This window comes from Melitaea cinxia, chromosome 3 (genome assembly GCF_905220565.1).
Source record: "Melitaea cinxia chromosome 3, ilMelCinx1.1, whole genome shotgun sequence".
In the NCBI taxonomy this organism is placed as follows: domain Eukaryota; kingdom Metazoa; phylum Arthropoda; class Insecta; order Lepidoptera; family Nymphalidae; genus Melitaea; species Melitaea cinxia.
Window position 1 is genome coordinate 7,848,555 of NC_059396.1, and position 110,237 is coordinate 7,958,791.

A 110,237-nucleotide genomic window follows, 5' to 3' on the forward strand; every position below is an offset into this window, starting at 1 on the left:
TTCAGAGATTAGCCGGAACAAACAGACAGACAAAAATTGTAGAAAATGTTTTTTTTTGGTATATGTACCGTTCATGCATTTAGTAAAAAGCGGTTATTTTAATATTACAAACAGACACTTCAATTTTATTTATTTGTATTAGTATATTGTTCTATAGCAATGACATTCGGTCGCTTATTTATGTATACTTAAATGTGATAATAAGTTACTAAAATTATATTACGTTTCATTAGAATAAAAAACGTTCATAATGACTGTAACCCAAATTACATACCTACTATATAATAAATCTCTATAAATAAACTAAATAAAGAAAATTGTGTAAAAAAAATTCGCTTTTTTCTAAACTTTGTACCTAAAAAGTAGATTTAACGCTGTTCCAAATCTAATAGAAAGATTACGGTTGATTAGTATAAAGATGAGGCTTAAAACAGTAGGCCTTTAGGACTTATTTCTCGTCAATAAATAAACTTTAACTTTTCGATTCACATTTGCGAATAGTATAATATCTCATAAATATAGTGGAATTATGTGGTAAAAAAGAGTAAAATATCGAAAACTTTTATTTGTCGATTAATTAACGTCACCCGTCAAATCGTGTTATCCGCCTCTGGTGAAACAGGGCTTTTATTTAAAAAAGTAACTGTCGAATTTCTGGCCAATTCATCTAAACTGATTCTACATTTTTAATCAGTGGTAGCTTTACAATAATTAATTTTTATTAATGTTTGCATAACGACATATTAGCTATCACCTAAAACTTTTGCTTGAAGATAGGTAACGTGGCTATGTACTTACATAATCCAAGGAATAGGATTGTAGTATCCAAGTAGGTAACAATAATTTTATTTGTGTAAAAATTAATCACTAGCTCGTTAACTTAACTGTTATAATACTTAATAAGTGAACAACGCCGGCCTCTTTATTATTATTGTGATGAGTCATGATTTTTTAAAACGTATTTATCACTTTTTATAGAATTCCAATTGTGATAATTATTTTTGTTGGATAAGATATGCCTTATCTTGTTCATCTTAGGTAAGGTGCTATGGAACCATAGTCAAAAAAATTCAAACCTCAAGATTTGAAAGTTAGGAATAATTGTTCGTTAAACCATAAATATACAAAATACCTAAATACGAAATACGACAAAACTTGACTGGCAAGCAGATTTGTGTGATTATTTTTTAATTGAATAATATACGTTCTTAAGACCCTTGTGCGAATTAAAATCAGATTCACTTGGTTAATGAGATCGGTTCAATTTTGCGTCTGTCTGTCTATCATTTATCATTTAATTATTTTTCAACGCGCGTTGGCGCAGCGGTCACAGCGCTGGCTGTTGCGCTGGTGGTCGCGAGTTCGATCCCAGTTTACAACAGACATTTGTTGCGGTCTGGGCGTTTGACGATGCGATGCTTGTGTATTGTGTGTATTTCCTAACCCCGAAACAAAAGAAAACGGCCCTCGTTGATTGCGAACCGTTTATTATTATTCTTATTACGGTATCAAAAGATAGTTTTAGATTTTTCAGTAGGAAAAGGGAAGAAATCCTCTAAATATCGTCAATCTATTCCTTCTTTTTAATCGTATGTTGATATATCAAATGTATATGATAACAGTTTTCAACTAAAATGTTATAAATATATTATACCTACGCATTTTTAATTCAAGGTCGTCAAGAACTCTATTGTTTTTTTTATTATTATTGTTTTGTCGTGTATGTAGATTTAAATTATGCATGGTATTTTGTCCTTGCTGACTTTAGGATCTTAATAATACTAAAGCTTATAGGTAGTTCTAAACTATTAAGGAACAACTTTTCACATTTATATTGTGAATGTGTATTTGTTTTCTCTTTAATAAATAGTTTTGCCGCTAAGGTCTATGTCGCTCTGTTATTATACGTTCATATCAGTACAGTTACTTTAGCAAGACCCTGTTAATAATACTTCATCCACCAACTTTTAGATTTTCTTTGCCGAACTAGATAATGTTGGTATGTATTGTTAATTTACGTAGTATGATTGATATAATTTAGAACAAATAATCTCGTTACACTGACATCTATAATCCATTACACGAACTGTGTAAAAGTATGAAACGTTTCTGAAACAAACGGCATTTTCACGTACGCACAAGTTAGTGAAAGTTTTGTTGTAGTTCAAAAGATGGCGCTGTACAATCTTTAAATTATTTCTTATTTTTATATTGGGAATTTCAGATAAAACATTCCGTAGCTGTCTGTACGTACGATCTGCACTATGAACGAGAAAGATTAGAACTTGATCCAACACGGAGCATCATGAGAGCTATTCAACTAATGAATAAACATACCTCAGACATCACATTAACGATAATTAGACATTCAATGTTAAAGGTATCACATTCAACGGTCTTTTTTGTAGTGAATTCTGATGTCAGGATCCAGAAACATACATCAAAAACCACACAAACTTGTCATGAACTTACTGTTGCCAACACAAATGCTTGTCAGCATAATAATGTACCAAAATATTTAGTTACTTTTTTTATAAAAACAATATGCTTCCGTATTAAGTTATAGCTACCTCTTAGTGTGTAATAAATAGGTAAAGTAAATAACTGTTCAAACGGTCGCCTTCAAACAATCTGATTGTGATAAGCTAACATAAGTAGGTACTAAAAAAATTCTCTAACAAACTCGTTATGATGAGGAGGATGTATGATTTAATTTTATCATAGATTACTACTGTAATACTAAACTGAACTTTTACAAATGAATATTAATGTTATCATCATTACAGCCTATACATTCCACTGCCTGGACATAGGCCTCCACAAGTTTACGCCAAAAATAACGCGAACTCATGTGTTTTGCCCATAGTCACCACGCTGGGCAGGCGGGTTGGTGACCGCAGTACTGGCTTTGTCGCACCGAAGACGCTGCTAATGTTATAGTCATAAAAAAATTGGTCTAATATCCAAATATCACTTAATCCTTTTTTTTTATGTAAAGTTTTGACAGGAATACCAATGATCCTTAAAAAAAATTTTGCTACAGGACTCATTTTTAGCAAACTACACCACTGCACTTATTTTATCACATCACACTTTATAAATTACTTCTAGAAAATGCTTCTAGAAATTCTAGCTTTTTAATAATAAAATAATTATTAAAATATACCTTCTATTATTTACATGAAAACAACTCTTTGTCATAATTAGAAATCGACGATTTAGCCTGTAACATCCCACTGATGGGCATAGGCCTTTTTCTCCATATAGAAGAAGGATTGGAGCTTACTCCACCACGCTGCTCCACTGCATGTTGGCGGATATGTTCCCTACTATTAGAAACGATCGCTATCAGGTATTTATAATAACAACCGGGACCGTAGGCTTAACGTGCTCTCCAAGGAACGGTGGGAGGAACCTTAAGAATAGACAGACATCCAAACCAGAAAGAAATATTTATACACTTCAAATATCCGTCCCGAGCGAGAATCGAACCCGCAAATCGTCGGTGTTTTAGGCGACTACTGGCACTACTACACCAGAGCGGTCATTAATAAGAGATCACTATAATTCAATAAGATTAGCAGCTATATGTAAAGTACCAACAGTTAGTACTGAGGTAGGGCACAGCAGGAATTTCCTGCTCAAAATATGGAGCAGCCCGACTGGGGTAGTACCTTACAGAAGATCACAGCAAAATAATACTGTTTTCAAGCAGTATTGTGTTCCTGTTGGTGAGTAAGGTGACCAGAGCTCCTGGGGGGATTGGGGATTGGGTCGGCAACGCGCTTGCGATGCTTCTGGTGCTGCAGGTGTCTATAAGCTACGGTAATCGCTTACCATCAGGTGAGCCGTACGCTTGTTTGCCGACCTAGTAACATTAAAAAAAAAAGTTATTGCAAACATTTATTTCGTCTTTTTAGTGTAAAATAAACTACGAGGGAGCGTTTTTATGTTCGCGGAATGAAGGGGTTTGAAATAAAAAACCAAATTATTTTTCCTTTTCAATATATTCACTTGCAAGACGGACACATTTTTCAGTTCTTTCAATTAATTTATTTATACCCTCATAAAAAAATGTTTTATCTTTATCCTCAAAATACGCTGAAACTGCCTTCATAACTTCATCATCGGTGGTAAATTTTTTACCCCGCAGCTCTTTTTACATTTTTGGAAATAGGTAATAATCAATCGGGGCCAGGTCTGGGCTGTACGATGGGTGGTTCAAAATATCGAAGCCCACTTTAACCAGGGCAGCCAATGCAACGCGGCTCTTGTGAACGGGCGCATTGTTGTGCAAAAGCAGCACACCTTTTGTCAATTTTCCCCGTCTTTTTTGTTTAATGGCTTCTTTTAATCGCTCTAATATTGAAGCGTAGTATTCTCCGGTTATAGAAAAACTTTTATCATTATAATCGATCAATAATATTCCTTCTGAGTCTCTGAGTCTGGGGCACGATATTCGATTTTTTCCATATTTCACTTTTCACTCCTGATTATTTTGCTTGGTTGGCGATAGCTCAAAGACTAATAGTCTAATAACAATGAAATCTCAAATGAGTCACTAAACACGTTACGATCCTAATGAGCCTTTTTTTTAACGTCGGGAAAATCCGTCATGGACACCCTCCGGTAGGGGGGGCTCGGAGGGGATTCAGACTCTTACTGAATAAAAACCGCCACGTGTGTTCTGCCGTACGCCTATGTGGCGGGATCACAAGGACGCTGTCAGCTCTTTCGAAACCCCGCCGGCGCTTGCCCTTTCGGGCCCACCGCGGTACAAAGCACCTCGGAGGGCGCACTCTAACACGAAGCGCGCCCTCCCCTCCTTGGGAGGACCGTGCCGTGGACACCCCCCGCCCGCATTGTACCTGTGGGTGCTACCATCCCACGCCGCCCCGGCACCCCAGGCCTAGCCCGGCGGTGCGGGACACCAGGCACCTAGCCCGGGGCGGACAATGTCAACCAGAGCCAACAAAGGCCAGGGTTGCCGCAGTCAAGGCCCTCCAGCCGACCGCAGCCACGGCGCGAGAGAGCGCCCTCGCACGCCTTAGGGCGGGCGAGCGAACCCACCCACCCCGTCCTCCGCGTGGGGGAAGGAAAGACCGACCCCCACGTCACCGCGCCGTCTCAGCACCACACACACCGCCGCGCCTCCGTGCCAACACACCCGCGCTCGCAGGACCACCCCACTACCAGACCAGAGCGGGACCAGGAGCGCATCGTCTGGTTTTGGTCCGCGGGGGTCCGAAGACCCCTACCGCCCGCAGTCGTGAAACCGCAGGCGGCACTCCCCTATCCGCCACCGGGGGACACGCCCAGTAGAAGTCCAGCAACTCCTCCCCGCCTGCAGGCCTGGGATCCTAATGAGCCTAATCAACCCCCGCCAACCCTCCCATTCCGCGAACTTAAAAACGCACCCTCGTATAAAGCAAATAATAAATTCATCTTTACTTGAGTACCATGAAATAATATTTTTTTTTTTTCTATTTTCAACCGACTCTGTCGGTTTCCAATTCGACTACATTTTTTTATGTTTATTACCTCATAACTTTTTATTGAGTGTACCGATTTTAATGAATCTCTTTTAATCGAAAGTCTGAAATCTGAATTGTTTCAATAAAGTATATGATTGTATATATTAAAAAAAATTACCCTAAATTACCCTTTTTTGAACCTCTGAAACCCACGTAACCCCTTAATTGATTTTTTCATTGAATACTTACGTCGTATTACTCGTTTATGTAATTTGAGTCGGTTTGTTTTGGTTTGAGAGCAAACTCAAATATTTTATAATATGAAGGTCGCAAACAAACGTATAGCCCGCCTGATGGTAAACGGATACCACAGCCTATGAACACCTTCAACTCTAGGAGCATTGGAAACGCGTTGTCGACCCTTATCCCTAAAGTACTCTCCAGAAGCTCTGGCTACCTCCACAGAAACACAATACTACTTAAGTATTGTTTAACTTTATAGTCCTATAATTAGTAGTGAATGATTTATACGATCCTTATCACCATTATTTACGTACTATATAACGTTGATTTTTTTGTAATGATATGTAAATTTCTCTTACTTTCCTTAAAAATTTATTTAATTTCTTTATTTTAGAAGCACATTTAAAAAGTGTATATATCCATAGCATTGCGTTATGATAGATATATCTTCTTGAGGCATATTTGTACATAATTATAATAAATTATGTTTTTTTTTCTTTCTATTTTGTAAATGCTTTTAATGTAAGAAGATTTACACTATTTTACCTGTCGTTTTTTTTTTGTGTTGGCGATAAGACTTTTTTATAATATTCTACAAGGCCGCGCGTATTGTATTATAATTTAAAAAATAATTAAAATAATAATTAAGAAATATTTTCCTCAGATCTTAATAAAATTAAAAACTTGTAATGAGATAAAATTAATGAAATTGTTCTTCCATATATTTTACAGAAATTAATATATCAGCGATATTAAAATATAAGATTGATTTATATTGTGTAAATATTATAAATGTATTGCCGGTGTAGGTTGGATGAGGATTGCGGAAAACTGGGATGTCTGGTGCGAACTTGGGGAGGCTTATGTCCAGCAGTGGACTTTTTTTTTTTTTTTTTTTGTTATCGCAGGGTAACCCATTTACGGGTGATATCCAGGATGCCCGGGTAGGCATTCCTAGACCGTATGTCGGCTTAGCACTTGGGGGTGCACTACCGACCAAAACCCCTGCGGGAGCCTTCAGCCGCTTTAATTGGAGGGTCCCGGATCTATTAAGTTCCTCATTAATAAATAAATAAAAACTAACGTTAATAATACATCCATACTCTAACAACGTACAATTATACATTGGTGTGGAAAGGACTATTCTGATATTATGAATATGATTTTAAAGTGTTTATTTATTGTATCGCTCGAAATTTCATGTATATGTAATAATAAAACGTTTGATATATTTTATCGTATATTTTATAAAAAGAAATATATATTAATAAATATATAGAACAATCTTAAAAGGTAACTTCATTGTTACAGAGAATAGCATATTTTCATAATAAAAAAATATATTTCCTTATTCACGGCTAGGAACTATATAAGCGAATTAAAAAACCCTTATCTAACCTCGTTTGTCATTGTTCTATTATCTAACCTTGGCCAATTGTTTTTTTTTAATTACTTAACATACAACCACGCTCATCAAAGTATCAAAATGCTTGAATTTTGGGTAACAGTTGACTGATATGTTCAATAAATATTTACTTACTAAGTTACTACATATATAACTAGTATAAGTAAGAAATAAATTATACTTGTCTATATATATGTATATATTATATATGTATTATATTTCACAACATCCACGGGCTCTTAGTTGCCCATGCCGTTTGTACTACATGAAGGAGTTCTAAGACTGTTTAAAATCGCCAAGATGGTTCGACACTGACAGCTATTTTCTGTTATAAATAAATACATATCACTTTCAATAATATATTTTACCGAAACGTAATGTTTGTTTTTTTAATTTATTTATTGATATATATATATATATATACGAACATATCTCAAGTATATATTATATTTACATGCACTTCTTATTATATACATACATAAACTACTATATCATTATTATATATACATATATACAACTACGTTATGAAATATTTTAAATATAATATTTATTTAATCAATCTCAAGTTTCCGGAATGATCCTTGATCCACGTGATCCTTCTTTATCCGTTTTGATTCGTCTGTTCCAAACTCCATTTCTCGTTCCATCCATGGTCTGTATTCGATGACTTTTTTTTCCCAATAATCTAAAAAAGTAATGAAAATTAACACTGCCAACTAACGTAGCAAGTTTTGAGATAAAAAAATAGTTTGTGTCATTCCGAGTCTTCTTCAACACTTATTTTTTAAACGGTTTTATTTAGCTCACCCCGTTTGTTTTATTTTTTATTATTCTTGGGTCAAATTTAGTAATTCAAATTTCACCCTCTTCCTGTCAACCGATTAATCTGAAATTTTATATACACTTTGGATTTTGGTGACAATACAATTATGTTTATTCATTATCATTATAAATTCAAGATGGCCGCCGCTACAAAATGGCGGATAATTTATGTTTTATTAATCCCATCAATATGGGTATCAAATGAAAGGGCTCAACAAGCAGAATACAATATACTATAAAAAATTGAAATCCAAGATGGCGGCCGCTACAAAATGGCGGATAACGTAGGTTTTATCAATCCCATCAATATGGGTATCAAATGAAAGGGCTCAACAAGCAGAATACAATAAACTATAAAAAGTTGAAATACAAGATGGCGGCCGCTACAAAATGGGGGATAACGTAGGTTTTATCGATCCCATCAATATGGGTATCAAATGAAAGGGCTCAACAAGCAGAATACAATAAACTATAAAAAGTTGAAATACAAGATGGCGGCCGCTACAAAATGGGGGATAACGTAGGTTTTATCGATCCCATCAATATGGGTATCAAATGAAAGTGCTCAACCAGTATAATCAATGTACTATATAAAATTAAAATCCAAGATGGCGGCCTCTACAAAATGGCGGATAACTTAGGTTTTATCAATCCCATCAACATGGGTATCAAATGAAAGGTCTCAACAAGTAGAATACAATTTACTATGCAAAATTGAAATCTAAGCTGGCCGCTGCTACCAAATGTCTGATAACAATTTTTTATCAATCCCACCAATATGGGTATCAAATAAAAGGGCTTGACAAGAAGAATACAGTGCACTATACAACCTCAATATTTAAGATGGGCCTTGCAATAATGAAGCACTAAATGAATTAAACAGAATGCGAAATAAAAACTAAAAACTAGAAAATAAAAATAGGTAAAAAAACTTTTTAAGTTAAACGGTTTTATGTTAAACATACATTGCAATGTTTAAGATAAATGTACTAAAAACCAAAAAATAATAAAATAGATACAGTCGTGGGAATTATAAACATATGCATAGACTAGACTAAAATAAAACCGTGGGGCACGTCAATTGTCTACAAATTATCGACTTAATGTGCGATAGAAGAATCGTTTAATTCGTCGTTAAAATAGGCAGTTGGCCCGCAGACGGTGAGGAAATTACTTACTATTTTCTTGCTCATGGAAATTCCAATAGTTATACACTCCATGTAAATAAAAGAGATGTTTCAACTAGTTTATCGTTGGACATTCACACTGCTGGCTGGCGAGGAATCGTTTCACTGCTCGTAGTTTGTCTTTAATCGACAAAACATATGATAAAAGTACTACTCGCTCACCACTATGAAACCCTAAAACTCGCTTATAATCGAGCTTGCTAGCTTGTTTCCACATTCTAGCCCTACTTATCACACGTCCATCGTTGTCGGTTGAACAACTGCCTAATTATAGTGTAACATTACAAAACAAACATTTTAATCAACGATTGTAGACAATTGACGTGCCCCACGGTTTTATTTTAGTCTAGTCTATGCATATGTTTATAATTCCCACGACTGTATCTATTTTATTATTTTTTGGTTTTTAGTACATTTATCTTAAACATTGCAATGTATGTTTAACATAAAACCGTTTAACTTAAAAAGTTTTTTTACCTATTTTTATTTAGTTTTTATTATTATTTAGTTATACGTATATCTAGAATACCTCCTACTTAATTTTTTAAATATAAAATTCAGTAATTATAGTATAGAAGTACTCTTGCATACTAAAATTACAAAACTGATAGACTTCTTATTTATTGGTTTGATTAACTTATCTAATTTTATTAGTATTAATCCTTCCTGCCTACCATTACATCCATCCATCCTTACAAACTTTCAAGTTATTATTATGATATAGCTGCCCGGACAGACTTCGTTCCGTCAAAAGTTAATATTTTTTTTTCCATGGGCCTTAAGAAATATACAAAAAAATAAATAAGCCGCATTGATCGAGCCATTCTCGAGTTATGCGCTTAGCAACATTCATTTTTATTTATACTATAGATTATTTATACAGATATGACTTTGACTCCAAAACCTACGCACACACACCACATAAATATTATAAAGATACCGCCTCATATATGACACTCATAATTTAGATATCTCAATAGTAATAACAATGATTCTCAAGGTAAATTCCATTCAAAAATAAATGTTTATAATGCTAGGATTTTAAGACTTTTTTTGCATCGAATGATGCACGTGTTACTTGGCCTTGATTTAATAGCAAAGGCTAACAAGTCAACTTAACTAAACTCTTTAAAGCCCCCTCCGCAAAAAACTAACTTGGTTGTTTTTGAAATTATACTAGCACATGTGAAGCGTTTAGTCAAGTAATTATAAGAAAATGAAACATAATTCCGTTTTGTACCGAAAATGCATAATATCATATTGGAAAAATGATAGATATTAAAGCCGCTAGATCTATTTTAACAACACGTAACTAAAAACCACTGCAAGTCTCTATCACTAGAAAATACCGCACCGAATTCACTTCGAGAGCTATGATGCCTCAGACAGAGATTGGGGTCAAACTTATAGCAGCAATAGTTTTGCGTCGGGTGTTTAACACTATTAATTATTTCTTTAAATATATTGAAAATATATCACAATTAATAAAATGAAAACATAGAAACAAAAGTGAATTTTAAACTATTTTACCTAATATCTCATCGATGGTACCCGCCGTTCCTCCGTATTCCACAGGCAGTGTTTCTTTAGGTAAAGATTGCAGTAATTCTTCCTTATTTTTGTATATTCTTAACTAAAATTCAAAATGAAATGTAAAAGTATATAAGATGTATGAAAGGGATGGATGTATGGAAAGTTTTATTTAAACTCTAAATTTAATTATAATCTAGTCACTTCGAAGAAAAATAGCTTTACTTTATACGAGGACATTTTTGGAAAATGGATAAATATAAATGCATCAAAAATGGATATGTGCGACCTTGGATCCCAGTTTAAAAATGCCGTCACAAATGTATGCACAATTTTAGTTTCATAAAAACGGCAGAAGATGATCACAAAGTTGTTTCTTCCAAAACCTTAACTTAACACATGAATTTCTTAATTCTATAACATAATATAACTCACTCTTTCCCGTGATTTTTGACCCAAGAATCCAGATATCAGTTTAAAAATAACCTCAATACCAGACGGTACATTTACATGATGGCTGCCTTTAAATCGTAAAGGCAACGACTCCTGAAAGAGACAAGATTTAAATTATCTTTAAATTAAAAAGAGGCAAAATAGATTAAACAGAAAATAGTTTTGTTTTTTGTACGGTTAAATACTAATTTTACGCTTCAAATAATTTAATGTATTAATAATTATTAATAAGGTTATTGGTATCTACGCATATACATATTATGACTAATAAATTGAATAACTCTTTTAATAAATTGTGTAGATTACTATGTTGTTCGTTCGTTCTTACTAATTTGTACTAAAGATAAAATATATCATGTTATTATTATTTTGTGTTATTCGACACTTAGTAAAGATCAATATCTAGATTTGAAAAGCATATCACGTATCTCTTCTGCAACCACAATCAATCAGTAATTATGCTGCGTGAGTGTATTATATCTGCATAATGTTTATTTGTCTATTTCTTTATTTAATTTATATTCAACGATATCCAAAAACAATATAGGCTCTATACAGAATATTATTTCGCTACTTATTTAGCGGTAAAAGTAATAAATACCTCCTATATATACTTCTCCCTATAAGTATGTAGTTATTTTTTTCTTGTTAATATAAATACTTACATTTTTTATAATAAACATTTTTCGAAAGGTAATAATTTTCTTCATTTTGAACCTCTAAGAACCATATTAATCAAGAATTGAATTGAAATTAATTTTCCAGGCAATTTTAACATATTTTTCTCCGACGACCTTTTTTTTAAAATTTGGTTTGATTATTGATTTATTTTTCTTCGTATAAATTAAAGACAATTCAATGTATATACCTGACTAACAGCTACCAGTTTCCTTAGCATGCTAGGAGTGGCTTCCGCTAGATGATTTAAAGTAACTTTCTCATAATCAACAGCTATCTGTGTTCCTATCACAGTGGCGGTGTCGTTTTCAACAACTAAAATCTGTAACAAATTATTATTTTATGATTTTATTGACTGATACAGCCTGTAACCTCCAACTACTGGGTATATACCTTTTTAACAATTTTGGAAAAGAGTAGAATATTAATCTACCACGATGCTCCACTACAGTTTGGCTAATATATTTCCAGTATTAGTAACGATTGTTATCTTGTGTCTACTCGTATGATAACGACTGTCTCCGAGTCACTTTGGAAAAACCCACACCACATTTAGCACTTCTTAAGTGAATTAAAACAGTTGCATTTTGGAAAAGCTCACCAGGAAAATGCAATAGAGGTAAACATTTGAGTAGGTTGGTAAAGGACACGAAGAAAATTGCTGGCCTACAATGGCAACATGTAGCCCAATACTGGGAAAATGGAATGTTTTTGAGGAAGCCTTAAAGGGGGACCTGGAAGAGGTTCCAAAAAAAGTGCTTAACCAAATTGATGTGTACCTTACAAGATAATATATTTTGAATATATTGTCTATACTAATATTATAAAGAGGTAAAGTTTCTAACTTTGTTTGTTTGTAAGGGGTAATCTTCGCAAATACTGATCCGATCATGAAAATTCTTTCACAAGTAGAAAGCTACAAACGCTACAAACGCTACAAAGCGTTATTGTACAAAAAAATCTGTGATAAATAATAGTATATGTAAATCAAGTCGGAGAAATGCGAGCGAGATGAAAAGTTTACTATATGTTTGCATCACCAAAATATAATAATTAACGCCCAACGAAGTGGGCACGGGTCGGCTTGTAAATAATGTTATTAGTACAATTAGAAGAATTATTCTCATTAACGAAATTTTTCATTGGTTCTTAATTACGAAACTTGTATAATTAAAGGGAAAATTTTACCAAAAATATACTTTTTACGTTTTATTTTTTTATTACATATTTCTTAACTTAATAATTAAAAATGTGAAAATATTATGTTTCGGATAAAGAGAATATTTGCACGAAAATATGTACGGAGACATAATATAAATTAATAGCTACAATATATAAGCTTACTAGCTAATCCTGCAAATTTTGTTTTGCCATATATGTTATTAACCCCTTTATCCCCCCCCCCTCCCCCTCTTATAACTTAGGGATATGAAAAAATAGATATTGGCTGATTCTCAGACCTACCCGATATGGACACAAAATTTCATAATATTTTATTAACCCCCTAAATCCTCCCCCCCCCTTATAAATGAGGGCTATGAAAAATATATGTTGTTCGATTCTCAGACCTACCCAATATGCACACAAAATTTCATGAGAATCGGTCAAGCTATTTCGGAGTTTAACTACAAACACCGCGACACGAGAATTTTATATATTAGATATTATATATATTAGTATAATAAGATATTAAGGTGGCGCTAATGTCATTCGTGAAAGTTGCGTAAAGTGTATGATTTTTTATATGAGAATATCTAAGAAAATATTTCTGTTTGTAAGGGCTACCGGTTGGCGTTAACGCTATTCGACAGATGAGGGTATCTAGTGGATAAAAGTTTATGTTTCAGCCTGTAATATCCCACTGCTGGGCATTGGGCTTCCTTTCCCATGTAGGAAAAGGGTCAACTTAATCTTAATCTATCACGCTGCTCCAATGCGGGTTGGCAGAAATATTCTCTACTATGAACAACGATCGCTATACATACATGTACATGATAACAACCGGGACCGACGGCTTAACGTGCTCTCCGAGGCACGGTGGGAAGACCCACAAGAACTCACATCCAGACTGGAAATAAATATACTCGTATGTATAAACACAAATATCCACACCGAGCGGGATTTGAACCCGCGACTGTTGGTGTGTTTTGGCGCCGCTGACACGGCACACGCACCATTACACCAGAGCGGTCGTCATTTTAATTTTATTTAAATGTAAAATGTATAGATTTATTTATTCATAAAGCAAAATCAAGGCCATAGTTATTGTTGGCAGAATAATAAGGAAATCGCATATTAAACAAAAAAAAAATTAACCATTTTTTTACCAATTTTAATAATGATTAAAAAGTACTTGTACTTACCTGAACTAAATAATATAAAATACACATTAAATAAGCTACACTGTATTTTTCAATATCATACCGTCCCGGCCTTATGAGAATAACACAGGGTCGTTGCTCATTATTTGCTTGTGGCAAAATAACGCATGTACTGAAATCAGTAAAAACATGCATTACATTAACGATATGTACTATGAAATTTTCTATTAAAGATACAAACTGCTTATAGGCACATGACTGATAAGATCTACAGCATAAAACTAAAAACGGCTTCAAAAAAATATAACGTTACACAAACAAATCATTAACCACGTTAAAAGTAATATAATAGTAATTGCAAAATAAGATGTCTTTACAGCAATATACTCAGACAAAAATAAAGGTGAGGTTAGCATTCATTGAAATCTGATGTTTGTAATAATTTTTTATAATGAATGATTATCATGTAATGAATGATTTTACAGAATATCCAACATTTATTATCGTAATAAAAATTTTACAGCTGTAAAGAAAATTTACCCCAGCCTCAAAAAATTTATAAATTCGGGTTCAGTTGGCTTTAGTCGTAAAGTTATTTCAGGGGCAGTTGTTCGCAAAGAGTAAAACAGATCGATCTTTTCTTTGACACGTTCTAGACTGAACTTGCAACCTCTGAGTATAGCGATAAGCCACTGGTCATCTGCAAAACGAAAAAATATGTTAGTGAATATTACTGTCACAAAACTTCGAAACTGGAAATTGAAAAAGATATGAGGTGAAACACAGCAGAAAATACAAAATCAAAATCTGGAGCAATCCGACTTGGTAAAAAGTCAGACAAATATTACTGCTCTAAGCCCAATGTGCTCCTGTGGTGAGTAAGGCCTAGGAGTAACTTGTACCTCTACAGAGCCCTAAGATTGACATAGCGCGTGTTATACTGCAAACGTCAACAGGCACATAACATCAGGCAGACTAGACTGTACGTTGATTTGTCACCCAATGGTTTAAAAATTAAACAAAAAAATATTAAAAAATTAACCAATCACCAACCTGTCCTCGCTTTTAAATGAGGTTGTTTTGATATCCATTCCTTTATATTCATTAAATCATTAGGAACTTGATTTGGATTCTCGTTCAGCTCATTTTTGGCTATTTTAGCCAAACCTGGTGATAGCTCTCGTATCATTGAAGGTAACTATAAGTTTAAATTGAGAGTGCATCAATTAATGTATTAATACATACATTTTTAGATACAAATTAATTTTTATTTTTATTTTACAGGCCAACTATTTCGTACGTACTTATAGCAGCTAAGTGGCACTATCCGAAGACAAGATTAATATTATATATTAATAGTTTTACGTTATAAAATAAAATCACATAATTAAAGACCCTACTACGCAAAATGTTATATAGTAAACAAAATACAATCAGATAAGAATAAGAAAACTCATTCGCACATAAGCCTTATAGAAATAGCATAAGTACACTAAGTTTACCTACTTATTTTTGCTTTTAAAGATTTTTGAACGTTGTTTAAAACAATTATTACTTTATTATTTTCAAATTCTGATGTGTGTTTACGGCAGTAAAGACACTCTATCTCTGCCGTGGGTGCCGTAAGGGATAACACGGTTCCACTACCACCTTGGAACTTAAAAAGCCGACCGATGGCGGGATAAAAATGGCCTATGTCCAGCTGTGGACTAGGATAGGTTAATGTGTGTGTGTGTCTGTGTGTATTTTCAAATTATAATTACTTTAAACTTTTATTTAATGATTTTATTTACATTGTTTCACATTACGTTAACTTAGGACCGAATTGAAAAGCTTTTAAAATATTATCGATATAAAAAACCATGACATTTTTCCTGACAACTACTCCGCTTAACAACATGTTAATAAATTTATACGATTTTTACAAATTACTTAAAGTCATTTAAGTACAAATATGTTTAAACATATTTGTATTTCTCTCAAAGAGAAAATTAAACCACGATCAATATTATAATTCCTATTTCCTTATAGTAAAAAAAAAGTTTACTTTTTACAAGTTATAAATATAATAACAGCATATAAATATTTCAAGAATTTTATACATGAAAAATACAACGTATCAATTTAATTAAACTCTTCATTTCATAACTTTTAGTTGTGTCACTTACTCTGCATAAAATACGGTTGTTATAAAAAAATACTGTAGATAAGAAATGTAAATACTACAACCACGTTTACTGTAAGAAGAAACTTAACTAAATATATTTACCGTTTGTTTAATAATAATATTCACAATAATGTAGCTGCAATTTTAAACAATGTCTTTCAGACACGACCTATCACGATAAATTAGTATCACGATATAATGAAAAACGTGTTTTAACCGCGCGCTTGGTTATCTCTATAATTAAAACCATGTAATAAATATATTACTGTAAATTACAAAAAAAGTATTGTGAAATAATGTAATGTTACGAATAACGTATACTGCCAGTGCATTTTTTGAGACTGTGCGGTGGATCGATGGCCTATTGGCTAGTAATGTATTATCGCATTGACCGATAAGCTTGCAAGGTACCGTATTTCTGCTAAATTGATACCTAACCATATAACTTGTAAAGTGACATCATTATAATAAAACAGAGCGTTAACATTGATGCAAATACTTGCAATTACTTTCAAATAACTGTAATGATGCCAGACGTAGACTTGGGTAACTCATGGGTGAATGATACAAATGAAACATATCTTTTCAAGTGAGCTAGTCTCTGATCAGCTCACTTGCGTTTCAAATATATCTCCAGCTCACTAGGTTTATGTTTCATTTTCGAGATACTGACGTACTGAGTGAGAGTAAACGAGACTAAGCTAGTGATCCACCCGATCGGACACTGGCGCTTATCATGTGAAAGAGAGAGATAGTTAGCTATGGCTCTGAATCTTTTCGATTCATATGTCACAAGGCCATAGACTCAATCGTCTTGCTTTGAACAAGCGAAAAAGTATTTTTTTTTCTTGACACCATTAGGTTGCATTTTGGTTGCATTATAAAATTATTTTACTGAGCTAAATGAGCTGAAGAGCTAAATGAGTGATATTGTATATCCTAAGATCAAAATTATATAGGTATATCTCTCTTTTCTTTTCAGTGATACAAACTTCGCAAGGCTAGGCCAGACACGTCTTGAAGTGGAGACCGACGGCGACGTCCCACAGTTCCCACACCACGTCTTGGCAAACGCAGTGTGGGACGTCACCGGTCCGCTGGACCGACCGTTTACATAAGATTGCGCAAGCTTAGGTAGTCCTATGTCCAGCAGTGGACTGCGATAGGCTGAACTGACTGACTGACTGAACTTTACAACGATATATAGTAAGTAAAATACATATTTTGCAACTATTTAGGTATCTAAGTGTATCTAATAATGACCTGGTTTTACATATTAAATAAATTTTGTATTATAGTTAAATTACAATTTTATTATTAGAACGTATTCTTTGACTACGTTCAAATCGCTACCCTACACTAAGTACATATAATAATGCCATGATAATATGATGCCAATGTCATACTGGTATTCATTTAAAAGAATCAAATCACTATATGCCTTGACTTATGGCAGGTTTTTGAAATATAAATTGTCTTGATTATTGAATTAATATGATAGTCTTTTAGTATTGAATATTTTAGTGCTTTGAGTAGGTTTTTTTCTTCGCCTAAAAGTATTAGTTGAGTAAATATTATTTTTATAACTCATTTTACAACGAGAAAATAAAAGAATTAGATAACTAAGTCGACTAAACTGAAACAGCATGTAATAAATGAGATAAAGTATAAGATATCGATATAAACGTTAACTCATGTTAGCATGCATGTTAACTATTAAACATTATTTCTTTGGTACGTACAATCATACCAATATTAATTAATTATAAGTACGTATACTAGAAAGTCGCATTTATAGTTAAACAACATTTTTTATTACGTTATGCATAGATTAAAAAATAAACTATATTATTTGTAGTCAGTAAGGTGATAATGAAATTGTTTTTTTATAACTAAATCAGATGTAGTGAAATTATACTTAACCCCTAAAGCATTATATTATTGTTAAAAGTTTACGCCTACTTTTTTACACAGCCAGTACATTACGATTACGCTGGTATAAATAATATTAAGCGATAAGTAATAGATTAGAAGACTGATACACACTACTACGTTATCCATATCAATATCATGCCGAGGTCGGACTCGACCTCGTGATCAGCCGCATAAAAAGTTTAGGGCTTCGTGTCAGAATTGACAAGACCGAAGCCCTCTTCTTCCGCGGGACCGAACGCAAGGGACGCCCACCGGGCGCTACCCTGCAGATCGGAAAGGAGAAGGTCAGGATGAGCACCCAAATCAAATATCTGGGGCTCATCCTTGACGGAGGGTGGACCTTCGGCCCACACTTCTCTATGGTGGGACCGAAGGTCGTGAAGGTGGCGAGTGCACTGGGCAGACTCCTCCCGAACCTCGGAGAACCCAGTGTCGTCTGGGCCGCTATATGTCGGCTTTACCGACCAAGACCCCTGCGGGAGCCTTCAGCCGCTTTAATTGGAGGGTCCTGGATCTGCAGGAGATAGGAACCCTCCAGCTTCAGGCTGGCCTCGGCGAAAAGGCCAGACTTCTCCTCTATGGGGACTGTCCGGCTCACCTCTGAACAATCCCGACAACGCCGTGTCTAGCAGGACCGGGTTGCCATCCTGGCCCGACACGGACACAGGAGCGTTACTGGAAGCGCATTAAGTAACGCCTCCTACGCACCCCCGTTCGTCGCCTGCGGACGCAGGCCTCGTCGGCGGCCTCCTCTCTCATCCACTCGTCATTCTCCTTCTGGGACATTACTGTCTCGCAGAAGGAGACCATCGCCTTCCAGTACTCGTCGTCGCCGAGCATCGCGGTTATCCTGCTAGTAGCTTAACTTAGACTCATTCAATAATTAATTTGTGCAAACGAATAAATTGTTAACAACTCAGCAGCAGTGAAGGTGAGCGTTGATACTTATCTCAAAGGGGGCCTCCTTAAACCTACACCTAGGTCGCAAGTCCTAGGCACTTCTCTGAGTTACTCCCTCTGCCATACGATGAACTCGGCACACGCATGGTGAAACCATCGAATACTAAGAAGTTTGGCCCCGTTAAATTATAACTATCTTTTGTTACCTCATATTGAAATTAACCAGTCTGACCTCCTACTTCCGACATATTTATAATTTTTGTCTGTTAAAAAAAATTTAAATTTCACGATAACAATTATACATATATACAAAGTTTGTGATATGTTTTGTTGGTTATTACTTGTATATATAAGCGAGTAGTAGCTAGTTATAATTACGACTCGTCCATCCGCTCTAGATTAAGGTACAGAGAATAAAATACATAGAATAAGGTACATAGAATAAAATACATAAAGTAAAATTCATAGAATAAGCAAGAGACGCAAACTCAGCGTCTGGTCCCCCTCCCCCTCCTGACGTCCGCTGGGCCGAGACTGTAATGGTTAAGTCAGACATTAAAGCCTCCAAATCGGTTATAATTATGTCTTTCATTAATTTTGCTTAAATTAAGTTAGTTGGTATGTCTTTCATTAATTTTGTTCAAATTTAGTTAATAGTTAATTCGTATAAATAGTTTTCAAAAGGCTCCGAAACCAAAAATGGCGCAGCCGGTGATGATTCTCTTATAGCCTCCGTAGTTTTCGTGTTTTTCTGACGTCGAAATTCGTCTACAAAAATTACGCGAATATTCTACATGAGCAGAGATCCTTCGAACCAAGTAAATATTCTTTTGTGTCTCGAGAAACAGAGAAGACAGAAGGGGAGTGGGACTGTGGGAGTAGCGGTCATTTGGTGAGTCAATCTTTTCGCCAATCCTTGTTTCCGTAATCCTCTTGTATTCATATAAATTATTACACATTAATTATTGTTATTCTTGAGATCAAACCTTACTCATTATAACGTTGTGAAATTGATATCTCATTGATAATAGGAACATAGAGTAGTAAGGTACATAGATACTTTATTAAATTAAAATAAATTTCAAATTGTTTATAAATTAAATAATAATAAATTGTTATAATATTAAAGTGTTATGATACTCTATTTAAGAAAATAAAATTAAAATAGAATTGAATAAATTAAATTAATAAATTATTGTAATATTAAAGTGTTATGACATTTTATTTAAGAAAATAAAATTTCAAATTGAATTAAATAAATTAAATTAATAAATTGTTATAATATTAGTGTTATGATATACAATTTAATAAAATTAAATTTTGCATTGTATTAAATAAATTAAATAATATTAAATTGTTATATAATTAAACATATTTAAGTTTGTTAAAATATAATATATATAATATATATTATAATTGTTGTTTAAATAATCTAAGTTTAAATTTATATTAAAAGTTTAAATTGTAATAAATACTTAAATGAATTTACAATATATTATTTTATAAATTAACAATTTTTAGTTTAATTTCTAAATTTGATTTTTATTATCATTTTATTTACGTGTTTTTTATTATATGTGTGATTTTTTTTTCTCGTGTGAAAGCATTTAATATTTAAGCCAGTTGCATCCTCTGATTATTTCATTACTCTATAATCGTGACAACCACAACCGTATCACTAATACCAAAAAAATTATAGATCTAATTCCGCTATATAGTAATGATAAAAGACACTTAAATCTTTATTTACGAAAATGTCAATACGTGATTGTGTGGTATAATGGTAACGAGGAACAAAATGTTTACACAACACATTGTAACATCACCACCCACTCCACTCCACCTTAAAAACTCTGTTAATCCAACATTTTGGAGACCCTCGCAGTGAAGAGTGCAGTAATATCGAGTTAGAATCTTTAAAAATTAATCCAGGTGAAACCTTTCTCGAATTTTGTAATAATAAATAGACGAATACAAGGTGTTCGATCGTTATTAATGTCGAAGGTCAATTCAATCCATGATCCAGAATTTAAAACTTGCGAAATCGGTTATTTATAATAATACAGCTTTAAATGCATTTTTATATAAAATCCCGGAAAATATGATGCGTACAGTTAGGCTTAAATCACCCAAAACTTTAGAAGCAGCTTTAAGTATTGTTCTCGAGGAAGTAAACTTCTTAGAGGAATATAAGATGCGTAATCGTGTACATGGTAACAGCCAAATTATAGGTTCAAAGCCATCGATGACACGACCATTTGGTTACAAGCCCAGCTTACCTTTTTATTCTAAATTTAATTTTGATAATTCTCAAAAGACACCTCAAGTTCAGGGTCAACGTCAAGTACTAAGGCCATCGTTCGGTCATAGACCTCAGTTAGGTTTCCAATCGCAACAAATACAAGCCTCCGCAACAATTTGGATACAGACCTCCACACCAATTTGGGTATATGCCTCCACAGCAATTCGGGAATAAGCCTCCACAATAACTAGGGTACGAACTCCGTCAGCAATTCGGCTACAAGCCACCACAACCTCAACAATAACCAATGATGTATCCATGAGGCTAGCTCAGCCTAAAATGCAACAAGGATTTAATTTAAGCAAATTAACGATGACTAAATGTCAAGAGAATTTTCCCTGTGATGAATATTATTATTACGACAATTAATGTTCAAATGATATCAATTACTGTTATGATGCTGACGCTCTGTCTAGAATAAAAATTAACGCCTTAAATTCAGGCGAAGAAAATCAGTCACTAGTAGTTAATGTTGATCAAAGCCTAGATTACGGTGATTCATCAACAATGACTATATCAGATTTAACTCAAACAGCAACAGCAAGTTCTATAGAAATTCCTAGTGAAAATTTAAATGAAAATGGCTATCCTGTGCGATCAGAGTCTAGTAGATCGGAAACGATTCATTCATACTTGAATCCAAAACTATCTGGAATACCAATTTTGAATGAGGCCATAGACACACAAAGCCAAACCTAACCAGCTTCTAGCTTTTCCATGGCAAAAAAACGGTATCCAAGTAACAGATCTATCGCCTGATAAACAAAAAGTCTTACAAGTTTTCTTACCAACCAGTCAAACTTGAATTAATAAAAGAATTTTTAAAACAATACATAAAGCTGAAAACAAAGTATTTTATTTTTTTTAAAGAAGAGGAACGTCAAAAATTATTCAGTAATATGATTATTCAACTTTTTGAAAAAGGTTTACTTAATTTCTATGAATGCACAGAACGAGTAGTATATGTTGAAGATAAAGAAGAAAAGAAAGCTATCATAAGTAAATATCATGAAGAAAAAATATACCACTGGGGCATTAAGGAGACTTTAGTTCGGATTCGTAGAAATTACTATTGAGATAGAATGCAGGAGACAGTTACAGCAGTTATAAATAGTTGCGAAGCATGCCGGAAAATGAAATATGATAGAAAACCCATTAAACCTGTTCTGCAGCTGACAAAAACCCAGGATGGCCCGTTTCAGGAAATGGTTAAAGAGCATGCAAAACGGATCAGAGTATTGTTACCGGATAAGATGGTAGCAATAAAGAAAAAGGTTAGGAAAGAGAGAGGTGGTGAAGCTAACATTGAGTTTCCTGAAGGAGAAATTGCTTTTGCAAAGGACGTTAACAAGCGTAAAAGCAAAGACAAACCAAGATATGTAAAGGCAAGGGTTAGAGGACGTGCAGAGAGAAATATCTTACCCCTAAAAGTAGGAGACAGAAACACCAAAACTCCTATTAAAACGTTAAACGTTTTTCGCAGGTTCTACTGCATCGTGGTAAAGAAAGTTAAAGCATACATTCAAACCGACCACTGGACTATAGTTAAGCTTTTGAGTTTAAAACAAACCTGTAATGATTTAAATCACATTGTCATAAATTACCAACAAATGTGTGGGATAATTGAATGGAATGAATTATACTCTCAAGAACTAATAAGTATTAAGATCCATACAGACTTTATACGCGATATAACAATAGAAAAACAACTACTACCACAGAAACGTTCTAAGAGAGGTCTTATAAATCCTTTGGGTTCCGTAATAAAAATAATAATTGGTAATCTGGATCATGATGACGCGAGTAAATACGATGAACTTATCTCAAATTTAAATAATAACCAAATTATTATTTCATAGAAACTAACAATAGTCTCTAAAATGTTCGATAGTTTTATCAATATAACTAAAACAATGAATAAGAGCTCTGTTCACTTTCAGAACCGTTTAACAAAAGTTGAAATTTTACTGAAAGATGTATCTGTGAAGCAGACTAATTGGATTTTTGTACCTTATCTTACGGAATTATTTAGTGTATTTTACAAGGAGCTTTCGTACTATATTTGTTAGACTAAGTGAAATGGAAATAGCATTAGCATTAAGTAAAGTCTCTATATCATCAACCAATTGTAAATTCTACAGAATCATTAAATCATTTAAATTTAATCTCTAATTCTATAAGCTTAGTTATCTACCAGCAGAAACAAATTTATTAAAAATAGAGGAAAGCATTTGTGTAAAATCATATATTATAAACAATCGGATAACATTTTAAAATGGAAATACCAATTACAGATAACTCCACGTATAATTATTTTAAGCTATATATTCATTACCTATTTTTCATGAACCAGAAAACAAATCCGTAACCATTATTCCCAAATATACCTTACCTTTCGGCGAAAGGAATAAAGTACTTACCACTTTAAAACCGTTCCGTTCATTGTCGACCAGCGATCAATTCCTATGCACTTCAGACAATCTGGCATTATTTTATGAACGTACTTGTATAGAACAGCTTATGAAATTCGAAGACGACTTGACTCCCTGTAAGCAGCATCAGGTCCAGATCGAAGAGGTTAACGTTCAGCAAGTCAATACAGATAGCTGGCTCCTCTATAGTAGACTGAGAACAACGCTGACCAAGCAATGTGGTCCTGAGGTCAGTAAACAATTTGTATTTGGCACTTACCTGAAGACTATCGATGACGCCTGTGACCTGGAAATTCACAGAGTTCACTTCCACCACCGAGCCTTAATAGAATCAAATGTCACTAAGAAGATCCCAATTATAACACTGCCTCAATAAAAAACGAATATGACTCTATCTAGTGCAAGTGTACTCAATATGAAAGAAATAAGTTTAGATGAAGTGAAATATATGGCCTTTTCGTTGAAACATAGTGCAGTGATTAAAAGTGTTTTGAATGATAAGAAAGACAATAACTTCAGTGAAATTTTAGGATACGTAACATTAGTTCTAGTAATTTTAAGTCTTTTGTTTTTTTTTATTTTATATAATGTGGCTAAAATCGCTAAAATGTTTATTATTTAAGCAAAATCATCGGAATGAATCTCAAATCGATCCTTTCGATAATTTTTCTCTTAGGGATGGAGGATTTATAATTACAACTCGTCTATCAGCTCTAGATTAAGGTACATAGAATAAGATACATAGAATAAGGTACATAGAATATGATACATGAAATAAAATTCATAGAATAAGCAAGAGACGCAAACTCAGCGTCTGCCCCCCCCCCCCCCCCCCGCTGGGCCAAGATTGTAATGGTTAAGTCACATTAAAGCCTCCAAATCGGTTATATGTCTTTCATTAATTTTATTTAAATTAAGTTAGTTAATAGTTAATTAGTATAAATAGTTTTCAAAACGCTCCAAAAACCAAAAGAAGCTAGGAATGTTATATTTATAAATAACGAGCTGAAAGCGCAAACGTTGTTTTGCTATATACATTATTAACCCCCTTAATCCCCCTCCCCTCTGAACTTAGGGGTATGAAAAATAGATGTTGGTCGATTCTCAGACCTACCCGATATGCACATAAAATTTCATAAAAATCGGCCCAACCGTTTCAGAGGGGTATTTTAACTAACATTGTGATACGAGAATTTTATATACTCGTATAAGATTATAGAATATCCCATTTAACAGTAGATAGTTTTTCAAAAATACTATTAATACCATTTTTAATAGTGTTTTTATTGCTTAATGCAACTTTATATATAAGTCCATTTTTTACAAATAACTAATGTGAAAACTGTACATTTGCTTAACACATACGAGTAAGCTGTGATAGTTGAATGTGCCTGCCACTTGCAATTACGGTTTTAACTTAGTATCTGTTTTGCCTCTCATATTCGTGCAGGTAAAATATTCTTAATATTTTTTCCATTTTTGAACCATTAAATTATTCTTTTCTTGCTTATAACTATATCATATCGTTGACAATGAATTCGAAATGCGCATAAAATAATTATGTGAGGTCGGCTCGACGCTGGTATTCCTCTAGGTAGCACTCTACTTCCTCTTTTACTCTTTATATTAACTTCTCAGCTGAACTTTTACAATTTCTTTACATCACTCAACCAACATTGTACAGCTTTATTTGACATTGTCAATTACCTGCTAGTACAGTAAATTATAACAACATACACTTGGACTAGTAATTCTAGCCATATTTGCTAGCCCTATATGCTAGCCTCAATAGCATGTTGTTTAATTTTAAATTTTTTAAACTGCCTCAAAGCATCGTGTTATCTTATTTTATATTTTGCTGGCGTATTTAATCGATTATAGTAAATAATATGGTTTTATAAAACAAATTTTAATTATTATATAGTTTTATACTAATAATAAGAATGCTCTAGTACTCAAAATGAGCACTAAATATTTGAATTACTTGTGCCTACTTTTAAAATATGTCTTTTGTTAGAATCGAGTGTCATACATTTAAATCTTCGTCTTATCGTGCATCTTTTTAACCGACTTCCAAAAAAGGAGGAGCTTCTCAATTCGACTGTATTTTTTTTTATGTATGTTACTTCAGAACTTTTGACGGGGTGGAGCGATTTCGACAAATTTTCTTTTGATCTAACAGTGGTATGTGTCATTTGGTCCCATTTAAATTTATTTGAGATTTAACAACTACTTTTCGAGTTATATCTAATAATGCGTTTTTACTTGACGCTTTTTTCGTCGACCTACGTTGTATTATACCGCATAACTGTCTACTGGATGTACCGATTTTGATAATTCTTTTTTTGTTGGAAAGGGGTATCCCTAGTTTGGTACCATGATAAGGAAACCAGGGTCTGATGATGGAATCTCAGAGAAATCGAGGGAAACTTCGAAAATCCGCATAACTTTTTCAGGGTGTACCGATTTTGATAATTTTTAATTTAATCGAAAGCTAATGTTTATCATGTGGTCACATTTAAATATCATCGAGACCTGATTACAATTTTTGGAGTATTCTTTGATAACGCGTAGTTACTTGACTATTTTTTCGTCGATCTACGTTGTATTACTCGTCGATGTGATTGAAGTCGGTTTTTTTTTCATTTGCGAGCAAACACAATTATTTTAATTTTACTATATAAGTATTATAATTACACCAAAACCATTGTATCTGCCAGAATCAAGCAGATAACTCTTTAGTGTAAGACCTGATAGAGATCGTTACTCCTAGTGGGGAATATATCCGCCAAGCATCGAAGTCGCGTATTTGATTAAGCTCCAATCCTTCTCCCACATGGAGAAAGAGACTTATCCCAGCATGTATGAAATGGTTCTGCTTTAAAATGGTTCTAAATAACACCGTCTTGAATATTGGTAACTTATGGCATAGTGTTTCGTACGTTATATCCAAAAAATGTAAATTATACAAACTATAAGTTAAAAATCTATATTTTTAACCAGTGATCATAGTTAATCTAAGGTAGTGATCATAGTTACTCTAAAATAGTGATCATAGTTAACCTTAAGTAGTGATCATAGTAAATCTAAAGTTGTCCCGGTAAAAAAAAATATCTGGAGCCTACTGTCCTTTCATAGCGTGCAGCAAAACAGTGTAGTGTACTTTATAAGTGAACACAAAATCACTTACAACTTACATGAATGATATGTGCAAGGTGATATTAAACTTTAAAAAGATTTTATGTTTCCTCTGACGATGCCCCTATACACTAGATTCAGCCTCTGCTGAGCTATCTCAGGGATCCAGTTCAATTGACTAATGAGATACAGAGAGAATGATGCAATGATTCTTTTATTTTGAACGTCTTTGAAAACAAATTCGTCTGCAAAGCAGCTAGTCATCAATATTGAACAATGAAATGAATATCACAGACAAAAACTATTATTTAGATCCGGACGAACACGTTTTATAGATAACATTCTATCAATGAACTCTTAACCAAACATAGTTTAAAATGTAAACCTAATCATAATTATGAATACATTTGTATGTTATTATTCATTTTTCCCTGTTTATTTGTCACTTCCGTGCTTAGCTTTTTCGTGACTGAAATACTATATAAGTTAATAAAAACGACGAAAAAACTCTATGGAAGTTGAAATCAGAAGTATAAATCTTTATCCTAGGGCTTTTGGCCTGTAAAAGTTAGACATAATAATAATTTGATATTTTCTATGTATTGTCTACTAGTTCATAAATACATTTTTTAGTTTTAGCAAATTAAAAACTGTAGCATTATAATTTTATGATATAAACAATGTATTACTTGGTGTCATTTATACCTACATGTATAAACAAAACAAGCGCCTATTAGGTGTGTCAGTGAGTGCAACTTAAATTCGAAAAAACGTTTAATTAAATTTACAATTTGTACGATTTTATTTTTGTGTTACCCAAACATTAGAAATTCTAAACATTTTTTAATATCATATCAAAGATCGACCGTTCCAGCGGGGATCGAACCTGAATCTCCGACTGACCGTGTCGGTGCTCTAGCCAATTACCGTGGCGCCGTCTATAGTGAGTTCTTTACAGAAACGTGGCGTGGGTTCGCTTAAACTGAATATAAAAATCATCATATCAAAAATTTCGATCTAACGGGTACATCGTTCCATTGCTTAATTGGCTAAAGCACTGACACAGTCAGTCGGAGATGCAGGTTCGATCCCCGCTGGAACGGTCGGTTTTTGATATGATATTAAAAAATGTTTTAAATTTACAATATTCAATCCACATTTATTATGTATTATATTAATTAAAATTCGAAGTATCACATCTCAAATTTTATTACATACTATTTAATCTATTCGTATGCATCTGAGTGATTCTCCGCTGACTATTCACTGAGATTTTTTTAATCGTTTCGTCTCGTCACTTCCATATTTAAGATCTTCTTCGAAAAAAGAGTTGTATTCATGCATTTTATTTTTCCAATAATCTGTAAAAAAGGTATCACACTTACATATAAAGACGAAATTATCTAAAAGATAAAAAAAATCAGTTATGTGTAGAAAAAATGTATTCATTTTTTATATATAGTATATTATAGCAAATACTTTTACACTGATATGGAAATTTATCAATAACTTTTAATCAGTTAATACCACCAGTAGATTATCAAAAATATGAAGGTAATAATAATTTATATTATAATTGTTTGTGAGTAGTTCATCACTAAATGTTTCACAGCTCAGCAATGACCTCTTTCTTCGTGTTGTAGGAATAGTATAAATGATAGTACATCATATACTCAAGTAAATGTAATAAATATTTTGTATTACCTGTACAGCTTTGTATACTTTCACCTGTCCCGCCATACTCTTCAGGCAATATTTCTTTAGGCACATGTTCATATAAAGTATCCATGTTTTTGTTATGTATCATTATCTGAAACAAAAGTATTCAAACTGTTATTTTTATATACAACTAGCTTTACCCTGCGCGCACTGCTACGCTTTTTTTTTTGTCGTACCAACTCAGAAACCTTTGTGGGCACACAACACTTTGCTGATTATCATAACACGAAAAAAAGCATAGTTTACGATTTTATAAAGGGCATACAGACAAACATTCATTTATATATATATTGCATGAAGTTTAAACAATCTATATTTCTGCAGTTTTAAAAAACTTATAAAAAAAAATGTAGGCGAACTGATCTAGTATCCTGTTTTGTTTTGAGCTATACATTAAATGATTCTTTTTTATAAAGATAGATTAGTTTTAAAATTTTATTACTTGATTATTCATGCTTTGTTTTCAATAATGGATATAATATTATTCGTATCTGTACATTATAATAATATAGCTCTTAAGTGTTTGTCTGGACCTGAGGGTTTGATTAAAAACCAAAACCAATAACTTCTTGCATTAGGAGGTATGTTTATTAAGCGAGGCCACAAAAATGAAAACTATAACTTACGAAAGGATTACTGATCAAAATTAAATGAGTCATTTGAGTTTATTTCTGTGTTTATCTTTTAATTAACCGACTTCAAAAAAAGAGGAGGTTTTCAATTAAACTGTAATATTTTTATAATTGCTTTATAACATTTTAGTGGATGTACCAATTTCGATAATTATTTTTAATCGAAAGCTTGTGCCTGTCATGTGGCTCCTTTTAAGTTTGATCAAGATTTGACGAGTACTTTATGAGTTGCGTTCTTTTTGAAATGCGTATTTTATTAATTATTTTTTGACTACATTTTGTTAATTATATGTTACTTGTCGATGTCAATTGAAGTCCTTTTTTTTTAATTTGCAAGCGAACACAATTATTTTAATGTGTATAATATAATACATATTTTGTGTTTATAAAAACAATATAATCTTTGAGATAGAGATATGCTATAATATTGGTATTTATAATTGCTGGTGACTGCTAACGAATCAGAAGCGATTTGATAGGACTATATATAAATAAGTAAAGATTGAAAACTTACCCTGTTCCGAACCTTTTCATTCATAAATCTTCTAGCAATATTGAAAAATGTTTCAAAAAAGGAAGGAGTGTTTAAGAAATGTATAGCTTTTATTCTTATAGGCAAAGCATCCTGAAATTTTTTTAAATATTATTAAATAACCTTAAAATGAAAAGAAAACATACGGAACAATAATAGTCTTTAAATATTCCAAGATAGAGTTGTGGTCTCGTTTTCTAGCAAGAAGAAGAATTGGCACGTTAATTTTTTAATACCTTTGACTTAATTACTTTTGACTGTGAATTGTCGAATCATACTCATATAATCAGAATTTTTCTGGAATTATACTGTCTTATAATCATAATATTTTTAATTTTTGACAAAACTCTTTGCATAGTCACCTGGTTAGCAGTAACTAAATTCTTAATTTGTTTGAAAGGAGTGTTTGTATAATGTCCTAATCTAGCGCCCTTAAGGTCTACGACATTGATAGCTCCTGCTACTACTAAATTATCGTCCTCCATGAAACAGATCTGTTGATAACAAAGATAAACATGATTGTTAAAAAAATATATCTAGATGAATCTTCAATGAACTGTATTAGTACAAATTAGAAAGGTGTGTTTGATAACTTTAATAGAATTTTAACAATACACCTTAATATTCTATATTGCCCAAAAACAGCGTAAACTATGGAACACATCACGTGAAATAGACAACGAAAAAAAGCTAGATCTTAGAATTCGTTCAAGAAATAAGTTATCAAAAATAATTATACAAGTCAAGAAATGGTCGTTAATACTTTTTAACGTGAAGTTAACTGAAATAGTAAAACAAAATAGTGCACCTGCTCTTGCAGAACCAAAACCGCCATTATATCTATCAACGTGTATTTTTTTATGTCAATTTGACCTATTCTGTACAAAATAACCCTAGGATCAGCTGGATTCTTCGTCAGCCGCAGTATTAACATTGCACTGAAAAAAAATGTAAGACACGTGTGAGTCCAGAAAAATTATACATGTTTTCAAAGACTTACAACTAAAAAAACGAGTGTGCTTTAGACCACGCGACTGAAGTAAAAATTTTAGCTCCTGCAGTCATACACTAAAGTAACTCTCTCTCTTTCTATCTTCACTAACTTATATCTGCCTCTCAACTTTCATTCGCCTCGCTCGATCGCACTTTTCGTAACGCTCTCGTCACATATTCACAAACTTACTCCCCAAGTCAAGCGTGCGTACAGAATTTTCACTTCAAAAACACAGCAAACAATAAAGAATGCTGATCTTTAACGCCTTAAAATAATTTTATTTTCATTTCTTTCATCAATCACTTTTAGTTCCGTCAATACTAGGCTAGCTTTTTCGTCTCTGTTTCTTACCTAAAAATTATTAGAGCTTACTCCTCGATTTTCATATAAGATATGGTATTAATCTTTTTCTGAGACTAGTAAGCTGTTTGTGCCTATTTAGACAGTAGGTCTGAAGGAGTAAGCTCCAGTCGTACGTCGGAGCTGTTTTTTTTTTTTTAATAATTTTACCTCAGTATTTAAATACTGTAACCTGTATAAAATTTATATACTGTAAACCTGGTGCACCAAAATATACAGGGCATGCTAGGTAAAGATCTTGAACTGGAGTTATTTATGAATGGTGAAAATATCAATATTTTATGTTTAACAGAACACTGGCTCTCTATTTCCCAGTCCATATTTAACTTCAGCGGTCACCAGGTAGCTAGTATGTTCAACAGAGAAAAAGCTATACGCGGTGGCTCTTTAATAATTGTAAGTAAACTTTTTAAATATAAAGAACGTAAAGACATTGTGAGCCTCTCTGTTGAGCAAACTATTGAATTAGCCTGCGTAGAGCTTGAGCACTTCATTGTTGTATGCGTATACAGACCTCCTAGTGGGTTATATGAGTACTTTGAGAAAGTATTGGAAGAAGTTTTGTTAAAATCAAATAATTCTAATAAGGCTATTGTTGTATGTGGGGATTTTAATATTGATTTATTAGATAATTCTAATATAAGTCTGAGATTTAAGTCTATGCTTCTATCATATAACCTACATAACTTATTTACTGAACCCACTAGAATCACTGCTACTAGTGCTACATGTATTGACAACATATTTACAAACTGTAAACCTTATTCTAAAGCTATTATTAATAAGTTAAGCTCAGACCATTGTGGCCAGTTAGCTTCCTTTTCTTATTCTTTAAATGTCAACAAAAATATTTTAAAAAAGACCTTTGTACCTATAAGTGCTACACGTGTGGAGAAGTTTAGAGGTAGTATTGTGGCAAAACTTCCTTATTTATCATACATTAATGACCCTAACTACTTATATAACTCTTTATTTAAATTAGTAAAAACTGAATTTTCTACAATATTCACTTCAAAAACAGTCAATTCAGGGGGTCTCTTGACATTTGGTGAATGGGCAACTACTGGCATATACAAGAGCAGGCAAAGGCTTTATGAATTGTACAGTGAAAAAGCCTATAATCATAGTGTATCGTTTGCTTCTTTTGTAAGTGCCTACTCAAAAATGTTTAGAAGAGTATGTTCCATGGCAAAATCCTTGTATATTAAAGACAAAATAAGAAATGCGCATAATAAAATTAAAATGACATGGAACATAATTGCTTGTGAAAGTGGAAGAGTCACAGATCGCAGCTTCGATTTTAAGTTAAATGTCAATGATAAATTTGTTACCTCAGACCGAGAAGTTGCATCTGAGTTTGAAAAATTTTTCACTGACATTCCGCTTTCTACAACGCAATCACTTAATTCGTCTCCAGGCATTGCCGAATTTTTGCTAAAGAAAAACGTTAAAGAATGTAATGTAATATTTACATTTAAACCTGTAAACCCCAAAGATATAATAATAGCCTTCAGAAGCCTGGACGTCAAGAAAACAGCTGATCTATGGGGTTTATCTGTAAAAGTCGTTAGTTCGATAATTGATGTTGTCGCACCTCATCTAGCTACTATATTTAATGGCTGTATAGAACATGGTGTGTTTCCTGATCTAATGAAACACAGTAAAGTAATTCCTATTTTTAAATCAGGCAGTACCCTAGATCCTAATAATTTCAGACCAATTTCAGTACTCCCAACATTTAGTAAAATTTTTGAAAAAATCATCCTCGGGCAAATGTTATCGCATTTTAATGCACACAATCTACTACATAAGAAACAGTTTGGTTTTACAAAAGGTCGCTCCACAACAGATGCTAGTGTTGAGCTAATTAAAAATATTTTTGAGGCATGGGAGAGGTCGCAGGATGCTCTTGGGATATTCTGTGACTTATCCAAGGCCTTTGATTGTGTGCACCATGAGACGTTGATCAGGAAACTGCATCATTATGGGATTAGAGATAAGGCACTCGACCTCCTGAATTCCTATTTGAATAATAGAATACAGAGGGTTGATATAAATGGTAAGAGATCTCCTGGGGCTCCTCTGGATATGGGGGTTCCACAGGGCTCTATCCTTGGCCCATTTCTCTTCCTTATTTACATAAATGATTTGCCATTTTTTGTACAGGACAAGCATGAGATAGTATTGTTCGCTGATGACACTTCACTTATTTTTAAGGTGAAACGTAATTTACTTATATACGACGATGTAAACGATGCTCTCTCAAAGGTTGTCTACTGGTTTGATTCAAATAATTTATTATTAAATAAAAAAAAAACAAAATTAATAAAATTCACGACACCTAATGTTAAACTTGTTGATAATGGTGTAGAATTGGGAGGAGAGATGTTAAAACCGGTGGAGTCCACTAAATTCCTAGGCATCACTATAGATTCGAAATTGCGGTGGGATCTTCATATTGAGGGGATAGCGAATAGGCTCAGCTCTGCAGCGTTCGCGGTTAAAAAAAATTAGACTTATTACTGACGTAGATACAGCTCGCGTAGTATATTTTAGTTATTTCCATAGCATTATGTCATATGGAATCTTATTATGGGGAAATGCAGCTACTGTCAATACTATTTTTGTCCTGCAGAAAAGAGCTATTCGTGCAATTTATAGTTTAGGCCCTAGAGTATCATTAAGAGATAAGTTTAAAGAAATAAAAATATTGACTGTTGCTTCTCAATATGTGTACGAAAATGTTATGTATGTTCATAAAAATATACACGAATTTCCCAGGAATTGCGACATGCATAGCATTAATACTAGGAACAAACATAAACTTGCAGTGCCTGTAACTCGCTTACGCCGAGTCAGTAATTCCTTTTATGGACAATGTATACGCTTATACAACAGGCTCCCAGAAAACGTTCAAAAAGCTTCTATTGCTAAATTTAAAAAAATTGTGAAAAAACGATTGTGTAGTAAAGGATATTATTCGATTAATGATTTTCTAGAAGACAGTACGCCTTGGGAATGATGTGATCGCTTCCAGGCTATTTCAACTTATAAAATTATTGTTCAATTCGATTTGCTTTGGGAAAAAAAAAAAAAACATTACTGTAAAAAAAAAAAAATATGATATTAGTCCCGCTGAGTTTCTTCCGCCAGTTCTTCTCAGGTCAGAGGCTTCTTCTTTCCGAACTGGTAGTAGACTCATGACGTTCAGTAAGAAATTGTAATAATTTTATGCTGAATAAAATATTTTGAATTTGAATTTGAATTTGAATTTACAAGAAACTTTGTCTTACCCTGTATCAATAATATCCATAACTTTAGGTTCGAAATATTTGACACTATAAAGATACGGAGCCGTGCTTCTAAATGAAAAATAGAGATCCATTTTTCTTTTTGTTTGATCTAATCTAAATTTACAACCTCGTAAAAATGCTGCTAGCCACTGGTCGTCTATAAGGAGTTTTAAATTTGTTATATATTATGTTTAATATATTTCACAAAAATGTTATAATCAGTAACGAAAAATACGTCTAAATTATTATTCAGCATCAATTTGAAAAAGTATGTTTGCAAAGTATGAACGAAAAAAGTGCCTACTGAAGACTGGCGTACAGAAAAAAAAATAAGTTAATATAGACTATATATAAATGAACTAATTATGATTACTGTACATAAGTTGATCTGATCCCAAATTTAGCAATAATGATTAAGAGAACTTGGATGAAAAACTTTTACAAATAATTTGCAAATTAACTTAAAAATACATATTCTTAAAAATCCAGTCACCTGTTCTAGCTCTCAAATGTGGTTGCTCCAAAATCCATTGCTTTATGTGACGAATACTTTCTTGAAGTATTTCGGGATTTTCATTTAATTCTGTTTGAGCCTTCTCAGCTAGCGCTGGAGGGAGAGGTCTAACAGACATTTTGATGTTTCTATACTGATTTCTTTCGCTTACTTCAAAATTGTCACACTATGGCTTGTTTAACACTAAAATGCAAACAAAAAAAATTATGTGTCAAAGTATTGTTATAACTTTAGCCAAAAGTTATTCAGGAGACTACTATCTATACATTTTTATGTGCAGTCAGATATTGCAAATTCCAATGATTTTTTAACCGACTTCCAAAAAAGGAGGAGGTTCTTAATTCGGTCCCATTTAAATTTATTTGAGATCTAACAACTACTTTTCGAGCTATATCTAATAATGCGTTTTTACTTGACGCTTTTTTCGTCGACCTGCGTTGTATTATACCGCATAACTTTCTACTGGATGTACCGATTTGAATAATTCTTTTTTTGTTAGAAAGAGGATATCCCTAGTTTGGTACCATGATAAGGAAACCAGGATCCAATGATGGGATCTCAGAGAAATCGAGGGAAACTCTCGAAAATCCGCAATAACTTTTTACTGGGTGTACTGATTTTAATAATTTTTAATTTAATCGAAAGCTGATGTTTGTCATGTGGTCACATATAAATTTCATTGAGATCTGATAACTACTTTTTGAGTAATCTTTGATAACGCGCAGTTACTTGACTATTTTTTCGTCGATCTACGTTGTATTACTCGTCGATGTAATTGAAGTCGGTTTTTTTTTCGTTTGCGAGCAAACACAATTATAATCACTTCTTATGGTTTCCCAAATAATAACGCTTAAAATAACAATTGCTTTATTTTATAGATTTAGGGAAAAGCAGCAGAAAGTATCTTGCTGAAAATTTGGAGCAACTCGACTTGAGAAGTACTTCAACCTCAGAAGATCACAGCTAAATAGCAGAGCAGGGTGCTCGCGAGTAGTGTTGTATTTGTGTGGTGAGTAATGTCAGAGTTATTGGTGTTGCTGACATACATAAGGTCTCGTATCTGCTTACAATCAAGTGGACCGTACGCTGATTTGCTACAGTTGTATTAAAAAATTTAGAAAAAAATTACGAAAGTCAGTTTATTTTCATTCGCTAATTTCAATTATCTTTACATTTAGAAAATCTGATATAGAAATCAGTGTATTAAAAAAAATTAAGTACCTCTAGAGTGGCGAATGAGTTACAAAATTTATTAAATAAACAATGGACAAATACCAAAGTTTTGATCACAATCAAATTATGAAGGTACTATAGCGGCAACTTTTCATTTTATAATAAATGCAAATTCCTTTTTATTGTGAAGATAAAAAATTCTTATATGCCTGAGTAAACAAAAATTAATAAATATATACTCAATAAAGGGTTACTACTCCTAATAAAATAGGAACCGTAATGTAGTAGTAAGTAAGTAGCAAGAGTTCTGGACACTATTATAATTATTAACAGATAAAATTACTCACATATCCAGGGCTCACTTAACCAGGTTATTCAGCATATAAACATAACAATTATTATTGATACACATTGTTTACTGCAAGAAATAAAAAGTCGTTACTATAATCTTCAAGTAGGTATATATTACTTTACTTATTCATCACATCATCATCATCACATCAGCCTTTCGCAGTCCAGTACTGGACATAGGCCTCCACAAGTTCACGCCAAAAATGGCGTTAACTCATGTGTTTTGCCCATAGTCACCACGCTGGGCAGGCGGGTTTGTGACTGCAGGTCTGGCTTTGTCGCACCGAAGACACTGCTGCCCATCTTCGGCCTGTGTATTTCAAAGCCAGCAGTTGGATGGTTATCCGGCCATCGGTCAGCTTTTTAAGCTCCAAGGTAGTAATGGAACTGTGTTATCCCTTAGTCACCTCTTACGACACCCACGGGAAGAGAGGGGAGTTGCTATATTCTTTAATGCCGTAACCACACAGCTTTACTTATTATTAACAAATAAATAAGTTCTACGGTAAAGTAAACCAAAAAAACAGAGACAGATAACTAAAATGCCAACTAAATTTGTTTTCCTCGTGTATAGATAGAAAGCAAGGAAAAACAAGCCGAGAAGGAAGCCGATAGGAGGAGTTAGTTGGGCTGGGAGGCGTTTGGCAGGCTTCGCCGCGTCTCCACTTTGAAGACTTCACAATACTTGAACTTTTAACTGAGGTAGGGCACAGCAAGAAATTTCCTGCTCAAAATATGGAGCGGCCCGACTGGGGTAGTACCTCGACCTTACAGAAGATCACAACTAAATAATGCTGTTTTCAAGCAGCATTGTGTTCGTGTTGGTGCTACTCACCAGACAGGGGTGACCAGAGCTTGGGGCGATTGGGGATAGGGTCGGCAACGAGTTTGCGATACTTACCATCAGATGAGCCTTATGTTTCTTTACCGACCTAGTTACATTAAAAAAAAGTTTTCGAGCGATGCCTCCTGCCTATTTTGACATACCGAGATATGGATATAAAATCAAGGGCTAGTCAACAAGTTTAAAGACACTCAACGTTCTTTGGAACAGGCTATGCTTGGTGACTACTTATTGTACACCCATTACGCAGGCATAGGCAGAATTAACTTTATCTCGCCCATTAGTTACGAAGAGACTTTAACAGCAGACCTTAAAAAAGGTTTGTAATTACAGTCACCCGAAAATCGGTAAGGTGCTAGTAAGAATTTGCTCATGGTCAATCACTAATTATAAACGACTTTTGAATTTGATAATTTCCTTTTTTCCGAGCAACTTAGGTATGGAAATAATATTTGGAGGAAGATAGACCTGATTTAGGATTATGGAAAGACCCGGGCCATTTTGATTTGTCGCCCCATGAATTAAGAGAAAAGTGAATTAATCTGTTCATTAATTCCATAAAACATTCGAACCAGACAACGTTGTGGGCATGCCCACCATACCCACAACGGTGGCTCCGCCCCTGCTGTTTCGCCTCAATTAAGAAACTATCTTTTATATTTACAATTACAAATAGAAATATACCAGAAAATATTGTAGAATTCGATGGTGTAGTTGTGTGGTGTGTTAACTCATAAACGAAAAAAATATATATTTCAATTACATCAACAAGTAATACAACGTAGGTAGAAAAAGAAAATAGTCGAGTGAATATGCGTTATCAAAGATTACTCAAAAAAATTGTTATCAGATCTCAATCAAATTTAAATAGGACTACAACACAAGCATCAGCTTTTAATCAAAACAAGAATCATCAAAATCGGTATACCCCTTAAAAGTCATTCAATCAAAATCAAGTTCCGATATAACATACATTTAAAAAAATACAAACGAATTGAGAACCTCCTCATTTTTTGGAAGTCGGTTAAAAAGAATAATATTTACATCATAAACTTTTATCCGCTAGATACCCTCATGTGTCGAATAGCGTTTACGCCAAACGGTAAAACAGGCCCTTACTGTAAGCATAATTAAGGTTAAATTGTAACTTTTGTAATTACAACAATTACAATTCGATCTCCTTGCTGGACATAAATATTTTATTTCACTAGACCTCGCATTAGGCTATTACCAAATTCCAATAGCCAAAGAGTCTAGACACAAAACGGCTTTTGTTACACCCGAAGGTCAATTCGAGTACCTTCTAGTGCCTAATTGTTTAGTAAACGCACCATCAGTTTTTATTTGAATTTGATGAACACCTTAATTTGTTGCAATTTAATGCACTAGTAGTACGGCGCACTGTTACATGGTTCTTCTGATCTCTATACTTCACAAAATGCAATATCATTTGGTTGAATGAACTCTGTGAAGTTATTTCGATGTTGCCAAGCTTCCTAATTATATCCAGTATATGGCAGCATGTAGTATTCTCTCAGGCAACGTACAATAATATGTGCAAATTAAAAGTAAATACTAGATATTAATGTATAAATAATTTCACACGATAATTAATTTAATCATATAAATGATTTATCAATTTTCGTCAAAAAAAAATTGGCTGTCTGTAAAGTTGGTTTACGGATGATAGTTTAACATGACAACGTCATAACAAAACATCTTCTCGGACGCATAGGCCAAACGAGTGGAACATGCGGCGCAAGCGTACATTAAGCGTAACGGGACATAGCGTCATCCTTTTTCGTGCATGCAACCGGCGTTCTTCGATTTATTAGACGATGTCACATTAAAAAAATTATTTCGGATTATAATTTTCTACGCATGATTAGCGTAGGCTCATGTGTACTTAAAAACATTTAATATTATTGTTTTAAATATTAGTAGTTTAGATTATGTTACTCACTTTATATTACATTTAAATAAAAAAACCGTATAATATACAATACTTACATAATTACGTTTATGGATCTTAAGAAACATATTTTTTTTACAAATACTGATGTAACACATGTAGCTGTTTTCACTGGATAAATGCAAAGTAACTGGCTTTTTGATATAGTAGATTAATAACGTAGCTACTATCATTTGACGATATGGTATACGATATTGAAAGGATTAAAATGGTCATTTTATTTCAGGTAGGGTAAACAGACGCTGTAAAGGTGTTAATACCTGTTTCGAGAGAGGTACGTATGGTATTTATGTCAAAGATGTATGTTTATTTCCAACTAGCTGACCCGGCGAACTTCGTATCGCCTAACACAAACTTTATCGTATGGTATTAAAGTTCTAATTGACTTTTAAGTATTATCACAAATCTTTTGTATGGGAGTATAGAAAAGTGTTGTTTTTAGACTTTTTCAGGAAATTAAAATATTTTTTTTTTTTAGAATTTTTCTCTCCGTAAGAACCATCCTCGTACTTCAAGGCATATTTTAAAAAAAGAATTAGCGAAATCGGTCCAACCGTTCTCGAGTTTTGCGCTTAGCAACACATTCAGCGACTCATTTTTATATTATAGATGTGTCTTATACGAGTATAATCATAAAGTATTTCATACTTACGACGTAATATCCTGATAAATTGTAAAATTGATTCACTAATTAAACGGAAGCAAGAAGTAGTATTTCTAAGTCAGTAACACATATACTCCCAACAGTCAATAAAGCTGAATTTATACTAAAGTACTCATTGTACAAATATATGTGTTTTTACACATTGTAATAAGATAACACAAACGTAGACTTGATAAAGCAGTATCAAAACAAGAAATACAAATGAATACACTACATTTATTATTCTAAATAATATTAAGATTATAGATTTTTTTACATTCTTTAAAGGTGGATTTATATTTGACTGACGTGTCGTGTCGAGTCATGACGTGATGGCTAGCGTTTACATTATTACGTCGTATTCTGACGCATCAGAACAATATTTTGAATCAATACAGCCGTAGCTCTAGAAAAGGTCAAACGTTTCAAATGTTCTTCTATGAGCCATCGGATTCTGATTCAGGTTTTGAAGAAGATATTCAATTTTCAATGCTCGCAACTCTTTTGAAAAAAGAAAGAAAAAGAAGGAGATTTTGGAATTATGCAATTAATAGACAAATATATTATATATATAATATTGTTTTTGTTTTATATTATAAATAGCATTATATTGTCGTACAATTTCAATTAAGTCATCAATTTTTAAGAGCCAAATCAACTATTATTTTACTATTCACGTAAATAAACAAGCGACGCTAACGCGTTATTACACAACACTGTTCAGTTGTTCACATTAATCTGACGTGTCGGGATGGCGCCGTTTCAGCACCCCCCGCAACCCGCTTATCTGACGCGAATCGGGATCGGTTCTGATGCGACACATCAGAAGCCATCACGACATGACACAACACAGCGATGTAAACGTTGTCATACAAAATGTATGATACCTACCGATTTTGTTCTGATGCGACACGACGCGACACGTCAGTCAAATATATATCCGCCTTTATTGAGGAAAAAAAGAAATAGGCATTAGGTTTTGTCACAAAAAGACCTCGCCCTCGACCTCGTGAATCACAGATATCAGATCAGAAAATCAATTGTACTTTAAGAACAAACTGCACAAAAGAAATGTTGTGACTTTAAATGCAAAGATTTTTATTTATATTAATAGCTATAACTAAGTACAATTAAATGGCGCCATATCACAAATATAAATTAATTAATTAATTGTAAACTGTAACTTTGTTTTTCTTGACTTCAAAAAAGCTTCGCAATTGTCAATATAGTTGTCATAGCTCAGGTCCCACCGGGATCGACCGAGAAGACCACGGTTCAAACCCCATATCACAGATCGATTATTTTAAAATACATATGAAAAATATTATTCATATTTTATCAATATACTAGCGATCCGCCCCGGCTTCGCACGGGTGCAATGCTGATACAAAATACACTACAGAATGTCTTTATTTATAGCTTGAAACTAACTTATAGCACGGCTATTAACATAATAAACACAACATTCAAATATGCGTCGTTAGATTACACGTTGTTACAGAATGCGTTGAAGAAATAAAGGTTCACTGCTCGTTCCCGGTAGATGATAGTATAATAATATGTAGCCTATATGTTGACCCGATTTCTTAATAATATTCGTGCCAAATTTGAAGTAAATCCATGCGGTACTTTTTGAGTTTATCCCGGACATACATACAGACAAACAGACAATTAGACAAAAATTCTAAAAACTATATTTTTGGCTTCGGTATCGATTGTAGATCACAACCCAAGTATTCTTTTTAAAAAATATTCAATGTACAGTTTTGACTTTCCTACCATTTTATTATAAGGACCTGGGTGACCGAGCTTAGCTCGGTATTTTTAGTAAATCGTGTTTTTTGAAAATCATTTTTAAATACGAATTACATATTGATAAAATATGAATAATATTTTTCGATTTTATTATTTTTAGAAAAAAAAAGAAAAAAAACGATAATCGATATGGAATACGTGAGGATACGAACCATGACCTTTTCGGCCGAACGCGATCGGCCGATTTCCCCTGAGCTATTACAACTTTATTGACAGATGCGAAATTTACCTTCTTATTCTAACGATATTGTAGCCATTTTTTCATTGCCTAAAAACAGGGATAAAACGACATTTTCTAAAAATGAATCCTAGCTAGATTTATTTATCTCCCCCGTAATCCCCTGTATACTAAATTTCATGAAAATCGTTGGAGCCGTTTCCGAGATTCAGATTATATATATATATACAAGAATTGCTCGTTTAATAGTATAAGATTATGTATAGATTATTTTAATGGCACTTACCCTATGGAATAAAAAATAATAAACTAAATATTTATAAATGATAATAATATACTTTTATTACAAACTTTACCTCTTAAAGAGGTATAAAATTAAAACTCTAATCGTAATTCAGTTTCCGGAAGGAACCCTCGACTCCAAACATGGTTTCCGCAGTCTTTGGTTGTCCAGGCCTCTTCGACTCGTCGGTACCGTACTTAAAATCTTCTTCCAACCACGAACTGTATTTTTGCACTTGATCTTTCCAATGTTCTGTAAACGCAATATTTAAAAACTGATACAGTTTGTCAAATCTTTAAAATTAATCAACTAATTAAATGGAACAAATTAAATTTTAAATAAACTTTAAATACGTTTTTACTTATTTTTGTGCATTAGAGATTAAAAATTCGTAATATAATTTCTTACGGATAATTTCTTTAATAGTCCCGCCATTTCCACCGTATTCAACAGGTAGAACATCTTTAGGTATACCGTGACTGTACATTTCCTCGTAATTTTTATTGTGAACGTACAACTGTAAAAAAATTACGTATAAATGAAATTACTATTTTGTAAAGATAAAATTAGAATAGCTTAAACAATAACAAAATATTGTTTATTATTACTCGTTGTCTATTCTTTTCGTTGAGCAAGTTCTTAATAACGTTAAAGACGGATTCAAAGCCGGTTGGAGTATTGATGTAATGCGTTCCTTTCATACGCATCGGTGAAGCATCCTGGAACAGTATTTATATAATAAATTATAATAACTAAATAATATTTTATCAAACAGAAAATATCATAAAATTTTGAACCTGCGAAAGGACAGCCATTTTTTTCATGACAGCTGGAGTCATTTGCAAGTAATGTGCTAGAGTAACCCCTTCTAAATCCAATATTGTTCTAAAACCAGATATAACGACTGTATCGTCTTCCATTAACAAAATCTGTAAAAAATTTAAATGTTTTAGTGCTTAATACTTTTTTAATTGCCTTAGATACTTGCTTAAGACCAATTTACCATTTTAAGTCGAAATTGTTATGTAAGTGTGTCCAATGCGATTCACAATATAATTATATCTTTAATGTATAAGTACATCTCAAATTGTAGTAAATAGAAAGTATCTTCATCATTATCATTACAGCCTATACAGTCCACTGCTGGACATAGACCTCCACAAGTTTACGCCAAAAATAACGTGAACTCATGTGTTTTGCCCATAGTCACCACGCTGGGCAGGCGGGTTGGTGACCGCAGTACTGGCTTTGTCGCACCGAAGACGCTGCTGCCCGTCTTCGGCCTGTGTATTTCAAAGCCAGCAGTTGGATGGTTATCCCGCCATCGGTCGGCTTTTTAAGCTCCAAGGTAGTAGTGGAACTGTGTTATCCCTTAGTCGCCTCTTATGACACCCATGGGAAGAGAGGGGGTGGCTAAATTCTTTAGTGCCGTAACTACACAGCACCAAGTAGTAGAAAGTATCTTAACATGACAATAATATATTAAAAAAGTAAAATGTAAAAATAGTCTCAGATGACAATATTTTCTTGATAGATAATTCATAGATAAGTAAGAGTTAAAAAACACACTTTTATGAAAAAACTAAACTAAAAATGAATAATCATATCAAATTAGTGTATTGCCATCGGTCCTTGATAAGTCTACTAAGATTAAATGAAATCTGAACGTTTGTAGTGCGTCAAAAAGATGTCCAAAGGAGTCAGTTACAAACATACAAACATACAGGTGAAGCTAATAAAAAGCGTGTAAAAAGTAATTTTTCTGTAGTCAAATTTTTGTTCTTTTATCTAAATATATATAAATTATGCGTTACGTTATTAACTACTTAACTGATTTTAATCCAATTTGCACCCGTGTGCAGTTTGATCCTACTTGAAAGTTATTGCTATATTTTATTTTGATTTGTGTAATTATTGTATTTAAGAAAAAAATAAGGCAGTACAATGTTCACCAGGTGAGCTAGTTATATATATGTTTTAATTTGATTCGATGATTTGGAGAATCAATAGCCCTTTAAATGAAAGGATTATTTGACATTAACTTAAACTTACCCTTTGAAGTATAATAGAAACTGAGAATATATCCGTGATTTTGTATTTCTCTGGATTATAAGTTCCGGGCCGGACAATTGCTATCCTTGGTCCATCAGGAGTTGTACATTTTGGTAGTATCAGATACGTTCTGAAAGAAATATCTACTTGTAGGAAAAAATTTAAAAATGGTCTATATTCAGCAGTGGACTGCAATAGCCTGAACTGACTGACAGGAAAAAAATATATGTTCTTATACAATGTACGTTTACAAGTAATACATTTCCATGAAAGGAAAGAAAAAATTTCTTACATGTATATTATGAAATAAGGTATAATAAATAAAATATGGTATTCTTATATTGTATACAAACCCCAGATCCATAATTTCGTAAAAAAGTTTGTCATTAGGTCTTAGACTGAAAAGTTCTGGCGCTAAGCTTCGCAACGAGTAATAAAGATCCAATTTCTCTTTTGTTCTTTCTAGACTGTACTTACAGCCTCGCAGAAATGCGACAAGCCATTGATCATCTGAAACAATATTATTCAGATGAAATGAGTCGTAAATAATGATATTTTTATTTATAGTTTACATTTACATTATAAATGTATCTAATAATTTACTGTCTCGATTTTACTACAAAAAAAAAACTTATAAAGAAAAAATAACTTTAAACCGACCTTGTCTAGCTCGCAGATGAGGTTGCTTTAACAACCAATTTTTGACGTGTTGCACATCACTTTGTATTCTTTTTGGATCTTCGTTTAATTCCTCTTGAGCCTTTTTGGCCAGCTCGGGAACTAAAGTCCGAATTTGCATTTTCGTCCTCCGTTTTAGATTATCACTAGAACACTAATCGTTTTTGTAGAAAAAGATATTTAATCCACGTAGCGTTCGATATTTATGAAATATTCTTTGATTACATATCTTTTGTGTGTAGATAGCTGTCCGAATGCAGTAAGCGTAACTAACATCGATGATATCGCTTTAATAAATAATTCACATTTCAAATTGTACAACACTAACAGCTAAGCAACTTTGTTCACTATTTTTATGCGTCTTATTATATAAAATCGCAATCAATAGAAAGTTCTGGAATTATTTCGTCTGAGTTACAAAATAGTGCAGATATGAAACATACGTGTACACTTAGCTATAGTAATTTTATCTATGTTACTATGTCCGTATGGATTATTATTATTTTAGCGTACGACACGGAACAGCGATAGTACTATTGATTGCCCTTGTCGATTTAATACACAACTTATATGAAAATCACCTTCATTTTTCATCTACTACTAATAAAATTTATATTTCATCGTGTGATAATAATCGTTTATTACGAAACAACAATTTAACTTAAAAGTAGCAGGAAAATATTATTAATATACCTAGCATAAATCATTTTCAATAACCGCTCTAGTGTAGACGTAAAAGAAGCATATTCCCAACAGTGGGATATTACAGGCTGAAGGCCAATGGGAAACAATTTTTATAAAATCATTTATAATTTAATAAATTCATAGAAACCAACGTTAAATATTTTACCACTGGGCAAAGATATAGTCTTATATATCAGAAAAGAGAGAGTACACGTTGCTTTATATTACTACTAGTATAATTATATTCTGAATTGTAGGATACATTTATCGTTAGAAATGCATTACAACGACAAATACATAAAACCTTCTTGGTACCTTGAACATTTGGGTAAAATGATTGAACGAAATAGGTAGTAGTTTTGTCTAATTTTTTTAAATAGAAAAACAATCATTTTTTTAAATATGTATAATTACATTTTATCACATAAAATATATGCAAGATTTTATTAATCACATTAAATATCAGTCAAAATCAAGCCGACGAAACGATCCTTCTACTCCAAAAATACTCTCAGCAGTCTTTGGACGACCTGGTCGTTTCGATTCATCTGTTCCGTTCTTCATGTCTTCTTTCAACCATGAGGCAAATTCTTTCCATTTAGCCGTCCAACTATCTGCAAGCAATTTTACCGCCAAATATTAAAAAAGTATTCGGTTATAAGAACACCATACTTATACTAGACTGATGGTTTTCAAGCTTATGTATGTAGTATGTTTGTATTCATATGTTTCTATCTATACATCTATACAAATAAATAAAATTGGAGTGTCTGTTTGTAATATTATAATAACCGCTTTTTACTAAATACATATATATATATATATATATATATATATATATATATATATATATATATATATATATATATATATATATATATAAATACGGTAAATATACAAAAATAACATTTTTTACAATTTTTGTTGGTCTGCCTGTCTGCCTGTACATCTGTTTGTACGGCTAAACTCTGAAATAGCTGGACCGATTTTGACGGGACTTTCACTGACAAATAGCTGATGTAGTAAAGGCTTAGGTAAGGTACTTAGGCTAGTTTTCATTTAGAAATTTATTTATTTTATAACTCTGCGAAGTGAACAATAACTTTTTTGTTAATTCCACGCGGACGAAGTTTCGGGCATTGCTAGATATAATGTTAGCTAAATGGTTTCACTGACTTGGAAGCCGCTGAAACGTCAAATTAATATTTTCAGAAAAGTCCTTATTATACCGTTTTATATTGTTTTAAAGTCAGTTTTTTAATAATTATGTGGATTAATTAACTATTAAGTATCCATTAGATATAATAAATAGACTTTGATTCTTAAATTATCTTACGATAATCCAACATCATGTTTCATGGACATGTTTTTTTGTTTGATAAATGATATATTATAAAAAAATTATCTAATTACTAGCGGATCCGACAGACTTCTTTCTTTCAAAAAGATTTGAAATGTGGCAGTTTTTTGTTCCTACCTATTTTATAGTCGGCGCAAAAAATTCTCCTGAACAGAACCGTCACCTTGATGATAGGGTGGTATTTGAGGTTCAGCTCGGGTGACCAAACGGAAGATCCGTTCCACACACTTTGGCCACCCTTCTGTGACCCACTTAAAAACCCCGACTGGGATCTTTGCTAGAGGGCTTCAAACTAAGAGGCGAACTTAGGGTTCAAACCTGATAGGAAAATAATCTAAAGGGACAATGGGAACCTAAAGGTGACAAATATTTAAAAATTGTGTGCCTCAATGACATAACATAGGGATAGACGGTTTATTAACCGACGTGATTCTATTTAAAAGCGGCGCAAGTCTACGTCACAGAACGCGCGACGCATCGTGCCCGATCGCGCCGATTTGGCCTGATCGTGACGTGATATTAAATTAATAATTAAAGATAATAAAACCCTTTTTTAACGCGATTTGTTTGAAAATTTTATGTCGCGTGCCGATACTAAAACAAAAGAAATAATATCGCGAAGCTAACCAAAATCAAAATAAGTACTAATGATCTATAGCTCTTACATTTTTTGACTATTCAATTTGGTCGGGTTCGCGATATTATCACTTTTGTTAAGTTTCGGAACGCGACATTAGATCGTCCAACACAAACACGCACACTGTTTTGATAGATATGATTGAATTTTAACTTTGTGCAGCGATAATAAAGTACAAATTGACTCTTTGACGTTACACACCTACATTGCTAAGACAACAGTGAGTGCTTGTAATTTAATATGAACTTTATTGAAAAGCAACGAAGTTCAAATTGACTCTACATTTTAGGGCTGTTTTTAGGGTTTCCCGGAAATTATTCGAATTTTTCTCGCCGTAAAAACCATCCTTGGACTTCAACCAACATAAAAAAAATTGTTAAAATTGGTCCAGGCGTTGTTGAGTTATGCTTACTAACACATTTTACGATTCATTTTTATATATAAGAAGATTTAAATGATTTATTATAAAAAAATTATCTAATTATTATATTACCTAAGTATAGCAGAAAACATTAAAAAGTAAAATATTTGACCGACTTTTTATACCATTAAGATGGCAAACAAGGATGGAAACTGCCTAATGGTAAGCGGCTACCGTATCCTATAGACGCTTGCAATACCAGAAGTATTGCAAGCGTCTATAGGATACGATCGTTGTCGTCGCGACGGTCGGTAGACCCCACTTCCGTATTTCTGACCTTGACTAGAAGCTCCGGCTACCTTGTTCACACTGGATTACACTATGTAAGGATAAGGTACTTCCGCAGTGTCGCTGCTTCAGATTCTGAACAAGATAGTTCCAATTTTACTGTAATATTAGGATTACGACAATGAAGTCCAATGGCCTCATAAAGGTCAATTTGATACTCAAATTATATCCATGTATTTTGTATTATTAATTTTAAATAAGTTTATAGATTTATAATCATTATTATGAAACACTCTTGCACTTCTGTGCCCCGCGGTAACAGCAATTCTCACCACCATGGGTAGACTGGTAGAAATCTCTTCTAGAGATAAGTTCGCCCTTGGAAACTTTCGTTGTAAATATGATTTTTACTTGTTTCTTTTTTTAAAGTGCAATAAAGACTATATAAATACATCGATACTGACACTTATAATACCCAGATTAAACTTGATAATCATAATTGACTGTTAGCGTCCCCTGCTCATGTCAAACATTTTTATAGGCTATTCTGGTGTTTTGTTATGGTCTTAGGATTTGTTTGCGTCTACTTTTGAAGAGTTAACACATCCTATTGAGGACACATTAATTATACTATAAAATATTACCATATTTGCAGGTTTTGTATCTAATTCAATCCAATATCATTAACCAAATTATATAATGTTATAAAATAAGAATGTCATTAAAACATTTGCCAAATTACTAAATATACAAATAAATAAAATTGGAGTGTCTGTTTGTAATATTAAAATAACTGCTTTTTACTAAATTTTTATGGATGTATACACGGTACATTTACCAAATGTTTTTTTTTAAATCTCACGCTGGAGTCTGTATGTTTGCTCGTGATGATGTTTGCTGCCGGCGTCTACGTAACTTAGAGATACCTAACCTTTCCATCATGTGGTGTTTATTGGATACGGGCATGGAGCAGATTGTGTATGCCTGTACCTATCGGTCGCACAGTGGTGATCGGGAGACGACTCGGATGTTCGACTATCTCAGTGAGACGGCTGACATGGTCCAACGTCGGTATCCTGCTGCCCAAATGGTATTTCTGGGGGATTTTAACGCTCACCACCAGGACTGGCTGTTCCCATACCAGAATACCGACCACGCCGGGAGAGAGGCGTTCAAATTTGCTCTGTTGCTAGATCTTACCCAGCTAGTCCAAGAAGCAACACGAGTACCCGACGTTGACGACCATACACCTAATTGTTTGGACCTTCTGTTGACAACTGACCCAGACCGGTCCTCGGTATCAGTTGCAGCTCCCCTGGGCACATCTGATCATTGTGTGGTAAAGTCAGTATCTAACTTTCACCCTCTGGATACAGGTCCTACCGGAACCAGACGTGTGTGGCGATATAAGTCGGCTGATTGGGATGAGATGCGACACTTTTTTGTATCCTACCCTTGGCGGCAGACTTGCTTCTCTTCCAGTGATCCGTCGAGTTGCGAACAAGAAATATCGGAAGTGATACGTCAGGGGATGGAGTACTTCATTCCATTTGCTGATGTATCACTAGATGGCAAGATCCCTAGGTGGTATAATGCAGAATGTGCCGAAGCTGCAGCCCGTAAGGACTCAGCGTTTGCAGCGTGGGCTGAAGCCCGTACCCTTAAATCTCCGGACATAACTACGAGGAAGAGAGCGTTCAACTCTGCTGCCAAGTCCTACAAAAGGGTTCTTAAAAAAGCTCGTTTCAACCGTATTAAACGCATCGGAGCCCAACTAGCTTCCCATCCGGGTGGTAGTAGAGCATTTTGGTCACTCTCTAAGTCGGTTGAAATGAGCTTCTGCCGTCCCTCGCTGCCTCCTCTGCTTAAACCAGATGGATCGCTGCCCTTTACTGCGACAGACAAGGCTAACCTTTTAGCGAATCTGTTTGCAGAAAATTCGCTCCTTGATGCAGGTAGTGCCTCACCGCCCAGACATCCACCTTGCGACTCTGTTATGTCAGAACTACGCATTCGCCAAACTGAGGTTTTGAGAGTACTCCGTAACTTGGACGTGAATAAGGCTAGTGGTCCTGACGGGATACCAGCAAGAGTACTTAAACACTGTGCTCCTGAGTTGTCTCCTATTCTCACGCGCTTGTACCGCCTCTCTCTAAAATCCGCTCAAGTTCCTAAAGCATGGAAGATTGCCAACGTACAACCTGTACCTAAAAAAGGTAGTCGTGCCGACCCGGCTAACTATAGACCTATCGCGATCACCTCCATACTGTGTAAAAGTTTGGAGCGTATACTGAATGAAAAGCTCCTAGCATACCTCGAGTTGAATGACCTCCTGTCGGACCAGCAATACGGTTTCCGCCGTAACAGGTCCACGGGGGATCTTTTAGTGTACGCCTCGCACATCTGGGGCGAAGCCTTGGACAAGCACGGAGAAGCGCTAGCTGTCTCACTTGATGTATCGAAGGCATTTGACCGGGTCTGGCATGAGAGCCTATTGAGCAAGCTTTCAGCTTACGGAATACCCCCGAGCTTGTGTGACTGGATATCAGATTTCCTGAGTGGACGATCATTTCGGGTGGTCTTAGATGGCTCCTCGTCTGAGTTGATGGCGGTTAATGCCGGTGTCCCTCAGGGATCAGTTCTCTCTGCAACCCTCTTCTTGATTCACATAAATGACCTCCTCAGGCCCGGTATCTTTGGATACGCGGATGACAGCACTGTTACGGAGAGATACGTGTCCGGTCCCCGAGCTGGTGGGGCTGAAACTCATGAGCATAGAGAGGCCCTGGTTGAACGCATGAATTTGGCTTTGAAAGAGGTATCCGATTGGGGTGACGCCAACCTAGTCAAGTTTAATGCTTCCAAAACACAAGCGTGTCTTTTCACTGCTAAACGGAGTCCATTCCCATTAGCCCCAACTTTCCGGGGTGTATCTGTTCCGATCACCGATAGTATTGATCTTCTAGGCATAAATATTTCGTCTAATATGAACTTCGGACAATGCAAAAATCCAAGGCAAAAATTGCTGGTAAGAAACTTGGTATCCTCAATAAAGTCAGGCAGTACTTCACACCGGAACAGCTTCTTACTCTCTACCAAGCACAAGTTCGATCGTGTATGGAGTACTGCAGCCATTTATGGGATGGCTCTGCCAAGTACCAGCTCGCTGCTTTGGATTCTGTGGATCGACGCGCCAGAAGACTCATCGGTGACAAATCGCTGGTTCGCTCTAGACTTCAAAGTCTCGAACATCGGCGCAAGGTTGCCTGTTTGTCGGTATTTTACAGGTTATATTTCGGAGAGTGTGCTCTAGAACTATACAATTTGGTTCCACCATCACCTTTCTACCACCGAACCGCAAGGCATCGCATGAATCTGCACCGCTATGTGGTTGAAATCCCACGATCTCGCACTAAACGATTTGCTTCCTCGTTCCTAATACGCACCGCTAAAATTTGGAATGCCCTTCCGGCCTCCGTTTTTCCAACGAACTATAACTTGGGTATCTTTAAATCAAGAGTGAATAGGCATCTTCTAGGCAAGCGCGTACCACCTTAGGCTGCATCTTCACTTGACTCCAGGTGAGATCGCAGTCAAGCGCTAGTCTATATATTAAAAAAAAAAAAAATACCAAAATAACATTTTTTTACAATTTTTGTCTGTCTCTGTGTTCATTCTGGCTAATCTCTGAAACGGCCGGACCGATTTTAACGGGACTTTTACTGGTAGACAGTTGATGTAATAAAGAACGTAATGTAACTTGGCTACTTTTATTTTACTTTTTTTTTCATTACTCTGCGAATTGAACAATAACTATTTTTTTAATACCACGCCGACGAAGTCGCGGGCACAGCTAGCTATATATTTAGTTAAGCTATTTTATCCAATGGGTAGGTAGGAACTTAAAAAGTCGACTGATGGCGGGATAACTATCCAACGGTTTGCTTTGAAATACACAGGCCGAAGACGGGCAGCAGGGTCTTCGGTGTGACAAAGCCAGTCCTGCGGTCACCAACCCGGCTACCCAGCGTGGTGACTGTGGCAACACACATGAGTTCACGCCATTTTTGACGCAAACTTGTCGAGGCCCAGCAGTGGATTGTGATAGGCTGAAGTTAGTGACATATTTATAAGAACGACCAAAACACAACAGCATTGCACGGCATTAGTCAAATAACTTTGCATATCGTATTTGCTAACTTTCCATGTTGCGTTTGTTGGATGGTTTACATTAAGATATTTTGTAATTAAAAAATGTATCATAAAATGTAACAACTGCTAGCAAACTAAATAATACTAAATATACAAATAAAATAAAAATGTCATTGTTCAATTAAAGGGCTTTTATAGAACTTCGGATCATAAAGACGAATTATTCCTGCTCTCATCTTAGAATCTTAGATATATAAAAGAAAAAACTACAATATAAATAAAGGAAAGTATTAATTTACCTGTAATTTCTTTTATGGACACAGAATCTCCTCCGAAATCTTTCGGTAACATTTTCTTAGGAATGTGTTTATACAAGTCTTCATAGTTTTGATGTACATACAGCTGTAAGAAATTAATTTAAAAATTTGTATACATAGGTACATAAAAAACTTATACTTTACTATAAGTTCTAATCTCTAATTCTCTAGCTAGTATTTTTGATATCCCAAAATTTAAGAGAAATTTAACATAGTAGGCGTATACAAAAATCTCATTTTCGACTGTTTTGTAAATTATGTTTGTGCGAAAGTTCTTAATATTGAAAGTATATTTTTAGTTCTGACCGTGAATTTCACCAAATACCAATTAGATTATTTCTAAAATACTATAAAATAATCATTATTTCATAAGTGAATATATTTACTGTGCTCTTATTTTTTTCGTTTAAGAAAACCTTCATAGTGTTCAAAACTTTTCCAAAGTTAGCCGGAGCGTTCACAAAATGGCTGCCCTTCATTCTTATTGGAGCACTTTCCTAAAAAGTGTACAAAAACCTTATTATTTATATAGTAAAATGATAGCCCTTTTTTACATAAATAACAAGTGAACGCTTAATATAATAGTTCTTTTTTGATAATTACCTGTGTACTGTATACCATCTTGTTTATAACACTTGGTGTCATTTGTAAGAGATGACCGATCGTTACATCTTTTAAATCAATAATCCACTGAATTCCAGAGACCGTGGTTATATCGTCATTGAAAATTAAAATCTATAAACAATTAAACAATACAAATATTTTCAACTAACTAATTACTTTGTGTTTTGGACATATGGTACATGTAGGATGATAATGGAGAAAATTTAGGAAGTTGGGTAAAGTAACCTATCCCATCCAAGTGAAATAAGCGGCGTTTTTGTGAACTACTCTGGAGTTTTTTTTTTTTTTAATACGTAGTTAATTTTAACAACCTGGTTGCGCACAGGTAGAAATTGACTGTGGTTGTTTTATTTATACTCGTAGATTAGACAACTGTACAAGTTAAATCATATAGGTAACCGATAGCGGGTACATTGCAAAAAATATTCTTTAAAATTGAGTTATTTTTTTATATTAACGTTTAATTTATGCTTAATTCTGCTTGAATAAGATGATCAGGCCATGTAGCCTTAAACTAGGTATGGTGTAGGCCATGGTAAGGACATATTATAATCCCTATCTTTATCTTATATTCTAACCTTTTAAAGATAAGAACGTAAGTTATTTTTTGTATATTTCAATAATTAAATAATGCTGATCCTAACTCTATACCCAAAAGCTTCTTCGAAAATCGCAACTTTAGTTAAACATTTAATTAGTTTAAACTTTTACATAAAAAGTTAATCTTCCCTAAAACGCAGTAGTTTAATAACACTTATAAATAATTAGAATTGTTTTATATCAAAATTATTTGTTATAAAATTTAACAGTTTCCTCTGTAAATATACGTAATACAGTAAATATAATCTATACCGACTAATATTATAAAGTAGATGAGTTTGTTTGTTTGAACGTGCTAATCTTAAGAACTAATCGAAAAGTTGTTGTGTCGGATGGTCTATTTACCGGAGAAAGCTATAAAATATATTTTTTTTTCTCAAATTATCAAATAAATAAATAAAATCAGTTAGTTAAATAATAAAAGAAACAAATTTTATAAATACCTTTTGAACTATATATATAAAAGCGAAGACTTCACTTATATTAAATTTATCGGGACTAAATGTACCGGGGCGAATCATTATTGTCCGTGGTGAGGTTGGAGTAGCTGTTTCTGGAAGGACTAAGAGTGCTCTGAAAAGAAAAATATATAAATAAATGAACTGAAAAATTCGAAATTATTACATAAGAATGAATACTTAATTAATTCTGTTATAAAATAGTAGGAGATCCGAACTTTAGACCTAATTCACCAAATCTGCGTAATTAATGAAAATTTTTTATATTTATTTTAGTATATTAGAAAAATTATCGCGAAAGGGGTTTGACTGAAGAATCCTATACCACCACCACGTTATATTTAATTCAAAATTGAAAATTTTATTTTTATTTAAAACTACAAGTTTAAAGAATAAATTTAAAACCTACCGTATACAGACAGTATGAAGCCTGTAGCAAATTCAAACGTTGGGTTGGCCATTATTTCCTGGCTACTGGGTGGCAGGTATAAACAATATATATTGTTCTAGTTACTTACCTACATGTTAATAATATAAATTTTACATCAAAATGAGCGCTATTTCATTGCGAATACGATGACATAGGCTAAAAGTCTTGGTTTAATGGCAGTTGCCGAATATAATACATAATTCCTAGCCAGGAATTTTCCAGACAACTTTTTCGCTACTTATTGTTAACATAGTAAAGAAGATAATTATTTAGGTTTTATCCATTATGCAGATGGGTGAAGTCACGTGTACTTCTGATCTTACACTAAAATATTTTATTTCCAGAAATGTTAAATTCATTATCTTGTTTTGAATTAAACGATAACAACTTTTAAATACACAACATTTAGCAACTATCTTGATAAAAAAAGTTCTTTTAAAAATTTTAGTCGCATATCTTACATCACTCTTTTAGAATTATTAAAAAAATATTTGATAATTATCATTATTTTAATATAATAATCACATAATTAATGGAAAAAAAATAATCACTCTACTTGAATAAACTATTTACCCTAAGCTCAGCAATTCATCAAACTTCGGATAGTCATGTTTGACATTAAAAAGTTCTGGAGCAACAGTACGGAGTGAATAATAAAGATCCAACTTTTCCTTTGTTCTTTCCAGACTGTATGTACAGCTTCTCAGAAACGATACTAGCCATTGATCGTCTGAAACACAAAATACATATATTATATTTATCTATAACAAAAATATTATAAAGTTGGAAGATATGTTTTTTTTTTATAATGCTTAAAATCTAAATTTACTGGAACTATTTTGGAAATTATTTTTGGAGTTTATTGCTTAAGGAACGATATACTCGTAAGATATTTAAAAATTATGGGGAGTGAAATCGTGTGAAACAACTTTTGTTGACGCTGAAAGTGACGTTAAAAAGTGCTTAATACTTATACTAAAATAGTAAAGGGGTGAAAGATGCGAACTTAAAATACGCAGTTTTTAATATCGCGAACTTACTCGGCGCGACGTCGGTGACACACGTGCTTACTCATTCTGTATTGCGATGTCGTACAGAAGAAGCTTTGTGTTATTTAGGAATTGTATTGTATTACATTTTTAAAACCAAAAAAAGACTAAGTTCTGAAATAATTCATTTTGAGTAATTTCTCAATCAAAAGTAACAAAAATTACAAATACCTACACTACAAACGTTACGTCCGTGGACTGGCGAAACATAATTGTGTTTGCTCCCAAACAAAAAAAACCGACTTCAATGACATCGTAGGCAAATACGCAATTATTAGATTTAACTCAAAAATTTCTTGTTAGATCGCAATCAAATTGACCACACGACACACACCACCTTTCGATTAAAATAAAAATTATGGAAATCGGTCCAACCAGTCACAACTTCTAAGATAACATACATAAAAAAGTACAATTGAATTGAGAACCCTTTCCTTTTTTGAAAATCGGTTAAAAATGGCGGCTCGCGGCTCGCAGTGCTGCCACACGTACGAGCGGAGGCGGGTTACGAGCAAAATTTCCAACTTGTCGGATTACGAACGAACTTACTCGGCGGTTTTAAAGTACGCATACTTAGGGTGACACACGAGCGAAAAAGGTCGTCGAGCCACAAATTCTCGAACTTACTCACACGTCTATCACCCGCTTAAGCGTCAATTTATGTTTTGATTTTAGAGTTTTAAATTTATAATAGCGACCCGCCCCAGCTTCACGCGGTTGCAAAAACTATCAGTGTTCCTCTACGATATTATATCTGGAATTATACACATAAACCTTCTCTGGAATCACTCTATTTACTAAAGAAAACCGCATCAAAATCCGTTGCGTAGTTTTAAAGATCTAAGCATACAGACAGCGGAAATCGAGTTTGTTTTATACTATGTAATGATATATAGATATTTATATATACTAGCGGACCCGGCAGACGTTGTCCTGCCCGGAAAACAGTTACCAAATTTGATTGCTTACGTACCAATAGCAGCGCCACCTACCGGGGCTAATTGAGATGAAGACTATCTGCCAAGTTGGACTAAATTAAATTACAGATGTTTACAAAATTCGATAAAAATTGGTTCAGCAGTATCAGAGTTTATCGTCCACATACATCGTACCACAAAATTTATATATATATATATATATATATATATATATATATATATAGATATTCTGAATCTTAGTATGTACGGGGTTTAGGGCGCGATAAATTGATCTAGCTAGGATCCATTTTTAGAGAATGTTGTTCAACGTTTTTAGGTAATTAAAAAATTGCTGCAATATCATTCGAATAGGAAAGTAAATTTTGCCACAGTGCATAATCTTATAATAGCTCAGGTGAGAAGTTGGGTCTCTATTCAAGGTCATGAATAGAGATGACCTCATATCAAATCCGCATGTCTCCATATCGATTACTTTTTTCCCCTTTTTTTCTAATTGCACTAGTGTTTTATTTATCTAAATAAGCAGTTCATTTTTTTTTTTTTATTATTATGTCGGTAAGATCAAAAATACTATTCATCAGTATGTAATTCGTATTTAAATAAAATATCCAAAAACACGATTTTAAAAAAAAACGAGCTAAGGTCGGTCATCCAGGTACTGATTATGTTACATATAATGATTATGTTACAAATAAAATGGGTACAAACAGCCATGTTAGTCACAAAATAAATGAAAATAATTGTAACCTGTGCAAGCTCGTAAATGCGGTTGCTTTGACAACCAGTCCTTGATAAATTTCAGGTCACTGGCAATCCTATTCGGTTCTTCATTTAGTTCCACGCGAGCTTTTTCTGCGAGTTCAATCGACAAAGACCGAACACCCATTTTTTAATAACTCTTCTAAAATTGCGTAATTTTAGAAGAAAAAATAAACTAAAACGTTGAAAATCTGATATAGGCAAGGAGTACAATAGTAATTCTGCTATTTAATTAGTGTGATAGATATAAATTATCTTTTATACTATCGATATCAGCAAGTCCAATGTCTAATAACTTACGTCTTCACCTTAACTTTGGACGCAAAAATTCCACATGGATTACAAATAGATGTAGTATTTATTCTTTAACGATTTTAAATTAAAGGTGATTTTGCTTGCTTATAAAAGATTTTTGATAACAGTTTCAATATACAATAATTGCGTTAACTTGTGGATGCCTATGTCCAACAGTGGACTGCAATAGGATGAAATGATGATGATACAATAATTGTAATATTTATTTACAATAATTTCGATAGCTGCTTTAACAGCACATTATGAAAAAAATCACAAAAATTATTGTATTTTAATTTGTTTTTGAGAATTAAATGGAATGTATTTGACTATCTAAATAATTGTACTAGGATAATTAAAGTAAAAATTAAAGATATTAAAATACCTACATTTTGCTTCAATTTTTTTTTTTTGGATTTTAGATCATATGATTTTACAAAGAAAATCATAAAACAAAAATAGAATCCTTATCCTTATATCCTCGCCCGATCATATTTTTCGTATCGCATTCACCAGCTTACTCCCAAAGTCAAGTTTGCGTAAAGAAGTTTTACTTCTAATATTACAGTTATTAAGGAATCATTAAACACAGACGACGGCGCGCTTTCTGCTCCTAGCTAAAGTAATTAAATCTCTGTTCGATTTTACATCTCTACTACTAAAATAATTATAAGTGAAAATTATTTTATTCAGATTTTTGACATCAATGAGAATCGATAAGGTTTTTAATTGTTAAAATTAATGTTTATCTTCATGGGGCATAATAGACGATAATTTAAGCTGAAAAAAGGGACCAAACTGCGAATAAAACTGCTTTTTATAATTACTTTAAGACAATTAAGACTGTCAAAATTAAGGCTTATACAAATTTTAATTCCGTTTCATTTGGAGGCTCTTTCAAATTTTAATTTCCGAATTTTGAATTCAACTTTTTTCTACAAGTTTAGTCAGTTTTATGAATGAAGTAGTTTTGTTGAATAAAGTAGGACAGCAGGGAATATTCTGCACAAAATCTGAGGCAGCCACCCCTGGGGACTTGTTCAGTCGGGCTGTCTCTTACTTTAACGTACTTGCCTCAACCTTACAGAAGATTACAGCTAAACACTACTACTTTCAAGTAGGCGGTAAGAGCTCCTCTGGAGGGTAGAGGTAAGGTCGGCAACGCGCTTGTAGTGATTCTGGCATTGTAGACTATATGCTACGGTAACCGCTTACCATAAGGTGGGCTGTAGGTACGCTTATTTGCCGAACGTATGTATTGAAATAGTGGTATATAAATAATATAGCATTTTCTTTTTATACCAATAAGGTGACTTTACAATCTGAAAATTGAATGGATATCTGTAGTTCTTTAATAAAAAAAAATAATTAAAGGTCCATTGTCCAATGTATGTTGTGTGTGTGTGTGCGTGTTTGCGTGTGCGTGTGTGTGTTTGCGTGTGCGTGTGTGTGTGTGTGTGTGTGTGTGTGTGTATGTGTGTATGTCCATTACCAATATACGATTTTTAAAGCACATTAATAATTTTTTAAAGTAATATAAAAATTACATTATTATTTTACAACAAACAACAATTTTTGTTTTAATAAAAACAATTGTTATTATATTTATTGATGAAATTATTCAGGGGTAGAAGGAAAAAGGCGTTAAATTGTGTTTAATAAATTGTTTATTTTTGAGTTCATTTACAATTACTAGTTACTATTTTTTAAAACCCTGTTATGTTTATTATTTATCGATAAGCTGTGAAAGCTCACATAAGGCTTCAAATAAATAAGTATCTTGACACAATATTAGTAATTATTTAATCAATGCTATGTTGACTAAGAGATCACGTCTTCAAAAGATATGACATAATAGTGAGAAAAGTTATGAAAGATATGATGAGACTTGATTTTTAAACCTTTCTAACAAAGATGTATTCAAATACACATTTTGTTACTTGAGACGAGACAATTGTAAAAATAACCAATCTTTGAATATTGATATAAGATACATAAGTTGAAAACAAACTGATACAATCTGAGCAAAAAAAATCGCATTATTAAGCCTTACGGACATAGCCGCTTTAAATCGTGGACGATAGAATTTAAAACAAAAATCTAGTAATAATCTAATATTAAGTGTAAGTGCATAGAGTTATATAACTCTCTATAGAGTTTTTCTCACATCAGTTCAGTCACTGAACTAAGCTTAAGCAAAAAAATCAAACAACGTTAACAACTTCTGTGCTTAATTCAATCATCTATACATCGTTAAATAATTATTATATAATGAATACAAAATAAATTATACAATATTAGAAATTATAATATTCAGTTTTACTAATGTTTCACCAAATTCGTAACGTAATTAAGACAACGATTACCGTTTTTATTACTGTTTTATTAATATTAATAATACTATAAGATATATAAAAATGTTTCACACATCTTATTTGATTTTTTTTTTAATTCAATTGTAGCATTTTATAAAAATCTAGAGCTATGCAATATTATTTTTCAATAAATACAATTAATACTAATAATCACAAACGCTTGACATCGACCCTAGTGTATATCTAAGACTCTAGTTAAATATTTCCGTCAGTTATAAAAAGCATTGGAATTATTACATCTAATGCTACCACATATAAATAGTACGATATTTACAATACATAAACAAATTGCTAAGCAGTAATATTTAACTGATTTACTATATTTTCGTATTATCCACAACTTCATACCTCCAGAAAATAATTAATCCTATTAATATTATTCGTACAATAGCGTTAACACTACTAACTACTTTAACCTTCATAACTTTTACTATACAACTATAAAGGTTATAGTCATCGGACTATTCTCTCAACCTTCTTAGATTTAAGCTGATTCGCTTCATTGGTAACAAATTACATTTACTGTCATATATTATATTTATTTGACCATAATCGATTTTCAAAAATTTAGTTTCATTCGTGTTTATTATATCCGCCAACCAGCATTGGAGCAGCGCGGTGGACTAAGCTCTGATCCTTCTCCTACATGGGGAAAGAGGCCTATGCCCAGTAGTGGGATATTACAGGCTGAACGCGTGTTTGTTAGTGGCATTCTTCCACTGCTACTGAAGTCCAAGTTTTCTTGTTGTTTTACCTTATCGAATTATATCGATATAAATCAATATTGATTTTAATTAATACGATTCTTAATAAATGATTGTAGAATCGTTAACTATTCCGTTATTTATTTAAATTCTAAGCCTTATTCTAGTTTACATCAAAAGTTAGCGAACAATTTAAGTTCATCAGGATCGAGTGACCGCACAGCTTTCCAATCTGTCTCTGGGTAGTCATCGAAATTTGATGTGTCCCCTTCGTACGAAACAGAGGGCACAATCGGAGGCTAAAAGAAATTAAAAAAAAAATCAAAATTTAAAATTGTTCAAAAAAACAAGCTTAGTCTTAAAAATACCTTCTTCCATGAAAACTTTAGTAATTTATTTAATGACGCGTTGGCGCAACGGTTACAGCCATGGATTGTACCTGTTGCGCTAGCGGTTGCGGGTTCGATCCCCACACATGACAAACATTTGTATTGGCCGTGCAGGTGTTTTCCGTGGTCTGAGTGTTTGTGCAGTCCTTGTGTTTATACATATATTTATTTCCGGTCTGGTTGTTAGTCCTTGTGGGTCTCCCCACCGTGCCTCGGAGAGCACGTTAAGCCGTCGGTCCCGGTTGCTATCATGTACACCCTATAGTGATCGTTACTCATAGTAGGGAATATATCCGCCAACCCGCATTGGTGGATTAAGGTACCGCCTTGTGGATTAAGCTCTGATCCTTCTTCTACATGGGGAAAGAGGCCAGTATTATTATATTACAGGCTGTAGCGTGAAAAATAAAAATAGTTTTTAAAACACCTCTCTATATCAATTTAACCAATCATCACATATTCGTACGTGATTTTTTTTTATTGTCTTTTATATTTATTACATTCTTAATTATTACACTTACTCATTGATAAAAAACTTGTGAGTGGCAAATTGTTAGTAATTGTATTTAATTTTTTGAAAATGGATTTTATAACTCGATAATATTCTACATAAAAGTATGTTTTATGTTATACTGGCAAGCAATTGGCAAATATTTCTTAGTAACGATAGCAGAAGTAAGTTATTATTGCTACGCTTAAGTGTCTTGCACTACAGCCACCAATTGCTTATAATTGTACCGATTAAAAGCGGTTACAAATTAAAATTGGAATAAGGCCGATTTATATGATTATATTCAAAATATTTATGAAAAATCTTAGAATAAAATAGAAATCTAATAGTAATTTAGCCTACCTGTAATTTCTTCATATAAACATCAGCCCAGTCGATGTGTTTGAACCATCTGTGCCTCTTTACGTCTTCCGCACCACACTGTAAAGAATAACGTTATCATAAATTAGTTACATAAGATTCAAAAATACAGTATTTTTTCCATCGATCAAATACCAATCGACATTGTTCAAATATAATTGCATAGCCTTATTTTGATTGTACATGTCAATTTCTAACTATTAGAAATATACCTCCATTACCCAAACTATTTATATATGTACTCAAATCACAAATTCTCATTTACGATCCCGCTGTAGTAGCCGATATCGGCTTCGTAAACAGTTATCCACATACATCATTCATTATTCGTTCGTCTTATTGTTGTATAAATAGTTTAAAATTAAAGTGGACAACATTTGTTGACGTTTACGACTTTGTTCTTTAACATATTCGTATGTTGATGTAACTTTATTTTTATTGTCGCTATTTAAGAATACTTTATCGTTAAATTCTCATTAATGTTCTTTCTTTAAAAAAATACGTAAAAGTTATTATAAAGCGACGTACGAGCTCTTTATTTGTATAATTAAAAGTATTTAGGTGATAACTTATATTATACAATTTCCTGTAGCCATGAACGCAATAACTTTTTAATATCGCCGCCGGCTACTTGACAGATGGCTTTCTAAAGATTTCTGCGACATCGAGGCAAAAAGCTCGGTGAAAACGTCACACTTCTAGAAACTACAGTCATTTGAACACATTCCTGACACATACTCTCTACGCTTTATAAAGTAAAGTACCACATGAGTGCCCACTTACATGGAGAAAATCTTGAAAGGCTATTTGTACTTGAAGACGGCAAACAGATATAAGCGGTACAGCATACAATGCTGCGCTTGCTAACATTTTAATATTCATTACAAGATTTTCTAACGAATCTTTAAACTTTTAGTGCATGTAGTATCATAGGTACCGCTCTGGTGTAATGGTTCGTGTGCCGTGTCGGCGGAGTCTGAACACTGACGGTCGCGGATTCGATACCCGCTCGGAATGACTGTTTGTGTTTATACATATATTTATTTCCGGTCTGGTTGTTAGTCCTTGTGGGTCTCCCCACTGTGCCTCGGAGAGCACGTTAAGCTGTCGGTCTTAGTTGTTATCATGTACACCTGATAGCGATCATTGCTCATAGTAGGGATAATATCCGCCAACCTGCGTTGGAACAGCGTGGTGTATTAAGCTCTAATCCATCTTCTATACGGAGAAAGATGTCTATGCCCAGCAGTGGGATATTACAGGCTGAAACGAATTACTATAGCTAATCTTATTTAGTATTTATTTCTTTTTAATAATGCGAGTAGCCGAAGCTGCATAACACGGCTTTAAGATCACTTATATTTACACCTCTGTCTTATAACTTATTGAGAGTACATACACTTTAAGTATAATTATAACTTTGAATCGAGTACAAAATAAAAATAGGCTTATAGTTTTGGGACAGATCTGTAATCTGTACATAATACACAGATTTTTTTCTTCATTTTGATGTGTCAAATGTAATTAAGCGCAGTTTGTAAATTGTCAAATGTTAGATTAGGAGTTAAATATGGAAACATCTGGAGATCAGCCAACTTTAAAAGCGAATTACGTGCAGTTTTTTTTTTTTTAGACAAAGCAAATTCAAAATTAAAATGGTAGGAGAACAGAATTTATTTGCTAAATTAAAGTGAAATTAAAGTTATCACCCAGAAATAAAATTGGAATACAAACAACTACTAAACAACGACGTCAATAAATTCACGTCAATAGTAGCGCGCTATTAACAAAAAAAAAAATACACGCAAATGTCCGCGTTATATTTTAGGATAATAAAAGTGCCAAAAACTACGTCTTTCAACGTATTCCACTTGTTGAATTTTGATAGGCAGCAAGAAAATCACTGTTCCCTTCTGGAAAGGAAACAATCTATGAGTCTTGAAAGATTGTCTCAAATGTGTGTGATGTATCTTGTCATAAAAAATCAATATAGATTTTGAAAGTACATATGTATAGTAAATATACTCAACATAGTATTTTTAAAGTAGTAGTAGACCGTTGGTGCAGTTTATAGTGACCCTACTTTCTGCTCCGGGGGTTGTAGGTTCGCTTCCCACCCTGAGTCTGGGTATAATATATATATATATATATATATATATATATATATATATATATATATATGTTTATCGAAAAAAAATGTAGCTATACAAGTCGGCTGTTACCTATAACACAAGCATTAAGCTTACTTTAGGAACAGACAGATTTTTAATAAGTAGAAATGTTTAAGAAAATCATTCCGTGAATACGGCGTATAGATGTTTTATACAAATATATTATTTATTGTATACGAAAAGATCCGTAACGTCAGACATGAATTAGAAATGAATCGAGTTAAATCAAACAAATGCTAATAAAAATGTGTTGTCCTGTGATCATAACGTCTACAACGTGACCAAAATATCGGTAGTCTGAAAATAACAATCGCGGAAAGTCCCGTTTGAATTAAAGTGTTAATAATGACCACGAAAGCCTAATAACTTATACTAACAAGAACGCTAATGTTTTTAAATGAAAGACAGGTTTACAACTTTGAGAAAATTGTTAATACTATTTTCTGTTGATATCGTTGCATGTGGTGCGCATGATCACGTCAAGCGTACACAGACGAAGCTTGTTGTAGTGATTTATTGTAAAATTTTTGTGACAAAGCCATAATATATAATTATTTGTATAACACGTGTCACCTATTGAGCTATTAAAACAATTTATGTCTGTAAACAACTTAAGCGGTAGTATATTTTTTGCACCCAAAAAAAAATGTTTTTAACCAAATATATTTCACAGTATTTAAATTAAAAATTCAGAACACTCTTGTATAAAAAAATCAAAATTTAAATTTAAATTAATATTATAATTTACCTTCATATTGCCGAGTCGCTTGGTCCTATCCTGGACCAGCAGTTTCTTGATTATATCTTTAGCTACCGGATCAAGGTGCCGCGGCCAATCTACGCGACCATTTAGAATTTTCTCGTAAATTCCAAAAGGATTGTCGTCATAAAACGGAGGGTAGCCGACAAGCATTTCGTAAACGAGTACACCTGAAAGAACATACAAGTACAATGTTACAAAAATTCTTTAATATAATTGTGTTTGCTGGCAAACGAGAAAAAACCGACTTCAATTACATCGACATGTAATACAATGTAGGTAGACGAAAAAATAGTCAAGTAAATACGCATTATCAAAGATTACTCCAAAAGTTGTAATCAGATCTCGATGAAATTTAAATGTGGCCAAATGATAAACATCGGCTTTCGATTAAATTAAAAATCATCAAAATTGGTACACCCAGTAACCAGTTATGTGGGTTTTTGAGGGATTCCCTCGATTTCTCGGGAATGCCATCATCAGATCCTGGTTTCCTTATCATGGTACCACATTTAAGATATCTCTTTTCCAACAAAAAAAAATAATTATCAAAATCAGTTTATAAACGACGAAGTTATCCCCGAACATAAATCGAATTGAGTAACCTCCTCCATTTTTAAGTCGGTTAAAAATTGAAAGTAAACTTCCATATTATATAGGTATCTTATAATTTCTTATTATTTATTATGTTTATTTTAGATAATTAATTTATTCTCTAATATCATTACAGCCTATACAGTCCACTACTGGACATAGGCCTCCACAAGTTGACGCCAAAAATAACGTGAACTCATGTGTTTTGCCCATAGTCACCACGCTGGGCAGGCGGGTTGGTGACCGCAGTACTGGCTTTGTCGCACCGAAGACGCTGCTGCCTATTTCTTATATTCTCTAATATGGCGTCTTTGATTTCTAGAGGACAGAAGAATTCAAATAGTATATTCGTTAATATTGAATTTCGAATCCATTGCCAAGGACCAAACATCACAAACAATCATACGCGAAGTACGGTGCTATAAATTATCAAAACGCATTAATAAGTCTGGCACCAAGTAGTGATTTAAATTAGACAGACGAAGTAATAAATCACTACAACGTTAAATAATTATAATGTAAACATTACATTAAATGTCGCCCGACAGCACACGATCCACGGGCGCATGCGCTTTGACGAAAAACAACGCGCTCTCAAACTGATTTCGGCATCGCCACGAATAGATTATAAGCCGTTTTTAAGACTAGTTTAAACCATTCTGTCTATCTGTGTGCTTAAAATATATGAAATAATTATATAATATAATATAATAAATATATTTATATTCATAAAAATACTAGATGTTCCCCTTACTTTTAGATATACACAGAAGCGATAATTTAGTAATCTTTTAATTCATTAAAAGATTACTTAATTAGTAACTTGGTTGAAAACTTTAATTTGTAAAAAACCCTCTCTAAAACAAAAACGCCCAAACTATATCTTTAAAAATTATAGATACTTTTCATATAAAAATTTAAATTTACAAGGTATGTAATTACAAAAATATTGAAATCAGTATTTTTTTTTTGCATTTTTAATGGTAATTTTCATAGAAGTAACAAAGCTCTACTCAAACTTTACCAATCTACTGTACCCTTTTACGTAGGAATTTTCTAAAATCTACTCAATCTAACTCTACGATAAATTTCAATGTCATGATGTCAGATGATGAAAGTGAGTTAGTAAATAGGTAAGGGAATCTGTCGCATACACATAGTCTAATTTTGTAACATTCTAACATTACAAGTAATATTTTTAAAAGGTGACTGTTTTAATTTATATCGAATGCAAGTACTTATTATATTGAAAATATAATTTAACTTCACTTAAACTGTGACCTCTCTGAAACACAAAAGTATTCCTCGGGGAAATCGCGAACTTTATCTCTAGATATACTGAATGCGATATAACATGTAATCATGAGATATTATGATTGATGATAATAATATATCAAAACGATAATGAATGTAAAAAAAAAATTAGGTAATCGATAATAATAATTCATGGCCAGGCATTGACACATGACATGTTTCAAAATTAACATTTTTTCTTAGAAACTATTAATCGAAAAGAATGAATGAACAATTTCTTTGTTACCTGTAATATAAAGTTACTAGTAACATTTAAAAGAATAAAGGTAAAAAGTCAATAGAATCATTTATGTTTCGTGAGCACAGCGCTTAGTGAATCATTTTCACAACGTAATAGCTTTCTTGTGCCATTATAAAAGCCATAAAAATAGCGATTAACAATGTGATAGTACTTATTGTGAATTGTTCCAATATTTATTTAATTATTGAAATGTTACATTAATTTGTTTGTATATAATTTTTTGTGTAATAACCACACATGAGGAAATTATAAGCATTTTTAATATCATATCAAAAATACCGACCATTCCAGCGGGAATCGAATCCGATCCATTAATATTACGTTACTATAAACCTACACTAAATAATATATAACCAACAATAAAGTTTACGCAATGACACTTTCTCCTTAAAATTCTCGTGTCAACAGCATAATCACTACATAGACAAAGTCCCTTTCCGCTGTCTATATGCTTAGATGTTTAAAACTACAGAACGGATTTTGATGAGGTAAAAAGAGTGATTCCGTTGGAAGGTTTATATGTATAATACATGCATAATATAGTAGAGGGACATTGATAGTTTTAGAGGTTTCTAATGTGATGTCGGAAATAAACACATTTTTTTGCGTTTACATTGCAAATATCTATTTTATATTTTATATTAAGTATCAGCATTGCACCCGTGCGAAGCCGGGACGAGTCGCTAATCAATTAATATAAAATAAAAGTGATTTAAATTAATAAATGTTGTTTTTTTTTTAAACAACAAAATAAAAGAGTAAGCCTTGCATTACAAGGTCACATTTGATAGCTTAAACAGAAATGACTCACATCGTGAGATTTCCTTTTGCAAGAACTGTGAAAAACAATTTTAGATACACTTCAGTCACAATATCCCACTGCTTGGAATAGGCTTCATTGCATGTATTTTTGAATTCCTACATTTTGCAAAATACCAAAATTGACAAATTTAACAATGGGTTTCAAACAAAAATTACAAAACTATTTAAATATATATTAATACTGACCTAAAGCCCACCAATCGACGGCTTTGTTGTGGCCTTTACTCTGAATAATCTCAGGCGCGAGATACTCTGGCGTACCGCAAAGTGTCCACGTACGATCTGTTAATTTTTTCGCAAAACCGAAGTCAGTGATCTTCAAGTGACCGTCTTTTGCAAGTAAAAGATTCTCTGGTTTTAAGTCTCTGTACACAATATTCCGAGCGTGGAGGTATTCCAGCGCTGAAACGATTTCCGCTGCGTAGAAATTACCTGCGAAAGTAAAACAAGAAATGTATAAAACTTTACCTTCTGAAAACATTTCTTTTTATCCGCACCAGTTAGAAATGTGTATAAATAATTTCGTAGATAAGTGCTTTACTAATTTAACGATTCCTTTAAATTACTACTGGTTTATAAAAATTTAAAAACAATTAGAAATTACATAATCATTTGTTTTATTAGGGTTATAATAATTCATATAATGGTAGTATATTTTTAATGAGAATGTCAATAATTTTTAAAATCTATATACATTATTTATATTAATTACTTTTCTGGTTCTTTACTTTGAACATTTATACATGTTTTTATTACTACTGCTTTTAATTATACAAATTAAATACATAAATTAAATCAAACCAATAACATCACGTTTAATATTAATTTTATTTATTGAAAATTTTATTACGTTTAAAAAGTTTGCGTAAACTTCCTATATCTTTCTTTTTTCATATGACGAACATTTATATTAAATATTTTAATACATTACGTTATTTTTAGTGGGCGACGGCGTTTCTGCAATTCATGGCCGTCTAACAATTATTTAAAGCCATTTTATATCATGATGATTTCAGTTAATGATTTCAGGACAGAATAAATTATTTCAAACATATCATTAGATTAAAAACCATTTATTTTTTTAAATGAGATAAAGTTCTTTTGCGTCTTCGGTGCGACAAAGCCAGTACTGCGGTCACCAACCCGCCTGCCCAGCGTGGTGACTATGGGCAAAACACATGAGTTCACGTTATTTTTGGCGTAAACTTGTGGAGGCCTATGTCCAGCAGTGGACGGTATAGACTGTAATGATGAAAATTCTTTAGTGCGTCATTATAAATACATATATGTATTCTCTTAAGGTTCTAGACATAATAAAAAATACATGTTTATTTTTGCTTTGTTAAGTCAATACGATTGCCAACGCTGGACGATGTCAGGCGTCATTTTGTGTATTATTAGAGTCAGTTGGTCGCATGAAAACTTTGTCCTCCACCTGGAGCTACATTAGAATCGCAACACCCACGCAATAAAATTACTTTTTAAAACAATTTGCTTTAATCATTACAAATCAAGAGCAGTGTTTTTAAGTTTTGATAGAAATGAATTATTGATTTAATGAATCAGGCGTTGTTAGTGGGCGATAAAGCCACATCGTTATCGAGTTGATGCCTTAGAATGGCATCATGCCCCGTAAAGTTGCTGTCTAAAATGAACTTGAACCGCCAAATTAAGCCTCTGAAGACCACGCACTGAATCCTTAATTGTGTGCCATAAAATGACGATAAATTATACATAACGGAACCCAAGTTTCGCTTATAAAAATTAATAAGGTTACATACATGCGGCATGTTAGAAAACTAAACTAATAACAACATAAATAATAGAAAGTATGAAGAAATAACAAGACGATATGATTTTAAAAAAATTATTTGACGTTGCCCGTATTAATTAGTATGAAAATGGCTAGTATATTCATAATAATATACAACAAATTTCTCAATAAAACAAAATGTTGTAAGTAAAATTGCTAATTGCACTATTATAAAAATAAAAAATAAATCCATTGTATCCTATGTAATCCTTAATTTTCTTTTTATGTTGTGATATGTGACGCATTTCGTACCTAATCAACTAAAATAAAAAAGAAATCTGTTATTTTTCTTATATATAAAATTCTCGTGTCACAATGTTAGTTACTATACTCCTTCAAAACGGCTGGACCGATTTTTATGAATTTTTTTGTGCATATCGGGTAGGTCAGAGAATCGGTCAATATCTATTTTTCATACCTCTAAGTTACAAGGTGGATAAAGGCGCTTAATAATATATACGGCAAAACAACGTTAGCTGGGTCAGCTAGTAACAGTATATATTTGCACATACATATTTTACACGTTTATTATTTTACGAACATAATAAGTTTGTACGGTATATGTTAGTTTGTTTATGAACGTACAATAAAAATAAATTGAGAAGTCAGTCTGCAAGTAAAACATCTGTGGAAGAATCTTTAGTTAAATGCCAAAATTGTGACTAACCAATAGATTGCAAAATCACTCGAAACGAAAACGTGTGAATGTTACATTTTATATGTAACGAACAAAAATAGAAATGGAACACCGTTTTCTATAATCGGAACCCAAAAAACTCAAGTACCTACTTACTTACTTTATATACTTTTACGACTTATTTGTAAATGTATACGACCAATTTCAAAAGATTAAAACTTATATAAGGCAATGAAGATAATTTAAACTCATGTTCATTTACAGATTCGAACATTTGTAAATAATGCCCACGTTACTACAAAACAGCAAAAAAGTTTTCACGTCCAAATATAACCTCACACCTGTTCCCAGAAATATAAGTGATAAGTAATTTAATCATATGGTACAGCATAAACATAAATTATAAAAATGAATATATATATATATACTTTATTATATAAATAACATAATAATAAGGTTTATGGCAAAGGGGACTTATCTCCGAAAGAGTTTTCTTCCAGGCAACCTATCTGCATGAGTAGGTAAGTGCTTTATATAGCGAGGCAAACAGGGCAAGAAGTATTTATTTAAAAAGGAGAAAGATGGCACCAAAAAATATAATAATTTTATATATTTAAAAATGTAAGTTACTACATACTAACAAAAACATATAAAGATACATATCGTATATATTTATGAACTATACTATATTTATTAGAAAACTAACTAAAATTTTGTAAAATTTCGCAACGAAAAAATAAACAAAAGTTCTTCGAAGAAGTAACATGTATTAAACGAATTACTTGTTTTGAAATTGCCCTACAAACGATATCGTAATCGGATCACAAAATATTTATAAAATGGGTTATAATAAGAAAACGCACGCATAAGCGATGCGGGCGTCACGACGTCTGCCAGAGTCGACTGACCACGATCGCTCGACTACCAGCTATACAATAATAAATGAACTAGATTGTAGTACCAAAAATCGTTGTACGAGAGAGTATAAACAGAACCTAAATGTTAACCTCGGTCGTTTGTATACGACAAGGACAAGTACATACTATACATTAGTTACAGACGCTGGCGTCATTGACCGCTTATTTCCGTCCATGTCCTTTCGCCAGAAATACCCACCTTTTCAGATCTGATTAATACCATATACTACTATATATCAGACCATTTACTTGCATGTACTTACATAAATTATGATGATAGTCTGACTTTATTATAGGAAGACAGCCCATTATTTCAAAAACATTTTGCAATAAAAAGAACAATTTGGGAATAATCTATGTGCCGTACAATTGTTCCACTGACTGCCAAAAAGATTAAAAAATAAAGAACAAACGTTCAATAAAATACCCGCATTCTTCAGATAGAAAATAAGTGACCGTGTACTTTGAGTTTATCTTTTAAGCTGTCTAGCTGAATGTGAAATAATTCAAAACGGATTTAGAATTCTAATTCAAATAACGAAAGTGCCTACAGTTGTAAAATTTTACTTGGGTGTAGTGAAATAAAGTTGGCACTGCACGAATACGATGACGTCATTGTATCAATCACTGCACCAAAACGCTACAGAAGAAATATATGTACCTTGAAAGTATCGAGTCAACGATTTAAGTTTTTATATATTTCTGTTAACAGTCACTTACCACCTAGTACATTTGAACCAAATGTGCAAATTATATTTATTTAAAATATTTACCTATAAACGAACGCTGAGGTATATAACTAACGATAGGGTAGGATAAAAAAAAAACATTTATGTACAGTCCAGACTCTATATTAAAGTCTTCTTGACTTTTACTTCTCTATGGGTACTAATCATCACTATGCATAAATGATATCAAAGAATAGATTACAATGAAACAACTTTTTCGGATTTTATCGCGGTTTATTAGGTTTTTTACGTGGTCGTCGTTTCGGATACTTTACAGTTTACAGAAACCATGGTCACGGGAGGACGGTCACGAGGATATGTGAAATATTTGTTTCATTATAATGTGTGAAATTTGCGTAAACATCAGAAAACAATAATAGATTATATAATTTGGCCAATCTTACACAAAAGTCTTATAACTTTATTCAAGAGACACTTAGGGCCTATTTCACCGAATGCTGATGAAGTTTATCTCGCATACAAGTAACGGATGCGATTTACCAGTAGGAGGCAAAACTGACCCTTAAACCAACTTCACCACAACCAATAAACAACAACTTTTTCATTAACTACTTGCAAACAGAAATACGAGGAAGATAACGTGGAGTTTTGTGGAGTAAATATAGGTACGTCAAAACTTTAGCCTGTTTGATTCATTATATGTCAGATAGCTTTTTGGTACGGGCTCTTATTTGTAATATATTATAAGAATGAAAATATAGTGTAACCTTACCAATACTATTGCTGAACCGGCCTGCGTTTCTCAAATAGGAGAATAGTTCCCCCCCGCACACGTAGTCGAAAAGCATATAGATACACGAATCATCGTGCGTCCACCACCGCCTGCAATTATATTCTTACCGTTAAAAAAGCTATAACTGAAAAAAAGATTACTATTATTTCTTTAGTTATTTAAAAAATGTCAAATTATTATTTAAATAAATATACATTTCACACATTCATCACATTTTGGAATAGAAATAGAACTTATGCTTTCATTTTAATCGCATATACGACTATTTGTTATGTGTTGTATTTATTTGTATTTACAATATTAACCTATTCTGTGACCAAAATACATACCATGAAATATTAATGCATCTCAGTGGAGTAACTCGGTGTTAGTCATAATAAACAAAAATTTACTGTAGTAATAAAAATATGTATTTAGAAGATTAGCAAATTTTAAATCATAAATAATGTAGTACTAAATATCCTATATCTTTATTCTATATGGCGAAAGAGGTTTTTACCCAAAAGTGGGAAGTTACAGCTGAATCAAACAATCAAACAAATTCTACGTCCATAGTCTTGCCCTAAATATTGTTACAAAGTAAAAAAAATATTGTACGTAACATTTATTGCTATTACAGTGTGTTAGTTTAATACATTAATATAAAACCATTTCAAATATATAAAGCTTATTCGATGTGGTCTCCATTAGCGGCAATACAGTCCTTTAAATGTTAAGACCAGTTATCAATAGAAGCACGCACTCTTTCCATGGGAAAATTCTTCACTGCCAATTATCATGGCATTTAGGACAAACCATACTCTCTAAAACTGACCATAAATCATCCAGCGAATTAAGATCAGGACTAAATGACGGCCAGTCTTAAGCACTGATGAAGTCCGGAACGGTGGTTTCTAACCAAGATTAGGTGGATCGAGCTTTATTCTCATTAATTCTCAGAGATTTGAGCATAAATACGGTCATTTTGTTTGTTAAAATATTATTCAATTGTAAAAATTTTTTCATCCGTAAACAAAATTTTTCTGTGACCTCCCTTTGCGTACCGCTTAAGTAGTTTTGATTTTGTCACCGTGTGGATATTGTGTTGTGTAATGCAATCACAGCGTTTCGGTTCTCTTTATCACCCACTCTATTTTAATATCACAAAATATTTTACAATGTATTGACACGAAAATGAGAAAACACAATGAACAATCATATAAAAATGACAGATTCCAAATTCAAATGTAATATTTTGTTTATTTTTAATTGTAACAGTATTTATGACCAGACTATTTAGGTACATAGGTTCGGTTTTCATTACACGAATAAATCAGTAGCTGTCGATAAAAGTATTGAGAGTGATCATTACCAGATCTCGCACTGATGGTGCTTACTCAACTTTGGTGCACATATCGTATAACATGTAGGACAGACCTTTTCCATAATTATATCAATAATATATAAATAAATAATAGAAGGGGGTAGTGATACTTGTAGTCTATACCTGTGTGTATGAGAGACGAGTTTAAAAGTGAAGTGTTTTTGCTATAATTAAGATGATTTAATAGGGTTGTCACCCAAGGCAAAGTATTGTTAATATTGAGACAATAATAACACGCTAGAATAGTATAATTAATTTTCATTCATATTCCATTCCTACTTTAATCTGTTGTTTAGAAGAAAAAAATTATATTGCCATATTCATGGCATAATAGTTATGTAGGTACATGTCATTGTGAGTGGGTAATGCCCAATAAATAATTGGCTATTATATATGCTGGCCGATATATTACTCTCACTGGCGTCAAACCCATACTTTGTACGCCTTCAACAATTCAAAAGTTAAAAATAACTTACAAATTAACTATAAAAGGATGATTGATTTCAGCCAAAATACTTTTCTCATTCATGACGTGATCAACTTGCTTCAAACGGATAACATCAGCCATGGATAGAATTTTCATAGCTAGATATTCATCTGCAGCTTTATCTCGACAGAGGCATACGCGACCAAATGTTCCAGTCCCTGAAACAATAAAAAACTTTTGTGAATAGCTTATCAATGGTGTCTTAAGTACGTACGTTCACATAATATATAATTATATGTAATATATTAATTTACATATATTAATTATAAAGTTTTAATTCAAACGAATTAAAAATTATTAATTAATACAAAAAAATATTTATTTATTAAAGTGATTTCTCCCATTTAATATGTTCCATATTCTTCCATTCATACGTACTATATATTATTAAACAGATAACACTTCTAAAGAGTATGATATAAAGGTATTTATAAATAAAAAAATATGCTTGATTGTTTTCATATGAAAATGAATTTCGACACTTCTCAATTTCACAATCTTATTTCTCTATTTCGACTGTCTGCAGTGAATAAAGATGCGACTTAACTCATATTTGTATTTATAGTTCCCAGCCGGCCTAGCATGCATACAACGAGATATCTCTTAACGAGAGAGAGAGATAATGTCTACATCGAGTATTTTCTCGATTACCCTAACATGCGCACTACGAGAGACAAAATTCTCTTCCGAAGACTTCGCCTTGTCGAGTAGAGAAACATTATCAACCATAATCACAACTGAATATCATTCTTATTTCTTATGTCGTAAAGTTGAATTTACAAGGTTATTGACCAATCGTGCCAAACCGGGATGAGCCAACGTTTGTATAATTTCAAACGAGTGACACATGTTTTATTTAACAATGTTCTCGGCCTTTTGGCTAAGATAAAAAGTGTATATCTAATTTAAAAAATCTAATATGGAAAATAAAACGGCGTAAGTAAATGAATTTAATTATATATGTAAAACAATATGCTCGTGTTGTGCTTTATATCTTGTCGCACATTAGATAATTGTAATTCTATCACGCATTGTTTTTTTTTTTTTAATTTTTAAAAGTTTTTGAATTTTTGAATTTTTTTTTTTTGATTATTGATTTTACTTTTATTCTATTTAATTTTATTTTTACTTATTGATTTTTTTAATATAATTTTGTTTTGTTTTTTATTCTGAATGTTGTCTTGTCTTGTTGTACTAACCCAATATGGACTTATACTTTGGTCTGAAATAAAGTATTATTATTATTATTATTTAGAATAAGAAGAAATTACCGAAATTATATAATTATAATAGGGAAACGCCATGGTATACAAAAAATAGGCACCCGGTTTTATTTATTTTCTATTTATCGTCTTTCTCGTCGATAATATTGAAGACGAGAAGTTTCTCTTCCTAAAACGGCAAAATTCGACAAAATTACGATGTCATGTTAGCTTCCGTAGAGATAAATATCACAGATCACTAAAATTTAATGATTATCTCTTCTATTGACGTAACGAGAAGAGTATCACATGCACGCATGTTAGCTACTGTAGACATAGAGAGATAATACGAGAAAAGGGGTAGACAAAATTTTGTCGTGGCGTGCATGCTAGGCCTGCTGGTCAATAGTATGAAACGCTATACAGAAAACGGTTACGTGAAAACGTGTCTTTAATGATTCAGAAACGGGATCCATGTACAATAAAAATATTTATCTAACGCACGGTAAAAGTATAGTTAATACTTGTAGTACCAAGAATCATTCAATAACAAATAAATTATGTACAAACAATTCCCGGTATGTTTTTTATTCGTGCTCAATATTTTATGACTCAGCTTCTCCACTACATAAATGTTTGCAGCCTAATTGTGTTGTAATATAAACGCTCAAAAAAAAAACTAATTACTTTGTGAGAAAAACTATTAAATAATATATATTTATGTTTTATAGATAAATACTTAAAAACATTATACCTACAAACTTTATACTCGTATATTTATTAAAAAAATAGAAAACAGTAATCAATTTTTAAAAAATCGTACATAGAAGCTTATATACAGTGATTTATTGAAGAAAGCCAGCTTAATGACAACGCTTTCTACATTTTCTCTCCTTTTAGATAAAGTGTCCAGAAACACCTATCACGCCAGGAAAATTAAATATCTAATTATATTTATCAACGTCATGTTTTCATTTCGACTTTTTCATTAGTTTTAAATACGAATGCATTAATTTATATTGTGTACACATCTTTAAACGAAATGTTGATTAATTAAATAAAGGGGAACATTTTGTTTTTTTGTAAGTGCTAATCTCGAAATCTCTAAATTCGATTCGAAAAATATTTTTGCGTTAGAAAGTTTGTTTACTGACGATGCCTGTTGGCACTCTCCGCAGAAGCGAAAGAAACACGGGTTAAATAAGCTATTTGCTTAGTAGAAAATAATACTTTAGGTAATCAAATATTGATATACCTTAAAAATCCTAAGTCTACAAGATGGCTCGTAACAATAAAATCCGGTCATGCGTAACGCTACATTTTATGTAGTTCTATTTTAATATGTAACAGAAACGTTAAAAATCTTCCATTACGTATCAAAAACGCGTTAATGACGCGTAAATGTTAAGACAATAGAGATTAAAAACATGAGCATATCGCGTTAAGGGAACTAGGTGCCTCAGCGTAGGATGGCATGACGCTGAACTAACTAACGGCAGTGGCGATGGTGATTCTAACCATAAAACCATACCATTACTTATATATTCTTTATTGCACTTTAAAAAAAAGAAACAAGTAAAAATCATATTTACAAAGAAAGTTGGCAAGGGCGTACTTATATCTCTAGAAGAGTCCAGTCTACCCATGGTGATGAAAATTGCAAATTACGACAATTTATTATTTTTTAGAAGTAGTAAGTAGTTTGACAATCGTGATCGAAGTCCTAGGTACGGCTGCTTCGAACAAAAAGTAAAATGTTCAAATTCAAGCTATAAATTTATTAATAGATTTATTTTATGTGAAGAAATTAATTTATTTAATCAACATACGTTTTATTACCAAGGGCCAAGTACCTACTGTATTAATCTTCATGCAAAGAAAATATGGTAATGTTAAAAATTTACGTTGGTTTCTAAATCTTTATAAGACGTATAATACCAGTATCGCTCGAGTGAATTATGGATAGTGATGTTCCGGATATCTGTATCCGTATCCACGGATATCCGCGGGAAAAATGAGATCCGTATCCGTCACTTTTCTCGCGGGTCTTTTATTATCTTTTAATTTAACTTTATTTTTGTTTCTTCCGACTACAGTCCCAATATGCCGAAAAATTTATTTTTTCTCCCGATCGACCGGGCAACCCTAGTCCTGTCCGTCGTTGCGGCGGGCGTAACTTCAACTATCGTTTCAAGCTCACGCACCGACTCCGATTGAGTGAGAAAATAATGTTCCGTATCCGTATCCGCGGATCTTGACACTAAATATCCGTATCCGGATGCGTATCCACGGATATACATTTTTGACGATCCGACACATCACTAATTATGGATATGATGGCTTCCTTCTTCAATTACTTTTACATTGACGTACCGTGCATTTGCCTGACACGATCCGGCAAAGGCAAAGAAAATGGCATTTTATTGTATACCAAAAAAACTGCGTTAATCGACATGAGATGATCACATAACACTCTTTCTTAAAGTTGTTAAACTTGTCATAACACGTCATTAAATAAATAAATATCTACACAACACACACACACACACGGTCGTCTGACGTTCCTAAAGTAAACAACATAATGCTTGTGTTATAGGTAACAGCCGACTGATAAAGCTACATTTTTTTTTTTCGATAAACATTCTTACTTGTAAATAATATTTATGTTACACCCAGACTCGGGGTGGGAATCGAAGCCACAACCCTCGGAGCAAAAAGCCGGGTCACTACAAACTGCGCAACGGGCTAGTCATTATTAAACTTGCTCCAATTGTTATATAGAATGAGTTTCAGAGTTTGCGTAATGTTTGATATTTTTAAGAATCCATGACGTCCTACTCTTTCGTATATCCCTGCATGCAACTTTTATTTCATCTACTCGTATATCTTGCGTAATGTGGGCAAAGATAGCACAATTTAACGCGTAACCTAATACATTAATTGTTTTTTGCTTCTTAAATCTTATATTTTAAATGCGCTAAAAATAGTAAAAAAACTTTTTTATTAGTACTAATAATAACTGCTTTTACATATAGGAGGATAACTTACTAAGGTAAGGGTAAACCCTTACAAATTATACTCACTATTTTTATACACTTTTCTATTACATAGAATCAGAACATAATCACTGTATTTAATTTTGCGTTGTTTGTTTCTTACAATTCTAAAATATAGAATATTGACGTTTTGTTATGTGTAGAATTATTTTTGATAGATTTTTTTTAATAAATTAAGTGTAATCATTATTAAAATATAATTACTGTATAACAACCTTACGCTCTTTAATTTCAAACAGATTTACTTTCGATTAAAGGCCAGTTAAAAAAAATGAGTCAGTTTGAAAAAACTTGATTTGAACGAACAACTTCGTTATGTAACGTAAAGGTATCTCAAATCCATTTCAATCAAAATTTATGTAAGCGACTTGAAGTCTCATAAAACTAGAACCTTTAATCGGAAATTTAAAATGATATGGACAAATTGAATTCTTGTTAACTGTAATATATATAAACTTATCAAAATATTCTCTTATTTTTGTTATGCAAATGAAAAGGACAAAACGACTTGCTAAACTACGCACTGAGATGGTACTAGTTTGACTACTTTCACTGTCAGCATAACGCACATAACGGATTCACGCCAGCTTTTACGTCACTGGTGTTTTGTTACTGACGTACAACACAACACGCATTTCAATAAACATAAACATGAAAATATTGTTTTCTTATTCGAAACCGAGTGATTAATTATGTTTTAATTAGCTTCGTTGAAATTTAGAATCATTACATATTAAAATATAGAGCGTTGATAAATATTTCACTAAATATTTTTTTTAACATTTCAACAAAAGTTAAGCCTTAATCTTTTCTTTGTTTCTTATCCGTGTATTTCTATCACCGGGTTTCAAGGTTAAAAAACAAAGATTTTGGTCAGTTATGTAATTTATCGAAACAATCACTTTATATTGACTAAATCGATTTGTTTATCTATTTTTAACATCAAAATAAAAACTGCTAAGCCTTGGAGAACGTGTGCAGTCAGGTGGCACGACAACCTCATCATTTCAATATCAAGACCAGTGTCTCATTGTCTATTAACATTGAAAATGTTTATAGATTTATTTAATTCTTTAAATGATGTCACGTATCGTTTTTGCTCCAATAAATTATTTTAGGTTAATTATAGATATACGATAATATATATAACGACGATCTAGGTAAGATTGCCGGTGTGGGCTAGTGGAGGATTGCGGAAAACCGGGATGTCGGGCGCGAACTTGGGGAGGCCTATGTCCAGCAGTGGACTGCAATAGGCTAAACTGAGTAACTGACTAATTAAAGATATATTTTCTATTATTGTTTATGCTTTTATTTTACCTTTGAAAATTTTAATAACACGAAGTTAGATTTTACTTTTATAAGAAAATAAAACATTTTATGAAATACAGTTTTAAATATTTTCATATCACATCTTGGATTAATAAATTATTTTATGTTGTCAATAAAGTTTGGGTTATATGTAACCATATCTATTGGTTGTTATTAAAATTTAATTTTTCTAATATAAAAATCCCACTTTTACTCCACTGCTCCTGCATTCGATGCAGCACCGATCAAGTATTCATAGTACACGCGACGTAGTTTAAAATGCATAATCGTTGATGATAGAACACAGAAATGCGAGAAACGGCAAAAGGAAACTGCAATTAAAAAGACAGTTCTACATATTCTACATTATGTATGCTAATAATGAAAGGTAAACAAAAACATTTAACTAATTATGGCAATAATGGAGAAAGGCATTCATAACTTGTCGGGCTGGGTCGAGATAGAAGGCTGTTTTTAAATGTTATGTTAATGTTTTAAGTATATCGATATGTAAAAAGCAAATATAAGAACTAATTGATGAGTTAATAGAATTATATTTTAATTAAGAAACTATAAGAACGGATGCTTTTATGCGTGTCGTAAACCTCGATATTACATATAAAAGTCATACGACGATGAGAGACAGGATGCATTATAACATGTTTAGTGTCAAATAAAGTACGTTCTGAAACAAACCTTGTTCTACATTCAGGCTAAAAGTGGGAACTAAGGTGTTTATATTAATTATACCTCGCACTTATGTCATGAATTCAGTTCGTCATCTATTTTAATGTCCAATAAACTTTTATTTGAAAGCGAATGTTATGAAGTTTGTACGGTTTTTTTTTTTTGTAGTATAAAGTTTGACGTAAGGAAAACTGAACAAAAAATATTTATACATAATTATATGTATATCTTTTAATGACTTTTTAAAAGTTTACACCTTTGTACAACTTTTCTTTTTTTTGTGCCCCCATACCTGATGTATTTCAGTTGTTCACCCAATATTGTATTTAGGTCACAATAGAGATGCTCAAAACGATACGATATATCGTATTTCAATTAAAATATTGCATCAAACTATGACAATATTTTGGTTATAATAAAACTTATGTGGATCACATTACTTAACTGCACCGACCCGTTCACAGCACTGGTTTGTGGCTGACGGTTGCAGGTTCGATCCCCGCACATAACAAACATCTGTATAGGCCATACAGATGTTTGCCGCGGTCTGGGTGTTTGTGCATTCCTTGAGAATCTTCCCACCGTGACTCGGAAAACACGTTAAGCCATCGGTCCAGGTTGTTATCATGTGCACCTGATAGCGATCGTTTCTCATAGTAGGGAATATATCCGCCAATCCGCATTGGAGCAGCGTGCTGGAATAAGCTCTGATCCTTCTCCTACATGGGTAAAGAGGCCTTTGCCGAGCAGTGGGATATTACAGGCTGAGCGCGACGACAGACATTCGTTATTATAATGCTTGTAACGTAACTAACATGAAACAGAGAACTCTACAATTCAACTTTTATTTCCAATTTGTCGGTATGTTTAAATTATTTGAGATCTTTATAAGATTGTCTGTACCGAAAGCTTTGTTTAAATTTAAAGCTCATTGCTTGTATTTACTCTTTTCGGGTAAACTGTTTAGAGTTATTTTACTAAAGCTGATAACGATGGAAAGTGTAAACGCTGTATATCTTTGGTATTTCCAGAATAATTTGAATTTTTTTTAAATTAAAAGCTTGAAATGATTTTCTCAGAAATGGTTTTCATAGAAAATATTTGCTCGCAATGCAAAGAACCGACTGGTTTCATCTGGAGTAGACCAAAAAGCTGCAATCTTATCTTTATACATTACGATACGATACAAATTACTTTTTCGGGCATCCCTAGATCACATTGTTATACAAGTACGAAGAAAACCGGGTGCAACAAATAAACATTGATATGATTTTACACATATTTCGTTATTGAATGCAAATGACTAAACAATATAAGAAAGAGGACGACGGGCTTAATAGTAATAAAATTCGTTTAGCGATAACGTTAAAATTCATTGGCATTTTTTCAACCGTTCAACTAAAAATTAAACATTTTATATCTTAGGTTTCTACAGCTTTTTCTTCATTTATATGCTGTTTTAGACAACTTTCTTATCCTTGACAAAACATAAAAAATACATTATGCAAATTTTATTCGAAATTTGAATTTAGATAAAAAAATGTTTTGTTATGTAGGTACATATATGTATGACAAAATTATTTGACTATTAATTAATTTATGAGACTAATTAATACACAAATGTAGGACTAACAACGCGTTACAACCAACAACAACCAACCAACAACCAACAACCTACAGTCTATTTATTTATTTATACTTTATTGTGCACCACAAATACATTTTAAACAATAAACACATTTAAAAAAAAACATTTACAGGCTGTGAAGTACAATGAGCGGACTTATGGCTATTTAGCCATTTCTTCCAGACAACCCAAATACCCCCATACTTTATAATGAAGTAGTGGTCAAGATTGAAGATTAAAGCATGTAGATATTCTTCTATAAAGATCATTTTTAATTACAACGCAATTTTTCAATGTATGTGTGTTTTCCTGGTAAGTTTAAGCAATGTTAACGTAAAATATACCAAGGTTTTTTTAATTTCCAACTGATAGTAAAGAAAGAAATTATACAATCTAAAAACTGAATTAATTTTCCCATACATACTCATCACCCTTCCTACATTTCTGAATATGCTCCCATTTATATATTCGTTACAAATCTCTTGAGAAACTAATATCCATTGGCTAAACTTATAACTTGTTTCGTGAATATTTATATGGACGTTGGAAATGGCGGTGTTCCGTAAGGTGGAATATTGGCACAACCTTTATTTTCTATATTTATAAATTCATCCACGACATACTTAACTTCTTTACCGTCCCGTACGCTGGTGATCTGCTACTCGTTTGTATACGTAAATTAGTAGATTCACCAAACACCATTAGTATTGTCAATATACACTGGGACGGTATTTCTCAATAAAGGAATACTTATTACCTATCTCAATTATATTTGATAAACCCTTATTTCCTACAGGTCATTATAACTAGGACTAAGAAAGATGTTTATGGGTATAGAGCCTCTCTTTTTATTAATTATAGATTTAGCACTTTTATTTTAGCGCAGTTATTTTTGTGTTTTGTCTTTTGACAAATTGATCACCTGAGATCGTTCTACAAGCAATAAGACTACTGGTTCTACTTTAATCTGTTATATTGTAGTTTTGTTTAAGTCATTAATGTGTCATTAAAATAAAAAAAATATGAAAAATGTCCATTAAAACTTATTTTTTTCCTCCTTCGCTGCGACATTTCTCTCGTAATTTGTGTTTCGAAGTTCCCACTTTTTAAATTAAATTTTTTTCCAGCCAATGTATTAATATCTCGTTTAAATCTGTCCTCGTGCTACAAGAACAAACAACGTTGATATAAATGTTGCCATTCCCATCTCATGTCAAGATGTGAAGTTTAACTTGTAAATTTGGAACGTGTCCAATACGTCATAGCAAATTTCCGTCTAAGGGCCGTCTACAGACAAGTCATAAAAAATTAGTATATTTGGTTAGTTTACTAAAATACAAAAAATATTATTTATATATCCATACTATTATTTTTACTTAAACACCGAACTCGTGATTTTAAGCTATTTGCAATAGAAAGCCTTTTTATTGAAGTTGATACAAAATATCACGATGCTCATAGCATTAGAGCATTAAACAAAGATATGATTTAAGAATCACGACCGAAGTAATAAAAAAGATTATATTTCGCAGTTTACCGACTAAACAAATTAAGTTATAGCTAATGATTTTTAACTGAATGAAAAATAGCATTGAATATGTATTAAGAAAACGGAAAAAATAGGAAAATTGTTATGAAAACTGCAACAATATTGAACATTCAGCTAGTTAATCAAAAACCTGTTATCTAGCCATAGCAGCGAATAGCGGCTTTCAAGGATAACAATTATTATTTCTGTTAAACGAAATCAAGAAAAACAAAAAGCAATTATATGTGGTATTCTTTTAACAAAATATTAGATTACCTTAGTGTTTATAATTGCAATAATGACTAATAAATATAAATTGTTTAACGGTGTTAACCACGAATATTTTTCGTAAGTACAAAACATTTTTAGTTCTAATTGAATAAAAAATATAAGAGTCGGAAATTGAAAGACGTGAACTTTCGTGAGGCTTCAGTATATACTCGTAATTATGCATTTTGCTTTTGTTCGCTTCAAAAGCTTTTTAAAATTGTACATTTTATACAAAGATATCTAGATTTTTGTCACGAAGGTGACGTAGCGGTAATTAAAATCTGTCATGCGTTCCTAACATCGCGTGCAAGTAAATAGGTTAACAAAATGTTATGGTGGTAATATAAAATGAGCTTGTTATAAAGAAGCAAATCATACTTGAAAATTAGAGTGAGCTGTTAAAGTATAGGAATAAATGAGTTACGTGCGTATTAAATAACAGACATGATCCCGTTTTATGTAAATTATATATGTTTACAAGTTGCAGCTGTATTCAAATGTTATATTATTTTATGAAAAAAGTTAAAATAAACGCAATTAGATAGCGCAATGGACAAAAAGTGAAGATCAATAAATGAATAAACTAACACTTATTTGTAAAAACACCACTTATTGGCTTTTTCTTAAGCATTTGCTTAGAGGCAAGGAGAATCGTACAAAAAAGGAAAAACCTGACAAATTGACTGACCTTGAAAATCTAGTAACAATAATTATTTTAAAATATTGGTATAAATTTCTTCACTAAAAACTATTTAAACAGTTCAAAACCAAATACATCAAACTAATTACTAATAAAAAATTTATTAAGTACAATCGAACGATGTTGAAATATTAATCAGCTCAATCGATATTTCACTTCCTGTTCCTAAAAATAATACAACAAACATGCTCCTCACGTCATTTCAATGATAACGAAGGCTGATGATGCAGTAAAATATAAACAATGTTTTTTTTATATTGGGGACGGGGAAAAACAATCACGGTCTTCATAAGGTTTAATGATCTTAAATCGTGACGCGAGAAATAGCTCTCAGAAACTCCACGAATGCTACCCGTTTTTACCAACCTATGTCACTATATCGGAAGTAATATACACCGTGTAGAATATTTTAATGTAACTTTCATAGCAACCATTACGGATATTATATCAATCTTAGTTACCTATATCGAAGTGAAAAATGCAATAACTGTGTCATTACAAATGTACATAAATCACGTCATATTAATTGACCTTAAACGTTCTCTGTCCTAAGGATTCAGTGCTACCTCAAACGATTCATAACTAATTTTAAACACAATCTAGTAATAACCCGCCATAAAAACTACCTTTTGACCTCAATTACATTTTATTTATAAATTTAGCCTTTTACACCCATTCTCAAACGTATTTGTTGTTTAGAAATAAAATAAAATCTTGCGGTACACATAAAACGCGGTATTTTCTAAATGAAAAAACACTGTCATTAGGCAAAATTTCTGATGCTGAATTTCTGACTAAAGCTAAGAACCAATAAATATATGAAGAAGGATTACTATTATTTTAATATTTTTATTAGTAAAAGAATACGTTCTGTTGCGCATGCTGACATTTTAACTATTGTTAAGCTTCGTACATAGAGTCGCTTCTGTCTTTCAAAACAACTTTGATAAGTCAAAACTTTATTATGACAATAGAATTCTTTAAATAATTTGTTTAGTTTTTAAATATTAAATTTTTAAGCTATTAATACATATGTCATCATCATTACAGCCTATACAGTCCACTGCTGGACATAGGCCTCCACAAGTTTACGTCAAAAATAACGTGAACTCATGTGTTTTGCCCACAGTCACCACGCTGGGCAGGCGGGTTGGTGACCGCAGTACTGGCTTTGTCGCACCAAAGACGCTGCTGCCCGTCTTCGTCCTGTGTATTTCAAAGCCAGCAGTTGGATGGTTATCCCGCCATCGGTCGGCTTCTTAAGTTCCATCATGGTTGTGGAACCTTGTTATCCCTTAGTCGCCTCTTACGACACCCACGGGAAGAGAGGGGGTGGCTAAATTCTTTAGTGCCGTAGCCACACAGCACACATACATATGTATATTGCTAAAAATAATTTGCAAAATAATGTTTATCCATCATGACCAAATAGAAAGAATATTACGTTCTGATAAAATCAAACTATTCATCAAAAATTTACCTATTTATCTTTCTTACCGAATAACACTTTGCTTGAGGAATAGTACATAGCAACCGATTGTTAAATATATCGAGTGTATTTACAGATTTGTGTATATTTAAAAATATGACTATTCATCTGTATCGTATCGTTTTGCTAAATAGTAAAAAACTTCCAGCTGTTCTAAAAACTAACAGTCACGTTCGGAAACATATATTCGTTTGCTGTAATGTGTGAAGTGGGATTACTTGACGTTTGACGCGCGAAATGAAAGGGATATTGGTAAAGATTACAAACATGATATTATTTCCATCAAGCTTGTGCAGACGGCACGTGTTGGCAGCCATCGATATACTAATCTTTCAAAACAATGTTAAATTTACTGGTTTCTGCATTCCAATAACAATATATATCTCGTAAAATCTACTGAAAAGCAATATTCATCAATAACATATATGTGAATACATAAAAGTTTTGACGCAAATGAGCACAAGCTTTATTGTATTTTCTTTTTGATAGACGTATACCTTACAAATGCTAAGAAATAGTATCATTCCTTTACCTTTATGTTGTTGTAGTAAGTTGCTAATAACTATGCTCTCTAAAAGAAAAAATAATATTTTTTTTTAGTATTTTACCTTCAACTTTTATTCCATATTTAGAATTGTTCAGAGATGTAAAGAAAATCATCGAATATAGCTAAAGTTTACTTACTCACAAAAAAAAATACTTAAACACTACTTTTGAGTTTTTTTTTACTTTTACACACACATCAGCATATTGCAGTCCACTGCTGGACATAGGCTTCCCCAAGTTTGTGCCAAACACTCCTGTTTTCCGCAATCCTCATCCAACCTCCACCGGTAATCTTACGTAGATCGTCGTCGGCCATCGGTCCTGCGACACACAACACACTGCGACTTCAACTTGGCAATTCAGTGTGATTCAATTCGCTAAAAACAACTAGCAACATGGACGAGATGACCGACGTGGTGAAGACGATGTGTGCACTGGGTCGCAGAAACTTTGATCTTGGATCCGATGTGATGAGATTCTCATTGCTCAAGTAGCTTCGCCAGAACAGAAAGCTCTTTCTAAGAGGATACGGAAACTTATACACAGAGACTTCCGCTTCTCTAATACGAGAGAGATTACAACTCTTATAGGGGCTTAAAGGTTTTCCAAAGATAATTGGGGAAAAACCTTCTTGCAAAACTTAAAGGAGTGTGGTGGTGCAGTTTTAAAGGAGAGACAATATGTCTCTCTTGAAGTACAGTGTGAAGTGAAACTTTCATTTTATTTATACACTAGACATTTCCATAGGTTTAATTTACGTTGACGGTTAAAATTGACTATTTTTAACCATTACGGATGGTAACAAAATGCCAAATGACTTTCTAAGATATAAAAAAATATACGGTAATATCAGCACAGTAGATTGTAAGATTATTGCGTTTAAAGAATCAAACACTAACATAAGTAAGATATCAGTACATCAAATAAGATAAAATGCCACGTCACAGAAGATAGACAATTGTAAAGTCTTTCATATACGACTAGCTGGCGAGTTAAACATTTTAGATAAAGATAAAGTAAAACAATTTTATACGTCCTTTTTTAGTTCCGTGCCGACAGAGGAACTACAGAATATAATTATAGTACTACTGCAGACTTTTAAACGTTAAAGAATTATTTTTGGCTTAAATAGTGTTATTTTTCAAAAACAAAATTTAATGTATATACATAATTATATTAAAACTATAATATGTTGCTTACATCAAAGGTGGCGCAACGGTTTCAGCCATGGATTGTACCTGTTGCGCTGGCGGTTGCGAGTTCGATCCTCGCACATGACAAACATTTGTATTGGCCATACAGGTGTTTGCCGTGGTCTGGGTGTTTGTGCAGTCCTTGTGGGTCTCCCCACCGTGCCTCGGAGAGCACGTTAAGCTGTCGGTCCCGGTTGTTATTATGTACATCTGATAGCGATCGTTACTCATAGTAGGGAATATATCCGCCAACCCACATTGGAGCAGTGTGAATTAAACTCTGATCCTTCTCCTACATGGGGAAAGAGGCCTATGCCCAGTAGTGGGATATTACAGGCTGAAGCGTAATCAAAGGTCTTTTGAGATAAACATTTGCGAATAATTTTGTAAACAAACATTTTTTCAATGAGTAAAATGTTAACAAAAACGTAAAATACGGCGACAGTTTAAATCGGTAAGACAACACGGAAAACACAACTGTCTATATTTAAAAATACGTGTAACTGCGTAAACATTAGTACATAATAAAAATCTTTTTTATTTGATATGATTGCAGGTCATCGTACTTCGTGCTTAAAATGTATATTGTCAAAACTTTAACGAGTGTTTCCCAGAATTGTGGGAATACCGTGAGTTCTCGTCAAATGGGTCATTTCTCATTTCACCGGAACAGTATCAACCAACTCGAACAAATTGCATTTGTTATTTCTGTTCAGCAAAAATATAGACAAGTAGGACAGTGAAACTGAACGTAATATTTAGATAATCCATTAGCCTAATTAAGTATCTACATATTTACTAACCTAAATTCATTTGCAGTTTGAAAAGTATTGCAACAACATTCACTTTTTAAAAAACACTATAGTATCCACAAAATAAAAACTAATATAGCCGGTTAGCACGGATAGCAATAGACATTGAAAAACATAAAACTTTCAATCGCGATGACGGATTTAAATGATCTCATACGTAGAACTTGCAAGTAAATAAATTTAATAAGTCGAACAATATTCCTGTGATCGATCGCTATAAAGTAGTCTGCACCGGTATTATACCGACGATAAAGGTAATGTACATATTGTAAAAGTAAGCTAAGAATATTTATCAGACTCGTCGTAAAGGGAACAACCTTATAGAAAAAATCTTGTAAGCCTCGTGGAAATATGTAGGTACAAATGCAGACCAAATTCTCATACCTAGTTATTAGATGCTATGAGATCTATGAGAATTTGATCTGCATCTGTCCATGTTTTTATCAGGTTTATGAGATTTTTTTTTTTCCATGGACAAATATCCTAGTCAGGTCGTAATCGTGTAGATGCATCCTGTCGAAATACCAAGTGAAAATAAAACCTACACACTTTATTTTAGGTTCCCTGCATGTTATATATGTAAGATCTGGCTGTATAGTCTTAAAATAAGAATATTAAAAGTTTGATAAATAATCTTTATAAACTTATTTTCATTATGTATTTGATACACTAAACATAAACAAAACTTTCCAATTAAAATCTATAAATAAAATATGTTGCCTAATTTATTTTAGCCTCACACCTTGTCTCCAACTTCGCATCACTTTCGAGTTTATTGACTCAACGACACATTTAACTTGCGACAAGCCCGGACTTGACGAAAATCGTCTTCGATTACCTTCACTCGGTTATATAAACAAACCAGTCTCTTGAAGTTGAACTCAGTTATTTCCGAAAATGAAAGATTGAGGAATACTGGCAACCTAATTACTCATAAAATCAAGTATTGAAATGCTTAAAAAATAAAATGCATAATGATACGAACTTATAAGCATGACATATCAAAATATATGAAAAAGATATAGAGAACTAAAACTGTTGCAAAATCAGAAAAAAGATGAGATTTTTAAAGCAATTTTGAGGTTAATAAAAATTATATTTTAGTCATACTATTAGAACTTATATCGAAATGTCTTAAATGTAATATCCTTGTCCCATATCTAATATAGATTTATATATTGAAAAATTTTCTTTATAAAAACTATTTTAAGTGGAACTTATTAAAGAGATTAAAAAATAAATTAACAGTGACCTAGACGAAGCAGACGAGCAATGTCACTACACAGCACTAATGTTAGAGAAAGCGTTATCGTTATTCGGAATCGCATCTCGAAATCATCCGCTGATGTGTTACATAACGCCACTTCCACTGAGTACGCTACAGGAATAGTTCAAGTAAAACTCGCTTTCGACCGTTTATTTTAATTCAATTACATTGATCGTTACGTCGCTCTAATTTTTATTATTTAAATTTTACGTCCATACAATATACAATAGAATTCATGTTCTAGTATTTATCTAATATATAAAATTCTCGTGTCATGGTGTTAAACATTGAACTCCTCCGAAACGGCTCGACCGGTTTTAATAAAATTTTGTGGGCATATCGGGTAGGTCTGAGAATCGGCCAACATCTAAATTCAAATTCAAATTCAAAATATTTTATTCAGCATAAAATTATTACAATTTCTTACTGAACGTCATGAGTCTACTACCAGTTCGGAAAGAAGAAGCCTCTGACCTGAGAAGAACTGGCGGAAGAAACTCAGCGGGACTAATATCATTTTTTTTTACAGTAATGTTTTTTTTCCCAAAGCAAATCGAATTGAACAATAATTTTATAAGTTGAAATAGCCTGGAAGCGATCACATCATTCCCAAGGCGTACTGTCTTCTAGAAAATCATTAATCGAATAATATCCTTTACTACACAATCGTTTTTTCACAATTTTTTTAAATTTAGCAATAGAAGCTTTTTGAACGTTTTCTGGGAGCCTGTTGTATAAGCGTATACATTGTCCATAAAAGGAATTACTGACTCGGCGTAAGCGAGTTACAGGCACTACAAGTTTATGTTTGTTCCTAGTATTAATGCTATGCATGTCGCAATTCCTGGGAAATTCGTGTATATTTTTATGAACATACATAACATTTTCGTACACATATTGAGAAGCAACAGTCAATATTTTTATTTCTTTAAACTTATCTCTTAATGATACTCTAGGGCCTAAACTATAAATTGCACGAATAGCTCTTTTCTGCAGGACAAAAATAGTATTGACAGTAGCTGCATTTCCCCATAATAAGATTCCATATGACATAATGCTATGGAAATAACTAAAATATACTACGCGAGCTGTATCTACGTCAGTAATAAGTCTAATTTTTTTAACCGCGAACGCTGCAGAGCTGAGCCTATTCGCTATCCCCTCAACATGAAGATCCCACCGCAATTTCGAATCTATAGTGATGCCTAGGAATTTAGTGGACTCCACCGGTTTTAACATCTCTCCTCCCAATTCTACACCATTATCAACAAGTTTAACATTAGGTGTCGTGAATTTTATTAATTTTGTTTTTTTGTTATTTAATAATAAATTATTTGAATCAAACCAGTAGACAACCTTTGAGAGAGCATCGTTTACATCGTCGTACATAAGTAAATTACGTTTCACCTTAAAAATAAGTGAAGTGTCATCAGCGAACAATACTATCTCATGCTTGTCCTGTACAAAAAATGGCAAATCATTTATGTAAATAAGGAAGAGAAATGGGCCAAGGATAGAGCCCTGTGGAACCCCCATATCCAGAGGAGCCCCAGGAGATCTCTTACCATTTACATCAACCCTCTGTATTCTATTATTCAAATAGGAATTCAGGAGGCTGAGTGCCCTATCTCTAATCCCATAATGATGCAGTTTCCTGATCAACGTCTCATGGTGCACACAATCAAAGGCCTTGGATAAGTCACAGAATATCCCAAGAGCATCCTGCGACCTCTCCCATGCCTCAAAAATATTTCTAATTAGCTCAACACTAGCATCTGTTGTGGAGCGACCTTTTGTAAAACCAAACTGTTTCTTATGTAGTAGATTGTGTGCATTAAAATGCGATAACATTTGCCCGAGGATGATTTTTTCAAAAATTTTACTAAATGTTGGGAGTACTGAAATTGGTCTGAAATTATTAGGATCTAGGGTACTGCCTGATTTAAAAATAGGAATTACTTTACTGTGTTTCATTAGATCAGGAAACACACCATGTTCTATACAGCCATTAAATATAGTAGCTAGATGAGGTGCGACAACATCAATTATCGAACTAACGACTTTTACAGATAAACCCCATAGATCAGCTGTTTTCTTGACGTCCAGGCTTCTGAAGGCTATTATTATATCTTTGGGGTTTACAGGTTTAAATGTAAATATTACATTACATTCTTTAACGTTTTTCTTTAGCAAAAATTCGGCAATGCCTGGAGACGAATTAAGTGATTGCGTTGTTGAAAGCGGAATGTCAGTGAAAAATTTTTCAAACTCAGATGCAACTTCTCGGTCTGAGGTAACAAATTTATCATTGACATTTAACTTAAAATCGAAGCCGCGATCTGTGACTCTTCCACTTTCACAAGCAATTATGTTCCATGTCATTTTAATTTTATTATGCGCATTTCTTATTTTGTCTTTAATATACAAGGATTTTGCCATGGAACATACTCTTCTAAACATTTTTGAGTAGGCACTTATAAAAGAAGCAAACGATACACTATGATTATAGGCTTTTTCACTGTACAATTCATAAAGCCTTTGCCTGCTCTTATATATGCCAGTAGTTGCCCATTCACCAAATGTCAAGAGACCCCCTGAATTGACTGTTTTTGAAGTAAATATTGTAGAAAATTCAGTTTTTACTAATTTAAATAAAGAGTTATATAAGTAGTTAGGGTCATTAATGTATGATAAATAAGGAAGTTTTGCCACAATACTACCTCTAAACTTCTCCATACGTGTAGCACTTATAGGTACAAAGGTCTTTTTTAAAATATTTTTGTTGACATTTAAAGAATAAGAAAAGGAAGCTAACTGGCCACAATGGTCTGAGCTTAACTTATTAATAATAGCTTTAGAATAAGGTTTACAGTTTGTAAATATGTTGTCAATACATGTAGCACTAGTAGCAGTGATTCTAGTGGGTTCAGTAAATAAGTTATGTAGGTTATATGATAGAAGCATAGACTTAAATCTCAGACTTATATTAGAATTATCTAATAAATCAATATTAAAATCCCCACATACAACAATAGCCTTATTAGAATTATTTGATTTTAACAAAACTTCTTCCAATACTTTCTCAAAGTACTCATATAACCCACTAGGAGGTCTGTATACGCATACAACAATGAAGTGCTCAAGCTCTACGCAGGCTAATTCAATAGTTTGCTCAACAGAGAGGCTCACAATGTCTTTACGTTCTTTATATTTAAAAAGTTTACTTACAATTATTAAAGAGCCACCGCGTATAGCTTTTTCTCTGTTGAACATACTAGCTACCTGGTGACCGCTGAAGTTAAATATGGACTGGGAAATAGAGAGCCAGTGTTCTGTTAAACATAAAATATTGATATTTTCACCATTCATAAATAACTCCAGTTCAAGATCTTTACCTAGCATGCCCTGTATATTTTGGTGCACCAGGTTTACAGTATATAAATTTTTACAACTGTGGGCTTTCCTTACCAAATTATTATGACATTTATCTGATTTAATGTCATGGATTATTAATATGCTAGAGGTTTCCTCTGTTGTCTTAATAATTAATTTAAATTATTATTTGGAACGGATTCCACGTCAGAAAATGTCATATTATAGTTTTGCTCAATATGAGCAGATATCAAAGTAACCAGATTATTGGCTATGTCAGTTTGTATATAATATGATAGCACAGATGTTATCTGTCGTTTAAAGATAAATGGTAGGCTCAGCCTACTATATGTCAACATATAATTATTATTGTTCCATAAATTATTTATGTCAATAACATCAATTTTGTTACTTTTTTTAATATTTACATTTAAATACTTACAAGTAGTTATTGTGTGCATTAGATTATTAATGTCATATCTTAACCTATTTTCCTGTGGCAATTTAGCTAAATAAGGTAGTGTAAACAATAAAATTTTATTTATATTTAACTGATTCAATCTATTTAAAATGTTTTCCATTAGGTGTTTGTTTACATTACCCCTTCTCCCAATTAATAAAATAATAGTTGTGTTGGGACAGTGAGCCTCACTCAAAATGCTATTTACTATTTGATTATAAGTGGCTCCGGGCATGCAATGATTGATTACTCGCTGGCCCACACAAAAATCACTCAACAATACTCCCATACCTTTTCCTAACTCATCACTGTAAATTTTTATTTTATTTTTTTCCTCAGGAATAGATATGGAATGTACAGGTAGTTGTACATTATAATATTTGGGGTCGGTGTGAGTCCCCGCAGGCCGAGTAAGGGATTCACTAGTTAAGCTAGTATCTATCTGCCCTGTTGGACCGGAGGCTGAAAGGTGGCATTCGCAATTATGATAATTAATAAAAGAGTCAAAACGCTCGAGGTTATTGTTGCCAAGTTTCACCAGGTCATCCATGGCAGATATGTGTTCAGCAATTTCTTTCTGAGCAGTACTGTATTTAGATGTTAATATTTCTAAACTATGCTTTAAATTTCCAATCTCAGACCGCAGTGAGCTAACATCCGCCTCATAGTCTTTTTTTAATATATTAATTTCTTGACAGTATGATATCATTTTTGTTTTAATTTCTATTTTCTCTTTACAAATATTATTATACTTTTTATAAATATTTTTTGTTTTTAAGAATTTGTGACATTTTTTGATGAGTTTATTAATTTTGATATATTTTTTTAATTTATTTTTACTTGGCATAGGGATGGTAGTGTTCGAGTCATCACTGGTCAAATCTATTACACTAATATTATTTTTCAAGTTTGAGACAGAAGACACTAAGTTTGGTGCGTTTTCAACCAATTCATTGTATAGACACTGGGTTTGAGAGGCTGTTAGACTATGGTTTATATTTTTAAGCTGAATAACTTGTTTATTTGCCTCATGCAGTTGATGTTTCAATTCACTGTTGAATTTGAGGGTTTCCTCATACTCATCTCTGCACTGGTCAAACCCATTGACTATTTTGAGAAGATTTTCATTTTCATTTTTTACATTAGTATATTCAGTATACATTTGTGACATTTGATTTTTTAATTCTGTATTTTTTTTGAAAATCTTCTCTAACTCCTTCTCATTTTCGTCTCTCTCCCTTAGTAATTGCTCACACTGTACCCTGTATGTCTTTAGCTCCTGGAGCGCCAGCCGGAGTTGTTCCTCCGCCTGGCGCGCCTTGGATCCACGAGTCATCATTTTTATTTTTTATGTTTAAGAATTTAGATAAATGTAACAATCTCTAACGTATGTACAGGTTGTGTGGACAATGTATTATACTCAACAATCTATGAAAAGATCAAGGAAAGAAATTACAATGACATAGATACAATTTAAATTTCGAGTTCGTTACCTGTACGATGACAGCCGACGAACACAAAATCTATAATAATATCAATCTATTTTTCATACCCCTAAGTTATAATGGGGGGGGGGGTTTAAGCGGATTAATAACATATATGGCAAAGTAACGTTTGCGGGGTCAGCTAGTATTATATAACTAGTAGTGCAATAACGTATTATTCGTGTTGTGTAGTTGTTATTTATATGAAAAAGCAATTTCCGACCAAATTAAACAAAATCTTTGTACGTCACAAGTGAAATTATCGCAATAATTCGTAATGAGGCTTCAAGTTCACCACCCGTATACCAAGACGCATTTCAATTTACATTATACTTGATGTACCTATTATAAACAATAATGAAGATAAGTAAACAGAGTATGGAAACCGGCCAAGGGTACTGCATCGAAGTGCAAGGTGACTCAAGTAAAGATCCGAGACAATGATGCAGGTCAGTTAAAGTCTGCAGATTATCAGAAAACTTTATCGATTTAACCCCGTTTAAAAGCGACTTACGAGATGTATTCAAATGAATACTAATTTGAAAATATACCTTTTAATTCTTCCTTGTTAAAGTATTTTGTTTGAACTTCATTTCTTAACATTATAAAATAAGTTCTTTTTACATTTCTGTTAATCGTCGTAAATCTCAATGACATTTTATAAAAAAAAAAAACTTATAATTTACTATTTTCAATTTAATAAAACATTCCTTGAAAATAAACAGTAATATCAATAATATAAAAAGTAGGTTACTATTTCTGTGTAGTATCTACAAGTGAATAATAACTAAAAACTTTTGTAACGTCTTTGTTATATTAATCCAAATATTATGTTCTATATACATCAATAACGTGCTACTAATTAATTGTTTACTAAAACGCAATTCACAAGAACACGAAATGTGACCGTTTCCGTGCGGACGCATCTCCGACCGCCGCATTGTTTTGCGACTTTCTTTTCTAATCTAACCAAACCTAGTTCTAGTAATAAAGACCTGTGTGAACTATGATCGCAATCTGTGATTTCATTATAGTCCACGTGTATCGTGTAACCACCGCATAAATTGTTTTCGTAGTAAATCGGATTAGGACAATGTGATTTGTGGATTAATGTAGGAATTATAATTACTTACCTACTTACTATTATGTAAATGTAAATTACAATATTTTTACAATAGTTCCTGCACAACTTCGTTTAAGCCAAATCTCAAAATCCTTAAAAAGAAGTCCAATACAATGTTCTCTACTTTGTTTTTAATTCTATATTATCTTACACTTAGCATATATATTTTCTGTAATTTTCATTTATTTTACCTCTAAAATAGTTAATGTTGCAAAATATAATAATAGTTTTACAGTTTGCATGGATCACGTGTATCGGCACATTCAGCCGCAAACGATCATAAATGCGCATTGATGAGCTATGTTTTCATAATGTCAGGTTTTAAGAAGCAAAATAACTGTAGTCACAAATCCTATACAAAAAAAAAACATAATTAGTGTACGTATTTTGTGTCCTAGAGACGTCAGCAATTTAAATTGTTTGGCAAATATTTAATAGTATAATGATTTGCAAAATAAACAGGTGTTATCACCTATATCAAATCATTCCAACATCATTTGGGTCATATCGCGATGGCACAATACAATTTTTATTATTTACTAAGATAATTGGTGCTGTGTGGTTACGGCACTAAAGAATTTAGCCACCCCATCTCTTCCCGTGGGTGTCGTAAGAGGCGACTAAGGGATAGTACAGTTCCACTACCACCTTGGAACTTGAAAGGCCGACCGATGGCGGGATAGCCATCCAACTGTTGGCTTTTTAAATGCACAGACCGAGGACGGGCAGCAGCGTCTTCGGTGCGACAAAGTCAGCCCTGCGGTCACCAACCCGCCTGCCCAGCGTGGTGACTATGGGCAAAAACCCCCATGAGTTCGAACCTAAAAATAAGGCCCTCAGTTCCCGGCAGCCCCACTATTCCCGGCTACGGCAGCGGCCGTGGTAACGGTGGGGTAGAGGGTGCTAAGAATCACCGGGGTACGGGAGGCTGCCATAGAAAAATATTCCTGGCTACGTATAATGGACGCACGCTACGGTTGGACCATCACCTCACCGAACTTGAGGTAGAACTTAGTCACATTAAGTGGAGCATACTGGGGTTGTCTGAAGTCCGAAGAGAGGGAGAGGACACGATGATCCTGGACTCCGGGCACTTGTTCTACTTCCGTGAAGGTGATGGGCTTTCCCAAGGTGGCGTCGGTTTTCTGGTTGACAAGACTCTCACTAACAACGTTGTGGAAGTCAGTAGTGTGTCGACCCGGGTAGCGTACCTTGTACTTAAGCTCACCGACAGGTACTCCCTGAAAGTGATACAGGTATATGCGCCGACCTCGGCACACTCTGACGATGAAGTCGAAGCCTTGTATGAAGATATCACAAGGGCCATACATGGCACTACTTCGACCTTCTACAGCGTTGTTATGGGAGACTTCAACGCTAAAGTGGGAGTACAAGGCCGCGACGGATCGAGCATCGGACCACACGGATTGGGGCACAGGAATCACAGGGGGCAGACGCTTGTCAACTTCCTCGAATCGGAGGGGCTCTTCTTGATGAACTCATTTTTTGAGAAGAAGCCCCAAAGGAGGTGGACATGGCAAAGCCCCGATACTGTGACGAGGAACGAGATAGATTTCATCATAGCGGATAAAAGGCATATATTCAGAGATGTCTCAGTGGTTAACAGGTTTAACACCGGCAGCGACCACCGGCTAGTACGGGGCACTCTGAATATATGTCTCCGAAAGGAGCGGACCCGCTTGATGAAATCTACTCTCCGACCTACGCTGCCCCAAATACTATGTGGCTCCGAGCAGTTCCAATTGGAACTCCAAAACCGATTCGATTCGCTGGAAACTACTAGCGACGTGGACGAGATAACCGACAACGTGGTGAAGACGGTGTGTACACTGGGTCGCTGGCACTTTCCACCATTAAAGCCAACGAAGCAGTCCAAACTTTCTCCCGAAGCCTTGGATCTGATGCGGCAGAGGCGCGAGTTGCCGGCTGCTTCGCCAGAACAGAGGGCTCTTTCCAAGAGGGTACGGAAAATTATTCGCCGAGACCTCCGCTGCTCAAATACGAGAGAGGTTGCTACTCTGATTGAGCAGAATAGGGGGTCCAAAGTTTTCCAAAGACCATTGGGGAGAAGCCTTCTTGCGAAACTTAAAACAGCAGATGGCAGAACCGTCTGCTCTCGCCCTCAGGTCCGAGAAGAGGTTGAGAATTTTTATGGACAGCTGTACTCGTCGAGCGCACGCAAGCCTGCGACTTGGGACACCGAAGATCCACGGGCACCATTGTTGCGCCATTATTCGGAGTGTATCCCGGACTTCGAAGAGGATGAGATTGGTACAGCGCTCGGGCAGCTTAAAAACGGAAGGGCCCCGGGGGATGACGGAGTTACCACTGAACTCCTTAAAGCCGCAGGGCGACCTGTCCTGAAAGCCTTGGCAAGACTATTTAACGCCGTCATCCACCGAGGTACCACGCCGGAGGCGTGGTCCAGGAGTGTGGTGGTGCTGTTCTTTAAGAGAGGCGATAAGTCTCTGTTAAAGAATTACAGACCGATCTCACTTCTGAGCCACGTCTATAAGCTGTTTTCGAGGGTTGTTACGAATCGTCTCGCCAGAAGACTCGACGAATTCCAACCACCAGAGCAGGCTGGGTTTCGAAATGGCTACAGCACCGTGGACCACATCCATACTGTTCGGCAGATTATCCAAAAGACGGAAGAATATAATCAACCGCTGTGTATGGCATTTGTGGACTACGAGAAAGCCTTCGACTCCGTCGAGACCTGGGCTGTCCTGGACTCTCTGCAGAGATGTCATATCGACTGGCGATATATCGAGGTACTAAAATCTATGTACGACGCGGCGACGATGACCGTTCATGTCAATGACCAAAGAACAAGACCTATTTCCCTCCGGCGCGGGGTAAGACAGGGGGATGTAATATCACCGAAACTGTTTACCACTGCGCTAGAGGATGTTTTTAAGACCTTGGATTGGGGGGAACGGGGCATCAACGTCAACGGTGAATTCATCTCTCACCTTCGTTTCGCCGACGATATTGTCATCTTTGCGGAGACGCTGAATGAGTTAGGCCAAATGCTGGCCGGCCTAAACGAGTCCTCCCGACGTGTCGGTCTCTGTATGAACTTGGATAAGACGAAAGTTATGTTTAACAACCAAGTCATACCGATACCGGTATCGGTCGATGGTACCCTTCTCGAAGTTGTTCAGGATTATATTTACCTAGGCCATACTATCCAACTAGGCCGCAACAACTTCGAGAAGGAGGCCGATAGGAGGATTCGGTTGGGCTGGGCGGCGTTTGGCAGACTCCGTCGAGTCTTCACTTCGAAGATTCCGCAATGCTTGAAGACAAAAGTTTTCGAGCAATGCGTCCTGCCTGTGTTAACATACGGAGCCGAGACGTGGACACTGACCAAGGGACTGGTCCACAAGTTTAAAGTCGCTCAACGTGCAATGGAACGGGCTATGCTTGGGGTCTCTCTCAAAGACAGGATTAGAAATGAGACTATCCGCGGGAGAACGAAAGTAACCGACATAGCCCACAGAATTAGCAAGTTGAAGTGGCAGTGGGCTGGTCATCTGTGTCGCAGGACCGATGGCCGTTGGAGTAGACGGGTCCTAGAGTGGAGACCGCGTCTTGGCAAACGCAGTGTGGGACGTCCTCCGGCCCGTTGGACCGACGATCTACGTAAGATTGCCGGTGTAGGCTGGATGAGGATTGCGGAAGACCGGGATGTGTGGCGCGAACTTGGGGAGGCCTATGTCCAGCAGTGGACTGCGATAGGCTGAAGTGAGTGACTAAGATAATTTATTTTTTTCGTATTGGACAACGAACGCACGTTACTTTCTGATGCTCAAGTTTGCGTGATAAACTAACCTACATTCTATTGCTACTCACGCGTGACTATATAGACAAATTAATGTTCATTTCTTAGTAAATATATTTATTTTGAAATTCTATTAATTTATCATATGTTACATTTAACGTGCTTCATTTTCATGAAGGATATGTACAATAATTTATTTACAATAAAACTGTGTTTTGCAGACGTAAACGGTTAAAAGGGCATTGTAATAATTAAGATATAATAAACCTAGTCATGAGCATGACTCATATTTTACATAATGACCATGCTAATATAAGGCGTAAGTAATACAGACACAAATCTAAGAAAGATTTTCCAAACACCATGACGTATTGACAACATGATGGTAATTATACATGTATTTGAGAGACGCATTTTAAACAGACTGAAACGAAAATTGTGATGTAGGTAGTCATTACCGTTGTAACTAGGGCGCTGAGAGGATAATAGGTAAAACCAGATGCCTCTGTCTGCGAGACGCTGTGTGCTCTGTTTCGTCTTCACAATGGTTTTCCAGCCAAGAGATTGTTTGTATTAGAGATAAATTCATTTCACGATGTTTTGTCATTTACTATATAAACAGAAGAAACTGTTCTATATAGGTAACATAAATATATTAAACATATGTAGATGACAGACATGTAAAACCATCCTAGTCCTTTTTTAAACCTTCTTTTCCTTTCCTAGTCCTTTATAATAACAATCCCTACCTATACGGTAGGAACTAATCTAAGCATCGTAAGTTATTCTAAATCCATAAGTAGATAGCGTATTCAAATTATATATCTGTAAATTTAATTATGGAAACTTGAAAACTCACTAAGCACTTTTAAAATATTATTACAAAAAAATATTAGATAATTGTAGTAACTAAAATTTTCAATCATTATGCAAATACATAGTTCAGTCGAGCTCCGCAATCGAAATGACCTTGACTCATACCTCCCACTATAATTAGGTCAAAGGGGGCTCCTACACCTTTCGCCTTGCAACGTTCTATAGATTTAGACCAAGGACATTCATATAAGTTTATCGTATATTTACAAACCACTAACATACTGATTACAAGGTAACGAAAAATATCTATAATGAAAAGTTTGATCGTGCCTAAACTAACAATATAATCAATGCAATTAAAACCTAAGTCGGTCAATAGCATTTAATATCGGTATAAGTAACTATTATAAAGAGTAGGTACGTACATAAAACAAAATCCGGTGCACCGGTATAAGCCATCAATTTTTTCAAACAATTTTAGCAGCATTTATTGTTTTATTTTTACATTTACACACTCAATCTTCACTTTCAACTTAAAGATAGGTGTGAAAAACTTTCAACGATAACTCGTAGACTCGTAAATATAAATTAGTTTCTTTTCAACAACGTGTAAAATTATAAGAACGTCATTATATAGAAGTTTTAGCATAAAACGTAAATTTTACACAATAAAAAATTAAATGATTAAATTTAAATTATATACTATATTTTTTTTTTTCGTTAATAATTTAAAGACATCATATTTTTTTCTTAAAATATTATTTACAAGTAAACAAAAAAAAAAACGTTAAAGTAACTTGTATTATGTATTTTTTTAAATTGTTAACTAGGTCGTTTCAGTAATAATAAATTTATTTTATTTAAATTCAAAAAACAAGCAGGTATGTATGCAGGGTTTCGGAGGTATGAGGAAAGTGCTCCCTCTTATTTCACTTCCCTATAATACGAAATTTATTATTACTTTAAAATTATAATAATAAATTTCAAAAAAAAAATAATTATAAAAGCTAAAATAATAATTTATTTTTGGAAGGACTATGATGCGGTATTTCTTCCTCACTTGGTATAAAGCGTCGTAAATTAATATTTTGCATATAATTATTATACTATTAACAAACATTGAATAAAAAAAAGAAGTTGGTAATTAGTTAAGAAACAACATAACAGGCATTTCAAGATCATTTTACTTTTAGTATTATTATTGATATATATTTATAGCGAAGAAAAATAAAATTAATAATATGTAGAGTCACATAAAAACGTACATCACGTATTACTACAGACATAATTAAATTAACTTGTTATAACGGTATTAAACTCACCGATGGTCTTCAAAATTTGCAGATCATCTAGTTCATATTCTTTCTCTTCTTCAGAATATTCGGTATCAGTGGTGGTGGACTCCTGTTCTTCAGTAGATGATGCCACCGAAAGGGACCGTACATCGGAACTTAGGTCCGAGCTACAGTTTCTAATCATTTTAGCACTAGCCATCATCATTGTAGAAGTTTTAGGAAAATCTTCCAAAAATTAAAATGAATTAAATTCAAAACATTATTAAATTAACTCTCAAATAAAACAATCTCTTTAATCCTTACACAAGTCCAAAGAAACGTAGCCGCAGTTGTAAATGTTTATATAGGAAAATTTAGCATAATTTATTTTAGGCCAGTTTTGTTTGATTTTGTTTTTAAAAAATTCGTGTAGTGTAAAGCGCGCGTTCCAGTTATTTATAAAGACACGTTCTCTCCTCAACGCGCTTTGATTCTCACTGGCGATGGCGGTAGAGATCGGCCATCGGTATAGTAGTAACGTGCGAAACTCTTGTCCCTAAACAAAGTTTGATGGAAATATTATTTTTAGGAATATGTATTTGCAAACGTTGTCGAATAAATGTCTAGTGTAATTACTGATCATTATACTATTGGGAATATAATGTCAAATCAAATTGAGTACATAAATCTTTAAATTATTTTTTATCGCTATTAATAACGACCTATAAAGTTATAAAAAATATTACTCATATTTTTTGTCTGGTAAAATGTCATCTTCGAAGTAGGTCTCAAAGAGGATGAAAATGACTCTTAAAATAACTAGTGACAGTTACTGGAAATAAATAGTATAAACATTTTCCAAGAAATTATTTAAAAATCGTGTTATTCTTTATAACTTCTAATATTTATGCCTGTCATATAAAAATGTGTTTTTATTATTTTATCTCTAGACTTATGTCAGGTTTTATTCCCGTTATAATATAATATCTACAAAAATCAAATATAACAGTAATCGCCATTTATCTCTTACAAGAATAACTGTTTAAAATAAAACACAAGATACACTTTTGCATAACAAAACACATGCACATACCCATATCACGCTATGTTCATTCAACTTGCACTGCAGCAAGCATTTATAAAACTAACTTGAACAAAATCGCTGAATCCATACCTGCCAATAAAAGTGAGAATTTATTTGTTTCTTTGTTTGCATGCTAATCCTGAAATCCACAAACTGATTGGTGCAAGCTAGGCAACCGCTATAAATAACAATCAATATCACTGAATCAAAACTCAAAGTAGATTAAATCGTGCGTGACGTATATTCTTATATAAGTAGAAATGATCAATCGAGGACCGAGTGTCATCTTCCCTTAAGCTATAGGCCTATCACGACATTATCGCATATCGTTAACATATTCTATCGTCTAATACGACGACTCACACCTGAAACTACCTTTAAATTCATCTCAAAGACCAATTTAAGTTTCATAACAGCTACTCAAACTATCTAAAGTTCTTAGCCTTATACTTAATGTACCTACTCAACGTCAGGCATTGTAAGATCTGGATTTATCTCGAAATGAAAAACCCTTTGACCCTTTAGAGCATGATGAACGAACCAAATTACTCTACCTTTCGTGTATACGAACCCTGCTCTACCATAATACCGTTAACAATAACAAGATACGCCTGCTAAACCTAAGTGGCGCTCTACTAGCGACTAAATATCACTGCATCCGTTCACTTTCCGAAACACTTTCTTGCAGAAACCCAAAAACAATCTCATTTGCTTACCTGGGATTTTTATTTTAACATTATCATCAAATCAAAATAAATATTGCAATTTGAACATGTTTTTGTAAGCCCATGCAATATGGGGTTATAACTTGTTTAATACGGTAAAAGCTATTCCCAAACCTAATGTTACAATAAACTCAAATAATTGAGTCATTTATAGAGATCCGCAAAATATTTTGTTGTAAAAATATAAGTAACCATTAATATTAACTAGGTCACAAAATCTTATAAATTAGAAACAGGAGAATAATGCTTACTTTGGACTATTGTCTGTATACAAGATTAGGAATTAATATAAAAAATAATAAAGATGAATAAATAGTCTAATGCAGTAGTGTAATAAAGTTATGTTTTCTTAACAAAATATTCCGATCACTGTGGTTAAGTGAATATAATACGAAACTAGCTGTGCCCGCGACATCGTCCGCGTGGAATAGTGGCTTTGGACAGCATTTTTTGGATATATCTTTTGGTTTATATTGGATTATAAACACCGTCGTTTGGGTATTTACATGTTCATCGTGATTCTTTAAATTGCCATCACTTTTTTTATTTATGAACCGATTGACATGAAACAAACACTAAGTGTTAAGTAAAGCTTACTACAATATGTTAATGAAAAAAGCATCCAAATCGGATAAGCCGTTTCTGAGATTAGAGTACACAAACATATTACATTAACATTTTAATATATGTATTGATGATGATTATTAAGCTCATGGATATTATTTCCTCCTTGTAGAGAAATATGCTATGAACGCAATATGTATATAAGCTCTCCCTATGATAAATATTAAACAATCACAGTCTCGACTCTCTAAATACACTTTTAGGGCCCGGCCCCATGTCCACGGCACGGCGCCGTCGACGTAATACGGCACGGCGCCGGCACCGTCGTGCCGCAGCACGGTGCCGTAGAACGGAGCGCCGCGCGCAACTTGACAGTTGATATTTTGCAGTTTGTGTACAAAATAAAAAAACGGCTGAAACGGCTGGACCGATTTTGACGGGACTTTAACTGGTAGATAACTGATGTAATAAGAAGTAACTTAGGCTACTTTTATTTTAGAAATTTATTTATTTTAAAACTCTCCAAACTGAACAATAACTTTTTTGTTAAATTCCACGCGGACAAAGTCGCGTTCACGACTAGTAATAAATAAACATATTTTGATTTATGATAAGTTCGTTTTATTTCTCACTTGACAATTAAACCTAGCCTCTCCATTGGATCAACAGGTTTTCTGAACGCATATTGTTTTTGTAAACGAGGTGCTATCTTGGTAAGAAGTTCTTCAAAACTTGATATCGGCATTCTAAAATATTCAAAAAAATTCTCATGCCCACATTTTTAAGCTACATATTTTCTTTTGAAATAACCGTCTTACGGCACCGTGCTGCGGCACGATGCCGTGTTACGGTGCCGGCGCCGTGTCGTGTACATGGGGCCGGGCCCTTAGTTGATAATTTCGATTATCTAATACATCTTAGCCAATTATGACATTTCTTTTACTTTTAAGAACTAATCACATTTGAGTCGTGAATGGACACGTCTTTTTAATTACTAGATACTTACTTTGAAATTTGTCTGCCGTGTGTCAGCCGAGTAGAATAGCACCACCACCTTTCTTCCTGTGGCTGTCGTCATGACCGAGGGATAAACCTCGCTCAAAGTCATCAGAGTCCTGGAGAATGAAAACTTCATTTGAAACCCGGAATGGGGTCTCCGTCAGGCATTCGTGAAATAGCAATAAAATGCGAAAGAATCCTGCAGCCGAACTGGCTCCACAAGTATCGACTCGTCGTTCCTGTGGGCCTAGCCAGTGAGGTTGAGAGGGTGGCGCAGAACTTAGGCAACTCAGCGTGTTCCTGAAGAGTGTGCTAGGTGAAAGTTTCTGTCTGTGTAGAGGACACTTTTCTAAATCGTCTGCAACAGACGGACTAAGGCCAATGAATGAGAATACGATGAATGTTGCTTGCAAAAAAGTTGATAAGCACTAGTTTCATTCGGATTCAAAATTTGTTTTAATTTGTAATGAAATTTGCTTTAGTGTGTTACTAATTGAAAAATAGACAACGATTTGTAGTTTTCTATCTAACAGTTCCGTCACCCACTCATATATTAAACATATTAAATTTAAAAAAAATTGAACAGGCGATGCTGCCGACACATATAAAACTCTAAAATTTAAGTATTCTTTGACGGTTTGCAGGAAAGTGGACATAAGGTGCCAATCAAACCACTAATTGCAAATTCATGCGACGTTTCGATCCTTTATTGGATCATCATCAGGCATCTAAAATACGTACAAATATTGAAGAAAGTTTCGTTTCCTTTCTTCTGGACACAACGATAAATAATCTAAAATTTAAATTTAACTTGTACCAACGTAATGTCAGTTTTTTTATACCATTACGTCGGCAAAGCCTATAGACACCTGCAACATTGCAAGCATCGCAAGAGAGTTGCCAACCCTACCCACGACCCTCCATAATAGAAGCTATGGCCACCTTACTCACCACAGGAACACAACACAGTGAAAGCAGTCTTATTTAACTGTGATCTCCTGTAAGGTTGATGTACTTCTCCAGCCGGGCTGCTCCAGATTTTGAGCAGGATATTTCCTGCTGTGTCTTACCTTCAACTGTGTTGTGTGAGTTTGTTTGAACGTGATAATCTTAGAAACTACTGGTCCGATTTGAAATTTTTTTTCCGTGTTAGTTAGCCCATTTATCGAGAAAAGCTATTGGCTATTATATATCATCACGACCAATAGGAGCGGAGAACCAATGAAGAATGTTTCAAAATCAGTGTTTTTTTCCTTTTGAGAGCTTCCCCAGCTAGCCCAAAGAAACTGTTCCACGCGGATGAAGTCGCAGGCAAAAGCTAGTTCCAAATAAAACCCAAAGTTTTACTTGTAAAATCTAACATTAACATGAGCAAGTGATTTGTAGTGTATAAAAAAAAATAATTTTCCTGAATTTTATTACCATATGTTGCACATTGTACGTTAAGTTTTGGAAACAGGACAAAGAAAGATAAGTCATTTCGTAATATGCTTTAGGACGCTTCTTACAAACAATTTAAAGAAAAAAATTCGTATCAAACGTGGTAATTTCATATCAATTTAAATTTATGGAAAAAATATTTTTATGAGGAGCAATAGTGTAATAATAGCAACAATGATTATAATAATTTGTTAATAGACTTTCGGATTTGAAAGGTAAATCAAAAAACAAACCTTTTTATTTAAAAACTTTATTAGGCAACAAGCGTAGTATACATTTACTTACACAGTTAAACAATATATTAATATCACGATGTCCGATATACATGGTTTATTTTAAATTTAAAAATAAATAGATACTACACTAAAGACAAATTAACTTAAATTGAAAATGTTTGACAAAAAAAGTAAGAAAGTAAGAAAGCTATATGGAAGCTGGTGGGAAGATTCTGAATTTTCATTAGTTCAGCAAAACAATAAAAAATACCTTTATACGAAAAGCTAAAATTGCAAAGCCATTTCCACCGTCTATTATTTTAATAGAAAATAATAAAACTGATTCGTATACGGCGTAGCTTGTAATTTACAAACAACAATTTAATAAAATATCAGAAGTTTTTTGTTCCTATGTTATATTTGATAAATAATTGTTATGTATTCTGGTTATAATTGGTATTGAATAATTAAATTTACGGCCAATTTCTCAAAAAAAGTAACAAAATACATCGACAACAATGTTAAAATTTTAGACATATTCTTAGGTTTTCTTGCCCCCCTCCCGCTCCCCCTTTATCGATCAAACGTATAATCACTTGAAATGTTAGATGCATATTATCTTGACAAAATAAATACAGTATAACTTCAGAATATTTTTGTAAAGTGATAATTTTACAAAAACAAAAACACTTGAAATGACTCAATTTATTTTTTTGTTAGATAAAAAGTCCACTTATATTATTTTATTCATGGTGTAGAAGTTGCGAAGCAGCATTCCCTAGTAGATAAAACAAATTAATTGATGACTACAGGCGATCGCTGAATCATTGCAGACTAATAAAAAAAAACGCCCCTGATCAGCTTGCAGAATGATAGTATTAACAAACGCAAAGACACGAGTATTAGTTATTTATCAATAAACAAGTCGGATTTACCAAATACTTTATAATCAGTGCCTATCATCGCATCTTAGGATACGATAAGACGATACAGCAGTTAGATATATCTAAAGATAAGATTGAACTGTTGTAGCACAGGCATTAATCCGGTCCCGAATAAATTTTACAAGTCAAACCATGTAACACTCGGATAAGAATAATAAATGTTAAGTAACTTTCGTTGGTAACAAAATGCGAAAAAAAAATCTGTATTTCGAATAAAAATTCCAAGATAACATCTGCAAATCGTCAGAAGATAAATCTGTAACTCTTTTTCTTAACCTGGACAATCTTCGCCTAATTGTAAAATGTTTAGAGGCTTACAGTACAAAACAAATTTAAAATCACATTGGATATTTATTTTAGATTAGTACTGTAGTTATAGTATAACTAATTAACAATTTAAAGTCATTCCACCTCCTTCATCAATCAGAAAGTTATTTCTTATATACAAATCTATAAAATTGAACACTTACAATATATGAATATATACATTAATTACAAAAATAACACCAAAAAAGGTCGTCGGTAAAACTGCTCCTATTAATCATAATGATCAACAAAATTAAAACTATTAACACATGATCAGTCAATTCAATTATAAAATTGAAACTAAATACCTTATTTAATAAAATGCCTTATTTTATTATATATTACAAATTATATTTAATAATGTGTGGGAATATGAATGTATGTATATAACATTATATAAATATATTTAGTATTCTAAGTTGATTTCAGTGTTTGAAATAGCCTTGCATTGTTGATTGCGCACTCTTCCCGGCACCTTTTCCTAAACTACTATCATTAAAAGTTGCCTGGAAGAGATCGCTATAAGCAATATGACAGCCTTTGCACACTTATTTATTTTTAATAAATAAATAAGTACTTATGCTATGTAAAACCTTTATTTATTTAAGTAATTAATATAATGGCTTTAAATAACTTATGAATTACAGTCATTTGGTACTTGAGTGAAACGATTTACAATATTAAGAGTCATTTCACAAAAATCGGTAACAATCCGCGAAATTCTAACATTTTGACGTCGTTAATCTCAGTATTGAATGCAATAACATAATTTCTATTATTAAAATGTAACAGAGCAACCTTTGCGGTAGTATATAATACCACACATTAAACCCAGAAAATCAGTTAAGCGTCAGCGCCTTAGGGGTAATATCTACACCAAATTCTGCACAGCTGTCTCTTTCCTTTATTGGTCCTTGGGTTGGAAGGCGATAAGCTATATAATATTTTAGTACCTCTTTTTTCTTAAATTAACGTGGGTAAAACCGCGGGGCACATCTAGTATTAAATATATTGAAAAGACCAG

At 33.4% G+C, this 110,237-nt stretch overlaps 4 protein-coding genes and 1 long non-coding RNA gene across 6 annotated transcripts; all 5 read right to left on the bottom strand.

Moving 5' to 3' along the window:
• Positions 1 to 7,673: 7,673 nt before the first annotated feature.
• On the bottom strand, positions 7,674 to 15,307 carry LOC123669372 (alpha-tocopherol transfer protein-like). The gene is made up of 7 exons (XM_045602978.1): positions 15,167 to 15,307; positions 14,654 to 14,813; positions 14,156 to 14,285; positions 11,983 to 12,114; positions 11,097 to 11,207; positions 10,662 to 10,764; positions 7,674 to 7,807 (listed from the first exon to the last, which is right to left on the bottom strand). Exons 1-7 carry the CDS (start codon positions 15,300 to 15,302, stop codon positions 7,674 to 7,676), a joined length of 906 nt encoding a protein of 301 aa, XP_045458934.1. The 5' UTR covers positions 15,303 to 15,307.
• Positions 15,308 to 26,824: 11,517 nt separating this feature from the next.
• LOC123669373 lies at positions 26,825 to 27,806 on the bottom strand. The gene is made up of 2 exons (XR_006745743.1): positions 26,913 to 27,806; positions 26,825 to 26,866 (listed from the first exon to the last, which is right to left on the bottom strand). It is a non-coding gene; the product is annotated as an uncharacterized LOC123669373 (long non-coding RNA).
• Positions 27,807 to 28,178: 372 nt separating this feature from the next.
• LOC123669748 lies at positions 28,179 to 45,396 on the bottom strand. Its single transcript, XM_045603338.1, has 14 exons — positions 45,003 to 45,396; positions 44,696 to 44,852; positions 44,343 to 44,472; positions 43,088 to 43,219; positions 42,899 to 43,009; positions 42,699 to 42,807; positions 42,393 to 42,542; positions 35,011 to 35,124; positions 34,518 to 34,674; positions 32,556 to 32,658; positions 30,233 to 30,364; positions 29,853 to 29,963; positions 28,692 to 28,797; positions 28,179 to 28,348 (listed from the first exon to the last, which is right to left on the bottom strand). Exons 1-14 carry the CDS (start codon positions 45,139 to 45,141, stop codon positions 28,251 to 28,253), a joined length of 1,749 nt encoding a protein of 582 aa, XP_045459294.1. The 5' UTR covers positions 45,142 to 45,396; the 3' UTR covers positions 28,179 to 28,250.
• A 699-nt stretch (positions 45,397 to 46,095) lies between these two features.
• LOC123669370 (retinol-binding protein pinta-like) lies at positions 46,096 to 57,804 on the bottom strand. The gene is made up of 7 exons (XM_045602977.1): positions 57,666 to 57,804; positions 55,505 to 55,661; positions 54,487 to 54,616; positions 53,423 to 53,554; positions 53,206 to 53,316; positions 52,802 to 52,904; positions 46,096 to 46,318 (listed from the first exon to the last, which is right to left on the bottom strand). Exons 1-7 carry the CDS (start codon positions 57,802 to 57,804, stop codon positions 46,167 to 46,169), a joined length of 924 nt encoding a protein of 307 aa, XP_045458933.1. The 3' UTR covers positions 46,096 to 46,166.
• A 3,370-nt stretch (positions 57,805 to 61,174) lies between these two features.
• Positions 61,175 to 103,473, bottom strand: LOC123669374 (cAMP-dependent protein kinase catalytic subunit 3). 2 transcript variants are annotated; one of them, XM_045602980.1, is made up of 8 exons: positions 103,261 to 103,473; positions 102,985 to 103,182; positions 74,901 to 75,069; positions 73,041 to 73,150; positions 68,399 to 68,644; positions 65,230 to 65,411; positions 62,293 to 62,370; positions 61,175 to 61,349 (listed from the first exon to the last, which is right to left on the bottom strand). In XM_045602980.1, exons 2-8 carry the CDS (start codon positions 103,160 to 103,162, stop codon positions 61,224 to 61,226), a joined length of 1,089 nt encoding a protein of 362 aa, XP_045458936.1. In that variant the 5' UTR covers positions 103,163 to 103,182; positions 103,261 to 103,473; the 3' UTR covers positions 61,175 to 61,223. The 2 variants fall into 2 exon arrangements, with proteins under 2 accessions (XP_045458936.1, XP_045458935.1); XM_045602979.1 differs by having other exon boundaries at positions 102,985 to 103,473.
• Between the last annotated feature and the right edge of the window lie 6,764 nt (positions 103,474 to 110,237).

Coding starts and splice junctions, on each gene's coding strand:
- LOC123669374 (XM_045602980.1), bottom strand. CDS start 103,162: ATGATGATGGCTAGTGCTAAAATGATTAGAAACTGTAGCTCGGACCTA. Junction 65,412..68,398: donor CGTCGATTGGTGGGCTTTAG/GTCAGTATTAAT, acceptor ATGTTCTTTCAG/GTGTACTCGTTTACGAAATG. Junction 62,371..65,229: donor AGCGACTCGGCAATATGAAG/GTAAATTATAAT, acceptor TATTCTTTACAG/TGTGGTGCGGAAGACGTAAA.
- LOC123669372 (XM_045602978.1), bottom strand. CDS start 15,302: ATGATACGAGAGCTATCACCAGGTTTGGCTAAAATAGCCAAAAATGAG. Junction 14,814..15,166: donor TCATTTAAAAGCGAGGACAG/GTTGGTGATTGG, acceptor TTCGTTTTGCAG/ATGACCAGTGGCTTATCGCT. Junction 11,208..11,982: donor AACTGGTAGCTGTTAGTCAG/GTATATACATTG, acceptor TGTCTCTTTCAG/GAGTCGTTGCCTTTACGATT.
- LOC123669370 (XM_045602977.1), bottom strand. CDS start 57,804: ATGGGTGTTCGGTCTTTGTCGATTGAACTCGCAGAAAAAGCTCGCGTG. Junction 55,662..57,665: donor GCATTTACGAGCTTGCACAG/GTTACAATTATT, acceptor TTTGTGTTTCAG/ACGATCAATGGCTAGTATCG. Junction 46,319..52,801: donor GTCCATAAAAGAAATTACAG/GTAAATTAATAC, acceptor AATTGCTTGCAG/ATAGTTGGACGGCTAAATGG.
- LOC123669748 (XM_045603338.1), bottom strand. CDS start 45,141: ATGCAAATTCGGACTTTAGTTCCCGAGCTGGCCAAAAAGGCTCAAGAG. Junction 43,010..43,087: donor AAATGGCTGTCCTTTCGCAG/GTTCAAAATTTT, acceptor ATACTGTTCCAG/GATGCTTCACCGATGCGTAT. Junction 28,349..28,691: donor AAGTATACAAAGCTGTACAG/GTAATACAAAAT, acceptor CCTTTTTTACAG/ATTATTGGAAAAATAAAATG.